The 144179-nt window shown below is 36.3% G+C and overlaps 4 protein-coding genes across 5 annotated transcripts in view; 1 reads left to right on the top strand and 3 right to left on the bottom strand.

The window, feature by feature from the left end:
- Positions 1-122, top strand: part of LOC121413678 (terminal nucleotidyltransferase 5C-like) — a 2271-nt gene extending 2149 nt beyond the window's left edge. The window contains 1 exon segment of the mRNA XM_041606598.1: positions 1-122. This exon segment is cut by the window's left edge and continues 1198 nt beyond it. The gene's annotated coding sequence lies outside the window, so the exon portion shown is untranslated.
- A 25008-nt stretch (positions 123-25130) lies between these two features.
- On the bottom strand, positions 25131-83864 carry LOC121413677 (2-oxoisovalerate dehydrogenase subunit beta, mitochondrial-like). The gene is made up of 11 exons (XM_041606597.1): positions 83698-83864; positions 77419-77496; positions 76807-76875; positions 74786-74919; positions 73840-73995; positions 72924-73032; positions 66726-66788; positions 62939-63084; positions 57064-57150; positions 48098-48262; positions 25131-27678 (listed from the first exon to the last, which is right to left on the bottom strand). Exons 1-10 carry the CDS (start codon positions 83843-83845, stop codon positions 48122-48124), a joined length of 1131 nt encoding a protein of 376 aa, XP_041462531.1. The 5' UTR covers positions 83846-83864; the 3' UTR covers positions 25131-27678; positions 48098-48121.
- Positions 83865-91014: 7150 nt separating this feature from the next.
- Positions 91015-109377, bottom strand: LOC121413675 (coiled-coil domain-containing protein 60-like). 2 transcript variants are annotated; one of them, XM_041606595.1, is made up of 17 exons: positions 108601-109377; positions 107629-107807; positions 106693-106762; positions 106025-106152; positions 103905-103955; positions 103130-103363; positions 102452-102562; positions 101827-101938; positions 101231-101254; positions 99181-99373; positions 98488-98548; positions 95529-95604; positions 94776-94876; positions 94126-94269; positions 93011-93169; positions 92242-92431; positions 91015-91672 (listed from the first exon to the last, which is right to left on the bottom strand). In XM_041606595.1, the coding sequence occupies exons 1-17, from the start codon at positions 109003-109005 to the stop codon at positions 91559-91561; spliced, it is 2352 nt and encodes a 783-aa protein (XP_041462529.1). In that variant the 5' UTR covers positions 109006-109377; the 3' UTR covers positions 91015-91558. The 2 variants fall into 2 exon arrangements, with proteins under 2 accessions (XP_041462529.1, XP_041462530.1); XM_041606596.1 differs by lacking the exon at positions 101231-101254.
- Positions 109378-117653: 8276 nt separating this feature from the next.
- Positions 117654-141740, bottom strand: LOC121413674. Its single transcript, XM_041606594.1, has 2 exons — positions 141340-141740; positions 117654-120074 (listed from the first exon to the last, which is right to left on the bottom strand). Exon 2 carries the CDS (start codon positions 120063-120065, stop codon positions 117666-117668), a length of 2400 nt encoding a protein of 799 aa, XP_041462528.1. The 5' UTR covers positions 120066-120074; positions 141340-141740; the 3' UTR covers positions 117654-117665.
- Positions 141741-144179: the final 2439 nt, after the last annotated feature.

Below are 144179 nucleotides of genomic sequence, written 5' to 3'. Positions count from 1 at the left end.
GGGTCCAAATTTGCATTTTGACATTGGCTAAGTTTCAGGTTGATTTTGCATGAATAATGTGCAGTAAATCTTGAAATAGCGGTATTTCAAACTTTGCTGAAAGTTTTTCATCAGTCAAGGTGCGCAAGACTTTGATGGCTGGCAATTGCATTAGTATTATGAACTTCTCTGTTCACAGAACTTACAATTCTGTTACCTGTACATCAGTCCATTGAAATGTACATGTACATGTATCTCAAAATGTAGGTACTGTACTGTCATATTTTCAGAAAGGAAATTTGTAATTTTTGGGGACCACGAATTATATAAATACAATATTTAGAACAGAAAAGTATCTTTACCATTTGATAGTTTTGAATAGCACAGCGAGCTGTCAAAATTTCTAACAGTGACATTGCAATTTCATAGTAAGGCTTTATGGAAATTACCTTTGCACTTGTTTACATGTATGCCTGTAGGTGAAGACCCATGGAAATTCCAACAACCTTTCTTCCTCTAAAATGGGGAATTTTCTCTTCAGGTCTTGTGCAGTCTTGTTTCAACATGCATTACATGTGTCAATATCGGGATAACCATGATGATTGCAAAACAGGTCATATTGACTGACTGAGTATTTAGAAGCAGAAGGTCATTCATCAACTGCTGTGAAACAATAGGTATTCCTTCCCTTTTAATTCTGAACTGACAGTTGGTATGATTGCACAAGCCCCCCTTACACAAGCAATCCAGGAAGCTTATGTACATAATGAATGGGTTTAAAGGTCTGGATTGTGCAATGCTCCTCTTGTGAGTTCATATTGCTCTGGTCGTTGAATGGACCTTGGCCTGTAGGGGCTTCAGACAGCCACAAACAGAACTCGGTATAGTAGACCCTCCCTTAGCCCTTGTCAAGCAAACAATAGGTACTTCTCACTCGTCCATTATGGTCTGTGATACAAAAGTGCGTGGGTGAACTGGGGACTGAAGACTGATTATTAGTGGTTTTAAGTGCCTTGTAATGTTTCTCAGAATTAGCCAAGATCTTTTGCTGTATAAGCTTCAAATCCTATTGGGCTTAATCCTGGACAGTTTTTTTTTTTAATCATAAAATCCACCTCATAATTTCACATACAGTACTGATGAATGAAGTAATCATTTATTACATGTAGACCCAAATCTTCATATCTGTTGCAAACTTATGTGTTCTTTGCAAAAATAATCAGAACATTGTTGTCCTAAATTCTAAAATACAATCAGGAATGTTATCAAACTGTTTATGCATGATATATTAACATTTTACAACCATGGTATTGGAATTAAGTGGTATTCACATGTCACGAATATAGGCTTCATGTCGACCTACAGCTCTAATTAGGTTTAGAGCCCACTTTTCAAAAGATGATGGAAATGAAACATTAAGGTTTAAAAGGATTTCAAGCATTCCCTTGTAAAATTAGGCTTCTGCTGCATGTGCAATGGAGGTAATTGTGTATGGCTCCAATCTAAATTTCCTAGATTCTTTTTATTTTCAAATTCATCAAACATTTTAAACGGTTATCCTATACATGTAGGCTTAGAAATAAAGAAAATCTACTTTTAGATTTTACATCCTAATGCTGCTTGTAAACAGAGCATCTTATTACAGTTTGATGGTTGATTGGATGTTGACCAATGTACCATGGACAATAAGAGGTATTAAGAGATTGACAATCAAAGGAAGAAAAGAAAATGCAGTTTCAGACATTGACAAGCAGCTTTATACCTTTTGATGCATTCTCAACCATACAATACACAACAAATAGGTTTAAGGTATTAAGGGGTTTTGGGTTCACTCTAGTGTTAAACCAGGGGAGTCGAGAGTCCCTGGTAAAATGTTTTTTTTTTTATACCAATCAGGTTTCAAAATATCAATGACCAGTTTGCAGCTTTAATTTTAAGAGATGGGTTTTGGCTTTGAATAGTTTGTTTTCCTTGAAGAAGCTTGAACTTTCCGACAGACTTGAGGTTGACAGATGAACTCCGAGCTTTTTTAATGTATCACGTCACAATGTGACAGTTTCAAACAGGTGGCTTGTTGTAAACACGGCTTGCAGAATTACAGGGGATTGAAGGATGAACAAGGGTTGGAAGTAGGTGAGCCAAGGTACTTACCAAGGAATGGGGGGGGGTATTAAGACCTGAACTACATTCTCTGGCTTTATACATGTAGGACATTGCTCAATGGCTTAAAGGTCAAGTCCACCTCAGTTATGCTTAACTCTGTTTCCATACAATATACTGTAGCAAATATTGTTCCCCTAAATGTATGGGCTATTTAAGACTAATCTGTGCAGTTTAGCAAGGATGATTAATTTGAAGTCTTAAAGAAGAAGCAACATATACAACTTGCAAAATGAGAATCCAGATTTTGATGTCGGTGTCACAGAAATTAGGATTCTTTTAAAAGCAATATCACTGAAACAGAGACCAATTTTATGTGCAACTGTGAAAGTTAGGTACTCGTTTGCATCTATTTAATTGCAAGGTAGTTGTTATCTTTGTATGTAGTTTTGTAGGTGGTTTTTGTAGCCTTTTTTGTGGAAAGGTTGTCTGATCAGTTAATGTTCTTGATTCACAATTTCAATTCTCCCGGAGCAGCTGTGAATATGTGTGAGTGTTTGTACATATATAAGAAAATATTGAAAATGCAGATTTGCCCTCAAAATGCCCAATCCTAGAATATGAAGTTCAGCTTCAAATTTCCCTCTTATGCTTTTCATTCGAGGTCAGATCCAGATTTTATATTCAGTATTTGAAAATAGATTTTCCCAGATTTTCAATTCTCTTGAAGTATGAAATTGCACATGTGGTTGGTATTTAAATCGATCATGATCAATTTTTTTGGGAAAAACCCATTTATCATTAACCTCAACCTCATTAATAATATTAGAGCACCTTTATTCTTTGCTTGTGAAATTATACAGGTGTTGTCTGGTTTTGTTATACAGTATATTGGTCATGGAATGATGGATATTGATAGCATTTTTCATGAATGTAAATAATTTGTCTTGGGTGTGTGATGAAAGTTTGAAAATACTTCAGGAAGGAAGGAATATGCACTGATAAAGAGGGTTACTCAAGTAGACTATTTTTCTTTCACAAATTCTGTTTATTTTTCTGATTCCACCTACTTTATTGAAAATATAGTTGTACATGTACATGCATGTCTTTGTCAGATCATTTTATAAGTTATGATATGCCCTTTTTCACCCTCTCCGTGCATTTTATTGTATTTGCTTAGCTATTTTTTAAAGAGAATTTGAAAGTATTAGTGATAGAAAAATGGTCTACATATAAAATTTGTACATTGAAAACTAATATGAGCTTCACTACTGTGAGGGCACATAGATTGTTGATATGCAAAGAGAAAGGATGTTGATACAGATTGCATTGTACATTATGGATTTTTTTTTTTTTTGGTACAAGTTACCTGTCATCTTTATTTAGGATTTGCAAGAGTAAGTATTTCGATGATTTCTGGAAAGTTGCCAGTTGTGGGCAAATTTTGTATGCAAGAACATAGGGCCTACAGATATCAAGTGCTAGAATTTTACTCCAAGTGTAGCACTTTGACATTATGAGCAGTAACTGTAAATTATTTTTAATGACGGCATCTTTTTCTTTCTGGGCTTAGATATCCATCTTACAAAAGGTAGCGAGTGATCCGATCAAACGCAACTATGGACGGCCAGCAAAGTCAACTTATAAAATGCATATTTGTTCAAAAATTTCTAGATATGAATGTTCATCCAAAAATTCATTAATTTCTTGACAATTTGGGGAGTTCCTTGTTTTACAAAGGACATTTGCAAATCTGCAGTTGAAAAAAAAATCATCTGAGGATTTCCATAGAGTTACGATTGATTGGATCAATTGTAACTCTTTGTAAGATGGGGGCCTTGAGCTTCCAAATGTTGTCTGTGTGAAGAGATGATGGTTGATGCAAGTAGGCCACCAGACAAAGATGACATTCAGCATTTTTTTGTGTTCATGCTCCAATATTATGGGGAGAAGCCCTGGTTTCAAAAACTTGAAATCACAAAGCTATCGTTATCTTTCGACAAAGAAGTTGATACTTGTGAAGTGCCCTGTACTCAGATACACATCACAGTGGCGGGTTGAGAATCAGAAATGCTCCTTTATCTAGATGATGGGAAGGACGGTCAGACTAATGATTTATTTTTGCAAACCTGAATGTTGATTTTTTTTTTGTTCTGTCTTATTCATATTCTTATCAAACTACCTCAGCAATCCTACTGGATACCTATCTGCAGAACTAGGTTCTTCTCAAAGTACTTGACTCAGAAAAAAGTCTGTAAATGACAGACTCTGTCACTCTGATGTACCGAAATTAATGTTTAACGACAGCATGCAAGAAAATAATAAAATATCCCACCCCTCCCCTATGACCAAAAGAGGAGAGAGAAAATAAAATCAATGTATGCAGTTCTGAAGTGGCAAAGGGGAGGGGGTATTTTTAGTCTAGTATGTATCTACAGAGACAATCATTGTAAATTGATGAAAATTGTGTGTATTAATTGCTGTATCGGTATGCCTGAAGCAAATACATTGTACCTGACTTATTGATGGTCTAATAAATGAATAACATTTACTTGATTTTCAGAATTTTGTACGAATTGTACATGTATTTGAAAATAAAGGAAAATCAAAAAGATACATGTGTATAAAGTTACGGAGTAAGCTGGCATGTTGTGTAAGCAGTTTAATACACATGCTGTACATACACAATATACAATTTACTTTTTGTAATATACATGTACATGTAGTTTGTGGACAGGCAAAAGCTGCTTTAGAACATGAAAGTACACAAAGGTGTTTTTTCTATAATATTTTTTTTTGTTTTTAGAACTATAGGTACCTTTTTGGCTCTCAACACTTGAAACTTGTTGGGTTATTATGCTTTTTGCATTCCCTTTTCAGTACTATACTTTCGTGTTGCATTTTAATACTGTTTCATGTTGAAATTATAATGTGACAATTTTTAATTTTAACTGGTGTTCTCTTGATATGCAGTTATAGTGGAAACGTCAGGAATATTCTGCTTCTTTTTTGAACAGTGTAAAAGGATACAAAATGGATGATTTAAAAAAAGGATTTACAGGGCGTTGTGTTATCCCTGTGTGCTAAATATGCCTGATATCAATGGTGACTACCAGGCAACAGTAGTCAAAATCAAAGGAAATCATTACCATGCAAGTTGCTCTTGACTGCAACCTTTAATATCAATGGGAAGTTTAAATGCAACAGTCCCCGCCCTTTGATAACACGTACGAAACAATGATGTCATGATTATGGCATGATATAAGTTTGTGATTTGATTCTACTGTGAGTCATCAAAGCGGAATAATTTTTAAAGTGGAGTTCATAGTAAAGAGAACGAATAGGCAATTATGAAAAGTGTTAAACTAGTGATTCTTACATAATGGCTTTCCTTTAATGGTATGAGCACTAACATTATGTGAATGTGGAAAAGGTGTGTCAGAAATACTTGACAACAGTGCAAACAAAGCGAATCCTTGAAGGAGGCTTGAAAAACGGTGTAACACTGGGAAAAAAGGATTTAAAAAATTATTTGTTTCTAGTATAATTTTTCTCGCACTTTTGTTTCATTTGCTTTGTCATGCGGATATAAATACCCTTTTCAATTTCTTCCCATATTGTTATATACATGTAGGCCTAGTTTGTTCGTTTTAATTATGATCTACGTTTTCCATGGAACATTTTACGCTTTATCGAGTCTCTTGTATATATGGAATGTTCCTCGTGATATTCAATAATTAAGTATCATTGTTTGAAGTTCCACCCGATTGAGCGATAAGGGAGGTTGTTAACATGACAATACCGAATATAAACTATGGTGCCTTGAATTTGTTCAGAGAAAAGGAAGTGTGTCAAAAAGTCAGTGTAATAATTATGATGTATCCTTATATTGTCATGTGGGTTTGTCCATATGTGTATCATAAGCCTATAGGCCCTAAATACCAACATGAAGTATGATAACTAAATGCGGTTGAATATTTATTTCAAGATTCAAAGACAACTCTGACTTCATTGGAAGTAAGATGTTAACATCCACTTTAAAATTCGATTAAAATTGATTTAGCAGATCACATTTTGTTTCATCTAAAAAAAAAAAAAACAACCTTCAGTCTGTATAAAGTATTACATTCTTTGCGAGATAATCTGATTTATATATGCCTTGTACATGATTTTTTTTTCTGTTTCTGTAAAGCTGTATAGTTACTGATATTCTATATTTTTGTGCATTATTTTGAACTTTACCTGTTCTCATACATGATACCTATCCAGGTTATATTTTTATTTCTGGAGAAGAAAAAAAGTTATTTTATGTTAAACTTAAAGGAGGGAGTCAATGTGGTTTCAATTCTAATTATGCTCTACATTCATTCTTCCTTGGAGAAGTTATAGAAAATAAACTAAAATGTCGAAAAAAAATAAAAAAACTCCAAAAAACTTACAGATAAAAACATTGCGTCTGCATTTTTCATTTCTTGCATGTCTTGGTGGATTCTGAAAGGGGATAGAGAAAGACAGGTGGGAGAGAGGGGGGAAGGAGAGAAAGAGACGGGGACGGGGGCTCGACTGCCATGCTTTGAATGAAAGTGAGAAGAGCATGAATGAGAGGCGGTATCCATGTTACATGTACATATTTTGCTGGGGATCACATAATATTCTCCCTCAGACCTATTGAGAGGCCTATTATGCTATGTATTTATTTTTGTTTTTGGTGAAATGCAGGGTGATGATACACGTGAATCAAATTCAAACATTTTGATATTTTATTTATTTATTTTCCACTCGTGGGCTGGATGACCCTCTTCAGCCACAGGCTTTTCTTCTGAGGGGTCTGTTTCGCATACTGTAATCGTCTGCATACTAGGTACTGGCCCCTGTCTCCCTTGTTGATGCATCAATAGAAATTTTGAATTTGATCACGGTAGTGTCCATCGGATGCAGCGGGGCGGTGGGGGGGGGGGTAATGAATGTGTGTGTGAAGTAGGGTCCATAATTATGTTTGTTGGAAGAATGTGCATAATGGAAAGAATTTGATCCAGCTGTATGACGCCCTAACTTCTCGCACATTCTAATGATGCACCAAGTACATACCTATCCAATGTGTTTAACCACTGTACAAAGTAAATCTGTCAGGGGGCACGTCAGCAATGCACTACACGTATTTAGTTGCTCAGCCCCCCCACCCTAATATTTTTATCCTCGGCCCCTCGCCATCAACATACATGCATCTCTATTTACAAAACCTGATCATAGGTAGGGCAAGGAAGAAGCATGGGGGTCGATGGTTTGAATCACATGGAGAGACGCGGGGGGGGGGCAAGGCTCAATCCGGGCGACCCAAAACGGCAAGATCTGTGGGGCCACATCGCAAGATATTATATATCTGATATAATGTTGATCAATGGAGGGGGCTTCTCGCCCTTATCCTGATGATACAAAGTTACAGATCGACAGACCGGAACGGATGTGCTACCTGTTGTATTATGTGAGGGCATGAGGGTGCGTGTGTGTGTGTGTGTGTGTGTGTGTGTGTGTGTGTGGTGTGTGTGTGAGGGTGTGTATGTAGGTGCCGTGGCCGAGTGGTCTAAGGCGCCTGGCTACACATTGAAAGTCCGGGGTTCGATCCTCGGCCGCGGCACCTATGCCCGTGAGCAATGCATTTAATCTACAATGCTCTTTTATCTTGCTTTCAAATAAATGGAAATGCTATATGCATTATTGGTAACTAGGTGCGCACTTAAAAAAAAAGTGTGTGTGTGGGTGTGTGTGTGCGTGTGTATGCGATACTTTGTGAATATCTTGTTTCGTGATTTTTGAAATTGTAAAATCATATTAAGAGGAAGAAATAAAATATTTAAAACAAAAAAAATCTTAAGTTACTTGCCGGAGTACTCGAGAATATCATGTCCTAATTAGTTTATTTTACGGACACCCCCCCCCCCCTCAGGCCCTGATTGAAACTTTGATCAATAAATTGGTCTTCACGAAAAAAAAAAAAAGAATAGCAGTAAACTTTGTGTTTCCCTTTCCTTACAGTATACACACAGGTTGCGCATTCTGACCCACTCGAGTGAAGGATTAATTTGTACAGCAGACCTAACCCCCCCCCCTCGTATGAGTCCTTCTACTCCATAATTCCACATAAATCTGATTTCTGGACCCCCCCCCCCGTTACACTTTCCATGATCTTCATTGAATACTTCCATGGAAAACAAGAGATACACACCTCTCTCCAATTAAAGGGGTCAGGTGGGTGAAGGATTGGCCGGGGAGGGAGGGGTCACTAGCGTACGTAGATGGGGGGGGGCAGACTGCCCCCCCCTGACGAGTCACAAACTTATGCAAGGGACGTACCCCTGCCCCCCCCCCCCCAACGAGTCATAACTGATCCCTGACGAGCCGCAAGTGGCCCCCTCTTTTGAACTTGAAGACCTTTTTTTTTGCTTGTCAATTTTTTTTTCTGGTGCGAAATGTCCTCTATTTGCGATTGAAGACCCTTTTTTGTGCTTGTCGATTTTTTTGACGGACGAATCCCCCCCCCTTGGAAAATCCTGGGTACGCCACTTGGAGGGGGGAGCAGAGGTAAAGAAAATACGTCAAAGCTCAGCAATATCGAAAGCCATTGCTAAAATGAACCTCCAAATAGAGCCCATGGGCCTCCTGCCCCACTGTCGCCCCCTGTCTGTCTAGAATAATTATCCTCCCTTTGGTAGTTTGTTTTATCTACCTTGAGCTTAGTATAATTTACAAATTTAAAAATCGTGCAAAGAAACTTTTAAAAGAAAAAAGGAAAAATATATAATTTTACCTATGCTATATGAGGCCAATTATGGATTTGAATTTTTATTGATTCATTATGTATTAGGGTTAAACATGGAAAATTGTTAAGCATAATCTGTCAACTATTATTCGTAAGGGCCTCGATATTTCTATATATCTCTCAGGGGCCGCGGAAGCGGGGGGGGGGGGGCTTCAGCCCCACTTTTTTCCAAAACCATGTACAAAACGTAAATATGACCATATGATCATGATTTTTGCATGGTCAGCCCCCCTACTTTGAAAACCGTTCCGCGGCCCCTGTCTCTCTTTGTATGTCATATATACATTGTGTTTCAATATAATTGTCCATAAAAGTGTTTATTTGTATTCTTGAGAATAATCCAGTATGTGTGGATTTTAATCAATAAATTTTGAAACTTACCAGCAAGTACAGTATAGGGAGCCGCGGAGCCGGGGCGGGGGCTTTAGCCACTATACCCTTTTTCACGAAACGTGTGCAAAACCATTTCGCGACCCTTGGAGAGTACCACACGTTATTTTGCTGACGTAAAAACGCTCCAGTATTGTACCAGTTCAAGGGCAGATTAGCAACTGAGCGCATATCCCATTTTCAAATAATACAATACATTCAATAACTGATGTACGTCAACTATATATATAGCCTATAAGGAATAGGCCTACGTGATGTTTTACTGGGGACTCCTTTCAAGTAGGCCATATATCATGTATATTGTATTGGTTTATACTGTGCATTATGTCAACCAAACAACGCCACCCATGGAAATATTAAAAATTAATGTGCAAAAAGCTTATCAAAACAATATTAAATATGAAAATATGGACATAATTGAGAGGGAGAGAGAGAGAGAGAGAGAGATGGGGGTATAGAGAGGGTACGGGGGAGGTAGTCTATAGTTATGAACAGAGAGGAATGGAGAGAACGAGAGAGTGGGGCAGAAAGGGGGCTAACCCGTAAATAGAGGGATGAGAGTGAAGAAAAATAACTGGGGAAGAATAGCAGTATCATATCATTAAAAGTTGTATGAAGAGGGAGAATTACTTCCTACGGGCTACTCTCCCCCGTTTAACATACGTTTATGAAGGTAATTAAAAACTGATAGAAATATTAATATCCCATATCCCCTTGAGTGCCTTATTCTTGAACCTTTTTTCTTATCAGTCTCAGCAATACGCTCGACCTTCGCAATGTAATACTCGATGGACCTTTTAACAGGAAGTAGAATCTTATTTAAACCCTCTTAATACGGCGGTGTACACAATTGCCCTCTACTTCTGAAAAAAAATAGTCAACAATTCTAGAATCTCTGTTTTAAACATCCTTCTCTTATATAACTTCAGCCTGAAAGGAAAACACAACAATCGATTCTGATCATGTTGAACATTATACAATGAAGGAGGGGTGGGGGGTGCGCTCGACCATCGATAAATGCTAAACAGGTATCATGCGGATAGTAGGAAATTGTTTTATTATGAAAGGGTATGTTTATGGTATAATGTGGCAGACAGTTTTCACAAATCCTGATTTTTTAAGAATTATTTTTTCAAGATTTCAGTTAAAATGTATATTTGGACAGGGAAATACTTTTATGTTTAGACGTACAACATCTCTCAGAAGTGCGTTTTTTTTTCTTTGCTCATTTAAAAATATATTTTCAAATTCATTCATTTTTTTATTTGTTTTGCCTATTTTGCAACCAACTGACCAATATGTAGATTTTGGTAGCGAGAAAATCATTTTTCTTTGCATTTCGAAGTGATTGCCAAAGCAAGTGGGCCCTTTTTCAGTTTTGTCCCCAATATTTAGAACACCAAAATAATTCAAGGGACTGTGTGGTATAACGGCCAACCGGAGACATGGGAAATATACGAAAGTGGGGTGGGGGGCAGCGTAGTAGGGAGGCGGTGTCTGGAGGAGATTATGTAAAAACAACTTTAAAAATTATAGAGTATTATTCATATTTCTTGCGTTTTTTTTTAAATAATTAGTGGCGACTTTAAAGGGGGAAAAAGGAGAGACTATATACCCGCTACATTTTTTCAAGTTGTGAAAAAATAAGAGCAGAAAAGGAAAGAAAGAAGATTTATAAAAAAGAAAGATCCGAGTCGTGTAACTAGAGTATACCCTATTTTTTAAATTAAAAAATATGATGCCCCCCTCCTCTCCTCCCCTGTCGCAGCCACTTGTTCTCTTTTGTAAAGCGCATAGAGAATAATCCTGTTTAATATGCGCTATAATCATATGGGATGTATATTATTACCATTGCATTATTGCAAGGCGGTAAATTCCACATGAAGGAACAAACATGAAATATGATTTAGGCGTGAAGAAAGAAGTGGCATTTTGTTTTAAGTTTCCGATATGGACGAATCCTGCTTTTAATATTTTTATTGAAAGTATTATACATATAAACATGGAATATGATTTAGGCGGGAAGAAACTAGTGGCCTTTTTAAAAGTTTTCCGATATGGACGAATCCTGCTTTTAATTTTATTGAAAGTAATATATATATATATATGAAAATTGATGTAAATAAGGATGGTGGTTATTGATACTTTTTATACGTGCATTTGCAAATGATACAATATTCTATTTTAATAACCGAAACCATGCATGGAAACGCGGTAGAGTTTTTTTAAGCATGTCAAGCGAATTTCCCTATTTAGCAATTTGCCTTGTCCTTCCCGTTTGTTTATTATGGGACGTTTATTATAAAATGAGTAATAAGGCCATTTCTCCATAATCATATACATCCGTTAATATTCAAATCACAAAAAATATATGTATAAAATATGAATAAATAACATTCTTTTCGATTTTATCTTTACCCAAGTTCATGAAGTTCCAACAGAATGACTGTATCCTACATTACGTGGGGATGCAGGGGGGGGGGGATTTAAATGAACGATAATTTCCTTTCCGATATTGTATTGATTTTGACATCGTTTTGGCCCGCATGCATGACCGCATTTTCAGTAGATAGTAGCAATAGGGCGGAAGTTACGAATATGACAATTTCGGAAAAGGCCATCGACTGTCCATGATTGTATTAAGCTGATGCTAATATTAATCGTGTATAATACTTAATCTTAGCAGGTTTAATATTGCATAACTCAATTACAATCGGGTTCTGAAGAAACTTTTGTTTAGTATGTCACAAGCTACCATTTGCAGTGGCGTATATGGGCAAAAAATTGAGGGACTAGACTTGGCATATCGGGCAAATTTTATGTACAGTATATCTAAAAAAAAGTTACGAGCGAGCAAAACTTTCAACATTTTTATTACAAAATAAAATTTTGTGATAATGTTCAACATATATCAAATTTCACCCTTCTCTCTTTCCCTTTCTTTCATTTTCTCTCTTTTCTCGTTGGTCATGAAAATTGTGGGGGGGGGGGCGAACCCCCAATCTGTCTGTACGCCACTGATAGTTTGCCACTGAAAGCAGTGGCGTAACTACGGGGTGCATGGGGGGCACGTGCCCCCCAATCAGCTGACCAAATAAAACGGGGAAAAGGAGAAAAAGAGGGAGAAAGGAAGAGAAACGTAGTGGGAAAGAAGACATTATTGTTCATTATAATGTTATATTATATCCTAATTATGTTATGTTATATTACATAAGAAATATTTTTTTCATAACTTTATGAGACATAATTTGCTCAGGGCCTATGTCTTCATTGTTCCTGGTGCTCGCATTGTCTGTTTACCGAGAAATATAATCATGCTATACTAAAACCTCCCGTTTGCAAGTCAACATACACCAAACTGCCAAATATATTTCCTCGCACTTCGAGTTTAATATTATTGTTTTATGTACAATAGTATGCTTCTTTTTTCATGACTACTTATAGTGATTGCTCCATTTTAAGGTCTTGATATAAAACACTTCCTTTCCGTGCTCACGTTCGCAGTAGTGGATTGGTGAAAAGTGAATTCCTAGAATCAGTCCTTAAAATGTCCCTTTTTCTAATCTGAATATCAAAAATTTTCAGCTCGCGCTTCGCGCTCGCATCATTTGGTTAGTAAACTATGTATGGTCTTCGTGGATTCCTACAAACAAGCCTTAAAATGCCCTTCTTCGGTTCTGAATTTCCTAAATTTTCAGCTCGTGCTTCGCGCTCGTGAGATTTGATTAGTGAGATGGGTATGTTAATCATAATTACAAGTGCTTTATGTGCATGTTTAGATGCAATCCTAACAAAATAAGCAAGCGCTTATTGGCACTCGCATTAGATTACTACGGTGAGATGTGTTTAATCTTAATGGATTCCTAAAATATAGTCCTTAAAATCTTCCTATTTGGTGGTCAACATTTACAAAATATTCAGCTCGCGCTTCGCGCTCGCATTATTTAGCGAGACAAGTACGTATCATGATTACAAAAGATTGATTACAATGTCCTTTTTTAGGTCTGAATATAAAAAAATTTTAAGCTCGCGCTTCGCGCTCGCATTATTTGACCAGTGAGAGACATTTCCGTTTGATGGCACTGTCCTTAAAATGTCTCTAATAGGTCAATATACCCAGCAACTGGGCGCGCTTCGCGCGCTCACTTAGTGACTAAAATTTTTTGCTGGTGCCCCCCCCCCAATGCCATGACCCACGGTACGCCACTGACTGAAAGCCACACGGCCATATGGTCACCTTGGCCGCTGTGTCTTTAATATCGGACCTCCTCAACAATACCGATTTCTATTATGAGACTGGCCAGAAAATAGTACTATTGTGATGAGTGATGATATTTCTCTATAAGTTCTAGGTAATACTTTATTAACGCTATTGATATTTATGTTGGGAATGAAAAAAAAAAAGAAAGAATTAAATTGAATAGATTTAATTTACATTTGTAGACCTGAATACTATCATAATTTTAAAACAATTATCGATTGGTCTAAATGGACTATCATTTTGGCCTACGACGAATTTAAGTGAGAAACCAGAGGACAATTGGCTTAGCCCCTTACCAGAATGGCACTATTTAAACGACACACCCAATGGGTTTCGAACCAAGGGCTCCAATCATCAAGACGACGAGACGACTCTATCAACTGAGCCTTGAATCCTTATCCCTTGTTTGTATGATGTCATCTCTGAACTCTCGCACCTGCTTCCATTAAGCCTGTTCTATTTCTTTAAGTCTGATCTGGCCAAGCACTTCTACCCAGACCATGACCTTCAACACGACATTCTACACAGTAACGGATCCCCTCCCCCACCCTGGATGACCAACCATCAGTGCATTCATTATACCATGGACGGGCCCACTGAGTTGACCTACTACAGTGAGAGTCCCGCCGGGGTAGGGAAGGGGGTGTTTGATGACGTTTTAGTTCTTTTTGCCATTTTATTCGTGTTTACAGAACATATGGATTCATAACTTTTCAATTGATTTTCTCACACTTTCTTATACAATAACCTCAACGCCACCATGATAGCGTAATATTTTCATACCCCTTTACGGCGGTACAAGGATCTTTATTATTATTTCATAAATTTGGCCTTGAGGAAAAGGTTGTTTGCGTGATTCAAAATAATCCCCCCAAACATTGCAACATCGGGTTTTTTAAATATCAATAAAGCCCTATACCCTTCCTCATTCCTGACTGTATAATTATTATCATTTCCGGTGAATTTCCCTGAAAATTCCCCCTTTCCTCCTTGCGACGTACAACTTTCCATGACAACTTCAACAAATTATGATATTCATTGTTGACCTCAGACAATTTTTATCACATTATCCAGCAACGGGTATGACAGGGGGCGAACCTTTTTTCTGATAAATTCTAAATTTAACCCAGCTTCCTTTAAATTCAATAAATCAATTAGGAAAAGGAATAGTCTGGGTAAAACTTGACCTTTGTAGCGTCTGTAGTAAAAATACCCCTTCTCCAATCCTGGTTAAAAGTTATTAGAAATTGTAGATGCTATTGGAATGTGTGCAAAATTTTGTTTGGTTATAATCTTTTATTCCCTGATAATCGAAAAGGAAAAACTAAACCCTGTTCATGGAATAAAGATTTTTATTTACAACCTATCGAGCCCCATGCACCCAGTCTGCATTCATGACAACAATGACGATTATTATGGTAATAATGATGGCGATGATGACGACGACGATGTTAATGATTTGACGATGATGATGATGGTGATGAAGATGATGATGATCATCATCATGAAGATAATGGCGACGACGGAGATGATGATGGTAATAATGATGACGATGATCACGACGACGACGACGATGATGATAATGACGATGATGATTACGATGACAATGATGATTACGATGACAATGATGATTACGATGACGATGATGATGATGATTATGATTATACTATTATAACAAATGATGATAACGAATATCACCAACATGCATATGATTAGGCTTTGACCACCACCTTTTTGCATATAGGCCCTTGACATAATTGAAGACTTTAAAATGGTCTTCCTTAAAATTAATTAAGGTTATGTTATCAGTTACCAGTAAGACTACTTCCTCAGGGATTGGGTGCAAGCCAACTGCCTTACTTGTAAACATAGCTGTAATCATGATGATCACACCCCTTTTTTTCTCGAAATTTCAGTCTAGATAAAGAATCAGTGGCTTCATTTTTGTGGAGCAATGGACCTCAAAAAATGTCCGCGACGAAGAATTAAAAAAAAGAAAAAAAAGGGAGAAAGGTAAAGAAGAGGAAAGGGAAAGGGTGAAAGATAAAAAGATATTTTGAATATTAAAGTAAAAGGTTATTACGAGATGAGATATTTAGTTTAGAAAATGCATATATATATATTCGCTCGCAAGTGATTTAGTTTCTTCCATATTTTTTTATTTATTTATTTAGTTTGCTCAGTACCACTGCATAATAATGAACACAGGCCTATCACTGGGTAGGTGGTATTTCTAATAATATATAACTAATTACTCCTAAATGAATCATTGACTTAAAATAATTAATTGTTTGCCGTTGAACAATATGCAATATACAGCATGTACAGTATGACACGATATTATATGTTGTATTTTGGAAAACCATTTCTCATGCTTTGGACTGGAGGCGGGGGAGGGGTGGGAGGAATAATATACTGCTGTTCGTATTTCTCTTTTTTTTTTGGGGGGGGGGTGGGGTGGTGGTAACCTTTTGATCAATAGGTAGATAATGACCTTGTATTCACGAAAAAGAGACTGTATTATGCCCGCATATTTTCAATGCTGTACTTGGAATAAATCTTGTCAAGCCCCGGATTCAATAATGCTTGAATTATACAGTTCTTTTTTTTGCATGGGTGATATCTAATGCCATATTCCTTTACGATCCGCAGAGTGACACTGACATTTCGTATCACGTGTCTGTCACGCCCCTGTCACGCCCCTGGAAGACGTAAATCTACCAGTCAGTGGTGTACTAGTTGACGGGGAGGTATAGGCCTAGGTGATGGGGGTGGTATATGAGAGTTGAGACACAGAATTTCAAAGGGGAGTTCTATTTCTGAAATATTTGTGTTATCATTATTTTCTTCATCGAATGTTCTATAATGTGCGAAATTGAAACTCTTCTTGTAGGCCTTCTATACACATTTTAATAACAAAAGCAATCTTGAAAATGTCGATTTTCGTACGACTCGATCCCTTCAGCCCATCGTAATAGGTTGTCAACCCCTCACAATTTTGATCAGGCTTCTTTATCTTTGTTTTAATCATTTTTTTCGGGGAGGGACCGGTCATGGGAGTCAGTGAAATGGCGGGAATATATATAAACATAACCTTTAATTAATTCATTAAAGCCACTTGACAGACACGATTGCTTGTTTGTTTGCATTTATTTCCATATAAAAAGAATAAAATATATTCATGATCAAATTCAACAAATCGTCAAATCAAATGTGGAGGATGGTGAATTTCAGCGGTATTAAACAGAATACCACTGTTCTTCCATGGGGTCATTATCATATTATTCAAATCAAGTTTTTGTTGGGGTGGACTTGCCCTTTTAGCTTCCATATATTATAGCTCCATTATATGATCATGAATACCTGACAGTTTAATGGTCTATCAAACCCCGTATCATTTCCACCGATTCCACAGCCAATTTCGATGGGTTTAGGATAATGTTAACATGTGTACGTAATTAATAAGATAAGTCCTTCGTGTGATAATGGGTTAATAGCTTTCATCCCACCTGTTAACTGTTTACATTCGATTAGAAAATAGGTCATAGGAAGTTACAATTGTCTACAGTCCACAATGATTACGTTTAACGAATTATACTGTCACTGGTATAGGATTCGGAGTGGGCGGGGAGGGTTTGCGGCGGTGAGGGAGGAGGGGGGGGGGGGAAATATTCGAAAATAACTGCCGCTGCTGATGTTATCATTATTTTTTTTAAATTCCTATCATCATCATCATCATCATCATCACCACCACCGCCACCGCCACCACCACCACCACCACCACCACCATCATTATCATCAGTATTCGTAGTAGTAGTAGTAGTAGTAGTAGTAGTAGTAGTAGTAGTAGAAGTAGTAGTAGTAGTAGTAGTATAGTAGTAGTAGTATAGTAGTAGAAGTAGTATTATTAGTATAACAGTATTAGTATTAGTATTAGTAATAGTAGTATATTAGTAGTACTAGTAGTAGTGGTAGTAGTAGTAGTAGTAGTAGTAGTAGTAGTACTAGTAGTAGTAGTAGTAGTAGTAGCAGCAGTAGTAGTAGTAGTAGTAGTAGTAGTAGTAGTAGTAGTAGTAGTAGTAGTAGTAGTAGTAGTAGTAGTAGTAGTAGTAGTAGTATAGTAGTAGTAGTAGTAGTAGTAGTAGGAGTATTAGTAGTAGTTCTAGTAGTAGTAGTAGAAGTAGTAGTAGCAGTAGTAGTAGAAGAAGTAGTAGTAGTAGTAGCAGCAGCAGCAGTGGTACTAGTAGTAATATTATTATTATATTGTTGTTTCTTTTTTTACTGCTGTTGATAATGATAGAAATCATAATAAAATGATAGTAATGAAAATTATAATGTTGATAATGACAGTAACAATAAGACAACAATAATATTGATGGTGACAATAATGATGATAATGATAGTAAACATATTTGTGTTTAATGGACCACTTGGTTGATGAAGGGATACTTGTTGACGGTTCCTTGTCTGGCTAACTTTATCGTCACCATCATTTTACTCTTTCATTTCAATTTGAAAAAAATGTCGAAAAGCATTTACACTGATATTCATTGGCGATACATGCATTTTATGTATGTTAACTGTCTAATGTATTACAAAAATACCAAACACCAGGCGGACACTAACACCTCCCACGCCATTACAATAATAGTCATGAGGCAAATGGCCAATGAAATTGGTCAACGAGGAGGGGGGGGGGTGGCTATCCAATGATGGGAGGGCCAGCTACAGTTACGTTGGGGCATGGAATTAGATTGATGTATTCTGGAAACCCTATTCAACACATTGTATTTTTTTTCATGGGGGAGGGGCGACTCTATATGAAGAGCTTGATTGCAAAATGGGCTAAATCCACTTTTGACCAAATTCTTTATATATATATATATATATAAATTTATGTATCTTAGAAAATGGAATCAAATGCACCATATCCCATTGAAAAAATAGGAAGGTTGGTAAAAATTGGTTCGGAATTTGAGTTTTATTCAAAAAGGAGCTAAATCCACTACCGGGTCATTTAAAATTTGTTAATTTTACTACTTTTCATAAAAGTTATGCATTCAGTTTCTTTTTCAAGTTCACACCATCAGTGCAAATTTTTTTTTTTGGAGGGGCGATTTAGCTGCTTTTTAGAATAAAACATCGGACAGTCACCGTCCGAAGAAAAAAGGATGAAAAAATATAATTTTTTTAAAACTTCAATGGATAAACACCAGAAATGGTGTAAAATATACTCCGCTAACAATATTTATGTGTTTCGTGTTCAATTTCCAAAGATAATGTTTAAATTGGCAAAATAAGGTTTTATTCCAAAAGGAGTTAAATCCATGAAAAATAGATTTAGCTATATCTTACAAATTGATATTTATAAAACATGATTTAATTAATCTATGATGATAGCATATCATATATATATATATATATCGAAATAAAACAGTGGTAGATGATAAGGGAGCGTTGTGAATTTACAGAAAAACTCCCAAAGTGGATTTAGTTCATTTTGAAATAAAACTCTTCATATGGCATGTATGGGAGGATGGTACCAGTACTTTACATGCATGCGTAATATCACAAAATATACTCTAGTTGTGTTCAAAATTAGTGCACTTTCACTTTTCGTATAATTAACGCCTTCGTATATTTTGATTAGTTGTGAAATGTGATCTGATACAAATATAGACTACAGTCAATGTAGTTTATATAGAGCCTATATGTCACTTGCTTCTGCAGGCTTTGTGACCATAAAAGGACATCGAGTTCATTAATCAGTTTAACACCGTATCGCTTTAAGTCCTTAAGTAGTGTCATAACTGTCATTTAACCTTGATTCTGTTGGCGTGTGGGCCAAAATCAGATTAGGGCCTTAGTTCACATTAATGGTTATAACTTATATACACTGTGGTACGGGGAGGGGGCTTGGGGCAATGTTCCTACCCCAACAGTTTCACGACAAAGAAAAAAAAAAGAAAGGGAAAGCAAAACGGTAAGATAATATTCTAGATACTATGGCCCGTATTCAGGTTTAACTTAGACCATGCACGGTCTAACTCTATGATGAAATCAAAAAGGGAGCCAAAATAGAAAAAAATTGTTTATATTGTATATTTCTTATGATTACTATTTTGTTTAATGTTGCTTTCATAACGGAGAAAAATACGTCAGTTATCATTCCTGCACCCCCTGCACCCCTGCTTCCCAGTGCCATGAATAAAAGAAAATACTACCTCCCCACGATATCTGCCAGTTTATTTATGTTACACTCTTAAAAATATTTGTCACTAGTATTCAAATCTGTTTATGCATGTTGTGAATATGTGCATGAGTCAGACCAAAAATAAAGGTCAAAACTATCCAACATTTTAATAAACTCTCGCCAATAACTTGGTTCACCAGTTGGAGGGATACACAGGTTATTCTGACCAAAATAATTTGCAAGAACAGGCATTTAACTACTACCGATACTCGTCGACGTCTCGGACTGTTATCTGTCAAAGGAAAACTGTCTCACTTACATTCATTGCTACTGCAGTGGCGGCACCAGGGGTTTTAAAGTTGGGGGAGGGGGTTGGGTCAAGTCGAGGGAAAAAAAAAGAAAATGTTGTGGTGGGGGGGGGGGGAAGGCAAGGACGGATTACCCAACAAAGCTTTTCTCAAATTTTCACTTTTTTGATGGGGGGGGGGAGGCAAGAACGGATTTTCCAACAAAGCTTTTCTCAAATTTTCACTTTTTTTGATGGGGGGGGGGCGCCCCTTCTCCCCTTGTGCATTAACTGCCCGCGCCCCGGGACTCTTTACAGGTTAATGTGTTGAGAAGGTGACCCGACCACAGGAACACACAAACCTCCCGCAGGGACAAACCTTGGTACAGAACTTGTCCGTATTAACATATGTTACTACTCCATCATGATATCATGAACCTAATACTAGTACTCGATCAAACGCGGATGACGGTTAAATGGGAGTATAGTCTGTGCATCAGACCGTTAGACACGATTGATGTGGTGCTATGTCAGTAGATTTGACTGATAGACCTGCGTACGGAGCCTAGCTTGTGTGCATATAGTCTCGCTTATCATCTGAACATTTAAATTTAGCATATTATGAGCAGGTGATAAGAGAACCAAACAGAAAAAAATTATAACAGTCTAAAAATGAACATCTACATAAAGATGGGGGCGGGGGCGGGCTCGAATTTTATTTTAGGTTGAGTTGCATAGAAAAACAGAGTCATGAGAGTAGATTCAAAGGGAGAAAAGCAAAGATGACTGTAGTGTAAGGAAAATGAATAGATGAGGGAAGAAATAAGGAAATAAACAAATAAATAAATAATTGAATAAATGAATAAAATAATTAAACAACAAGAAAGAAAGGATAGCTAAGCTTAGGGGCAAAGAACCACCACAAATAACAGCTATAAATAAGCGATTGCATTGACCCAATGAAAAACCACTGCATAGGCGGATCCAGGGGGTCGAGGGGCCTGGCCCTCTATTGGCGGAGAAAAAAAATGAAAAAAGGGGGGAAAGAAAGAGAAAAGGAAAAAGAAGGGGTAAGAAAGAAGGAAACCCCTTCAAAGAAACAAACAAAAATTGAACCACTTTGAGCAGCCGATCGGGGAAAATATGGGTAACCCCCCCCCCTATTGGCGGAAGCTGGATCCGCCCCTGCATTGGCAGACAGACTGGCAGTCAAAATAAGGGATAAACAGATAAATGAATAAAAACAAATGAGAGAGACGGCATCAATAATGGAGTATTTGAGATCATTAACACCAGCCTTTCAGCCGTTGATTCGGACCTCTCCTGAAATTGGAGACTATAATCTTTATCGTATACACTCCACGGGTATATTTTTACGTTTCATTTTAACGCCAGTCAGGTGAGAACATGCGTTCTTAATTTCATATCCATATTAGCATATCCCGTATGAATGGAAAGTATACTTCACTGTACATGGATCCAAAACACCCTTCATCTATTAACCTAACCAAGCTAACTGTATCCTGTATATTTGTATCGTATGAAAAACACTACAAGGTGTTTTCCGATAATGTATTTTTTTTTAATTATCCATCTGATGGATTTATTAAAATCCATTTTTTTTGTACAAACAACGATTAAGATTTCATACAGCGATCCGGAAATCTAGTTGGTGCGACAAATGCGAATATTTGTTGGAGTTGTTATTAGTTATTATCTTCATTAATTTTATTCAGTTTGGAACATTGATTTTTATTAACTAAAATCATCGTTGTCGTTACATCATTACATCTTGCTTAATAAATATAAGCGTAATGTATAATTTATAGAAAATAGCCATAACGCATGAAACATATTTGTGAATCGGGACTTTCAACATTTTACCATTAAATCACTAACACATTTCCTATTTACTTTTGCATGCGTCGGTAGAATATAGAAATTGTTTTATTAGAAACTTATAATTAGGATTATTGGAAATATAATGCCTGTGATACAATAATATGCGAGCCAGCTGAGTCAATAGACAAATGGACCTAACCGAGGTATTATTATTGGAATTAAAGAAAAAGACAAGGAAAATACCACTGGGTTAGATAATGTATTCCCAACCTTTGAAGGGCGGCGTCAGAGTATTTTATCTGAGGGAGGGGGGGGGGGATCAAAAGGTTACGTCGTACTTTTCTGAACATGGGCAAGGCCCTGGAAACGATTTTTAAAAATAATTGAAACAGGGGGTGCCGATGTTGATTTGACAAGAAATCCAATTTGGACCCGAGAAATCTGACGAACCCCCCCCCCCGAAAAAAAGTTCACTACAAAATGGAGGTCATTTTGCTGCCTATGGAGAATAACACACGCATCGCCCCAGGAAAATCTGGGGGGGGGGTGGTGCTTCAGCACTCCAGCTTCCCAGGACCATGGACATGGGTATACCTACTATTATATAGGGATACGCAATCCAGACCTCTCTTTAAAGAAATCTGTTATATTCTTCTTCCATTAACTTCCTCCTTTCTCCCAATCACGTTTCCCCTTAATACGAGTTTAAAAGGGTAGCTCGAGTGTATTTCGATGGGGATAAGGCAGCCCAAATTTACCATTTTCTCCTCCCTTTGTCACCCCCACAACCTATAAAATTCTTAAATTGCCCCTACCCTCCTTGTAGAGTCCCAGACTGCATAAATTCAAGGACGCGTATACAAAACTCAATTGAAAGGGTTATTTTTTAACTTCTACCCATTACATCATTAGTGCCCAGCAATGCGGCGTAACTGTCAACAGGTATCTCCATAATCGTGTCCTATGGTCAACGAATCACAAATGGTTGTGCTCTAACAGAATTACGTAATTTTCTAGCGGAGGACTGGTTTACTAACACCCAAACAAACAGGACGCGCAATAGCGGAGGTTTCGGATTCCGGTGACCCGGGTTCGATTCCCACTTGGTGCGCTATAGTGCCCTTTGGTAAGGCATTCATCCTTATTACCAAGTCCCTCGGACAGGGCCTTAAGCCATCGGTCCTCTGGTTGCCTGCTTGCAAGCATTAATTTCAGCAACCAGGTAAAAACTCGCCAACACTAACCCCGAGAAATTAATCTTTTAAACTTTTTAGTAGACCTATAAGGACCTTTTCATACGTAAATCTTGAATCATTTAATAAATGATTGTAATTCGTCTTTAGAATCATCGGACCTTTCACACGATCACTCGAAAACTGTGATTTCAATTCGAATTCCCGAGCGAAGGCGGTATGTGTCCTTGGTGACTTGTCAATCAAAGAACTGCACCACAGATACAAACTATGATGAGTACATGACAATTGTATTACATAATTACGTAATTCTGTAAATCTTTTCGCGATTAGTATTCTCACCTTTCAATCATGTGGTATGATGCGAACAAAGTTCTTGGAATTCCAAAGATTTGTCACTTCTCCAATCAACCATTCTTTGCGTCGGTCAAGACAAGGAGACATCCCATGCGATTATACAAGGGAATTAAAAATGGGTAAAAAGAAAGATTTTTGTGGAAACTTAAAATAAGTCAAATAAATAGGACAATGGATAAGAAAGTTACATGTTCCTATAGTGCGCACACTACATTTATAATCGCGTCTAAGCCTGTAATATCTTGAATACAGGGGCGGCCAAGTGCTATACAGGACGATTCTTTTTTTTGGATAAATTACAGACCTCTGTAATTGTATATATAAATTGATTTTTCTCTTGTCATATTTTGAGGAGCCCATGATATACAAGCTTTGCTTTTTAGTGGGATCCTCTATAAATCACAAATCCTTTACACATGATTATTTTGTATGTAACTTTCTTATAACATGTCCTTCTCAAGTTGATTTTTATGACATTGGTTTATTTTTGTTGTTATGATGTTGACTTGTTATGATTGTATTTATTTTATTTATATTTTGTTGAAAATGAAAAAATGAAATTGATTGATAGTCTTATATTGTTCTATTACATTTCCTCCTCTTAAATTATTATTTTCTTAAATTAACTCCTCAAATCATATTTTTTCCTCTCTAAATCCTTTAAATGCCATAAAATTGATATAGCAATTATTACAAAAAGATAAACACACAAAATAGATAAATGAGGGAAGCATAATTTTGTATCCATCATAATTTATTCCCAAATAATTAAAAATACAGGGTAGACAGTATAGGCCTACATATTTACTCTGGCAAAATGTGAATGGTATAACAAGAATACTTATTCTGACTGCATAATAATATTAATACATTAAAATGTCTTTCAGTGGTATGACCAACACATATAATATAAATTTCTGAAACCATGTACATATTTTAACAAATGCATTGGTCAACATACATTTACGCTTTCCCATGATAATGAAAATATTTAATCGAATTGATTTCCACAATCAAAATAAAAAGTGTACAAAGTCAGCATAATATATTACAGTGGAGGGAAAACAAAAGTCAAATTACTTATCTAAGTTAACCCCTTATAAATAACAAGTACACATGCACATATAGATTTAAACATTTCAAGACCACCAAGCATTTTGTGCGTTTTTAAAATATTATATGATTATTAATATTTTAATATCCCATTCAAATCATAGTTCGAAAGGAAGATATAGAGCCACCTGAGTACAGGAACAAAAAACAAATAACAAGAGGGTGTGTGTGGGGGGGGGGGGGGCCATGAACCCTGGTGCAGGTTTTGCAGGTGCATACATGCATAGTAAAAACACTGTTTAAGATTTTATACAACGCTGTTTGCTATATGAACCTTACAGTATTTGTTTAACCGTTTAAACAATCATGTTTAATCTATTCAAGATTAGATATTGAAAATTAAACTTTGTTGCTTAAGATTTAAAACCTTGTTTAAACTGTTTAAACAATTACTGTAAGGTTCATATAGTAAACAGCATTGTATAATTTTTTTTTACTGTGTGGTAGTTTAGTCATGGTTGTCTTCATACAAATCAATAACAGAGGGGGGAAAACGCCTCATGTAATCACAATTTTCTTGTGAAAGCATGTAAATATCCCATTTCTCCAAATTTGTAGATTTTAAAGTAATCTTTGTCAAATTAATGGAAGCACTTTCATATATATTTCCTTGACCAATAAGCAATGTAACAAAACCATCTTTTGTTACCAGTCCAAAATTAGACCAAGAAAATGCACTTGATCATCATGATCATACTTGCACCAAGCTAAATTTGCCAACATCCTACGTCATAGTGCACTCTTACCAAACAAACCACAAATTTAAGCGTATGCATACAAACATAACAAGCCAGCTCTGGTGCCCCTGTAAGTAAATTGACATAAATCAGAATACAGTTGTATTGCAAACATATATCCTTTTCAATTCCTGTCATCTACAAGCAAACATACCTCAAGTGAATATTCATCATTATGATCGATTGACAAATGAGACTCCAACTTAAAAAAGAGAAAGAAAAAACTAGTCAAAAACATTTTCCACTTTTAGTACCCCTCCACAACGTTTCTCAGAGTAATTGGTTCTCATTAATCAATAATCATGTCCAGTGAATGTATCAAAGAGAGTGTTGTGATATATATATACAAAACAAGTTCACACATGATGTTATCATGGGTGTGCAGGGGGAGGGGGAACTGGGCTCAACCCGAGATATTGAACATTTGAACAGATTAATAATTGACGACATTGACCTTCAGAATTAGCTCACTGAAAAACATAAATACAAAAAATATTATTGACATACATACATGTACTCATGCAGATCATATTGACTTAAAGGCCCATAATCTGAAGTCCAATTCAACCTTCATAGACTATGGTCTAACTTTGTGCTTAAAATTACATGAAGCTGTAAATGTCAAACTGGTGTGTACAATGTATATTTCATATGTTTACAGGAATTGCAGCACTCTTTCATTATGGTTTGTGGTAAAGAAATCAATTTTTACCATTCCCTGTCAATTGTGATTATTTGATTGTCAAATGAACTGATAAGTTAATTCTACTTATGGAGATTAGTGTCAGTTGATGAGAGTTAAATCACAATTCTAGAGGGTTTCAAGGAAAGATCCATGACATTTGCCCCGGCGACAATTGCCACACCGATCGAATGACCAACTTCAACCCTGGATTTAACACTATATCCTACCCTAAACCTAACCTGAAACCCTATAGCAACCCTAACCCTACCCCTCCACCTTTGGAGAAATTAGGCACGGAGCTATTGTCCCTGGAGCAAATGTCATGTCACCTACAGGAATTGTAGGGTTTTCAAACTAAACAGACCTCTGTTTCCCCATCAGTTGTTTAAAATTCTTTTTGAAAGTCCTGTCATAGATGAAAGGGTCACAATGTGTCAAAATTGTTTAAATAGATCTCAACCACAAAATAATTGCTTTTCATATGGTGTCAAATTACATTTGATTCCTAGGATATTTAGTATGAGAAATTAGCTGTAGTTACTGAACTCGAAAATGATAACCCTTTACCAAGGCCAGAGGGCTATCAATACCAGGTTTCAATGAAATGAGAAATTGTCACTAATGATCCTATGCATAAAAGTGCAGAACCATGACAAGCTTCGTCAATCTCAGTCATTTTTGTGCCTAGATTATGGAAATGATACTTGGATATCATTCCATCGTTTTATGGTAGAGACATCTCGGTCTAGTGGAGCATATAATGTATGATTATAAACTTTACACATTAATGATTATATTATTTGTGTTGAGTTTTACCCTCACAAAATGATATTCATCAATGCATCATGAGGTTCCTATAAAAATATATATGGTATATGAAAAATTTCAAGAAAACACAAAAAGCACACAAATGCTGTAAAGAATTTGTTATTAACAACAAATGATAAAAAATTACAATAAGTTTGCCCTTAGCCGATAAAATTGAAGGATTTCAGTAGCTTATAACAATACTTATCATTCATCTTTGATGTAAAAAAACATGAGCAGGTTGGAATTCAGTAATTAATTCATCTAGTGAATTTTGTTAGTCATGATAAAAGATTGCTCAAATAAGTGTCTACACACTAATTTCAGTGGAGTCAAATTTGACTAAGAATGGGATTAGCTGGGACTCCCTGGGAGTTTATTCTTCTGACTCATAATGGAGTAGAAACTAAGAATCAGGTGACTGGAAGTCAGAGTAACTGGAAAACAAGTACTCATATTCAGCTGACTACCTGCGGACACTCCATCCAAGTTTGATAAGATTGCTCAAATAAGTATCTACACACTAATTTCACTAAGAATGTGATTAGCTGGGACTCCCTGGGAGTCTATTCTTCTGACACATAATGGAGTAGAAACTAAGAATCAGGTAACTGGAAGTCAGAGTAACTGGGAAACAAGTACTCATATTCAGCCGACTACCTGCTGACACATACATCCAAGTTGACTTTGACTACTACAAAATATGAGAGTAGTCCGATCTATTAAACAAGAATATCTTTGATTTCCAGCAGATCCCATTTTCAAGGTTGGACTTGATTCAGAGGGTAGTCAGACCTGACTTGACTCTGTTAACAGAGTGTTGAGAATACAAAGAAAATATATCTTATTTACATATCAGCAGAAATAGAATGGATGCGATCCACACAAGCAGCGGTGGCACGGGCACACATCTCAGATCTGTAAATAAAGAAGAAAGAAAAGAACGTACAATCATAAGCTAAGCATGACTTGCGTACCACTGAGCTTCTTGATACTTAGAAAAATAAAATATCATGTTAGCATAAATCGAAGTTGAATTTTACTTCCTCAGAAAAATTAGTGAGAAAATTACTTGCTGTACTTCAAGTTTCCATTTTTTAGGGAAGGGGGGGGGATGGGTGGGAGCAGTGTATGTATTGAAAGTTGAAATGTTCCCCTTCCCCTCCCTGTCGATACCCTCAACCCAGGAAAAAAAATCAGTAAATCTTATTTCATAACATTGAAGAGAAAAAAATCAAAGAACCTGTTCACATTCATTTTCCGAACCAGTTCCCACTAAACCAATTCTGAGTGACTGTGAATGAACCATCTGCATAAGAACTAATAATCTTAATATAAATGTCATCAAATCAGTTATGAAATAAAAAAAATGAACGTAGGGGATATAAACTGTACTAAATACCCTTCTCCCACATGTTTTATTATCAGAAAAGTAAACTTAAAGTTGATTACAATAAACAACTATGGAATTATACATACATGATAGTAAAGTAGGATCTGAAGAGAGTATGAGAGGAATGATTATTATTCCTTTAGTATTAAAAGTAAAAGAATGTCGCTTCAGCAAATTTTCACTAAAAATCTTTAAAAATCAAGGTTAATTGTTACCATAGTTTCATCTATCTAGATCTGGTACATTAATATAAATTTAATATCATTGTGAAATAACAAAATGGAGAGTTGTCCACAAAATCTGCCATTCTAAAGTATGTTGGCCGATTTCAGGATCCCCATAGAAAATACAAGACATTTTAAATGTCCATAACTTGCTTAATTCATAACTGGTTTTAAAGAAATTTGTTTTAAATTTTTCCTTTCATTTTACTCTTTCCAATAAGATTGTTTCTCTTCTTGGGTGGTGTTTTCCTTTGATTCTGCACACAAGGGGCCTGTTGCATAAAACTTTTACCTGAGAAAAGTGGTAAAAACTGAAAACTAAGGTTAGTCTGATATCTGCCATTGATTTTAACACAGGCGGTAAAAACAACCTGAGTTTTCTCAGGTTAAAAGTTTTATGCAACGGCCCAAGGAGGCAATACATTTTAACCCTCGGACTGATGGTAAACACACTTGATGAAGAAAAGCCAACAAATGCCTTTAAACAAAAGAGCAATTACAAAGAACAGCCAATAACAGATCAAGAAACAGTCATAACAATCAATAGAAACTGTAAAGGAGCCTTTGGCCAAAATGATTTTGATATCACATGCATATTGAAGTTGGAAATACATGGAAATGTGGTAAAAAAACCTTGTGATCAGAAAGAGATATGAACTTTGTTCTGTTAATAAAACACTCAAGTTATTGCGTCAAATAAACAAAACTATCATAATATTTGCTCTTCTTCATGTGATGTACTGCGAATTGAATAACAGATAACAGAAAGGTTACCATTTGTATCATTTAATTGAAACATTTGATATTGATGAACATGGATCAATTTTCAAGTAACTAAATACTTATTGTAATAATAAGATGCGCCCAGGCTGCCAGGCAATTCCTTGTACCATTTGAGCACTTTCACTCTATAAGAATTTTTGTTGTTGTTGTTGACCTCTTGAAGTCAAAATAATAAAAAGAAAGCATACAAAAATACTCAGAATTGCAAAGAATTTTGAAGGGGATATCTTTCATTTCCTTTCCATTTCTAAAAGTACAATTATCTTTCACAATATCATATTATTTACACTTCATTCTTGAAAAATAAAATAAAAACAAAGTGTTCTCTTTCCCTTGTATCCTGTACTTGCGGTTTGTAACAAGATTACTTTGAACAACAAGATATGATTCCAATTGAACACTTTATTTAATGTTCATCATTGAAGGCTTCACATAAATTTTGTTTTATTTATCAAACGTGGAAATAAAACTTAAATATCATTTTACATGGGAGGGGGTGGGGGTTTATTACAAGAAAAGGGAAGTTAAAATGACAAGAACAAAACAAGAAGAAAGAGTTATATGGGTTTATTAGAACACGCATCTATTTTCTATTACCAATTATGCAGTTTTATTACAAAAAAGCCAGTGTGAAAGGAAATTAATCATATATCCCCAAAAGAAAATACTTGCTAGGTAATTGTCAAAATTGTGGAAGCTTTTGCTGGATTTTCCAAGGCTGTGGGTGCTCTTACAGCGTGAAAGCAAGCAAATAGGGAGAAATTTCCAGCTCAGTGTGGCTACTTCGCAGTTTGCATGCTAATAACAGTTTACTTTCAATTGGTCTAGAATAATGCCAATTCATCCAATTACCAACTCGTCTACATGTACTACATGTATCATTTGGGCTACCATCAGTTCGTCCACTATCCACATGGTCTGATCGTCATTTTGGCCACTCACAATTTCATCTAACCAGTTGGTCCAATAGCCATTTTAGTCCATATACCATTTAGTATAATTGGACTAAGTGTTAATTGGACGAAATGAATGAAAATAAAATGGACATCATACCAACTGGTTATGAGACGAAATGGTCATAGACAAACAGGTGATTAGACAAAGTGATGATTGGACCAAATGGTTGTTAAAAAGAATGTTGATGGACCAAATGGCATTAGACTATGAAGGTAGACCATGTGGTAAGTGGACGAGCTGGGGATGGATGAACTGGCAGTTTCCCCTAATAACTTTCAGAACTTACACCCGAAGGGTCTGGTTCAGCTGAGTATCAATGCAGGGCAATAATTCTCAGAAATTCGAGGCCTGACAAAGTTCTCATTTATGTAAAGGTATTTTGGTGATTGAGTCGGTCTGAAGACACCTACTGGTATCATCTGAGTGAAGCAAGTTGCCTACATGGTAACAAACTTTTGTTTTTTACACCACACACAGGCACTGACAATTACTAAACATACCAAATGGTATAAATGGGTCATAATCAAGCACAGTTCAAGCAACCTGCCCAAATTAAGTTTGACGTCAAAATGCAAGTGGACGGAACCAGCATGAAGGGGACGATGCAGGAAATTCATATCTGGCTGCCGTCACAGTTACGATGAGATCTGGTGGAGCGCGGTGGTATGAAGCCATCGTCTCATCTAGAGCGAACCGCATCATAACACCATCTGGTCCTGGCCTGTTTGAGACTCTGTCCAGACCAGAGGAAATTCATGGGGATACAGACAAGAAATGTACTTGTCTATTGCAAAATCACTATACAACCTGGTTGAAGACACTAATTGATCGCTTATTACTTCAATTTTAAACAAAAATGTTAAAAATTCATACTGCAACATTTTCTAATATTTACTGGTCATAAGTAAAATGTTGTTTTAATTCCTTAAAAAATTGCTGAAACTCTCAAACAATAACTGAAAGCTTATACAGAAAACCAGTTTTCAATAAAATTTATTCTTACCGAGTATGATGAAACTACATGTTTAGGTCAAGACGACTCCCCAATTCAGAGGCGTCGATCCATTTTTCAGATTGGGGGGCAAAATCATGAATCAATTTTCCAAAGGCGCTCGATCACACAAACACACACATATGCCTATATATATGTGTGTACACATATATTTATATACACACAAACACATATATATATATATACATATATATCTCACCAGCAGATTAATGCGAGCGCGAAGCGCGAGCTGAAAATTTTGATATTTTGATCTGAAAAAAAATTGAGTTTAATGGACGTTTTTAATAAAGAACAAGATATATATATCCAACAAAAGATTATTGCAAATCGAAGTGGGAGTTCTTTTGAGGTTTAGAACTGAAAACGGGACCATATTCACCTATTCAATCATGGAAAGTATGGGTTTTTGTTACAAAAATGATGCGAGCGCGAAGCGCGAGCTGAAATTTTTTGATATTCCAATCTGAAAAGTGGCCATTTTGAGCACGATTTTAGACGAAGAACGAGTTGTGTATCTCAATCTCGCTTGCTGATTTCTGGGTAACATTACAATCTTATTTTATTTTTAGCACATGCGGAATTATTGGGGGGGCAAAATTATATGTTTGCCCCCCCAATATTTTCATTGGTGGGGCGATCGCCCCCCCTGCCCCCCCATAATCGACGCCTCTGCCCCAATTAGAATCTCACAATTTTAAGCTCCAAGCTACTGACTATCATCACATCAAAGGAAGTTAAGAAGGCAACTGAAGAATATTTCTTCAATGAAAATTCTAATTTCATCCTACCAGATGAAAGGATTGAAGACACCATTTTTAGTTTTCACTGAAAACTAAAGAGAGATGATTATCTATGGCTTTGGCACTCTTGTTTCAGACCAATTTTCATGGTTAGATATTAAACAAGGACTTAATTCAACTGTAAATATTCACTTGATTTCTTCAATCAAGTTTCTTTTAGGCTTAAGCAATCAATTGCAGTCCGCACCAAACGATTTACATTTAATTGGATATTGTTGAAACTCGGTCAAATTTCTTATAAGAACTTCATCATGCTGCGCAAGACCAGTATACTCCACTAAATGATGAATCTGTCAGTCTGAATGGGGTATACAGATGATACAGAGGAAGGAGATATCTGCATTAATGCACAGCAGTTCAACGTCACCTTTAATGAAGCATACGTTTTGTTTAGACCCGAAATGCAATGAATAACTAACAGATGACCAAAAAAAATAAAATAAATACCCCCCAAACTGGGCCTCAGCATGTTACTGCTTTATACAGTATCGTTAATTTAGAAAACTGAAATTGCTATTATTGCAGTTAATAATCTTGTCTTTATGATGACCTTGTGTGCAGAAAAATAAACCAACCAAATCCCAATGCCATCACCATGGTATCACAGTTTCATATTAATGACCCAAAATGACAGTTGTCTCCGTCCCCTCCACACTCCCAAAAAGTTACTTTTTCATACAGTTATAAAAATTAGAAATTATATACATGAAATATAATTCGCAAGTAGGAAAGGGACTAAGGACAACTCACAGAAATTAATATTTCTTTTCAACTTTCTCTCAAATTATGATAAATGTAGTAAGATATTGTCTGTGTAATATTTGTATACCGTCTAGAGAGAAAGCCCTGCATCCCTTTATGTACAAGTACATGTGAGAATTGTCTCTACCACACAATGGAACAATCTACCAGATGAAGTTGTGAACAGTCAAACTGTCAACATGTTCAAATCACGTTTGGAAAATTGTGGAAAAGGTCCCTGAACATGTACAACCCAGATGAAAATTTTCTTTGTCCATGCTCTCACCCATGCCACTCAACGCCAAATAAGTTTTAGGTACCAACGTTGGATACAGAGGGGCAAATAATTTGGTATAAAACTTTATGCCTACTTCCAAGGTAAATTCCAAGGTAAATTCATAATAAAGTACAGGGTAACATGATCGTTTTCGCTGAAACAGCCATTATTTTTCTTGTTCCTCATCAGGTTTCTTTAAAACTTCCCCGATTCAGTTTTTATTTCTTTCTGGTAGACTAGATATTCCGTTCGGGAGACCCCTACAGTACACTCACTCAACTCGTTGCACTTCATACACCGATATGCCTATTTCCTTTTAATTTTTTTCAAGAGGCATATGTAGAGTGCAACCAAGGAGAGGTGATGTCTCCTTGGTGCAACGAGTCGGTGCACAGGTTTTCCGAAAAAAAAAAAACATTCGGATTTAGATTACTGGAGGATCACAGCTGTTTAACTTTGTGGCCCACTTAAGAGGAAAGGGTTCATCGCGTCTGTCAACGTCCAATTTCTTCTTCAAAACAACTTGTGATTTTTCAGCTTGAACTTCTTCAGAAGTTGAGTGAAAGTAACCAATGCAGAGTTGCATCTTTGACCTTTCATTCCCTTCCTCCTCTTTCACCTCCTCCCTCTTCTTCTTCACCAACCTCTCCTCCTTCTTCCTCCCTCCCTCCCTCCCCTCCCTCCTCCTCCTTCTTCTTCTTCTTCTCCTCCTCTTCTTCTCCTCCTTTTCCTTCCATCTCCTCTTCCTCCTATTCATCTAATTCCTCTTCTTCTTCCTCAACATCTTCCCCCCCTCTCAAAGTGTTGGAGATAATATTTGAAAGAGCAAGGATGAAAGAAAGACAGAGAGCGGTCCTATACGAAAACCCAAAGACACTAGTATAAAATGGAGACCCCCCCAGTAAAATGGATGAACAACAGGCTGGGAAGTTCTGTTTATTTCCATGCATTACTAGAAAGTTTCCTTCTTCTTCTCCTCCTCCTCCTTCTTCTCTCTTCCTTTCCTTCTCCATCTCCTTCTCTTCCTCCTCCTATTCATCTAATTCCTCTTCTTCTTCCTCAACATCTTCCCCCTTCTTCAAAGTGTTGGAGATAATATTTGAAAGAGCAAGGACAAAAGAAAGACAGAGAGCGGTCCTATACGAAAACCCAGAGACACTAGTATAAAATGGAGACCCCCCCCCCAGTAAAATGGATGAACAACAGGCTGGGAAGTTCTGTTTATTTCCATGCATTACTAGAAAGTTCCTTCTCTTCTCCTCCTTTTCCATCTCCTTCTCTTCCTCCTCCTTTTCATCTAATTCCTCTTCTTCTTCCTCAACATCTTCCCCCCTTCTTCAAAGTGTTGGAGATAATATTTGAAAGAGCAAGGACGAAAGGAAAAGACAGAGAGCGGTCCTATACGAAAACCCAGAGACACTAATATAAAATGGAGACCTCGCCCCCAGTAAAATGGATGAACAACAGGCTGAGAAGTTCTGTTTATTTCCATGCATTACTAGAAAGTTTCCTTATTACCAAGGCAGATGTGGATATTACTTCCAATCTCATCAAAGAATACCAAAACATATTCCTTCAAAATACAAAATATACTTTGAAATAATGCTTGCGATGCAGCTGTCTGGGTTTAAAAATGAATGCGTTCAAATACGTTTGTCAGCTTGTCACGTAGTAGGCTTTGTTTACAAAAACATGCAGACTGCAGAGTCAACATAACAACAGTCATGAGATTCTTCAGTAAAAACTAGGTTTGGACATGTTATATCTCCTCAAGCTCAAGAATAGTGTGTACTGAGAAAAAAAAACCTCAAGAGGATGGTTAATGTTGCTTTCCTAAAGTTTGTTGTGATTTTCAAGTGTTCATGAATATTCATTGCAAAAATTACCAACACAAATCATAACAACACTGACATGTATGGTATGCTAAGACAAGTAGAGAATATATTTTTAAAAAAGAATATCGTAAGTCAAGTTTATGCATTAATTTACAAAAGATTCAAAATTACCAATTTATAAGTTAATGTTATATCAAAAAAGCCAAATGATTATGGTTAGAAATATATTGCTTAATAGTAAAATGAGCACAAAAGGCCCATTTCCGAGTTAATTATGCCTATTTGTGTCGAAAATTTTCAGCATACATTATTTCACAAGAAAGTACCATCTAGATCTATGATAATAATGAGGAATTCACCTTGAGACTTTCTCTCAAAATGATTGCTTACCATCAAGTACACTAGTCTGCTTCGAGTGTTTTGTTCACAGGGCCCTGTCTACCAAAAAGTAGTGATTGACTTGATCTGATCGATCGTTACTACAGATAGCCAACAACCCTAACATCTAGAATCTATATTGCCATTCAAAAATCACTCTAAGGCTGAGTTTGTGCTTCCACTTTTCAGGCCAGAATCAGTGTTTTCATACGTGATTAGTCCAAAACATGGTTGCGTCCATGCATACTTTCATTTAAACAACGTTTCAGAATGCCCATCGTAAACTTACAAAAAGGTGCGTTTCTAAGTTGTTTGACCAGAATCAAATTAAAAAAGCACTCTAAATAGGATGTACGGTTATCTGGATAAATCAGAGTGGTGCTCCTTATTTCAAAAGACCCATATGAAGAATTAATAACATTGACAGATATCCACAATTGCCATTGATCAGATCGGTCAAAACTCTTTGTGTGGAAGGCAACAGGAATCTGTCTGGGACTTCTCAGTGCATCACTTGTAAATTATAAAACCAAACTTTGAACTGGACAGTATTGGTAATTATGATAGCAAAGTGAGAAAATGGAAAACAAAGTCAACGGCCTCTTTGCAATGGTTCCTCTTCATCATCCCAAATCACAAACTATATCCCCTATGACCTTCGAAATGAAAATAACCCTATAGTAACTCTGCCACTCATGGAGTGTATGATTAATACACAGTAGGCATTGACTACCAACTAGAAGTAATCATCACTTTTTTCAGCATTGAAAATTTATGGCACTACGTGAGTTTATACCTCCCAGATCACAAGAAATACCTAGAGGATATTTTGCCAGTGCAAAATCAATATACATGTACAGGACTACCTGCAGAGTAAAAGGTACTTGTCAAAGTTTGGCAGGGGTTCCTTAATGGTCAAAGGAACAGTGTGAAAGCAAATTATGAGAAATATCATTATATGAGGATAGAGTAATAGGTCTGTATCCTTTCTACATTCAGGAATGAGAGGATCGTATTCAGAACTCGGGGTTTAATTCAAAGAGCAATGCTCTACAGAGCAATGTTTTCCTGGCTTTTTTGCACGTAACACAAAGGTCAGTGATTAATCACGAAATGAAATGGCCTATCAATTTTTAAAAAGTATAAATTATGAGAACGGTGTCAAAGACCACGGTCCAAGTTAAACTGAATGTCAAAAAAAGGTCAAGAGAGTCTCATTGCAGGCTTATCACCTTGAGAATTTTACCACTCTTTCACACGCTAAAAAAAAAGTAATTTGAATGATTATTCCAGTAAAATATAGGGCTAATGAGGAATATTTAGCACGTGCGAAACCAAACACGAAAACAATTAGAATCATGAGCGCTAATCACAATCACAAAATCAAATTCAACTCCGGAGCTGATTATGGTATGCATTTTGCATGTGAAAGACTTGACCTCTGAACTTTTTTTTTTGGGGGGGGGCGGAGCCTACCCGACCTTTCAAGCACTTCCGTAGATAAAACAATTGTGATGCACTGATTGTAGTTTGTATTTGCGATGCAGTGCTTTGATTGACAAGTCACCAAGGACATGTAACCCCTTCGCTCAGGAATTCGAGTTCAAATCACAGTTATCAAGTGAGCTTATGAAAGGGTCGATGATTCTAAAGACAAATTGCAATCATTATTATAACGATGATTTAAGATTCACGTGTGAAAAGGCCCTAGATCTGCTTTAGACAGGTGTGAATGCACAAGATTTAAAGAGCAGAACAATTTCTTCTAATCGAGAGGTATTCTTCATAAGTGGGCGAGTGTGAATTTGCCTGCCAAGAGAAAAACTGTAATGGCCATTCCACACTGGTCCCTCTTGGAACATCTGGAAATTGCGAGAGAGCGAAGATGGCAGTCTGGACTGAGTGACACCTTCTTGACCTAGCGTCTATGCTTCTGATAACTGTAAGTTTGTTGCAAGAAAAAAGGTTGATTTCCTTTAGAATTTTCCCAATATTTTGGTGCTTTGTGGTATCCCCCCACAAATGGGGAAGAAAGGTTTTTGTACCATACAAACTCTATGGCCCGTATTCTCAAATGGTGGCGCGCGCGCCACTTGTGGCGCACCGAGCCTTGCCGGAGTGGCGCTTGGGAGCCGTATAAAAAAAAAAAATAAGGAAAAATTGGGGAGAAAAGATGTATCTACCAGTAACATGGAAATAAGGATTTGGTGATCATTTTAGTACAAAGAGAAAACAAAAACTCTTTATCTGACACTTTCTTTGTCATTAATGGAGGATCGATGGTGTTCTCCTTTTTATTTATTCTATGCTGTACAAGGTTTTTATGCCACACAAGTGATTTGAAAACCCCGTTTGTAGGATTTCTATTTCAACGGCGAGAAATTTTGCATTTCCAGAGTATACGTTTTGGTTAAGAGTTTAACATCAAATAATATGATATTAAAGAACATCCTGATCATAAAATATTACGAATTTGGGACATAACAAGCAGAAACTTTGTTTCTGGAGCCGATTAAAATCCGAAGTTGTAAAAGTGAAATACATGTAGGTCTATGCTCAGATGTATTGCTTGTCGTGATTGCCTGCATGCACTCTTGCTTAAAGGTCAAGTCCACCCCAGAAAATTGTTGATTTAAATCGATATAGAAAGAACAAACAAACATAACGCTGCAAATTTCATGGAAATCGGATATAAATTAGTAAAGTTATAACATTTTAAAGTTTCGCTTATTTTTCACAAAACAGTGATATGCACAACTCGGCGATATGCAAATGAGAGAGTTGATGATGTCCATCACTCACTATTTCTTTGTTTTTAATTGTTTGAATAATACAATATTTCAATTTTTACAAATATGACAATATAGACCAACTTAACTTAACATTAAACTGTTAAAATAATGGTAATTCCACATGTTCAGGGAGAAATAAAACTTTGTTTCACTTGACAAGGAGGAGAAAATTAGAATATTTCATATTTCATATAATAAAACACAAACGAAATAGTGAGTGGGTGACGTCATCAGTCTGTCAATTTGCATACCGACAAGGATGTGCTTTGTGAAATCAAGCGAAACTTTAAAGTGCCATAACTTTCTTATTTTACATCCGATTTTAATGAAATTTTCAGTGCTTTGCTTGTTGGAGTTTTCTGGATCAATTTTTTTTGGGGTGGACTTGAGTTGTAGAGAGAGAGGGGCTGTTTGGGACGTTAGTGCAGTGCAACGCCTAATTTTCAGCCCTTGCAAAATCGGGGAACGTATAACTTCAGCCACTGGCGTAGAGATGGGGGTGGGGATTAATGCCCCCCCCCCAAGTGTTTCACGGCCAAGAAAAAAAAGGAGAAAAGAAAAGGGAAAGAGTGGAACATTGTGTTATTTTCTTAAAATTATGTCAAAATATTGATTTTTGTATTGAAAAGTTAAATATTTTTGCTTCAGCTGCCATATTTAGCCTCCTCATTTTTTTTTACTCATTACGCCACTTGCTTCAGCCAATAGATCTGGTGCAGAACAGTGAACTAGTGGTATCATTGGTATGTTTTAAAAAGTCACTGGTCATTTTTCTTTTAATATTAATATTGTGTAGTTTGTTAGAGCCCCTCTGGGCAATTTAAAAGGCCTCATATTCCAAAACTTCTGGAGACTCTGCCCCCTCGACCCCCACCAGGAGCCTCTGGACCCCTCCGCTGATATATTGCTGATTTGCGTAATGGATAGTGGAGCATTAGAGATTCTCAACAAGAAATGTGGCGCTTCAAAAAAAGTAATTGAGAATGGCTGCTCTATGGCCCGTATTCTGAAGTCAGGTTTAACTTAAACTCAGGTTTAAAGTTTTGATTTAAGTATGGATAGCCAATTGTTACATAAATTACTAAAGGTAGAGATCATATTTCAGCTCATTTGGCTCTCAAATTATTTATAATTGTCTAGGAAGTACAAATATTGTCTTCACCATCGATGAATCAGGAAAGAGCACAGTAAACATAATAAACATACAACTTAATAAAAATCTTGACACTTTTGGCTTCCCATAATTTTAGCAGAGTTAGACCAAGGTCTAAGTTAAACCTGACTTCAGAATACGGGCCTATGCGATTCTTTTAAAAGAATTTGTCCCGCCCATTCTTTTAGAGCAAATATGAACCAGCAACACAAAACACTGTCTGAAGCCTAAATCTCAACAGGATGAATTCTAACCAAGACAAACACTCAGATGTACAGCAGAGGATTGGCCATTGTATAAACTTGGAAATGAAATGCAGAATCAGCTATACTTCCATCACAAAATATTACATGTACACTTCTACAATGAATATAGAGACGGTCAAATCACTTAAAGCCCCTCCCCCAAATATCATTACAAAAATATTAATTAAATGAAAACACCATTGTGATTGATCAATAAAAATAAGGAAAATAAAAAACAAAGGTCAGTAATTCGCAGCTGTTGTGCTTGTTTGATTGATTTAAATTGTTTCTCTTGCCTTTGGCTGTAGTGCATAATCACATCATATTTAATATCCGCTAGTAATAACACCCCCCCCCCCCCTCTAAAATGTCTGGACTGTCTTGTGAAGTAAACAATCAGGCTTATGGCATTTATGCATTTTAAGACAACCCTGATTTTCTTCAAGAATGTCTAAATATGAATACATCTGAGGATTCAAATTCATTTTTTTATTATTCTCAAGGCAATTTGTCCATAAAAAAAGTCATCTGTGACATAAAAAGAAGACTCTTTTACAAGGACTGTAATTGGCCTACATTAAAAATGGCTACTTCTTAAAAAATATAACATAATAATAATAATAATAGCTGGATTTATATAGCGCTTTTTGCCTGATGATACAAAGCGCTTGCTATAACTAACCCGGCTTTAGCTCGAGCTATGATCACTGGTGCAAAGAGCATACAAGGAATTAATCCTGCCGGGTACCCATTCACCTCACCTGGGTCGAGTGCAGCACATTGTGGATAAATTTCTTGCTGAAGAAAAACACGCCATGGCAAAGATTCGAACCCATGACCCTCTGTTTGAAAGGCGAGTCAGATCCACTAGACCATGATTTGCCCACATTAATTAAACATACATTGGATCTCCTTTTGTAAAATTGAATCATTTATTAAAGAAATATATAACAAATAATTTTCTCTTTAAATGGAGCATTCAACAACATTTCTTGTAAAAAGTAAAATACATGTAAATATGAAATCCATACTTTCAATAAATTATTGTAATAAATCCATGCCCATTAAATAAATATTCACTTAACCTAAAAAAAGCTGTTATTCAATGAAATTGAAGGAAGAAATATGAACTATCAAAATAGGAAGTTTGTGTACGTGCATACTAGTCACTACTTATACAAATGAAGTACTTAAAATGATATCAACTTACTTAACAAGAGTGTTAAGTATTTCCTAGAGCAACAAATACTGAAAATTCTGTTAACCCAATAGAGACTGAGCCTGCATATATGCGGGCTGGAGTTTAAAGAAAATACATGTATGCATTATAGCAAGATCATAAAGATATAAAGTGACCTTGCAGACCATGAAAGCATGTTATGATATCAAAAGTATACTTTCTTCAAAAAAGGCAAATAACCCAATAAAACAATAACGAGAATTATTTTCCTCTCATAAAATACAGTGTTAATTACAAATAGTTGATAATTTAAGCTTCCACTAAATTTCCAAAAACTCTTCTATTCTACGTTCTGTTGCGTCTTCTTGAAACAAGGAAATAATGCTGTAATTCTAGAAATATACCGGAAGAGATTCCATCTTCATCTCTTAAAATATCGCAATAGAATGATACATTTATGCCACAAACAGGATGCTTAGAGCTAATATGTGGTGACAATTCCTAGTATTTGTGTACCCAATTATAAAATAATTTCCCTCTTTTTGAAGTGTTAAAGTAGTCTGTTTTGATACTGTTTTACATTGAATACATTTCACTTTGACAAATTTGGGTTCATTTTGTATAGTGAGACTGAGAGGCATCATACTTGAGGATTGTGAACCTAATGCACTATTTGGAAACAGAATCAATGCACCAACAAGAAAAAATACAAAAATCTTTGAAAATAATAAAAAATATATATTTCTATGCAGCGTTCTCGGCTTCTCGCCAGTGTATAATACGCATGGTTCAAACACCATGCGTGCGGAAATGGAAATTTCAGCGACATGCGTGGAAAAATTAAATGGAAATATTCAGAAAAAAATAATACACTCCATGAACTAATCTTAGTGATATCAACTTCATTTATCGGGTTGCGCTGAAGTCCCACCAACTTAAGACCACTTTACAGGCCTACTACGGCTAGGAAAGTGGCAAGGCGCCCAGCTAGCTCGCGGCTGCTATTGCGGGCATATGACGGCACGGTACGGTCGTTTTGTTCCGAAGTTGAATGCATTTCGTGATTTCCCTTTTCTCGAAAATATTTACAATTCATAAGCTGGAAAGGTGCGCTTCTCTTTCTTTGGACTGAACGGCAAGTATCTGTGCATTTATGTGCATTTGTGTGGGCTTAAAAATACGCCACAATGGGGCTTCCTTAGCGTCTCTATTTGATGAAAAGGCCGTCGCTTCCGCGCTCTGCGATGGAAGGGGTGAACCCCCCCTCCCGCACCCACCCCCCAGGAGTGGCAGCACAAGTCCCCGACATGGGTGAATTTTTTTCTGGCGAGAACGCTGTTTCTATGGTATTTGATTGAATTCAAATTATCGATAAAAAATCATATTTTCTATTTGCTAAATGCAGAGATATGGCAATGGATGAAGATTTTGAATTTTTCATTCCCTGACTCTTAATGCGGCCGGGAAAAAGAAAATCAGGCAAAATGTCACATGGGTGCAAGAGGTAATTGGCCAGTGGAATGTTCAAATACATATACATGTACGTAGCCCTCATATATGGAAGTTGCAATTGAGCACCTGTAAATTTGTTACTGGATTTACATGTAACACAACATGTAGTTTGGTGCAAATTGAAGTGGGTAAAATAACCCCCACTCATTTTTTTTCTGATGAAACACCCCCCCCCCCCAGATCAGTAGAGGATCTAGATAAGAAACTGATTGCATTCAAAAGTGACCTATCCATTTCCATGTACATCTAGGCAAGGATGTAGTCTGCTAGTACAGACTCATATTTGACACTTCAACCAGTAAACAGGCCCAGAGTGAAGACTAATACTCCAAAGTCTGTGTGTGTGTAAAAACAGTGTATAGTGAATCTAGTCTCACTACTTCAGACACTCCATTATGCAGTATGCGAATGGTGAGAATCAAGGGTCTGTGCCTGGAGACTAGCAAGGATGCCCCTGCCATTTCCAGCAAAGCCAACGTATGTGCTCACTGAATAATTCTTTAGTTTTTACAGTTGTCAGAATTTTGTTCGAAATCACTCAATGAATTGCTGCCCTTATTAACTGATCCTTGTTTAGGGTTTGAATATCAAAAAGTCTATGACTTTAAGTACATGTACATACATGTACTTGTACGAATTTTCATTTTTTTTATCTGTTGGAAATGTCAAAATTAATATTTTCTATATAAAAAATAGCATTCTACTGGCTACTTAAAGTGTCTTAATACGGAAAAATAAAAAAATCAATACTGTACATTTAATAATTGAATAATTAATTACTTTAGAATATCTTTTAGAACAACTTTAAAAAGTCTTTTAGTTTACATCCAGATGTGCGCCAGTGCATATTTTTGTGGTGATCAGCAGCCAAGATCTAAAAGGAGGGTCAAACTGACCTCCCCCATTGAAATCCTGGTCTAAAATAGGGTTAAAAGGGAAATTCACACTAACTTAAAGTTTGTTCTGATAAAAGCAGAATCACAAAAGAAACTTGAAAAGTTGAAAAGTTGAAGGTTGGTGAAAACCCATCAAAGAATGAACAGAGTGATGGTTTTTTATTGTGTGATTTTGTGACGTCACAAGCAAGCAGCTCTCCATTCCACAAAATGCCATTTCATTAGAAAAAGTGAAAGTGATTTTATTTTGCATTCAATTTATCAACAGATACATGATTTCATACCTAAGCTATATTAAAGGAACAAAATTGAAATGGAGGAAATTTATGGAATTTATATTGCATGAGATATGGGACAGCTGTTCACAAATTCAATTTTTTTTAAATGTCAAAACTCTCTTTATATGTTTTGAGGGATTTTCCGTCATCTTCACCAAAATATTCTGTTCTGCTATCATTAAAACCAACTTCCCTTTACAATATTGATTTAAAATGAGGTTGCATACTCAAATTAATTTCAGTTCATTTGACAACCAGGTGGATTGTGTCATAATCCCCCTTATAATACATGTAGGTCGGGTAATACTAGATTTGCGTTCTTCGGTCCTTGAAAATACCGTACTACTTTTGTGAGCCTATGCACTATGCACAAAACCTGCATATTATCACACATGCAAAAAAATAATTGATTATTAATATTGATTTAATTCTTCATATGATCAAATGTACATGTAGATTAAACGGGGTTATGAAATCACCTTGCAAGGATTCATATTATTGCACTGCATAGTTCAGAATAATGTGAAATTCTAAAGCCTGGTTTCAAGTTTTACTAAATCCCCTCAAAGATAACAATACATCAGTTACATGTAAGCGCTTTAGAGACGTCGTTCCAATGTAAGCGCTATATTAATGCAGGATATTATTATTAAAGATGTATGTCACTATTTCAATTAATAAATAAGATCATGTTGATCTTGTGACAGATACAATGCAGAATGAAAATTTGCTTTGAGTTTTATTTTACATTTAAAAATAAAATAAAATGTCTGCATATTTTATTTATTTCCTCTCTTATATAAAACCTCATCCCATGCATTAGATGGGCTGAAAATTCCAAGATATAACCTTTGTAGTTTTCTGATATCAAATCGATGAATTGGTATTCATAAGAGCTCAAAAGTCCCTTGTTTTAATGAACAATAAAACCATCATCAAGAGAGTGTTTGGAGAAATTCCAAATTAAATTCTGAATGAGATGAGACTAAATGGGCATTAAAGGATACACACAAAGAAAATTCACGAAAGTGATGATTATAGACAAATTATATATGAATGGAAAGGTCTTGTCTTTTTATACACAAATATGTCACTAAAAAGTCTTACAGATGTTGTGGAAATGCAAGAAATGAAATTAATAGAGACCCTTCTCAGCCCCCCAGCCGCCCCCAGGCAGACATTCACGCGATCGAAAACAGTCGAGAATAATGACGTCACATGATCGACTACACACTATCTCTCTGTGCATAATACACTGATACACCTTCCTGGTCTCTATTTTTCTTCGAATTTACCGTTTTCTTCATGTGTTGTGATATCCGATTTCGACATCTTCAGACTATAAGAGAACCAGAACTGTGTTACTTTGTCCATTTTTATTAAATTATGAACTGGAAAGACCGATTTTGTCCACTCGACAGTCTTCGTTGTGTTGCTCTGATTCCAAGCTGTACGGTCCCATTCACTTGCTGCCGATGCAGGTTACGCTGTTTGATCCAGTCAAAAGTCAAGGTAAGCATGTTTGGAAACTGTAGTCTGTACTTGTTCTGACGATGCATTCAGGTCAGATGACAGATACAGATCTGATATAATTTTAGAATCATGCATTTTGGCATGACTACTATTAAAATTAAAAAGTCTTTATTTTAGAAATAATGTTTTTGCACAATTCCAGCAGATTTTTCTTCACAAAGACTTCAGTCAGATTTCTAAATAAACTGGTCAGGACTCAGGCGATTAAATTATTTAGGAGCACTGGCATGGACCATGGCTGAAAATATGCTGTTTCAGAGGAATGTTTGGCATTATCGTAGTTTTTGTCCCCAGTCCATTCACTGCCGTTTATTTCGTCAACGGCGGTGATCCACTCCCATTGACTTTGTACACAACGAGCGCACAAACACCAAATTTCACGATAAGGCCGAATGTTTTCACGATAAGGCCAAATGTTTAAGTTTTTATTATACACAGGTCTAGTACCCAATGCGTTTATGCTCAGGAGGGCCCTGTATCGTATACATCCAGATACACAGAATTATATCACCATAATGCCGATGTCATGAAGCAAGACAAATTTTCAGCAGTGGTTACCCTGATCATGCTGATTCCTGGCCAAAACTAGAGTCTGGTGTTTCTTTCTGATTAGAGTGCTTCTACATATGAATGCGTAGTGCCTTCAACATAAAACAATGAAGATAAATGCACTCTTTGTAATGACACAGAGTACCGTACCTCAAGTGATTCACTACCGCTAAGTGGTAAGTAGAGTGGGGCCAACACAAACATCACTTGAGCGTTGAGGTAGAGCACCAGTGTTCTGAGTGGAATTTTTCAGGTGTCTAAACCTACTATTATTTGTTGTTGACCGGGAATTACATGCCACCGCACGTCGTCAATCATCAAGATAATGAAATTCATACTTTGATTTGATTATTTAAATTATTTCTTTATTTTTTCTCTCTTCTACACACAGATCTGCACACTTGCTGACTCTGGTGACTTCTGGTCTCTGCTCGCTACTTCAATCTGGGAGATTCCATCATGTCTTCTTACTGATTTGGATATAGCCATTTTTTTTTTCACTCTTTCCAGGAGCTACGATGCAAGTTTTGGACTGATAATGATGCAACAGAAAATTTATCTTTATCGATCTTGGAAACGATTTTGAGCACAGTTTTGGAGAGAACTAAAAAAATTGACTTGGACAGGAATACAGCTTGTCGAAAATAAGAACACACAACTTAAAACGAAAAAAACAATTTTAATGTTATTAGGGCATTTTGCAAAGAAATTTTCTAATCAATCACACGTCCCAAATCAAGGGTAAGTCCTTTGATTAAAGACAAACATGTACATGTAGTTGAACTGCTATTGCAACTCAACCTTATTACGCTTGAATTTGAATTTAAGACTTACGCTTGATTTGCAATGGAACATAAGTTTCTTGCAGTGCCCCATATTTGTGTTTTGTTATCAGATATCTAACGTGCTGATTTTTCTCGAAAGGTATAATATATTTGTCCTTTTAAACGGTATTTGAATATGGGTACGCCTTTTATTTGTTTTCCACAATATTTATTGCATGTACATGTATGAACAGAAGTGAAATATTTATTGTGAAGCACTGAATGTTGTGTGCTGTTGTGTGATGGTTCATCATTTTTTTTTGTTCTAAGACTGTAAGCCTGGTGGGTGTGAGGAAGTGGCCTGGATGAAAGAAAAGTGAACATGTGCCCAATTACAGATTTGCATATTTTAAGACAATTTTGTTTCTGGATAAATATTGCTATGCATTCCCTACATTAAGAGTAAAGGAGAAGTCCACACAATCAAAAATTCATTTGAATTTAAAGAAAAATAAGATATTGCAGGAAATTTCATAAAAACTTTGATTCAAATTAATATAATTACTACTCTAACATTGAGAAATTTTGCCTAATTTATAAAACGATGATATGCTCATCTGTGTCGATGTGCAAATTACACTAACCGTTATGTCACACGCACTAAGTTCTTTTGTATTTTGTTGTTTGATATATTTACATGACATGTAGATTTGATATTTAATTTTCTATTTATTTTCTGAAAAATTTTCAGAGGGATTTTAATTCCTCCAAATAACATTTAGAGTTACAGTTCCGTAAATGTAACCTATTGTGTTCGGATGAAGAAATTCCTATACTCAAATCTGCAAAGAATTAAAAAACAAAATGCCACAAAAAAATTAGAAACGAATGTGATGTGACAACACTAATTTGCATATCATTGTTTTGTGACTGTTTTGAGTAAAAACAGCAAGGGAAATTACTCTATTCAAATAATTTTTAGTTGATGTGGACTTGACTTTTAACTCATCCTGTACCCCTCCCATCCCAAATAAGAGTAGAATCTAATCAAGAACTTGAAAATCAAAAGCAGCAATTAAATAAGATTTGATAAATACAGGTCTGAATGGGATTTCACAAGAAAAAAAAGCTGGGTAGGGACGAGAAGGAATAAAAAAAAAATAACCAATTTAATCCGAGTTTTGAACCAGGGTCCTCGCACACGACAAAACGATGGCCAACACGTTTGGCCACAGATCACTCCCTACAATGTGGTGTGCTTTTAAGATATATCAAACAAAGTCCGCTCGCCGCTGTGGGCTAATCATGTTTCGGCAATTCAACTGCAATTTCAATCATTTCGCGATGGATATTGCCATGTTATTTTGTGGTTCCTGACTTTGTTACGTAATGAAATTTCATAATTTTTTTTCAGTCGTGACGAAGAATGTCTATGCTTTATATTGATTATAATATCAATTTGTCGCAAGTGTGATTTCTAAGTGAAAATATGCTTTGTTTATTCAAATATATTTCTTGGAAAAAAATCATTTTTTCTAAGCTAAATATCGGTTACCAAAATACGTTAAATGTGCGCTTTATTTCACTGTTCAGTAAATTCAAACTTTTATCTATATAACAAGACCAATCTTGTGAGGAATAAACAATTCTAAGAGCAAAAAAACGCTGATTGGAAAGATCGTCTTCAATGGGCTGCTGTCAGCTCAGCTGCTCACGCTCATTGTGTGACGTCACTCAGCTGGAGCTCGCAAGAGGACCGATGGAAGGCAGAAATATGGCATGAAAATAAATCATTTTTGAGAGCTGATTTCTGCAAACTCTAATGACTATTTTGAAAAGTGAAGTTATATATCTGATTAGTAATACTTCCCCTTTACAATGATGACCACAAAAAGGCATTATAAAATACTTTGGATTCTTCGAGTGTCTCCTTTAATACTGTGTTTTACCAAGCTTCCTACATGTACCTCGCTGGATACTTTAGCATCCAGAGCATATAATATTCCATATATTTTTAGGAGGCAGTAAGACTCACCATAAATATTGCAATGTTTGTTTTTCAGTAGTTTAGCATCTTCTTGATAGAATCTAGACATCTCCATTTATCCGGGAGGTAGAAAGGTTCAAAGACGTGCGGGAACGGTGAGTCCCAGCCGCACACCCTCTGGATAGGAGCTTCAAGGTGTAGGAAACACTCCTCCTGGAAGAACAAGATAAAAGAAAACTGTGAGACCAGGTGGCAAAAAAACTTGAAGGGATTGCATTCTACATGTACATGTACTGGGAGGGAGAATGTGAGTGGGTTGGGTCTCGGTCGCAGACCCTCTGGATAGGAGCTTCGAGGTGTAGGAAACACTTTTCCTGGATGAACAAGATAAAAGAAAATCATGAGTTCAGGATGAAACAAAACTTGAAGAGAATGAACTCTACATGTACAAGTACTGGGAGGGAGAATGGTAGTGGGGCGAGTCTCAGTCACAGACCCCCTGGATAGGAGCTTCGAGTTGTAGGAAACACTCCTCCTGGATGAACAAGATAAAAGAAAACTGTGAGTCCTGGTGGCAACAAAACTTGAAGAGAATGAACTCTACATGTACAAGTACTGGGAGGGAGAATGGTAGTGGGGTGAGACTCAGTCCCAGACCCCCTGGATAGGAGCTTCGAGGTGTAGGAAGCACTCCTGGAAGAACAAGATCAAAGAAACCCCTGAGTCCAGGTGGCAACAAACCTTGAAGGGAATGAACTCTACACGAACATGGATATCAGGGGAAATATAATGCACAAAAGAGCCCTGGAAACTCAAAATGGAGCCCTAGAGAACCTCCATCCATTGCAAGGTTAAAGATTATCCAATGATGCAGATTTAGGCAGTAAGTTGTCAAAAGTAGCCCCTGGAAGTAAAAAAAAAGATGTTCTTTTGCCTGATTATAAATCTTGGAGGAACAATGTGATTGAGGGTGAGTACCAGCAGCTTCTAGTGTTAGGAAAATGAGATAAAGAAAATGGTGAGTTTCACAAAATAAAAAGGACTTGTTGGATGCATCATCTGACAAAGTCTATTTCATCCAACAGATACTATAGTAGAAATCAGATACCTCTGCTTCTCAGCCAATCAAAATCAAGGAAAGTTGTCAGAATTTGATGAAACAGTCACCTGGTAATGACAAGAACTTGAAGGAAATGTACACATCTGGGAAGACAAGAATGTGAAAAAGAATGGCAAGTCCCAGCCAATCATCACTTGGATTTGAGCGTCTTTCTACAATAGAAAGACCTACAAGAAAATAAAGTGAACATGACTTGGTGAGTTACATGAAGGGTCATGACAATAAAAGTGTATATTAGGGATATGAACCCTAATTGTATTTCTTTGGAAGAGAGAAGAGTTTGAGGGTGTAGAAGGGAAAATAGGCATGTGTGCAGGGAATATTGTTCTAGCCTGAATGAAAGTAGTACAGAAAGCAGCAAGCATGTTTCAAGGCTACTGTTGTTAACTTGTTGCAACTTCAAGCAGTTTATCCCCACTAAATTGTAAGTGGGTATATAACAAAGCTTTCACTAGCTAAAGCTTCACTGGTTAACAAAAGTGCAAATAGTGATTAATAGCAGTTTTCCCCTGGATATTGATAGCCTTACTAGATGCAATAAAATGTCTATTCTATACAGGCATGTAGTCAGGCAATTTATAATTCTTTCTATTGCTAATTATGCTGTTACAGTAGAAACCCTGTGGATGTAGCCTAGTCTTCATTTCAAATTCTCATCATAATCATAATTTTTCACTCTTTCTTTTAAAAAATATGTTTTTATTCTAACATTGATATTGTACACTTTATTATACTTAAAAATGTAGCTGCTAGAGAGAAGTTTTCTCAATTACGTGTAGTTTTATTTAAGTGCCACATTTTATATTGGAAAAATTTATCTACACTACCCCACTATCAACATGCGTAACAAATGGAACTAGCGAATCATCATAGCATGGGGTCTATAGGCCTGCTCCTGGCAGAGCCTCCCTCCATCTATCCAATGCAAATGTAGTTTATTACTGTTATTACAGTATTCAGAGGTGACACCTGCCATGAAATGGTGCCCAGGCCAGTGGTATTCTTTAAAGGTCAAGTCCACCTCAGAAAAATGTTGATTTGAACCAATAGAGAAAAATCAGACAGGCACAATGCTGAAAATTTCATCAAAATCGGATGTAAAATAAGAAAGTTATGAAATTTCAAAGTTTCGCTTATTTTTCATAAAATAGTTATATGCACAATTTAGTCACAAGCAAATGAGAGAAGTGATGTCCCTCACTCACTTTTTCTTTTGTTTTTTATTGTTTGAATTATACAATATTTCAATATTTACAGATTTGATAATAAAGAACAACTTGACTGATTTATGAAATGTTAAACAATGGTCATCCCACATGTTCAGGGCCAAATAAAACTTTGTTTCACATGACAATGAGGAGAAAATTAGAATACTTCATATTTCATATGATAAAAAGAAAGAGTGAGTGAGTGATGTCATCAGTTCCCTCATTTGCATACTGACCAGAATGTGAATATAACTATTTTGTGAAATTAAGCGAAACTTTCAAATGTCATAACTTTCTTATTCATCATTCATTACTTTCTCAAGGATTCCTTGGAGGTTGTTGCTACTGGATTTTAATGATTACATGGTAACCACAAGTACAGTGTGTAACATGGTGACACGACATTTGCTCTGGCGACAATTGCTCTGGGCTTTATTTCATCTCAGATACAGGGTTAGAGTTGCAATAGGTTTTTATGTTAGGTTTAGGATAGGGTATACAAGTAGTATTATCTCCAGGGTAATTTGAAGTTGGTTATTCCATTAGTGTGTGGAATTTGCAGCTGAGCAATTGTCGCCAGAGCAAATGTCATGGAAGTATAACATTACCAAATTATACATGTATGCTAAAGTCGGCAAATATGCATTATCAAACATCATTATACAATACAAACATCATCTTCATCAAGTTATGAAACCAAGCTGCCACACTAACACCAAATTTGATGATAATGAGCATGGAAGCTCATTAAATTTGATAACAAGGTGTGCTCGTGACACTGATATGCTATTATACTGTACAACAGCCGCATCTGTACACAAAGAACAAAAAAAGTATATATAAACTTCACCCAATGTCAACCTGCTTAGCCCTCCTATGTAACATTAGCGGTATGCAAGATAGGGTATACAAATATATTTAGTATGTTTCCCTGACAAACAGATGCAATGTTGGGTAGGTGACCCCCAAAATATGATAACATTGTGTTCAATTCCAGATTAAACGGGTATGACGCAGTTCAACCAAGTGATCGATAGGGTATTTCATGTACCGTATCAATTTTATCATGCATTTGTTTTGGATTATAAGTACAGAGTAAATGGAGGTGAACTTTGTATGGAGTTGCTAGTAAGACAAATACAGAGAAAATGAGAAGGAAAAGTGGAAAAGAAAGGTCCGAGGCAAGTAAAGATGAGACCCAAATATGAAGTACAATGAGTGGAGACTGCAAATAAATCTTCAAACAAAAAATGCAATATCATAAAAAATAATTTCTTTCTATAGAAAAAGAATTTACCGTAATTCATAATTCTAATTGTGAGAACCTATTCAGTAGTCCACCACAGAACATACATGGAGTAGACTTTCCTAGAACCAGCCCTGATGTGAAAAAAAAACTCCAGTAATTTTATTGATTTGACCTACATGTAATATGCAGTCCTCACTCTTCATAAAATTGTACAAAGATGAAAAAAAAGATCAAGCAAGCATTCAAATATGGCTCTAATTCCATTCAGGTACAGGGTTGCTTAAGTGATGCACAGGTGTTGTGGCCTAGTGGATATGTTATTGGACTTTAAAGGGGAATGAAACCTTTGGAACAAATAGGCTTGTGAAGAAACAGAAAAATCAAAGAATAAGAATAAAGAAAGTTTGAGAAAAATCGGACTATAAATGAGAAAGTTATGAGCATTTAAATATTGCAATCACTAATGCTATGGAGATCCTCCCATTGGCAATGCGACAAGAATGTGTGATGTCACTGATGAACAACTTTCCCTTTGGTGGACTATAAAATACCCTTAAAATGTCTCTTTTTGCTTTTTCTTATGATGATACAAACTCTTTATCCATGATGTATTGTTAAAAAATATGTATTATATGTACATGCCCTCATGTAGAAAGAACACATGATCTATGGATAGACGTGATAAAAGAGGCAATTCAAGTGAAATATATACTAAAGTAATGGGGAGAGTTGTTCATCAGTGACATCACACATCCTTGTCGCATTGCCAATGGGAGGATCTCCATAGCATTAGTGATTGCAATATTTAAATGCTCATAACTTTCTCATTTATTGTCCGATATTTCTCAAACTTTTGTTGATCTGTTTCTTTGATTTTTCCGTTTTCACACAAGCTATATTGTTCCAATGGTTTCATTCTCCTTTAAGATATAATGCTCGAGTTCAAATAACTTTGCTATTTGTTGTCCGATTTTGACGAAATTTTCGGCATTTTGCTCAGTGAATTCTACTCTATTTATTAAGCTATAAGTATTTTCAGCCTGGACCACCCCTTAAAAAATTTCAAAATTCTGTGTAGAAGTCTTGAATGCCCCACCTAGTGCTATCATAAAGCAAACAGAATTGAAATTGGACTTGAAATGGCGAAGTAGTAGCATTTTGAAATTGTGGACGGACGACAGACGACGGACGCCACGCCACGGCATAAGCTCATCTTGCCCTTCGGGCCAGATGAGCTAAAAATGCACGAATTTCATTTTTTCAATGGTTCCTGGCGATTTATTTTTGTTTTCTTTTCATGATTGGGTGTGAAATGATTTGTATATTGATATACAAAAGGTACAGAAAAAACATTTTCAATTTTCAGAGAAAGTGGCATTTCACTGATTTTTTTTACTATTTGCTATGTACATGTAGGAATGCTGCTCGCATATGACATCACAAATCAAATAATTTAGGCCTATATTCTAGTAACTTTTTAATTCTTGGATGGATTTTTCTCAACCTTCGGCAACATTTTTTATTACTTTCTCTGCTACTTTTCAAATTAACTTTTGTCAGTGTGATCTTCCCCTTTAATTCCTGGCAAAAAAAAACAATTGGGATTTAAATTCATCAAGAAAACAATTTCTAAAATGTCAGAAGCCCTTCCGCTTCTACATGTATGTTTGCAAACTTCTGAAAAGTGCAATACACTTTGTCATTCTACTGCTTATTTCGCTTCAACTTACAAGGAAACATTCAAGTACTGGAATACGTGACAAGGGAACTGACCACTCTACTAAAGATAATTGTCAGAGCTAGATAAGCATTGGATGGTAGCCATTAATTCGTCTGAGGGCACATAACTTCTTTTTTTGCACAATGCATAATACAGAGTCTGAAGCAGAAGACTAAATTCACTCATACTGTTGCTTTGATCTTATTAGACCCAGACAGAGGGTTTGGAATCTAGTCTCCATCTTAGACCTTTTTTTCAGAGTCAAACTTGGGTCTGTGCTTACAGACTAGTCATCGATGCCTTGTTAACATCCTTGTGTCTCTCAGAAGTTCATTTCATCCAAGTGTTTGCAGGGGGAAACATTGCACAACATCAAGTGTGATCATGAGTGTTGATGCTGAAAGGGGGAAAAAACAGTTTCCTTCTTTTTAAAGAGCACTTTAAATACTGTAGGATGCATGAAAAGGAAATATACACTTCTTTAGCTAAATATTGTTCATTTTGATCTGCCAAACAGCTCAAAACAAAAACCTACTATTTTCTGGAATAATACATGTGTAGATTTCTGACAGTTTGAAGAACAGTAATTTCTGAAAATGACCTCAATGTTACGATACAGGGGTGGATATCCAATTTTTTTAAAAAATAGGAATAACTTGGATAAGATGACAAAGAAAACCAAAGCATGTAATTCTTTGAGACTTCAAAATTAAATTTCATGTACATGGACGATTCAAGAGCATCAATATCACTATTATTGATATTGAATTTATGTATGCTTTTTGGCTCTTTTTCTTGATGCGGGTCAATGAACTTTTGCCCTTCCAATAATTCCCTATGAATCAGGGATGTGAGAGCAGAGCTACAAACCTTAACAAGAACATTTCAGTATTTTTCAAGCTGAAAATCAGTATTTTGGTGAGGAAATCAGTATTTTCAAAGAAACACCATAGGACAACACATAAAAATGAAACTTGAGAAATCAGCATTTTAGAAGAAACCATCAGTATTCTTCTCATTTTTCAGTACTAAATACGGAAAATCCATACTACTTGGCAGCTCTGTGAGAGTCAGGGTTGAAAACAGATGGTAGTGACGAGCAATTACGCCCTAGTGTGCTTTGGAATCTCTCTCGCAACTGCCTAAAACTGCCAAGTACTGAGTGACTCCCAACATGAAAATCGCTCCTGTAGTCAGACAGCCAGGCCAGCACAGCTATAGTTTTTACTACTTTTTTTTGGAGGGGTGGGGGTAGATTTCAAGCTTAATTTTAGTTTATCTCAATAGTTTTCCTCTGTACAAACAAAAGTATGGGAGCTCTTTCAATTTGTTTCAACCCTTCAGCTTTTTTTTAATCACTCACAGCCCTGTTGAATCCAACTCAGACCTCATCAAAAGAAAGAAATATAAAATAGTCCAATCCTTCTGGCTTACAGAAGAAAACAACTTCATCCAATGCATACATGTAGAGATGCTGACAATGTAGCTTGAGTGTAAGTTCATAAAGTACTGTCAAATTTTGGATGGATTTCAGGAGTAGGTAGAGATACTTATGTACATAAAGTTTTTTTTTTCGTTCACACATTTAGCAAAAAGAATCTTTGCTGACTTAGACTAAAGTGACAGTTTACTATTGCCACCTTTATCTTAATAAATTAAAAACATTTGGGGGAATTTAACTCTTGGATGTTGCACTCTCATATCATCCCAACCATTTTACATTCCATGATTATTGCAATCACAGTGGGAGAGAAGAGAGAGAAAGAGGAAGAAAGACAGAGGGACACAGAGAAGGAGGGATAGATAAATAAGGAATTACTAGGGAAGAAGGGGGCATTTTGGAGGGGGAGGGGTGGGTGGAGGAGAATCAAAACCTCTCGCAACAAACACTGTACAAAAGCAACCCTTGAACTTGCTACTCTTTTCAAACAATGTTATCAGTCCTCTGCGGTGGCTTCAAATATTACAAAATGAGAGACAAAAAATAAAACAAACTGAAGCACTTATTATTGAAGGGTTATCTTGTTAAAGTGACCTTCCAATAATATTTGTTCAAGAGTGGTTCATTACCAAACAATGATCTGGTAGCTACCAGCAATTCCCAAATATCAATCATAGACATACCGGCAAAACCAATCTGGTATGTACTGTATATCTTGTCATGATAGGTGTGAATGTGTTTTTATTACCAAGGTCAGTGGCAGTGAATTGAGCATGAATACATATGGTATGAAAAAAAATGAATATACATTTTGACACAAACGGAAATACGTTTCAAAATATGAAAGTGATTATCTTTAACGATGACAGCGGCACTGAACTCTTTTCTATCTAATGCTAGCATTCCTATAAGACCATATTCACATAAATTTGCTATTCTGGACCAATGTAGTGGGGGGGGGGGGTTAAGTGGATTGACATGCATAGGCATTACCAGAAACTTCTGTCAAAATGGGCAGCCTTTTCTAATTAAGAACTAAGATGTGAAATGGGTGTTATGCATTAACTCACTATTACACTACAAAAACACAGAGATACATGTAGGTTCAGTGAACCAAATCTTTTGTTCTGAGCTTTTTATAGCATGTAATAGTGGCTTTAAAAATTGTGAAGGGTACTGTAGTTTTTATTACCTTTCACAGAACTTTAGTACTTTGACAGAACTTTAGTCTCTCTTTCATGGGGCGTAAATCCATGACATTATAAGTGGGGGGGGGGGGTGAAATAATAGTTCATCCCCCTTCCCTTGAACAATAAGTTCACCAATTGCAGTTACGCCAGAGCTCCTTTTCCATTTTTTTTTTCTTTCTGACATTCCTCTTATTTCCTTATTTCTCTATGTAAGTATTAATATTGCTATCATCACTTGGATATGAATTGAAATTTTACTCTGTACAAATTCATGTAATTCAGCATTTGACTGCTAATTGCATCTAGATACCCTACACCTCTCTATCTTTAAAGGTCAAGTCCACCTCAGAAAAATGTTGATTTGAATCAATAGAGAAAAATCAGACAAGCACAATGCTGAAAATTTCATCAACATTGGATGTAAAATAAGAAAGTTATGACGTTTCAAAGTTTCGCTTATTTTAAACAAAATAGTTATATGAACGAGCCAGTTACATCCAAATGAGAGAGTCGATGATGTCACTCACTCACTATTTCTTTTGTTTTTTATTGTTTGAATTACACAATATTTCAATTTTTACGAATTTGACGATAAGACTTCCTTGCCTAAAGCACAAAATGTTAAAATAATGGAATTCCACGTGTTCAGGGAGGAATGAAACTTCATTTCACATGACAATGACGAGAAAATAAAAATATTTCATATTTCATTTAATGAAATACAAAAGAAATAGTGAGTGATGTCATCAACTCTCTCATTTGGAAGTAACTGGCTCGTTCATATAACTATTTTGTTGAAAATAAGCGAAATTTTAAAATGCCATAACTTTCTTATTTTACATCCAATTTTGATGAAATTTTCAGTGTTATGCTTGTTGAATTTTTCTCTTTTTATTCAAATCAAGTTTTTGTTGGGGTGGACTTGTCCTTTAAAATTTCTTACACTTACAGAATTATATTTTTTAGGGTTTACATCTGTTTGCAAGTACTGTAGGGAATGTGTGTTCCTTAAATCAATGTTCAGTTTAATGTTTAAACTATGTAGCATGAAAGATAGAAGAAAATTAGATTGTGATCATTTCTCACCTGTACGCTGGAAGAAATCTCTGATGCAAATCCACCTGTGATGGGTGCTTCATGGGCTACCAGTAATCTACCAGTCTTCTGTACTGACTGTAATGATAAAGATAAAGGATGAATTATTCAATGATTTGTAGCGTTTATAATAATGAGTTAACTTAAAAAGATTCCAACACCTCCCCACCCCAACCCCAACTACCCCCCAAAAAAATAATTATTGAAAAAAAATATAAAACAAATAAACAAAGAAAGAAGAAAAAAATAATAAAAAAGGAATAAAAATATAAATATATAAATAAACAAATACATACATAAATAAATAAACAAATGAATAAATAAAAAATAAAAGAAATAAATATTACTTAGAAGAAAAGTTAAAGATGAATCTGAAATAGGATGGGGCACTTTTACCTCTGGATTGCCAAGATACCATCCCATTTCTCTTACATATTAATAAACAAGCCTCAAATGTACACAGATCTACAAATAACACAAAATGACTACATTTGCTTGATAAATTTTTCTTACATCACTCATCAGAATTCATGGCTGATATCCTGGTGGGGCTTGGTGCCCTCCTGCTTGCTAGTTCATTCACCAACAAGACAAGGGACAAGACCTGTCAGCTCAGTACACACAGGAACTCTAGCAATGTCCCCACAGGAAGCCAATCAGTGACAACAACCAAAATTAAAATGTGCCCTATGTACAAAAATATCTTTATTTCTAATAATCAAATTTAATCTAATTTTAATCCATTGAGAACATATTGCTACATACAGACATGGCTGTTTTTCCTTGAAAAACATCTTAGATCTACGTAATTGTGTTTCAACACTTTTCTGGGTCAAGAGCGTGTGATATACAGTAAAACCTCACCACTGTTACAAAATTACAGGGGGCTTTTGTTTCGGTAAATAGAGCATACACCTTCATGTACATGGGGATATCTACTACAGGGCCCTGTTTACATGTGCGTTGGCTTTGAAGCTGGCCAGATTTGGAGCTGCCTTTAAGCCTGACATCTGAAGTGCCTCAAGATCATCATACCCCTGTTACACATGGTCTTGGGCCTGCAGTTGCATGTCTACACTTATGCCAGCTTCACATCCCCTATTGGTGACATGAGTCACCTGACATTTCTGGAAAACATCGTGCATTGTTTTTGCAAGGTTCGTAGCTATGACTTTTGTCCTTTAAGCCAGCCCATGTCATACACCAATTGTGCGCTTGAGGCCGGACACATCCTGAGGGGACTTAGTCCGAGCTGGCATCAGTCCGACTTTTTTAAAAAAGGGAGGGGGGGGAGTACATGTGATGAGCTGCCTTGCGGGCCGGCCTCAATCCACTTTTGAGGCATGTGCAACAGGGGTCTACATATACATGTATGTATACAGGTTGGATTGTAATAAGGTCGCATAGAGGTCTTCAGCTGGCAATCAATAACATTTCTGACAACCAGTTGTTTGAGAAGAAATCAATAAAATTCAATTAATCTTGGAAGGATGGAGACATATGTGATTATAAAATTGATATGTTATGATAGGAAGGATAGCTGCTCAGATTCAAGAGTGTCACAGTGTCAAGGATTTCTTTTACTGAAGGATTATTCCTCATTTAAAGAAATTATACTTTTACTGTTCATTTCTTAATTTCTATATAAATATGAATAAACGTATTACTCATATTTTTTTACCTTTTCATTTATTCATTCATTCATTCATTCATTCATACATTCATTCATTAATTCATTCATCACTCATCCATCCATCCATTCATCATTCATTCATTAATTAATTCATTCATTCAACTATATCTTTACTATATTTATTACATTCCTTCTGCAATTTCATACAGCTTTCATCTTATTCATTCACTCAACTTTATTGGTGAGTTACAAAACTTTCCATTTCAAATCATATCTGTATCTATACAACAAAATGGAATCAATATCAGATGAAATCAGACATATAATAACTCTCAATTCCTGCAAATGAATTTAGAATCCAATGCACATCATCACAGAAGTTCAGTAATAGTAGAACAATTCTGGCCATGAGCTATCTTGTCTTCCAAACTATTCTAAAGATTTGACAATTGACAGAATTGAGTCAAGTTTGCCTGTTCCCATAGACACATAATAAAAAAGTATATAAAAAAAATCATATTGCATTCGGAAGAATACTGATGGTTCCTTTAGTACCATACTAAAGGCCAGTCTATCTTTTCCCATGTAGGCTTCATATTAAACTAAAATCCTGCAAGATTTGTGAATGAAGGCCAGCAGAGACAAAATTAAAAACAAAATTTTAACTATTAACTTTAATTTTAACTGTCTTTTTTCTTCTAACTAGTGATCATATGTATCCAAACACTCTGCAGGTATATGATAACTTTGTTTCTGTGGGTGTCTGAATGTAGACTGTGGATTTAAAAAAAATATTTTTTTTTCCTTTTTTTAAGGCTAAATAAGAAGACCCCCCACTGTGTGAGGCAAGGTCATATTATAAATGATCTTGGCTTCAAAACATAAAGGTTTGTGATCAATGGCTAAATGCCCATGACCAATCCAAATCATTATTGCACACTTTGATCAAGGCGAACCAATCACAGTGGTTCTTTCATATTTGTAATTCATTGCTAACCTTTTTGTTTATAATTGGCCCTGTGGATGAAGGCCAAAAAGGACTGAGTCTGAGTGCTCCACAGAGCACAGAATTAGCAACTAATATACACAAAAATATTAAGTTCAAGTATATGTATGACTTCGTCTGAATAAGGGATTGTCCTAAATCTTGATCCTTCACATTCTTGGGCATGATGCCAAGTACATGTTATGTTCACCTTTATAAAACAATTATCTAATACTGTTATCCAGAGATTAGATCCACATTGTTTTTAAATACTTGTTTATAGACTTGAGGCCCTACAAACTCCTCTGAATTTTTGGCATGAATATTGCTCATCGGTTAAAAATTTAAAATCCATAATTATAAAGAGAGAACACACAATCTGTAACAATATATATATTTGCACATATTCATGGACAAATTTAGAATAATCCAATGAAAACTGAAATCAAATTTTTTTTAGTTGTTTTGATTCTTAATTAATTCTGATTAACAGCAGGAATCAAATAATACATGATCGGCTGATGTAATGCACAATATGAATTTGACCAGTACAGGACAGGGACTTTTTGTAACATATACTGTACAGTACGGGGTATTGTGGTCTATTGGTTCTGACTCTCGTCTTTCAATTAGAGGGTCGTGGGTTCCAATCTCAGCCATAGCGGGTTTTCCTTCCCTTCAGTGAGAAATTTACCAACACTGTGCTGCACTAAACCAAGGTGAGGTGAATGGGTACATGACAGGATTAATTCCTTGAACGCACTAAGCGCTGGAAGATAGCTTGAGCTAAAGCCGAGATTATAATACTCTAATCTTCGGAATAGATTATTTCAAGATAGATGTAATCATGTAGCTTTGTGTACAAAGCTGATGGAGTTAAGCACTGCAAGAAAAAAGTGAGCAGGATCAAACTATCATACATGTACATGTATGCCTATCACATGAACTGAGAATAAAAAAAGTGGATTTTACCAAATATCTTGCACTAGATGGACGAGCAGTGTTCTGGCAATACATGTAGGTGCTTGCGCACGTTTTGTGCATTGCAGTGCTCCACTCCTCCTTTCATTTATGTAAGACATGTTCAAAATGCAGGTACACTAGTCAATGAACAATGAAAGAACTCAAACAAAAATCAAACAATCAATTTCCATTCCCTAAAACCCCCCCACAATTATACGAATAAAAACAAGGAAACCTGGGGCAACCACAAAAGACAATAGAGAATCTACTTTGAGAAACGTAAACAATGTCAAAATCACATTGAGGAATGCCGTAAGGATATCACCTGACCTGACCTCAATCTGATCTCATTATATGAGTCATGTTCACATGACTCCCTGGATATGGTATACCTTGTAGATTATCACTGAATAATTAGGGTTATCTTTGTGGAAAGACAGCCTTAATTTAATTGAACTTGTGCTAGTTATTGAAAAAAGTCAATTAGGGTAATTTGAAATCTTGCATGTGGTAAGGACATTGTCATGACGTTTGTTCAGGTTCCTTACAAGCTTGCTAGGATTGGGTGACAGATACATGTACATGTACATGTAGATGAGAGCGGTGTTGGCTCAGTCGGTAATGCGTCTGCCTGTCGAACCAAAGATCGTGAGTTCGAGTCCACCCCGGGCAGATGACTGAAGCCAGTGCGTTGTGTGTGAACGTCTCTCCCATGTTTCATAGATGCAGGCTATGTTACAATGGAAAACACTCCGTCCCTCAGATAGGACGTTAAATGGAGGCCCTGTGTAGAGGAGAGTCACCACCTTTGCACGTTAAGAATCCACTGCACTATTCGTATAAGAGTAGGGGAAACCCTGGTGTAGTGGCCCACCTGTATTCCCCCCAATCAGTTATAGCGGGAGGAGAGACCCACGGGTCATAGTGATTCAGTTCGCTTTTCGCCTCCCAGGCACAGGTGACGCCAAACAAATAAAAATAATAATGAATATGGTAGAGACTCAAACCTTTTAAGCAAGACACTGCCACGGATACCCCAAGCATATGGGAGACTGTGGCAAAAAGATCAGATAATGTTTTATCTGTATTGACTCATGGTAGTCACTTCATTTAGAAAACGGCTCTGCCAGGAGGCCCTGCATAAAATATCACTCTTCTCCAATCTGAATGCTGAGCGATAATCAAGAAGGCAGAAGGTCGCATTTCATACTGTAAAAGTGGAAATTTTTGCAGATTTCACGACAAGATCGACGAGCGTAAATATAAAAACATGTGAATCTATGATCATCTATTCTAATGCAAGTTTTGAATTGCTTGTATCGTTTGGGCAAAGAAATTGGATAATTTGACCTATAGAGGGCGACATTTAAGTAAGCAAGCTTGAGCTCCAAAATCATATGCATCGCGAGAATTTGGTCTAAAGCAATGCGATCATTTTTTAACAGTCGCAGATCAGCATTTAAATTATGATTTTGGTTGAAACATAAATTGCTTTTGCTGTTTGATTGGTGAGTGTTTAGATCTGTTTAGTTTTTAAGAAGATGTTGGGTCAATCGCCCAGGTTTGTTGATCAATCCCATGCATTTTGAATAGCAGTGATTCCCCGGTCCTTACCCGGTGCTCGGCCGTCAATACCAGACCAGTTGGAGCGCCTCCGTTCTGCCTTCCCAGATGTCTGCCCGCAAAGATAAGTTGCTCTTAATGTCAAAAAAGCTCATGATTGGATCAAAACAATGCTGAATTACACCACTTAAGAGTTGGAATTTTGATCAGAAAATGCAATTTCGTCGCTGAAATGTTCATCAAAACCTTTAACAAATGGGGAAGAAGGAAGTGACTCTGTGATTATGGAGTGTGCAACCTGCAAATATGTTTTGAAGCCGCCAAGCGCAAAAAAATAATCCCGCGAAAATAACAGCATTTACAGTAAAGTCTTTAGTATAACTCGGTCAGGAATTGAACCCATGACCTTCTGTTCATGAGGCGAGCGTTCTTCCATTAAAGTCACCATGCCCGGTTGGAGAGAACACATCGGACAGACAACACGTGACCTGACCAGAGACTACTCTCAGGGTTATAATTAGCTATCTTTGAACAATTAATCAGGTGAAATCAGCTGATGCAGATACAGTTTTGAAAGGGTACTGTAGGATGAGAGAGGAGAAATACAGCTAGAGTTGGAGAAATTCAAAGTCAGGCAGGAAAATTGAAGCCTCTTGGATGGATTTGGAAGAAGGGAGCGAGACGAAACAAATTCATATTGGAAACGGGAAGGCCATATTCACCTTAAATATAGTTTCCCTGTCCCATGGTAAGATGGTAACCAGGTCAATAAGCTCACAGCTGACTCCTAGCTTCTCTTGGGCTAGTTGGGCAACCTCCCTCAGAACGTGGATTTGGGTTCCCCATCCTACCAGTGTCACATCACTGCCTGCAAATACAAAAAAAATGAAATAAATTGCAAATTAAAGAATTCAGTCTAAAGATAGATAAATGAAGTCTTAAAGGGGAAGTTCACCCTGACAAAAAGTTTATTGTAAAATAACAGAAAAAATAATAAAAAATATTGACGAAGGTTTGAGAAAAATTCATCAAATAATTAAAAAGTTATTAGAATTTCAATTATTTGATTTGTGACGTCATATGCGAGCAGCATTCCTACATAGCGAATGGTAAAAAAAATCAATGAAATGTCATTTTCTCAGAAAATTCAAAATGGTTTTCACTGTACCTTTTGTATATCAATAGACAAATCATTTCACACCCGATCATGAAAGGAAAACATAATTAAGTCACCAGGAACCATAAAAAATTGAAATTCATGCATTTTATATTACAAAACACATGGGGCAGCTGCTCGTTTATGACGTCACAAATCCAAAACTTTGAACTCTAATAACTTTCTTATTCTTTAACGGATTTTCCTCAAACCTTCACCAATAATTTTTACTATTTTTCCTGCTATTTTTACAACAAAGTTTTTATCAGGGTGAACTTCCCCTTTAACAGGAGAGAATTTGATGAATAGACTTGGTGGATGCTTCTCTTGGGCCAGTTGGGCAACACCCATCAGATCTTTGTAGCATTCCCTACCAGTGTCTTAAGGTTTTTTCCAGGGCTTCTGTTCCTTTTTTTCAGGCCCTTAGTCTAGGCATTGTACAAAATTGGACTTACATGTAACTGACACGATATATATCTACATGTAGTTTGCTGTTTATGGGAGAATAATTGCTTGAAGTCATTGCCTTGAGCGATAGAATCAGATGATGACTTAACCTATTGATCAGTAATTCAAAGCTTTATTATGTAATAAAAACAAAACATTCAAAAACATACATTCATGTAACTTCCGCCTACTGTACAGGAAAAGTCATTTAAAAATAGATGTGATCCAAATGGCTAGTTAAATGAAAGGCATTTGTGATATATAGTTAAGCAGTACAACGATTTTTTGTTTTGTATACAAAAAAACAAATTTAACAATTTGTTTCTAACTCTTTATTTCCTAAAAAACACAGTATTTTTGGTGGGAATAATATGAAAAACAGAAAGTATAGAGGTCTACTGTAAAAGTGTCAAAAATATTGAAAACCAATCACTTTTTGTAAACATATGCCATATGCGTTTATTAAAATTCCTACCAGCTGACTATAGTTTAATGAAATAAATGTGTAACTAATCCATAAGGTAAATGTCATGTGAAACAGCCATATGTTTAGCACATAATCTATGACAGGATGTTGTCTTAGCTATATCTATTTTGAAATCTCCTTCACATACAGATTAAGATAATACTACATGTAGTTCCTGAATCAACTATAATTAACTGAACCTACTTCATTAAAATTTTCCAACTATTTGCATGTAATGAAATTCAAGATTCATCTACAGTATATTCATGTATAAATCTGTGCAGTTGAAATGTGGTTTCAGTCAGTAGTTTAGAATTAATAAGAAACTGTTTGATTAACCCTAAAAGGACTGGGGTGTTTGAGAGATATCGAGGACTAAGTGGGGGGGGGGGGGGGGCATGATGGCTTCCCTTATGATCTCGGCTGCTGTTTGCACGATCGCGCCAAAATTTGGCAGGCACATTCTTTATCACATAAACTACAAGCAAGTATATAAAAAAACTTATGAAAATAATCATTCTTTTATCTATTATAAACAAAATATGCAATTTAATTCATGAAAAACACTGGGGTGTTGGCTCAGTTAGTAGAGCGTCCGTTTCCCAACCAGGAGGTTGGGGGTTCATCATGGCCCTCTATCCTTTTAGCGTTAAAGAATCACATATCCATGAAAAATAAATTAACATTTTGTACCACCTGAAAGTTAGACATTTCAATACTACATGTAGTGTTTAACATTTAAGAAGACACCAGTGGTGAATGAATGTAATATATATTCAATTGTAATGAAAAGTGATCATTATATCATTGTACGAAAGTAATACATTATCTTTAAAAAAAATGTGATTTCTGCCCTCCCCTCAAAATAATAAATTAATCAAATAAATATTAAAAGAAAATATAAGATTGGGTTTCAATAATCCTTTTGATTATTAAAGTGTGTGATTAATACATGTTATTCACATGCACCATGCCATGTGAACGGAATCATGCTAATTTTGTTATGTTGTTTCTTGAGCATAGATATCAAATTCATTTCCATGTCATTCCTACAACCCACCCTCACCCCTCAATAAGACAGTATTTGGCATTTACATGTATGTAGTGCCATCTATCTAGAATTTTTTTTTAATTCCGAGGCATGGTGTTATTAATATTATCCCGGCTATAGCTTCAGCTGCCTTTCAGCGCTCAGGAATTAATCCTGCCAGGTAGCCATTCACTTCACCTGGGTTGAGTGCAGCACAATGTGGATAAATATAGCATATATGCAGCTCTTGCTGGAATATTTCACTGCGAGTAAATAAAAGCATATATTAGATAGCCAAGACAGATAGCCAAGCGCGATTGGTCAATTGTGATATGATCGAAATCCGTGTATTTTCCCAGCCGGTCCAACTTCAATGAATATATTGACCAACCGGTCCGTGAATATATTTTTCTACGTGTATGGCGCCCTCTTGTGGATTAGATGTTACCAACTACACGGAAATAAAATATGTGGGACTAAAGTATCTGGTCTGGACTCTAACTTAGATTTATGGCTAGGCCTAAAACAAACTTGATTTGACTAGAAAAGGGCCATTCACTGCATTAGAGTAGTAGTAGACTAAAGTTACATCTAGATCTATACCAGTTCCATCAATCACTGTGACTATCGTAAACAACAGGCTGCACGGATCGTTGGGCCATTTTTATCTACATCATTAAAGGCTATCTAATATAACAGATATTGACTGATGGGATGTGCAAAAAAAAAATTCTTTGGACCGCCTAAAGGATTAATATTTTCCCTCAGCGCTGCGCGCTTCAGGAAAATATAAATCTGGCGGTCCAAAGAATGTTTATATTACACACTCCATTAGTCAATATCTGTATAATATCATTCCGCTGAGTGAAGATGCCCAATGAATTTGGCAACATTATTGTGCATTAAAGGCATACAAAAGTGAAATATTATCATTGCTATTATAATCATACGATCAAACCGGCATGACGCCTACACAAAACACAGCTTTGGAACCACAGAGATAAACATGTACTGTGTATTCAATATCATTTTCTGTACAATATGTAAACAACTATCCTATTTTGAACAGCTGGTAAAATATTAGAGGTAATTGATTTAACCGTAATAAAAATGATAATGATGGTTTAATTTACAATACATTTTCTTTTGCCTTTTTGCTTCAAGTATCTTGATTACGTTTATAAATAAACAAAGTTAAAACATGCAGATATATGTATTTTTTATCAAAGGATAATTTCAATGTGCAATTAGCATCTGTAAAGGGGTAACATGTAGCATACAGGGTAGCATTAAAAAAACTGTGATACCTACATGTATGAAAAGACAAGGATTAGTTTTTTATACTTGAAATAATTCCATGATGTTTAACCTTTTTAGAAGTGATGGTCATAATTAACTTCCATAACTTACCTTCTTGCAGTACTTCTGCTTTTGACAAGGAAATCATGTAATCTTTGACTGGCACTTGCTCAACTGTAGCAGAATAATACACAGGAAGACAGAGAGAGAGAGGAAAGAAGAAGAAAAGAAGGGAGAAAAAGACATTTCAATAAATCAAAATATATCAACATTACATGACGTAAAATAGAATACCACAGCATGACAGAGCTATGTTTAAAAAGCTACCAGCATAGCAAATACATGATGATGACGGGCGCTTCTTGCCCTCATGATAGCCCAAATAGCCCCTAAAATTCCCCCAAAGGGCATGCTTTTGGGCAACCATTGTTTCTAGAATCGCCCCCAAGATCTGTCACAAAAAACTATTCAAGATTGATAAAAATCAATATTCTAATTACGGCAGAATAATCATATTTGCTTTTATTGTATAACTGCTTATTACCCTTAAAAAGTAGCCCTTAAAATGATAGAAATAGCCCCCAAAATTCCACAAGCCTCCAATGTGGAAAAAAAATATTTATTACCCTAAAAGCTACGTATACCACAAGCACTTTCTGTAATTGTCTGTTCACACATATATTCAACTCCTTGAATTACATATAAGTGACAAACACCCCCAAAAACTTGACTTTCAATATACTGTATCTGCTTCAAATATAAAGCCCAGAGTGACATGTGATCTGTACTCGGTGCAGTCCCAAAATGTCCCCTATAATCATCAATCATCATTGGTCCAAGCATTTTAATCAATCATCCCTTAAATACTATTACTTTGTCATCAAATACAAACGAGGAGATTAATAGCTTGCCTTTTCAGCTTTTATTCACAATAGTAAATATGTAATTGCTGGTATACTCATATTTACTGAGCATCTTTTTTCATGATTTCCTTGGCATATGAATAACTTCCACACTTTCACAATGCAATTAGAATTCCACACTTTCACTATGCAATTAGAATTCAATAACGGTATAATTAATTTCTCTTTCACTTTTGTACAGAAAATAAAAATACCAGTGAGTTATTTAATGAACATCTATCTTGGATAATCACCTGCATTGATTGTGCAATGAGAAGGGTAGAAAATATCAAATGAAAACTAGCATATAATTTTCTCATATAAATTCAATACACAAATGAATACTGGTTGAGAATACATTTCAATTTCCTTTCCCACAGAGTTTGATAGCTTGGAACCCCCCCCCCCAATAAAAAAAAAGCGGATGAAATTATTCACTGCTGTTTCAGATTTCTGTTTTCAATTTGGCTCCTCTAACATTTGAATTTGAATTCAGACCCTTGTTTAAAGGCATTGGTTAACACTGATTTGACTTTAAAAATCTGAGCAGCACGAAAGGGGTCCCTTTGTCACCTATGTCTGCAATTTATTATAAAAATAAAGCCCTGAAATAATTACTCTTGTAAATCATAATTCAGTGCTTCAAAAAAGTGAAATTTAAAGTATCATAGGAACACTGTCCCCATTTTATTCCATATACAACCTGTGTTACAATCAGAGTCCCTAGGAGATAAATTCACTCCTGATTTTTCATTCACAGTAATCTGGAAAGTGTCTGCATATTTTTGTTTCTTCCCGTATGTTTTCAGATCCATATAAACAATATTTAATAAAAGAGCATGAGAGTTCTAGAATTCTAAGATAAGGTCTTTGTACTGTTAGCCTATTTGTTTTTAACTTGCATACAACCTTGAGTATTCAAAGTAAATATCTTTACTCCCTGATTTAATTAAAATCTTATAAATAGCTCTTTAAGTATAACTTCTCAGCTTCCCTATTGAAACCTGACCAAATAAAGAACAGGATATGCTGAATTGAAAGCAGGATTGAAACCAATATGACCCCCTTTCCAAGAATTCTATAGAAATATAACTATTGTTATATTGCAGATTATGAAAGGATAATCCCCAAACATACTTGCATGTCATCTTTTAATCCTCTTTAATGTCTGGCATGAAAAGACACTAATAACCTTAGAGATTACAATCTCTGTTTGACTTTATAAGGCTTTTTTTGTCCATTTAATTCTTTTAGGGCACGAACATTGTTACCTTTTTTGATTGGGATTATAGCAAAGTCTAATTACTTTGTTCATTTTTTTTTATATCTAATGCAGAACATTTTTGGCATCTTTTGGTTTACTTCAAGTTAGGGCTGCTATTGATAACGTCTTTATCGCTAGTCTTGTCGATAATCACTTGTTTTTGGCCACATAGCGACATCGATAACCTTTCTCTTGTTGTTGATAATACCTGTTAATATGTAGGGATACAGTGATTGATTTTCTGCGATTTCATGGAATTCACAGAAACAGCCTTTTGAGAGTGACTTTTCAAATGGAAAATCATGGAAAACGTATTTCTCCGTCAAACTGCACAACATGCAAGAGAAATTACTCCAAAATCTGAACAAAATGCGAATACTTAAAAGCCACAAAACACTTGACTCCATTCGATAGAATAAAAAACATCACAAGCGCAAGCTCAATTTTAGCGAAATACAAACTATCGTAGAAGGCAGCACAGGGCCGTGTGTTGCTGCCCTCTACATTAGAAGATGTTCAGCACGATATCAAAATGGCGGATAGGCGAAAGACACGACTGCTCAGAACGATGTCCAAAAAGCCCTAAAATTATTGATAAAACTTCATCCAACTCTAAAATAATGCTAACATGAAAGATGAGGATATAACCATGCTAAATATTTTTGTTAAAACACGTTATGTAATCAATTACATCCGATTGAACACAGATTTTAAAGCGTTCTTGGTACAGTGGCAGATACAAATTTTGACCAACGTGACATTGCTATAATAAAAAATGTGTATTGTTTATGTTCTTTTGTTGATAGTTTTTTTGTGATATATCGATAGAGAATTTTCCTAATGATAACAGTCCTACTTCAAGTATATTTTTATTACAACATACATTTTATCAATGGTGACTGTAATGTGCAGTGGCGGACCGTGACCAGAGGAGACAAAGCATTGGAGGGGCACAGCATTGTTCACTATAACAATACAGTGCCCCTCCAATCAACTGTCTCCTCCGGTCATAGTCTGTCACTGGTAATGTGGAAATCCTGTTGGTAAGAAGTTAAATTTGCTTTTCAAGAATTTCAGTAGCTAGCTTCTCTCATGCAAAATTGCCCAAGATAATGTGTAAGATACACACGGTTTTACACACAGTTTAATGCATTTGTGATCTTTTCTTGCGATAAATGAGATACTCCCATTCTTTTTCCATTGGAGTGAATTCTCTAAAAATCTCATCTGATTTTGTATATGTTACACTTAGAAACAAGAAAATTAAATCTTTGCATGCTGAATTAATTTTAAAGGGATTAATAAAATCTAATGTTCTTTTGAGTAATTCCATTGGTTATCTCAAAAGTTGCCCGAGACTTAAAATAAAAACAAGTGGAATGCCTCTGGCCGTCTCACCTGCATCACGCGGTTCAATATAGCAGCAGTGCTGACTTTGAATACTACTCTAACTCGCACAAGATGTTCAGTGATACATGGTTACTCTTATGTCCACTTTTTATGAACTAGACCAATAAACTTACAGAGATATGATGGTTATTCAACAAAAAACCCCAACATGGCCAAAGTTCATTGACCTTACATGACCTTTGACCTTGATCATGTGACCTGAAACTCGAACAGGATGTTCAGTGATACTTGATTACTCTTATGAACAAGTTTCATGAATCAGATCCATAAACTTTTAAAGTTATGATGGTAATTCAACAGATACACCCAATTCGGCCAAAGTTCATTGACCCTAAATGACCTTTGACCTTGGTCATGTGACGTGAAACTCATGCAGGATGTTCAGTGATACTTGATTTACCTTATGTCCAAGTTTCATGAACTAGGTCCATATATTTTCTAAGTTATGATGACATTTCAAAAACTTAACCTCAGGTTAAGATTTCGATGTTGAATCCTCCAACATGGTCTAAGTTCATTGACCCTAAATGACCTTTGACCTTGGTCATGTGACATGAAACTCTAATAGGATGTTTAGTAATACTTGATTAACCTTATGGCCAAGTTTTATTAACTAGGTCCATATACTTTCTAAGTTATGACATCATTTCAAAAACTTAACCTCAGGTTAAGATTTGATGTTGACGCCGCCGCCGCCGCCGTCGGAAAAGCGGCGCCTATAGTCTCACTTTGCTTCGCAGGTGAGACAAAAACTCAGAGAGCAACGCGGTAAAACAATTTTGCAAGGTGGATTTTACGTGAAATATATCGAATGGGGGCCGATTCAGTCTCATTAGGGTTAAGCTTTCAACTTTAAGGTACATTGTGCAACATCCGAGTGCAAAAGGTTAACTGTCATTCATTGGACTTTAATTTTGCTGATGGCATTACAATGAGTCACCAGTCATGGGCATATAGATGTCTTATGAACAGCTTCATGAATTGGCTCCAAGGGCCCTATATCATACAGCTTAATATTAGATAGCCAAGACAGATAGCCAAGCACGATTGGTCAATTTGCGCGTCACGTGATATGATCGAAATCCATGTATTTTCCCAGCCGGTCCACCTTCGATGAATATATTGACTAACCGGTCCATTTTTTTTTTTTTTAAAAAAGCAAGTGCACACCAAATTACCAATAATGCACATAGCATTTTCATTTATTTGAAAGTAAAAGAGCATTGTACATTGAATGCGTTGCTCACGGATATAGGTGCCGCGGCCGGGATCGAACCCCGGACTTTCTTTGTATATAGCCAGGCGCCTTAGACCACTTGGCCACGGCACCTCCCCTATGAATATATTTTTACGTGTATGGCGCCCTCTTGTGGATTAGATGTTACCATGCATTATCGGCCTGCCTTGGACCTGGACTGGGCTCGAACTTAGATTTAGATCTAGGGCTAGGCCTAAACCAAGTTGATTTGAATAGAAAAGGGTCATTCAAGTGCGTTAGACTAACGTTACTTAGATATATATAAATCAAGATCTAATGTCTGATCTATACCAGTTTGAATATTATAACCATGCTGCACGCATCGTTAGGCCTAACTTTGTCTTCATCATTAGAGGCTATCTAATATAACAGATATTGACTGATGGGATGTGTAAAAAAAAACATTCATTGGACCACCTAAAGGATTAATATTTTCCCTCGTGATCATATTTTCCCTCAGCGCTGCGCGCTTCGAGAAAATATAACCCCTCGGGAAAATACAAATCCGGCGGTCCAAAGAATGTTTATATTACACACTCCATTAGTCAATATCTGTATAATAGTTGATCATAGAGCTGATTTTTATAATCGATCAAATACAATATCCAACGCAATCAATCAAATAAATTAGCCATATTATCAATCGCTATGCTTTATGAAGTAGTTCTTAGGACTTGTTTACTTTAAAGTTCAGGGCTCTGTCACATTGTTCCGTGCAAGCCTTGCGGGCAATCATCCGCAACAAATTTCTCAGCACGTTCAAAACCTTTCTGTGTGAAAACTCAGACTTGCATGCACTTCTGAGGGCAACTGCGTGTGAGATACTGTCAATGCGGGCGACCTGCGGGTAGCAATAATGGTCATCTGCAAGTCGCACGCAGGGCTTTCGCGGAACGATATGACAGGGCCTATAGTGATTGATCGCGGAGCTGATTTTTGCGATTGATCATACATAATGATCACTGCGATTAATCATAGAAATCAGCCCAAGATCAATGGCTAAGCTTTATGAAGTAGATCCCAGGGCCCCGTCTTACAAAGAGTTACAACTGATCTGATCGATCGTAACTCTATGGAAATCCATCAGTGTCATAATTTTTTTTTCTAAGAAAAATTTGCACAATGTCCTTTGTATGCAAAGAGAAGCGCAGTGAATTTTCAAGAAAACAATGAATGCATGAATATACATCATAGCTAGAAAATATTTTGAACAAAAATGCATAATAGATGTTGACGTTGCTGGCCGTCCATAGTTGCGATCGATCGGATCTTTGCAACTCTTTGTAAGCAGATCCCAGGGCCCTGTTGTACAAAGAGTTATGATTGACAATTTGAAGTGTTCTCCTTTGAGTACAAAGGCCATTTTGCAAATTTCCTGTAGAAAAAAATATGACACTGATGGATTTCTATAGAGTTGGATCACTTGGATCAATCGTAACTCTTTGTACAACAGGGCCCAGGTCTAATATACTTACCAGCTGCTCTGTAGAGTACCTTGGGTTCAAAGAAGACACACGGGTTGGGATCTCGTATACAGGATAATAATAGACCCTTGGCTTGGATGGGACTACGTGGAACTACAACCTGAATGAAAGAATTATACAGAGAGATAGGATGGCATAAGGGAGAGAAAGATGAATATGGAACAGGAGGTAAGGGAAAGAGAAGAGATAAAAGGGAGTGAAAGGACAAAACGGAATTAAATTTATAGGAGTAAAAGCAAAAAAATCGAGAAAAAGAAGTGAAAAAGAAAGAGAGCAATACAGTAAGAGATGGAGAGAGAAGATATATGGTGAACTATTTATACATGTATCAGACCTTCATTTTTGAGGAGCACAATCGCACCGGTGCTACCACACTCCTAAAGAAAAATAAGGAGAACGAAAAATCACGCTCCTAAAAAAAAAAAAAACTAAATTTTCACATTTTACATCTTTAAATCCATGAAATGGCCATCTATTTTCCATAATTCCTTGAAATTATTTTGATTTTGTTGAAAACTATCAGAAAAATGAAGAATATTCACCTCTTTCCCAACACTGTTTGAATTTAAACTCGGTAAATATTGTAGTCCCATATGTAGATTTTCATAGCAACACGAGTTACGATTGATCTGATCAACCTCAAGTATATATGGAAATCCATAAGTGTCTTATTTTTTTCATTAGGAAATTTGCGAGAAGTCCTTTGACAACAGAGAAGCATATACTGAATTGTCAAGAAAACAATGCATAAATTTCTTGAAAATATTTTGAACAAACATGTATGTTAGATGTTGACATTGCTGGGTTTCCATAGTTGTGGTTGATTGGATCAAACGTAACTCTTTGTAAGATAGAGGCCCTGATTTGCATTCACGAAAGGAGTATCAGTAGCAAAGTCCATGCTTACTTTGATTCCTGGAATATGTGCAAAGAAGGCTTCTGGACTCTGTGAGTGATAGAGGGCGCCGTGACCAACCGCTCCCCATGGCGCTCGGATGGTGAGAGCACCGACGTCAAACATATTGCCTGACCTATACCGGAACTTTGCAGCTTCATTAACAATCTGAACAAAAATGTCAATGAGTTTGGAAAGTATTAGCAAAGTTTGTTTTAACAAAGCATAAGTGGAAGATGAGTTCAAGTGTTGCAAATACCGACATCAACAATATATTGCCTGACCTTCTTCAGAACTTTACTGCTTTACTTACAATCTGAACAAAAATAAATAATGAATATTACAATGAAACACTGTGCCGTTTTCACAGATTTTGTCTCAAAAGAAAACTACTGAATAATAGAAATTTTATTGGCTAAGCGCTAAATTGCCATTAATAACAAGTCTTATGAAACAGGCCCCAGTAACTGGTAACAAGCCAAACCTACACGGAGACAAGGTGATCAAGTTACTCCCAACAGAATAAGATAGATCAAAGAAAAAGAAAATAAACCTATATGACGAAGATTTGATAAACACTGTGAGTGCAATAATGCATTTGAATTACAGGTGATGAAAATGGAACTTAAAACAATAGTTTAAATGAAAGTTATAAATGTTACTTCAGAGGAGTTACTAGGTGTTTTGTTGTATTAATTACAACATTCGTCACAACTTTCTTCTATTTGTAACCAGATTTTTCTAAACCATTCATAGCGATCACATTTGGAAAATGGTAGTTGTTAATCTCTGGAATCATCAAATTGTTTTTTAATAGAAGTTTCCATGTCAATACTTAATAATAAATAAGACTTGGTGCTCTATGCACAGTCACATTTCTATGCTTCATTGCTTTTCTTTTTAAACAGTGAATAGATGTCAGGGGTTGAATTTTGCCTGGCAGCTGTCATTCACTTACTTGATCAAAGGCTGGGAAGATATAATCAGCAAACTGTATTTCAGCGATAGCGGTTGCTCCCACCGAGGCCATACCAATGCCAAAGCCCACAATTCCTTGTTCACAGAGTGGTGTGTTGAATACCCTGTCTTTACCTGTTAGAATTTAGAAATGGCATGTATAAATAAATCCACATTCATTAACAGGGTAAGAATATGGTTCCATAGGGTTTTCAGAATTTTCCTTGTTTTCTGTTAAAATGCAAAAGCAGACATATTATTTATTGGCAAATTGCTGTAAATAAAAAGAATATATCATACAAAGTGTATATATATAGATAGATAGATTTGAATTAGTTCTGGTAAAAAAATCGGGTAGTTCTATTAAATGTTTTCTATTAACCCTATCTAGGCAGGGGGGGGGGCCTCGGAGGCCCCCCCTTCAACAAATCGAGCGATATTTTTGTTTTGCGAAATTTTTTGACCACGCCGCTCGCTGACTTTTTACTTTCAAGTCTTGCGCAACTTTTGAGACCAATTTTGTTTCACCCCGGTACGTGGTTCCAAAATTACGCAACATTAAGTGCATGTCAGACCGAAAATTGCTCAAAAACGTGATTTTGTGTACAAAGTCAATGCAAATTGTGTTTTCAACCAAAATTCATAAATGTATGATTATTTTTAGTTTTGCTAGTCTAAATGTATTCATTTTATGCTTTTTATGATCACAGAAGAGTCCCCAACAAATTTCATTGAAAAAACAATGAAAAACAAAAGGTCAAAAAAACAAAGAAATACATAAGAAATTGAAAAATACAATATAATACATAAAAAATGATTTGATATCACAAATTTTTTCATGTACACTTGCTAAGGACACCACAAAGAGTTTCTATACCAAAAATTAGTACATTTGGAGCTTTATTTAAGGAGTTAGAGGAAAAAGTATGATTTCGCATACTAATTATGCATAAATTAGCATAATCACTTAATAACGATTCGCATGAAATAAATTACTATACAATCTTGTAGATTATGTCCCAGGCAATCTGCGTGCCAATTTTCGGCGTGCCCGTGCGGTCGACGGCCGAGATCTTAGGGGGGGCCTGGGAGGCCCCCCCCCCGGCCATAGGAACTCCCCAAATACCCCGCCTAGATAGGGTTAAAGGTAAAAGAAAGAAGTTGCATCAAACAATTATTTCAATAGAAAGTCTTTAAAATCACAAGTTTAATTGCCACCATATTGTTAGAGATCTACATCTGGTACATTAAAATAAACTTATCTTTGTGAAATTAGAAATCTTTACAGCTGAAAACCAGTATCTGATAACTAACACAAAAAGGCATATGTGGTATAGTGTATTAATATCACTTTGAAAAATACCTGACACTTAATAATTGCAATTCTGAGCTTATCTTGATAATTTCTAAGCAATTATACAGTTTTTTCCCAGAGCCATTTCTTTTGGGGACATATTTTTTATTCATATATACAAACACTTGGGTGGTCATTTTATTGGATTCTGTTCTAACTTATTTTGAGATCGTTACCACAACTGTCATTTATTTTTAATGCATGAAAATGCATCACAGCTACAGCAAGCAGTGCAAGTTTATCTTCTTAATGGGAGAGCAAAATGACCCACACTTGTGCGGTCTCTCATCGACTCATGTAAGGTTGTGCTATTAAAGTTGCTGGTTCGTTTACCCTTTCATGCAGAGCGGACTGTGGTGGCGAATATACATATACTGCATAATGTAATGGATTTGCCTATCTGTTTAATACATGTACATAAATGTGACATTTCATCTCCTCTATGAAGCTATTATTTTCCCTCCAGACTATATTTTCCCTCAATGCTATGCAGTTCAGGCAAAATATAATCTCTATGGAAAAAATTATATAACTTCATTGGGGGAAACAAAATGTTGCATTCAACCTCTTAGTAGGCAATAATATGGGAAATAATATCTCTATAATATCTACATCTACAAATCTCAATCAATATTATTATATCCTTTGAAAACTGACATGATACTCACCATGTTTATCTGCCAACCCAACAGTGCATCTGAAAACACCACCAAAAGCAACATCTTCACCAAATACAACTGGATAAAAAGAACAGAAAGATGCAATTTGTTTGTCAAGAAAAGCTCATTTCCCCAACACAAAATCTTTAATACACAAGAATCCTTCTTGAATACTAAATAATTGCAAAAACATTGACAATAGCATGTCAACTTGTTTTTTTTCAGAGAAAATGACTGACATGAAAATTAAGAGGGTGATTTTTAGTATGGTGCCATTTAAAGGCATTGGCTCTTAAAAATTAGTGCTTGAATACCTGGGGAAATAAAAAAATATATCAGTTTACAGTTTGTGGAAGATTTTTGAAAGGCAGTCTTGAATATCAGCTGTAGTATTTCATGTAACTAATTAACTAATCTTTGAAGGAATGCTCCTATCTCTTAATATTCTCGAAAATATATGGAAGCAAAATCTCTTTTTTATAAGGGCTGAAAATACACTGAAAATGTAAAAAAAAACAATATAGTACACATAGGTACAGATAAATTGAGGGGGAGATGAGGAAGGGAGAGAAGGGGGGGTGGCAAAATGAAGAGATATGGTGAATTAAAATATAAACTCACCTGCAGTAGGGTCTGTTGCCAAGGCTACATCCATAGCATTATTGAGAGCCTGAAATAGATTCATCTTTGTGGTTTCCCCTGCAATTAAAAGAGAATAAACAGATATAAAAGAATAAGAAGTGACTGCAAACCACAAAGGCAAGATAAAGCATTCTCAAAGGCATATGGTTGTTTCTCCACAATGACAATGTAATATACTGTCTTACTGGTAGTTTCCACATTTTTGTCACTCATAATCTGGCATTGTAAAATGATTGAATGGAATAGGACATGATGTCTGTAAAGATTATTCTATGAACTGAAACATACTTTTGAAAACATTTGTATTCTTTGAATGTTGTATTGTAACATTGTATAATGCTTTCAAATTTGTGTTGTATAATTGTAACAAGATAAGTAACAGCCACATTTCATGCAGCTAAATTGCGTTTAAACAGGAAGTTAACCTTGATGAAAAGTTTGTTGCAAACATAAAAAAAAAAAATATTTTTAAAAATTAGAAAAGATTTGAAAAAAAAATCCATCATAGATTAAGAAAGTTATTAGAATTTCGATTTTTTAATTTGTGACAGCACATAAGAGCAGCTGTCCAATTTGTTATGTCATATAAAATGCATTTATATACAGTGCATATCAAAGAAAAGTTTACACTTTGAAAAAGCCCTGTGAATTAAAAAATATACATGTGGGTAATTTTTTCACATATAATCTTGGGTTTGGGTCTCATCTATCCAATGAAAGTAAATTTTTGACAGAATGATAAACTTGAGTGAGCACTGTCCATTTTTGTAAAGCTCGCAGAAATCTGTTTGCGCAGAAATGCTCGTTTTCACGCTGTGTCAAGGGGAAAGGGCGAAATCAAACTTACCCTGCGAAACATTTCTCATACATTTCCCTTGCACTTTTAGTCAATTGAAATAAAACAAATACATTCAAGCAGTTTCTAACAATTTTGCCACCCAAACTGAAATTTCAACACTTAGTAAACACAACCTTTACCCTCTTTGTGCCAGCTGGATCTGCATGAGGACATAACTGAATCTGAACAAAAGTTTATATCAGACATCTCCAGCATTTTTTCACTAAGTTTTTATCATTTAAAGTGGGTTTCATTTCATTTTTCATTTAATACTCGTTTCTCCACACTTTTCTCAAGCTGAGAATGATTAACAAAATGAAAATCATGCCTAAGCCATTTTATGTAAATCACAGCTCAGTGTAAAGCAAATATCGTCACGATGGCCTCGGTGTGTGGGAGTGGGGTGGAGCTCAATGCATTCTTCGAAGTGTTATGGGCAAGGAAACAAGTTAAAAAAAGGTAAAAGATATCTTCAAATCAGTTTACTAGCTAAATTCTACGTTCTTCATGATTAAGGTCTACTTTTATTCACATAACTGTTTCAAAGTTCTGCGCAAATCATTTTTCACTAACTTTTCAAAAGTGGTGCTCACTCAAGCGGAAATATTTTTTTACAGTAATATCGTCAGTTGCTTAAATGGATCTGTACCAATGTTAAAATGTGAAAAAATCATCAGGATATTACAAATTTATAATTTTACAGGATTTTTTCCAAGTGACAACTTTTTTTTGATATGCACTGTATAATGACTAAAAACTTGTTTCTTTCTGGAGTGAGTGTAAAATGATTTGTCTGGGTTTTTTCTGAAGGTACATTAAAAAACCATTTTCATTTTTTTTTTTTTTTTTTTTCCAATTTCTTTTTCACCCACAGTAGGGTGTTTTATTCAATATATAATCAGTTTACATGTAGATCTGCTTGCACAATCAATATGGCTTCAGTTTACATTTGTTTTCAGTCAATGTACAAAAATAATCAGAAAGTGAGTGTTTAACAGTATAAAAAGCTGATAATACAGTCTTATTACAAAATGAATCATTTACGGTACCAAAAGCAAAAACATAGCTTTAATTTATGTAGAGAACGAAAGAAAAAGATGCAAAATTGTATCTCGCAAACCGTTGAAAATCTTTTCGACATTAGTTGACAATCTTTTCGACATTAGTCGAAAAGATTAATAAAATTTGACCAACACTTTTCAAAAGATGCTTGCTGCATATTTTCACATGAAATAGCTTTTTCGTACAAAAAATAATTCTTTAACTCGTTTTTTTTTAGAAACCGACACTTGATTTGATTTTCTTTACTTCATGATATAATATGGGATGCTGCTCACATATGATGTCGGTCATGTCACAAATTAAAAAAAATTATATTGTAGGCTATTACTTCTTCGATAGATTTTCCTCAAACTTCACTGATATTTTCCTATCATTTTTCTGCTATTTTTACAATATATTTTTGATCAGGGCAAACTACTCACAGAATTGTTGCCACTTGTCCACAGGGGTAAATTTTTTCAGCACGTGAATGCTTCCTGCCTTCAAGGACGCTTTTTCTTCACAATTCGTCAACACATAGCGACAGTGATTTTCCGTTTCTAAAAATTGCCTTTTCCGTTTCAGAAAATCTCAAATTCCGTTTCAGCATGTCTGAAAACGGAAATTCTGTTTCCCCATAGACTTTGTGTACAAGAAAAATTGACAATTCCGTTTACATAGAAAACCAATACGCAACGAGTAGCGATGTCAAAATGCTAGCGCTGCTCAAAATTTGCATCTACCAATGTACTAACATCGCTTTAAAATCCATATTAATCGAAGAGATTCGAGCTCATAAAATATTAAGGGAAACATAATCAACATGAATATATTCTCACATTTCGTATCATTAGCATTATTTTATTGTTAAATGGGATTTTATCGCTGATTTGGGGACTTTTCGGACATCGTTTTGAGCAGTCGACGACTTCCGAATATCCGCCATTTTGGATTTGATGAATCACCGTGATCATTATATTATGACCGAACGTAGAGGGCAGCAACACACGGCCGGATTCTACCTTCTATGCGGACGTAGGTAAGTGTAAACTAATTTGGATACAATCGAGTGATGGAGAGGCTCGAGTGTAGTTACGATGATTGTTGTTGCAAAGTGAGATCGTGTTTTTTCAGTTGATATTCGTATTTTGTTGATTTGGGATTAATTCCTGTTGCTTTTTTTTGCATTTGAGAAAAAAACATGTTTTCCGTGATTTTCCGTTTGAAAAGCCACTTTCCGTTTCAAACAGCCTATTCCGTGAATTCCGTCTGTTTTCCGTGATCGCGGAAAATCACTGTCCCTACACACACATTTCTAAAACACATTGTCATATCTGCAGAACCTTCCCAGGTTTTTTTACATTTGTAGAATAACAGGAAAAATGAAATTACGAATGATTTGTGCAAGCAGCCGAAATGTGCAAAGCTCACAGAAATAGTAGCTTGTGATTAATGACCATTCAATACTTTTATTTTGTTCACATATCTTTGTGTATGTTGGTCACAGACCGGCTGTAGTTTAACAATGATACACACAACATTTGCACAATCTATAACTTCCATTTTCCTTAGAAATTTGTGCAAGCACTGCGGATACAGGTTTGTACCTGCTGATTTTGACTTACGCAAAGTTCCCCACCAGTAATTGTTTGCTTACGTCATAGCAAGTCTCTCAATCACATTTTAAAGTCAATAGGCCCACCGCTTTTCTAAATCGTTTAAATTCTCAGTCAGACATCACTTCGCCAGTTCGCCGTAATTTTTTTATACGCATGGACGGAAGATAGCGAACAAAATCAGGCAAACATGTGGCAAAAAAAATAGGTGAGCTGCCACAGACAGATCTTTAGGTCGCTTATTTCTGTTTATATCAAAAGTACGACAAAACCAAGTGTAACAAGAGAAGCGATGATCAATGTCCGATTTTGAATGAGAATTCAACAAGTAATGATATCAAGATTGAGCCAAGGCAAATTCATCTTTTCCTGATTGGGATGTTCCGAAGAGTGGTGGCAGGCATATATTTCTGATGACCTAGAATTGAATTGTGATTGAGAGACTTGCTATGACATTGCAGTTTCACTTCACACTGGTCGACCTGGCGATATTAGGAAACTAATTTCACCTCAAATTTTGTCTGAATTTTTTGCCAAATATCTATCAAACGTTTAGATCTAAACAATCCTCAACATGTTTTTCACTTCAGCCACATCAGGCATCGGGAATGGCTGTATTTCGGCTTCGATCACGATGTTGTCCTTCAAATTCTCACACAGACATCACCATAGCTTTGATATTGACTGAAATTAGCAACCAAAATCTTGCAAACGCATGGGTGAGCTGCTGCGGGCAGATACTAATATGAGGTACTTTAGAAGTACTAAGTTTAACAATAGGGTGTCTGGAGAAAAAAGTTATTTCTCTTATTTCAAGAAAATATCACACTTTCTTTGTGGATTTGAATAAAAATAACCTTCAGACCAAAAGAAAATGTAAAATTTTAAGAAAAGAAATCCAATGGCTGCAAAAAAAGAATGAAATCAGGTCAATTTTCAGCATTTTCCGGCCATAGACTGTGTAGTTAAGAAATGGACACACACAAATCCAAATTTTTAGCTTCTTCCTGTTACTGAGGGCAAACTCTTCAATCAGGATATAATTGCTGCAGGCGTGTGTGGCTAGTGATGAATTTGAATTAATGATGTTCCCCCCGGATGAAAGTAGACATTTGAATTTTGTTTAGCCTTGGCTTATAACCATCGACCGATTTAGCTTCACGTATGTCTACTAGTAGCAGATTCCATTCTGCCACAGTCCTTGGAAGGAAAGAGTACTTGAAAGCAGCCTTTTTTTGTTGGTCGGGAGAAATAGATTGACAATGATTTCCTAGTCCTGACAGAATTTTGAGAGGGAGTTGTTAGGTATCGACCTACGTTGACCGAAGCACTTGAGAAAGCTCTTTTATCTTTGAGAGATTTCAATTCAAGTGACTTCAGCATCATTATGAGAGCTGATATAAATTCATTCTTGATGCCAAAACTTGTCCATAAAGAGCTTAATAGCAATTTTGATGCTCTTTCTGATGGTATGATTTTTAAAGAGATTTGGAAAACAGATCACAATGAAAAATTGCAAAAAAGTCAGAAAAAAAAATTGTGCCAAACAGAATTTAATTTTCCCGGCATAGTAAACGCATGGGGAAATCTCTAAATCCTTAGTTAAAATGATCAGATAAACTTGTCCTTAGTGGGACCTTACTGTCAAAAGAAGTCCCTGAATTTTCTCTTTCCATACATCCCAAACATTAGCTAGAAATCAATTCAGATCACATTTTTTTAGCAGCTTGAATTTCCTGAAAATTTTTTTTTCAGTGTGGCTTCAGCGGCGCTAATGCAGTTTCGCACCTTCCGGTTACCAGCATACCTCATCACAAATATTTGTTCCCAAATGTCATGACAAGTCTCTCAGTCACATTTTGATGTCAATATATCCACCACCACTTTTCAAAATATCGTGATCGGGAATGGCTGTATTTCGGCTTCGATCTCAACGTCGTTGATCGACACGGCGTAGACATCGCTTTGTGCGGATCACTTGAATTCACCGTGCATGCACCGTAATGTTGATATGAACTGAAGTTAGTAACCTAATCATGCGAAAATGTGGCGAACAAACTGCCAGCATGCCGCATGCGAATCTCAGTTCGCATGATTCGCATGATTTGGTTGCTAACTTCAGTTCATATCAACATTACGGTGCACGGTGAATCCAAGCGATCCGCGAAGCGATGTCTACGCCGTGTCGATCAACGACGTTGAGATCGAAGCCGAAATACAGCCATTCCCGATCACGATATTTTGAAAAGTGGTGGTGGATATATTGACATCGAAATGTGACTGAGAGACTTGTCATGACATTTGGGAACAAATATGTGTGATGAGGTATGCTGGTAACCGGCCGGTGCGAAACTGCATTAGCGCCGCTTCAGCTTCAGACACCTAAATATATCAACATCGCCATCGTCAGCATGGTCGGCCGCTGTGAAGCTGCATTAACCCAATGACGTTAATGCAGACATCGAGCAAATTTTTCCACCAGCAGACCAGTGGTGGCAGTAGTACATGGAAAAATTTGCTAGATGTCAGCTGGTGCGAAACTGCATTAGCGCCGATCTATTTAGCTTCGCCTTCGCGATCACATCATCGGCCCGGTCCAACGTCCAGCACCAGAGCGGCGCGGGAGCTGTAGCCTAGGCCTACTGGAGCTGCAGCTGGAGCCTGCTGTGACGTTCATCGCGGTCCCACCTATTGAAAACAATGACAAGTTTGTTATAGATCGAGACTGTTCCTTCCAGTTCCAGTGACAGACGATTCCCTTACCATCCGATGGAGAGGCTGCATCAGGGACAAATGTAAATGCAGAAGCCAACCTTCTCGATCCATTAGTTATTACAGGTGTTTTCTTGGCAGACAATTCCTGCAATGACTTGGAAGTCACCCTTCCGAAAATTTGCCTGAGTAGCGCCATCGTGAACACCTACACAAGTCGGCCCAATTAAGTAAAACGCGCTCGCGCTCTAGCTCTGCTGTGGTATTTCGAGTTCGCCGCGCCCAGATACATCCAGCCACTCGACTCGTCTAGTCGTTCTGGATGTTCTCGACTCGGTGCTCTCTCTGACTGCATGCTCCTGATTTTTCGAGTGAAAAAATAAAGTAAATGTTTGAAGAAAATAAAAAGAGAAAGATCACGATGTGTAACTAATACCCAGTCTTTCTAATCTATCACAAAAAACCCACTTTAAATCAAGGTGTCCGATGCCCCGTCCCTGGAAAAGCATTAGTGATGGAAAGAGACAGAGTATGTGAAAAAAAGAGAGGAGGGAAAATGAGAAGAAAGAATGGGAAATATAAGTAAGAAATAAAAGTGACAGGAAGAATTAAAGTACCGTTTCGCCGAAATTTGAACAAAGTTTTTAAAAAGTTGTCGAATTGCTTACTGATGCCCCCCCCCCCCGGGGGGGGGGGCACTTCCATTCACGAGTGGATACCATGCGCGACCATGGGGTCTCGAAAAGCACCCTAAACACGTAATTTTCATATTCTGAAAATGCACCCCTTAAAAAGTATTAGCGTGTGAAACCCTTCCCTTAACAAGTATTGGAAACAAAACGATACTCTTGGCAAATATTCACTGAAATGAACCCTAAACAAGTACAGGAATGTTTTATTGTTACGGGTCCTTCGGTCGTCGGCTTTACCTTATTTTGGTTTAGTACGACCTGGCCACCGTCTACACCCGCGCAAATCGGACTCTAAACACGAAGTGTTGGGGCGAAAAGGACATCCTTTATAAATCATTTTAATTTTGTTATATCATCCCCGCAAATTCGACCCTAAACAGATAATTTTCCTAGCGAAATAGATACCCTTTTTTCATTATTTTTGTGTTTTTGACACCGTTATCACGTTACGTACGTAACGTGCCCTATCGTGAAAAAGACATCCTTTTTACGTGTTTTGGGGGTCGCTCATGGTATCCATTCGTCAATGTAAGTGCCCCCCCCCCCCCGAGTGATGCATTGTTGCCTAAAGTTGTCAGGGAAACTTACAGATGATGAAATAATAATTTTCAAGTTTAAAAAGTCACTTTCAATCAGGGGCAGGGGAATTTTGATTGGGGCAGGACAATGGGAAGTGGTGTACTGTCCAGTTATACAACTCAAATGTATCTCTTTTATATGATCTCATTTCTCCTCTTTTCTTCTTTTTCTCTTTCACCACTTGGAAAATTATGCAAGGGTCACCTCCCATTCCCTGATGCACCAGCTGTGCTGTAAAAACTATCAAGATGTAAAAATTATCCAGTTTAAAAAGAAGCAAAACAATAAAACAGTAAATTTTAAAAGAAACAGTAAATTAGAAGTATGCATGTACCATGTTTCATTGTAAAAGTAATTTATTCATACAGGCATGTGTAATACAAGCGACGTTTTATCAATTTAATACATGATCGATTAGAGGAAGAATCCATTTTACATTGCAAGAAAATCTATCTTTTATTGCAATATCTGCATGTCCCTTGGTGTCAATTTACACAATTATAGTGATTAAAAAATGAAAAAACGTTCATCTATTTCATTCATGAAGCTCCATATATTGCATATATATGTGACAAAATTATTCAAATAATGCCGATTCGTAAGCAATGAGTGCTAAGTTATGAGAATTATTTCACTGACTTCATCCATTGGTATTGTTATGACAGATAAAAATGACATGATTTCTTATAAAGGAAATCCTATTTATACAAACACCCTGTTCTAAATTCAGCCATAAAAAATAAAATACCATTTTGACTTGGTTTATCATTGGGTGATTTCAAGTTCAGTGTTGACCTCTAGGGTGTTGGTGTTAGGTCAATTTTTAACACCAAACATAACATGAAGATGGTCCTGAAAAGTCACCTATGTGCTGAGCTGTCAATATTGTGATCTGGATTATTTGTTTTAACTAAAAATAGGTTTTAGAACTAGGAAACACAATCCAAAATGTGCCTCCAACACCAAACACCAACAATGAACTTGAAACCACCCACTGTGAATCATATAAACACTTATATTAAAGATTGAGGAATTACTCTCTTTCCTTCACCCATCCTCAGTACAGAACCTAGAAGTTAACAGAAAACATTCCATGTAGAACATGAATGATTAATTCACAACATGACAAACAAAATACAGAATCTATCTTAGAAAAATCAACACAAACATTTTCATAATACAAATTGTGATGCCCATTTACATTAATCACAAAACAATGTACTAGTTTTCAATGTTTCAATTTTTGCTTTGATACCCCAACAAATGATTATTAAATTCATATACTTGAAAAGTCAAAAGTAACTGTCATATTTAAATTTGAGAGAGAAAAGAAAATGTGTATCTTTTTATTTACATAATAACTCGATTATGTGCAGCATTTTGATCACAACAAAAGTGATTACACATCAATTTCCCAAAATGTGATTCTCTTATTGCAAATTAAAAAAAATAATCAAGTAAATTTGAAAATTACAATGATTCACTTCCTTCTATAATAATTTTTACATTATCCTCATGATTGAAAACAAAGCTAAGCATTCATTTCAATATTGCATATCAAAAGTATAGTTTTCTGTCAACAATGATATCCTACATGTGCTCTATAATTTATCTACATGTATGTTCATTTGCATTCTAACACAGTTGCCAGAGTAATTAACATTTGATTCTTGAGCACAGTTACATATACTGTATAAGCTCCCATGTTATTAAATAAAGCAACCATTGGGGATACTTGAAATAATAATAAAAAAAGACCTAGTATAAATACAAAAATATTGTATAGATTTGATGTGGAAAATCAATAATACAATTCATTAATTTCTGGCATATCACATAGCTATCTATTCCTAAAACTTAATACAGTTATGACATCAATATCATTAAAAATCATACAAGGATATAAATAGTTGATTACTTATTGCATAGAATGATTAATACAATTGTAATAAATATTTGCTTTTGATGACAAAATAATATCTTGGAAGATATCTCAAAACATGATTACAACATGTACTTGTTCAATTTATCTCAAAATCAAAGCAACAGCAAAGAATATTTGTTGGCATTGTTTACACAGAGAGAGAGAGATATCATTCATCTTCAAATTGTTCATAAGCATTATGTATCATCATTGAGCTACGTGTATTAATTAAATAATATTTAAACATGATTATATTTATCCAATGATCCTGAGGCAATTTAAAATAACAAGTGGAATGCCTCTGGCCGTCTCACCTGCATCACGCGGTTCAATATAGCAGCAGTGCTGACTTTGAATACTACTCTAACTCGCACAAGATGTTCAGTGATACATGGTTACTCTTATGTCCACTTTTTATGAACGAGACCAATAAACTTACAGAGATATGATGGTTATTCAACAAAAAACCCCAACATGGCCAAAGTTCATTGACCATACATGACCTTTGACCTTGATCATGTGACCTGAAACTCGCACAGGATGTTCAGTGATACTTGATTACTCTTATGTACAAGTTTCATGAATAAAATCCATTAACTTTCATAGTTTTGATGGTAATTCAACAGATAAACCCAATTCGGCCAAAGTTCATTGACCTTTGACCTTCGTCATGTGACCTGAAACGCGCACAGGATGTTCAGTGATATTTGATTACTCATATGTCCAAGTTTAATGAACTAGACTAATAAACTTTCAAAGTTATGATGGTAATTCAACAGATACCCCGATTCGGCCAAAGTTCATTGACCCTAAATGACCTTTGACCTTAATCATGAGACCTGAAACTTGCACAAAATATTCAGTGATGCTTGATTACTATTATGTCCAAGTTTCATGAATCATATCCATAAACTTTCAAAGTTATGATGGGAATTCAACAGATATCCCCAATTCGGCCAAAGTTCATTGACCCTAAATGACCTTTGACCTTGGTCATGTGACGTGAAACTCACGCAGGATATTCAGTGATACTTGATTGACCTTATGTCCAAGTTTCATGAACTAGGTCCATATATTTTCCAAGTTATGATGACATTTCAAAAACTTAACCTCAGGTTAAGATTTCGATGTTGATTCCTCCAACATGGTCTAAGTTCATTGACCCTAAATGACCTTTGACCTTGGTCATGTGACATGAAACTTTAATAGGATGTTCAGTAATACTTGATTAACCTTATGGCCAAGTTTCATGAACTAGGTCCATATACTTTCTAAGTTATGATGTCATTTCAAAAACTTAACCTCAGGTTAAGATTTGATGTTGACGCCGCCGCCGCCGCCGGCGCCGCCGCCGCCGCCGCCGCCGCCGTCGCCGCCGCCGTCGGAAAAGCGGCGCCTATAGTCTCACTCTGCTTCGCAGGTGAGACAAAAACTGCATATTTAACATGCTAAAAATAATTTGTGTGAAAAAGTCTACAAAAATGAATGCATGTATTGATATTAATCTTTACAAATAGAAACTGGAAAACAGCGTATCAGATACATATTTTAGTCAGAGCAATACTAAAAGATCTTTTTTTTATATTGCTGTAAACAACATTAATATCTCATCCTCATTTTCATGTGACCCTACAAGCAAATATCAATGTTTATTATTTATATTACTTTGGATTGTTTCATGTCTATTATCTCTGAAACTTCAGTCTATAATATTCATTAGATATTGTACAAACATGGTATAAAAATATAATTGCATACTTTTAGCTCTCTAAAATAGCCACAAAACAAAATGCTGAAGTATTCTCTCTTGTTCTAGCACTCTTATGACAATTCTTGAAACAGCAACAATTTTTACTGCTTGTTATCAACTTAACATAGCCATTATAATAACAAATAGACAATGTGCTCATGGCTTACAAAAACATGACAAATCACTAATACATTGCCCTTGTTTGGCAATGTCTGTCAATAAATTTGTCAAATAAAATATGTTTGGTCCTGCAGTACAAAGGAAATATTTCGACATGAAGGCCTATGTATAAAACACACATTTCATATAACATTGGAAGGCATGGTAAGATTCATATAAAACAAAATTTCAAGGTGTTGATCACTGCAAAATTGTATTTGTGATTAATAGAAAAGCGTTAAAAAATGTTCATTGGTCTACACGCAGCAAATTTTGTTCATTTTTTTTTTACAATAGTATTGAAAGAAAGCAGAAAGCTAAAGCTAGGTAAAATATCTTAGAAATAGAAGCCAAGATACATAAGCACATTTCTGTACATTCTGTTACTCCATTTTATGGTAAGTACATTTTATTTTGCAAAGTTTTATATTCAGCATAAACCCTGTTGCTTGGAAACAAAGTACAAAGAAAACTGGTAAGTTTTTATACAAACAGACTCTTATGATGCACTCTTTAACTTAGCACATGTTTTTAAATTGGGATACATGTAAAAAAAAGTCTGTTCAGAGGAACTATCACATAAGGTGACAACAACAACTTTCCTTTAAACAAAATTTGATGGAAAAGAAACATGAAATTATTGGACACTACAACCCTTTCTTGCATCTAGTTACAAAAAACCAAACAAAAAAGGAACATTCTTCACACAGCAGTTGCTGTGTTCCCCGTGTGGTATTGTTGGAGAAAAATGAATATCTTATTACTTCTCTTTATCTCCCAACAAATTAATTAATCCTTTAAAAGGAACATTCTTGTTACTTTAGATAGAACAAAAGTACTAACATATGATTTTTGTACATCAACTACAAGCAAGATACCCTGTTAAAAATTCAGCACCAGTATTTATCAAGATATCTCTGGTAAATAAATTATTTAAAAATATCAAATTGAACTAGTATCTGGAACATAAGTTGAGTCATTTAAGAGCAATATCTGCTTCTGTTTATAGTAACTCCTGTAGGAACTCGACAGGACAGCATTTTGCTGGTAAACGCCAAGCTGGTATGTAACCAATTACCTAGGAAACAGGTTAATCGGTTATAATGGCTGACCTTATAGATGACAGATATTACTCTTGGGCCTTTTTATCACAGCGGAGACAATGGCAGAGTGGGGATTCAAACTCACAACCTTGCGATTATGAGTCCAATGCTCCAACCACTGGACCAAACGACCTAAATATGTATATCTTGTATTATAAAATTACAAAGATGCTCTCTCTTCCTCTATTGTATAGGTTGCAAGTTAAAGTTTGATTGCAATTCACATTGTTGCACAATTTCTTTAAAATTAGCAAATTTCAGGTTCTGATTTTCAGATGCATAATATAATACTGTAATCATAACTTTAATCTGTATTCTGAAGTAAATTAAATTAGAAAGAGAAATTACAACCCACTTTTACATTTGCAGATTGCATATCATAATTTCATACAAATATAATTATGTATCAAATATTAGGAAGTACAATCAACATCAATGATCAACATCATCGTTTTACAACACATGATTCAATAAATGAACTTTACACTACATATATCACATATACATGCGCACACATACCGAATTCTGACACATAAACGAGACCTTAAAAAACAACTTATTGGTCTTCGCATTAATAATTGCACAGTAGAAAAAAAAACTACAGTAGTCTTTTAAAAAACAAATGACCAGAAGAATATTAGGAAGGCATTTGATTAAAAAGGTATTCGATTAAAAAAAGATTTTTTTCATTCTTTAATAATCTATGTTGGTAGTAATGGATTCAAAATAACTAAATGTCTTTTTTTCTGAAAATCTAATTTCGCTACTAATTCTACTGGAAGCTGGAAAAATACTGAGAACTTCTATTCATACATCCCTGTCTGAATACTATTGATTGGTTGGTTGGATGTACCAGTTGAAAATAGTGAAACCTGCTGACAATGATAGAGGGTAAGTAGGCTCGCTGAACCAATCAGCGTCCCATAACACAAAGAGTTACAATTGATCCGATCTATTGTAACTACAGAAAGCCAGCAATGTCAACATCTAAGATATACTTTTGGTCAAAGTATGTTCTAGAAATTATGTATATTCATATATTCACAGTTTTTTGACAATCCTGTTTGCTTCCCTTTGTTCACAAAAGACATTGAGCAAATTTCCTAAAGAGAAAATTATGACATTGATGGATTTCCATATAATTGAGATTAATTGGATCGATCGTAACTCTTTGTCTGGTGGGGCCCCGGAGTCTGTTTCATAAAATGCATCTATTGTAGATTTGCCATTATTGTAACTACCATAGATCCCTTTCTTGCAATTGGCTGCTGAATGCTATTACTTTAGTAGTTGCCATAAAGGCAAAGTTACAATAATTGTGACTCTTTATGAAATGGACCCCTGGTGACCATATACTACTAACTTGGTAAAGGCTTGTATGTCATTGCCAAGTTGGCTAGGTGTTCTTGCCTGTTACCTATCAAGTCTTGTCTACAGGTTTCACAGGGCCCTGTAACACAAAACTTTGATTTGATCATCGGGCTGATTTTTAGGTTTGATCACATTGATCGTTATGTACTATCAATCACATCAGTCATAAGATCGATTGCTAAACTTTAATTACAGGCCTACTACCTTCAACATAAACCATGAAGTGTCACATCCCACGATCTCCTAATTCCAAATCAAAGAGGACAAACTAAATACTTTGAATTGATCTGCTTCTTAAGGGGGGCAAATTTTTACCCCTCTGCCGACGATGGGATTATGACGTGGTAGCCGGTGGTGCACTCTTGGATCTTGCAATGTTGGGCATTTCTGCTTGGTACCATGCCTCAAACTCCTCCACTGCCATGCCGACAACCTTCTCTCGAACAAACTGTGAAAGATATAACAGATAACTATGTTACCATTTAGATTGCCAAGAGAAAGAGACCAAACACTTTATAGAGGTAAATGCAGCAAAGCATCTGACACAGAATATATATTTTAAAAAGGCTATCTTCCATTACTATTATATATTCAAACCCCATAAAGAGAGCACTTTGTGTGGAAAGAGTACCATTTCGCGCATTCAAAATACACAAATGGCACGTTATGCCAGCTTGCGAATATTCTCTCTTGTGGACTTACAGGACTGTGTTATTTCTACACTATACTTATCTCCTTAATTATAGAGAATGGAATTCTTGATTTTTTTTCTTTTATGAAAGACAACGCTGAGAGATAAAATTGAAAATGGCTCTTTTTGAAAGCAACACTTCACAAATGGTTCTATGGTTATTTCAAGAATAAAACGGGAGGGATGATCAATATATGCATGAATATTGGGTAAGGCATCAACAATCACAATTGAGAATGTCTTGCAGAAACATGTGAATCTACATGTATATAGGCAGTTCCAATTTCATGTAAGGTTAAATTATGTAAGGCAAACAGCAATCTCACCTCTATGGCAGCACTAATGTCCGGTGAGCAGATCTCCCAATGCCTCAGACCAGCTAAGACATTGAGAAACTTCTGTGGCGTGGCTTTCCTACTCTCAATCTTTCCAAGACTCTGTAGTTTGTCCAAGATGGCCATGCAAGGTCTGTCGTTGTTGATGTCTGCAGGAAGGTTCCGCACCAACTCTTGATACCTGTGGGCAGGGATAAATGGAGAGTTAACAGTGCTATATTCCGTTCATAATAAAAAAAATGATAATTTTCCTACCTGTAGCTTTACACAATCTACAAAAAAAGTCCTTATCATGCAGTCACTCACTACAATCTCTTTACATTCTTTTTAAACAACGATTTTCATAAGACGGGGGGGGGGGGCATGATAATAAACCAGGCTAAAGAATGCTTATTAGGGGCGTTTTTCTTTCTTCTGTTTATTCCAGATAACTTTTCATATTCAAACCAGTGGTAATTTCATGGGGGCTTTACCAGAGGCTAAACTTCCCTAAAGTCATTTGATTTTTATTTTGCTATATAGCGACAATCCCCTGCATCAACCTCTGGTAGTACTACAATGCTGTAATGTGAGTCATGTAAATGATAGGACATGTTCAAGTCTCTGTGTTATCCTTATCCAGGTAGGAAGTCAATTTTTTTAATACTTAGTGCCCGATCAGGGAAGCTAAGCTAAAGTTATAGTATGCAGCGCTTAGAAACATTGTATGAAGCACTGTATAAAATGTTTAAATTAGAACCACCACTACCCAACAACTCACCATTTGCTTTCATCTTCCAGTTTTTTCTTTCGTTTATTTTCTTCCGCTAGCAGTTCATCTTTATCCTGCCCAGCCTCTTTGAGCAGGGCCAGTTGGGAGCTGATGTGGACATTGGTTCGGATCGACTGGAACTTATTCTCACTCCTTTCAAGTCGTTTCCTGGAAAGGTAGAAATAGTAAAAGTTTGTAAAGTAAAGTCACAAAAATTCAGAAACCTATGGTAAGTGGCTTTATTAGTAATAATGAACTGTTAAAACCACCTAATAGAGATGAAATGTGACAAACCTGGCAGGTGTTTCGTAAAGTTATAAAATTACCTAATGCATGACTAATGACCAATTCTTGTGCTCAATATTCCCTAGTTAGCTGACTTGGCAACTAAGAACATGGTCCAATTGTGCATAAAACAATGCATGATTTTACGGACAGCGTTATGCAACACCCAGCTGGCCATTGGTATTAAGAGGGCGTGGACTAGTCTGGGCCCTGTTGCATTATGGTAACTTTGCCTTGCAATGATAACTTGCATGGAATCCTTGATTTTGATTGGCTGTTGATTATCATTCCATTGGTAGTTACCATTGGATGGAAGATCAACCATGATAGCAACTTTTATGCAACAGGGCCCTGCATGGTCCCCAGGACTGGATGCCCATTTCATGAAAATCGTCACCACTGACAATTTTAATTAATCCTCCGTTTTGATTGGCTGGGAAGTTCTGGGAATAGTATCAAGTCATGTTTTGGTATCGACATGCACATAACATTTGATGTATAATCTCATTGATTAATGTGCAAAAGAGAGAGAGCATCTCCTGAGCATGATCGGACCAATCTGAAGATGCCCTATATAATAAAAGCAATTAAGAATTCAAGTATGATATTAATTCAGATTTTAAACCTTTGTGAAACATGTTCCTGGTCTCTGACTTTTTACATGGTTACTGTCCAGAGAATTAAAACTTCACATTTTTTTTATTAAATAGTATGCAGGAGAGCATACCCCCAAGTCATTATCATTGACAGCAACTTCTTGGCCTTATTACAAGCAGTAAAACAAGGGGGCAATCCAAAAAAAACCAATAATTGGACAAGGTTTTGTTCATTTTACTCACTTTTCCATGGCTTCTAGCTTGTCATGAAGCATGAGGGCCTGATCTTCAGTGACATCAGCAAACTGGGTTCTGAGTTCCTTGGCTAGATAGAGATGCTTTCGGCTTGGAAAGATGGGCTTGAACTCTTGGTTTCTTATTGGAGCACTGAAAAATAAAATTGTCAATAGGAAACCGTGGTGGATTAAAATGAAGGTATATGTTCAGCACATGTCACATGCACTTCTTAAGTAAAATAAACTTGCATTTTTGCCCTCTTTATGAATATCATTTACCAGTTTCCCCTCCTTCTTAAGCAATAGCATGTGAAAAGAGTCAGCTGCCACATATTCCATAATGGGAGCCTTTGGTTGTTGTTTTTTTCTAGTGAGTACAATAAAATAATTGCATTGTATTTTGAAGTGACACCCATTTATCCTCATCTGAGTGTTTCTTAAAATTTGTCAAAAATTTATTTGTGTCACTCCTTTTATAATCTCAAGCAATAATGTATATTATATTCACTATCTACAGATTCTACATGTCTGTAAGAAAATTTTCAAAGTAGAATCCTATATAAAATTGTTTTCTTATATCTCCTTTGAATAAATTCCCATACAGCCAACCACGGTTAGAATTATTAATTAGACTTTGAAACTATTATCACACAGTACCTTTGTGATCTATGTAGTTTCCTATTGGTAGAAGCCACCCATGTGCTAACTTGTCTCTCCCTTGGTCTTTCCTGCTTGTCTTTCTCCTCTAGGTCTTGTTTCTATGAAGAAGATAAAAAAGAAATAAAAGTGATGGCCGAGGATGTCCATTGATAGGCCTCATTGCCCTTTACACTGGCCTAAGATATTTTTGTGCCATCTTTAATATTCCCATCTGTGCTGTAATGTACTATTGTGCTTCTTTGAATAGTGGCCTTTCCCTAAAAATGTCAAAATTTAAGGCCTAAATGTTACACAAAATAAGTTAACAGCATGCAGTAAATCTGCAATGCACGATATTGTCATTTTATGATTTCAAAAGTTTACCCTGAGTAATCTTGTCTCCCAGTTTGAAACTAATTTGTTTCATGCAGAGGCAAGGCTTGTTTAACTTGATTTGTAATAGCACTTAAATTCTGCAACTCCAACAGTCTTCATTAGTGTGATAAAAATAGATCCTAATGATATTAATATCTCTTTTATATGTATATTGGTACAATTCCTCAACATTGAAAAATATGAGAGTATTCATTCCTTTATCATGAAATGGCACTTAAAAATGAAAAAAAAAGAAAACATCCCCAAAATACAATATTAACAATGTCATTAATCCAATGAACTTATCAGTTTCAATGACCATGCATTCTCATTCATTTCAGACACTGGAAACTACATGAAAATGGTAAATTTGTCCAAGGCAGATTAAATACTCACAGATAACTTATTGACAACTGATCCACTTCTCTTCGAAGAAGGGGTCGCTGTTCTTTCACTCAACACAGAGGGAGATCTGTAAGATTTTGAAACACAAACGGAAATGATAAACAAGAGATACCGGTACTCACAGAATACTCCTGTATCAAATTCTCTCAAAATACAAGGTTAGTGTAATACATGTAGTTGTCCACTGCAAAAGCAGTCTTGGTTGTGAGAATGAAACATACTATTAGTATGAGGTTTGGTGTCAGGTTTGTAACATTTGTAAACATGTGTACGCCATTTGATTTATATTTGATGTTATAGTGTTATAGCGCCATCTGCGTCTGTCATGCGACAACTCGTCTGTCCTACACTTCGGTTAATTACGGTTAATAAAAGTATTGATCTCCAACTACAAAGTTGCAACTGTGTCTTAATTTATTGTCGTGCTGGCCGCTATTGGGATTCACTCACGCCTGATTTTTTTTCTGAGGCCACGTTTGAAGGACTTTGCTGAGAGGAAAACAGCTGGTTGCACCGTAAAAGTAAGTTTACCGTGAACGAGTAGTTGGTTAGATCTAGCCGTAAGTAGTGTCGGTCCCACAGCCTTACAATGGCGTGTAGTATGCCGAAAGTACCTAAGCAATGGTGCTTGGGTAAAATTGAATCCATTACATCCTTTGAAGGATGGAGGCAGAATCTTTTGTACACTTTGAATCTTGATCCTAACTTTGCTTTCTTCCTTTCTGAGTCGGTAACATGGGGTAAGAAAACAAAAGCTAACCCCACAAGGGGTTTCATAGATGACAATCCCTCTGTTCCTTCAGAATTACGCAAAACTGCTCAACAGAAAGCGAACCTACTTGATCTTATGCTAGGTCAGATTGCTAACTTTTGTCCCGTCATTGCTAGAAATTCTATTGTCCGCAATTCCACTTCTTTGAACGACATTTGGGCCACTATTAGACTTCACTATGGCTTTCAGGCAACAGGCGCTCATTTTTTTTATTTTTGCGAGATCAAGCTGGAATCTGATGAGCGGCCAGAAGATTTATATCAGAGATTACTTGCCTTTGTCGAGGACAATTTGTTGACAGTTGGAAGTGGTATTACCCATCATGGTGATCCCATCTTGGATGATGAAGAACTTTCGCCTTCCATTGGGAAATTCATTGTTCTGCAGTGGCTTCGCCTTTTGCACCCTGACCTCCCCCAGGTGGTGAAGCAACGGTACGGCACAGAACTCCGTTCACGTACACTTGCATCCCTCAAACCTGAAATTTCTCAGGCTCTTACTAGTCTTTTGGAGTCAGTTGAATGTTCCAGGGCGATGCGTACAGCGGCTTTTCCGCCCCGTGGTCGTAGTCTGACTGCTCCCAAGCGTACTCAGTCTCGAACCCCGGCGAAGTTCCGTCCCAGGCCTTCCAAATCTTGTCCACTCTGCGTTCAGGCTGGCCGTCCTAGTGACCATTTTTTGAGTGTCTGTCCTTACCTTCCAGACTCCGATTGGCAGTACATGGCTAAGGCCAGGCAGGTTGCCAAAATTTTTGATGATGGTGGTTCCGATGATTTTGACGGTGAGGTTGACCCCCAGGAGTCATGTGACGAGGCTTGTTTGTCACCAGACCCTGGCCGTGGAGGTACTTCTTCCACACTGCGTGTCCAAGTTCGCCAGTCTCCTTATTTTGACGCATTTTATGATCATCATGCTGTTCGTATCACCCTCGACAGTGGTGCTACTGGGAATATGATGCGTGCTTCTACGGCCCGAGTATTAGGTTGTAACGTGTCCTCCACCACCCAGTCAGCTCATCAGGCTGATGGGTCCTCCCCGCTGCAGGTTTGTGGTGAAACCCGTTTCACCGTTTGTCGTGGCAATCATGAGTTCCATTTTGAAGGATTGGTCATTGAGAACCTTGATGTTGACGTTTTGGCTGGTACTCCATTCATGGAAAGGAATGATGTGGCCATCAGGCCAGCAAGGAGGGAGATTTCCTTGGCTGATGGTACTGTGTTCAGTTACGGTTCCTGTAGTAAGCCTAAGGCTGGTCATGCAGTGCGTCGCGCATTTGTCCTTCGTGCCCCTTCTCAAACTACTACTATTTGGCCAGGTGAATTCCTTGAGTTTTCCCTACCTCCTGAGTTTTTTGCTGATGGACACTATTTTTTGGTGTATATCTTTTGTTTTTTATGCATTTTTGCAGCTTTAACTTTTTGGGTGTACTTATGCATGCTAATGGGTTTTTTAATGCGTCTAGCTTTTTTTCAGCTACCAAACAAACGAAAACAGCAAGCCAGCTCTATTTAACGATTTTGATTCTAATTTGATAGTTTATTGCTGTCAGGATCCTCACCTTACCAAACGAATACCTTTTCTCACTCCAGCTAATTCGCCTACTACCAATTGCTGCTCATTTTTGTGCTTGTGATAAGTTATGCTGCGCATTTAGTTTTTTTTGGTTATTATTTTCGGTTTTGTGTGATGTCCCATCTGTGGGTATGTCTTTGCGCTAATGTTTGCGTATTTTCTTTGCAGTTGTTTGCGAGTTTACACTTTTATATTTTGACAATACTTTTACAAAGCTTTTTGCCTTGGATCATTGCAAAATTCTTTTCGTTTACATAAGGAAAAAGTGGTTACGCCATTTGATTTATATTTGATGTTATAGTGTTATAGCGCCATCTGCGTCTGTCATGCGACAACTCGTCTGTCCTACACTTCGGTTAATTACGGTTAATAAAAGTATTGATCTCCAACTACAAAGTTGCAACTGTGTCTTAATTTATTGTCGGTAAGTCATCTTTCCCTTTACATGTATATACAGCTTTCCATGGGAGCATATTGACAAAGACCTTAAGCAATACATATGTGATGGAATCATCCATCAAAATAGTATAAATGCCATTATATGACCAAGTAATTAATGAGCTTTAGAAGATAAAAACTTGCAGTTCTAAAAGCTGAATACCTCACCTGTGTAATTTCCCTGGTGTATCCCCTCCCTGTATTGAAACACTGTCGGGAATTTCAGCCACTGTATAAAAAGAGAAGTTTCTCAACATGAGTGCATCACAAAACAATTGAATAAGGCTGCACTTACAACAGTAATGTTTTTCAAAAGAAATATATTGTATCATACTGTCAAATTTACTCATTTCACCATCAGAGCATAATTATAACCTATTACCAAAAGCCCTGAAATACCCTTTTCTACATTACTCTAAAAATCAAACGCACCTCAGTTTTTAACCAATCAGAAGCCTGCATTTAAGACTTGTGTAAGATGTCTATGAGTTGGGTTTAAACACAGCATTTTGTCTGCAACAATTTCCAGATCCATTCTGCCATCCTCTGACAAAAGGAAGCAACTCTGATTCTTTTGAAAATTTATTTTTTTCTTGATTTGGGATTTTTTCTGTATGCTATTCAGGATGCTAAAGGAATTGCAGCTGCATATCCCTCAACTTCTGAAATAAGCAAATATCTTTATATATTTCAAGAAAATGACAATGACACTCATTCCACAGATTTGCTTCCTGTTAGTGGATGTCAGCATATACCCTGCATTCAAAAGTTTACTGACCCATCTTCTAAGTCAATATTACATTTCTATAATATATGGCAGAATATCATAGATACACTGTATCTGATATAAATCATTCTTACATTTATCTGCAGCCTCTAAGAATGAACTCGCCGTATCTTCAGCCTTTGGCGAGAGAGGGCTTTGGTCAACTGAACTTTGACCCATCGCTGATGCCGCTCGGTTAGCCGTACTATTTGCGGAGAGACGACGCAACGTCCGTGAGAAACCTGAATTTTGAGTGGAAAGCAAGCCTCTTGCCGGGGAACGTGATTTCTGTTTTAAAAGTGAAAAAATTATGAAATGGATTGAAAAATTATTAAAAGTTTCTTGATATATTGAGTGTACAACTACTTTTAGAGATATCAAGAATATTGTTTTACACTGATAGAAAAAAATGTGTTTTCTCTCAAACTGATATCAAAACATAACCAAAAGACCTCTACAGAGTTTTTAAAGAGAGGTGTTTATTGAATTCACCGTTCAAAATTTAATTTTAAATGCCAAAAACTTTAAAAGTTATAATTCTCAATAGTGGCAAAAATTATTTTACAAATATGCAGCAATAAGAATTTAATCTCTTTGTGGAAAATATGCATATGACAAAGAAATATTTACATTCCATCACAAATGAATCAAAAGTAAATGGTAATAATCAACAACAAAAAAGCAAGTGAGGACTCTCAGGAAGATAAAAAAAAACCAACATCCACACAAAACAAAAACTGTTTGTCACACCTCTCAAGAAGAGTATATAAGACTGTAATAAGAATAAAAACAAATCAATATTAGTGATTGATTTGACAAACACATAAAAGAGGTGCATGCAAGCAAATAAACTGAGACGATTCAACCATACATCAAATACTTAAACATCAATGGTAAACAAAAGATGCCATAAACAAACCCATTAACACATTTGAAATATTAAGTTCATGCACTAGAAAATAATAGAAAAATAAGAAATAATGTATTCCCCAGCCAAAAGTACAGGTAAACACAATCAAACATTTTTTTTTACTAAACTTCAGTGTACATTCAGTGCCCAAAGTCCTTGATTTATGACTCTAATGGACCATTGTAGCACTTAATAGGGTCAAAAGTAAATTTGATTATACCATTTACAAAGATGTTTCTGAAGATATAACATACTGTACAATAATAATTGATGTTCATGCAATGTGACAAACAAAACTAAACATCAACCAAAAAGGTGTGCAAAACTAATAGTTCATTTAAACATTTTAAGCTATCAGTATCAATGTGCATGCACATCTATATCCTTGATTAAACGGTAATATTACCAGTTTTTACCAAAATCTTGCCACAATTCCATCATATTTCCTAACAAGTGAAATGATGATTTATTGCAATGTTTTATTCAGATTTTGAAAATAATATTTGTGCAAAAAAGTACACATAGATTCATTCATACAGGTAGAAATAATATAAATCCCACACACAAGAAAATTGAGAAAACAAAGTTGAGAGAATGAAAATTACCTAAATGTTCAGCATCAGAAGTATGATTTTTTTGTATAAATAACTCAAAATAGAGTTTGGGAATCTGGGACCTGTTTCATAAAAAAAAATGTTGTAATATAACAAATTTGCAATAACATAAAATCCTACGATCTGATTGGCTGATAGTAAATTTGTTTTAGAAATTGCCGGTTTTGTTTTTAGAACATGTCTTTAGAAAATTGAACCCTGGTCCCTTTAACAAGCAGAGTAATAAATTATGGGGGGTGTGTTATTTTGTTTTCATTTTATCAATAATTGATCATAGTCACTCACAATAATCAATGCAATCATTTCTACAAATCAGCCCTACAATTGCCAACTTTATATTTATGTTACAGGACCCAGTCTTAATCAATTGCTCTTTTTTCACCATCTCAATCCTTGGTACCAAACAATTTGAGAAGGAAAAGAAAATGCAACTTGGATGTAAAAACTCTTTTGGGAAAGAAGTTCAAACTAAATTAGGGGAATACCATCACAAAGCAAAACAGATATTGAAATTATAATTGAAAGTTATCAATCAAAACATTGAAATAGGGTAGATTGTTAGTATCATGCAAAGAAAACAAGTCCTGACACATTCACAGAAGAGCACAAAACTCATTTTACCTGGAATAAATTAGGCAAGCCAGCCTGTTGGGGGGGGGGGTTGCAAAGGGAGAGCAGTGGAAAATTGGACATATCAATATACGATAGAAAAATAACATGCAACATGTATGCATCATTGAAAGGTAATGGCAGTTAAAATTACTATAAACGAACTCGGGGGGGGGGGGGGGGGATATGTAAGACGAAGACACATACATGTACATATATATACTAAACAATTTTTACATATATACTACATGATTCGGCACAAATGAAAATGGAACATAACAAAATGAGCAATTGATAGCAGATGAACAATTAAATATTTCATGCAGCAATCTCATACAAATATCATTACTATCATCTTGTTTTAATGCAATATTTCATGCAATATGTACTTCAGGGTAATCTGTAATATTTACAATTGAGTAGCACAAAAAAAGAGATTGGAATGTGATGAACTCATCAATTTCTATGAGGAAAGCAAATGATATGGAACAGAACAACACAATCATAAAAGCACAAATTATACTTGTAATATAAAATAGTATTTATAAACATCTTCATATTAATGAAAAGAAAAGGGGTATGAGGGGAAGAAAGAAAATGACCCTTACCAGATGACCAGCACCCTCGGCCGATATGAAAGCATTCCATCTCGTGTCTAAAGCCTTCTCTTTTCTTAATCTCTGGACAGTGGTTTTACAATATGATCGGTTCTCCATATCCCTGCAAACAAAAACAATGATGCCAAGACGAAAATAACTAAGATGTACAGTATGTATGTTAAGCAAATGTTGACTGAAAAGTATTATTATACATGTACTAAAATAAATTAATGTAAAACAAGGTGAAGTTGCACTGCCTTTCAAATTTTTGGCAATCAATGTTCCAGATTCGTATCATTCTCTTAAAATTAGTTTTGAACAGGCCAATACAAATTGAAAATTGAACAGAACAGAGTGTGCTTAGCAACACCAGTCATAAGTGCCTTATAAATGTTATGTATCATTATTATAAAATTGCCCTCATAATGTTAAAATATATATATATATTTAAAAAATAACCCATGTACAATGCGTGAACAACCAAAGATCTTAGCTGCTTTGGCTTTCAATAAAGTATAAATTACCAATAACAACAATAGGATAAATTTGAACTACACAGAAAAATCAAATTATATTTTTTAAACCACATTTTCTCACTTTTTTTTACAAGGGGGGGGGGGGGGCTGCTCCTTACCTATATTTAATTTTCCAGCATTTACTGATGGGCTCCATAGCAGCAGGAGGCTCTATCATCATAGCTTCTAAGATCCAATTCACTGCACACATCTGACGAAATATCGCTTTCCTGGATAAATAATATATAAAAAAATATCCCTCAAGTATATTAGGAAATGTTTAAGAAAATCAATGTTTCTGATGTTATCTTTCATATACATGGATGAAGATCTTCTTGATGAGAGGTATAGATGAAAGTATCTTTAAATGCTCTCATACTTCATAAGAGAAAACAATGAAGATATATCACTAAAATCTTCAAATTGAACAGTCATATAATAGTTATACATACATTTCTACTTGCAAATATTTGTTTCCATCAAAATATTAATGGATGGTTATGGAATGCTTTCACCTTCCTCAAATAGCTTTTTTGTAGGCAATACTTGAATTAAAATGAATCATGGGGCCAAGGGCGAACTAATGAAGAATTGTGGCTAATTCAAGTTGATCTTAAATTGTGAATGCAGGAGTCCTGGAGGGCCATTCATAAATTAGATGAAAAACAAAAATGTTATACTTATTTCACCTCACTTAAAATTCATTTCGATTTCAGTGAATCATACCCCAGGTTACTTTCAAATTGACGACATTGAATTGAGTCAATTCTTTTTCCATAATCTGGAAACATACTTACTTGTCTGTTTCATCCCCGTCTGGATCAATATTGATGTTTGTATGGCAGGGAGTGTAGGGGCGTGGCGGTTCCACCAGTCGCTTGTTCCGCCTCCTCTTGGTGGGTGACGATGCCCCACTCAGGATGGATTTAGATGGGGTCGTTGCCATGGCAGTGGTCATCATGGCGGTGGTAGAGAGGCGAGTTGTATCCCCCTGCTCTGTTTGGTTGTCGGGTACCGTACTAGCTGCATCACTGTATAGAAACAATAATGATGATAATTATATGTATGACAATCACAAATTTCATGATTACTAACAGCAAAAAAAAAGCGGAAAAGCTGTACTTGCAAATAGAAGTATAGAAAAGAATCTTGATATTGTTAAAGGAATTGCATCAAAATGATAGCCTACTAAATGTTTGACATATTTCATGACGGATAACTTGAACAAAATATTTACAGCATGAATTTTGTTTTTTACACTGTCACCAATTTTATGCATTTTTAAACTGATGTCAATATCTTAAAAAAAAATATCTCACTGCTTCACATCTATTCATGTTTTCCTCTTCCCCTTTTCATCTTCCTTTTTTTCATTATTTTCATTTTTTCCTTTTCTTCTTCCTCATCATTCTTTCTTCTCTCCTGTCTCTTTTTTACAATAGATTTCTTGAACCTGTACTTAATACACATGATATACTTATGAACTGAATTATATTTCAATTTGAAATCAATGGAATGGAGGGAGAAGGGAGCTTCACAATACCCTTCCAATGTAAGACCCTTTGTACTTACAATGCAAAAGACACCTCTTTTCTGCTCTCTGCACCTTGATTCATATAAACACTGAAAAATAAACATAGAAACACATTAAACAGGATGTTAATGACTTTATCTTTAAACCCATGGAGAACCAAAAGAAAACTGCAATAAATTAAAACACATCTACTGCATAATCTAATACCCATAAGCTGAAAAGCAAACATGAATTTTCAGATGATAATGGTGCAAGGTTATTGTGCAACAAAGGCCGTGTTTGCAGTACACAGTAGCTCATTTAAATGTCGTTCAAGTCACTGGTGGATACAGGGAGGGGGGGGGCAAAGCCAGCCCGTCCCCCCCCCCCCTCTTGAGAGGCACAATTAAAATTTTTAATGTAAAAATGCTGTTTAAACAGAAGTGTGTGCCCTCCCTTTTGAAAGTGACGACCTTTTTTTATGTCAAATTTTTCCTCAGGGAAAATGTGCCCCCCCCCCTTTGGAAAGTCCTGAATATACCCCTGGTTAATGTGTCAATAGTGAGTTAGTGACTCAACACAAATTCACTAATTTTTGGCATTGCTTTATATGTCTTTAATCAGTGCTGCATGATATCACATTTCAAGTTACCCCAATATTGTCACCACTGATATAGTCAGCCTTAAAGGGAAGTTCACCCTGAAGAAAACTTTGTTGTAAAAATAGCAGAAAAAATAGAAAAAATATTGGTGAGGTTTGAGGAAAATCTGTTAAAGAGTAAGAAAGTTATTACAGTTCAAAATTTGGGATTTGTGACGTCATAAACGAGCAGCTGCCCCATGTGTTATGTAATATAAAATGTATGAATTTCAAATTTTGTATGGTTCCTGATGACTTAATTTTGTTTTCTTTTCATGATCGGGTGTGAAATGATTTGTCTATTGATATACAAAAGTTCCAATGAAAACCTTTTTCAATTTTCTGAGAAAATAACATTTCATTGATTTTTTACCATTCGCTATGTAGGAATGCTGCTCGCATATGACGTCACAAATCAAATAATTGAAATTCTAATAACTTTTTAATTATTTGATGAATTTTTCCCAAACCTTCGGCAATATTTTTTATCATTTTTTCTGCTTTTTTTACAATAAACTTTTTGTCAGGGTGAACTTCCCCTTTAAGGGCAAGTCCACCCCAACAAAAACTTGATTTGAATAAAAAGAAGCATAACACTGAAAATTTCATCAAAATCGGATGTACAGGTACATGTAAAATAAGAAAGTTATGACATTTCAAAATTTCGCATCATTTCACAAAAACAGTTATATGAACGAGCCAGCTACATCCAAATGAGAGAGTCGATGATGTCAATCACTCACTATTTCTCTTGTTTTTTTTATTGTTTGAAATATGAAATATTTTGATTTTCTCGTCATTGTAATGTGAAATGAAGTTTCATTCCTCCCTGAACACGTGGAATTCCATTATTTTAATATTTTGTGCTTCAGGCAAGGAGGTCCTAATCGTCAAATTCGTAAAAATTGAAATATTGTACAGTGTATAATTCAAACAATAAAAAACAAAAGAAATAGTGAGTGAGTGACATCATCAACTCTCATTTGGATGTAACTGGCTCGTTCATATAACTATTTTGTTAAAAATAAGCAAAACTTTGAAATGTCATAACTTTCTTATTTTACATCCGATTTTGATGAAATCTTCAGCATTGTGCTTGTCCGACTTTTCTCTATTGATTCAAATCAACATTTTTCTGAGGTGGACTTGACCTTTAAAGAGCCCCTGATGATTCCCCATTCTCTGCCATGTTGAATCTTATCTAACATTGGGGGATTAGACAATCCACAGTGAAAAGTAGCCCCTTAAAAAATAAAATAAAATTGTCAGGTCAGCCCTTGAAATAGTTCATGATCAGTAATTTCATAGTATTTCCTCCATTTTTGTGTAGGCCTATGTTTCGGGGTAGATTTTTTTATTTTTAATGATAGCAGCAGCTGCAATGAACAGTAAGGACAGTCATTTTATACACTTTAATATCAATTGTATTTGTATGGTCTGCGCTACCCTTACATGTAGTTGACAAAACTCAGTATCAAGCGCATATTTTACCTCATATTGTGATATTTTCATATACTGTGATATGAATCTTTGGCCTACCTAAGACTTTCTTCCTTTTCTAACTCTTCATCTGTCTCTCCTTCATCTGATACTTCCACAACAGCTGGTTGCCATTCCTTCTTCCTTTGTTCTTCTTTTCTCCTTCTTTCATTATGTTCTGCATTCACCTGCATAGTGAATAATAAAAAATAACATTGATGAAAATAGAAATGGCCCCTACAAAAATGGATTGCGATTTCTTTTTTTCACTCCAAATATATGTATCCATATTGGAAATGATTTCTAAATTAATCATCAAAGAAGATCAATACCTCGTGATTTTTTTTATATTTGTATGAGATTAATAGCTCGTGAAGTTCACACACAAACATATATTTTAAGCAATTTGGTGAAAGATCCTACTTGTAAATGGGAGATTTTTTACCTTCTTCTGCTCCTGCAAATTACACTTTGTATTGAACCAAATAGAAAATTAACTGATGTTTCATTACAACCACCATAGATCATATACATGGGGCATGCACTTCAACTTCTTTAGATTTTTCACCACAGCCAGGGTGGGACAAGATGACCCTCTCCTACAGGCTACTACCCCCCCCCCTAAAAAAAATCATGAAAGACATGGCACCCCCCATCTTTATTGCCACAAAATATGTTTTTAATTCTAAAAACAGAAAAACAATAGAATAATGAGAAGGGAGACTCACCCTCAGTTCTTCTTGTTCTCTGATCATAGTAAAGACCCCATGTCCTAGCTTAGCCCATTTCACCATTACTCTGGAAAAAGAAGAAAAAAATGCAACAAAAACACAAATCAGCATCAATATTCCCTTGTCCTCTAGCAAACCATAAAATTCTTTAATCACAGGAAACTTTGCTCTCTTGCAATCAGATGGAAAATTTTAGGAGCTAATAACAATTCAATTATAAATCACTTGTTAAAACACGTCCCTGGTGAGCATTTTACAAAGCATTGTCAGAGGTTTTAATGACAAACTTGGTTTCAGTCAAAATAGGGCTCTTGAAGAGATGAAGAAATTGCTGGAATCATGAATGGAAAAGATTGAAGAGTTTCAATGCCAGATACATGCAATGTAATAACCCCTGATTACAAAAGTATTTTCAACACTTTAAGTACAGGTACTGGTAGTCACCCCAAAATTACTACATGTAAATGAAATGGTGTTCTAGTGAGTATTTCATAAAGTATCTTTACAACAGTATTCAGAAAGAGAATCAAGAAATATCCCCATATAACAAGCATTTTATCAGCCATCTTTTGCAACATTCTCATTCACAAATTTCTTTTTTTGAAAATCAGACAGATCTATGCAAGTCCTTCTGCATATTTGAATGGCCATCATTCATTAAACCTGCCAAATCATTTCATGAAGCACTACCCAGTAGTCTAATGGGGTGTTGCAAGAAACTTGCGATCAATTGCAAGTCAATTTTTGGTCCCTAAATCAATCATATGTCTTGCAGTTAATTGCAAATTAGTGATTGATTGCTAATTCGCTCCTTGAAACAAGAAGTTTAATCCGATTTGCTATAGCTAACGTTGATCTATCAGTTGTAAATTGCAACAGAATATTTGCAATTGGTCGCAAATATTTTCTTGCAACACCCCCTAAATCACATACCTGCCAGTAGAAACTTCCTTATGAAGTGATTTATGATTCTTGTTGTTCCGCCTGACGACAAATTTGTATGGTTTGACTGCATCCGCGCTCTCCTCCTCCCCGTTTCCGCCTTTCCCATCTTTTTTCCCGTCATCCTGCTTCTCACTAGATACTCCCTTTGACTCAGATGCTGAACAGTTCTAGAAAAAGGGAAATTCATACAAAGAAATGTATTACTGCCAATATTAAAATGTGATAATATTAATAGGTTTTTAACTTGCTGTGCACACTACTTATCAGGGCACCTTGTTTATTCTCACTTCATATCACAACTGGCACATACATGTAGGCCCATTAAGCCTTTCGTTTCTGCAAAAAGCTCCTTGGTTTCTGGCAAGTACAACACCGATTCCTTCAGGATTCTTCAATTTAGGAGGAAACAGACTTAAAGAAAAAGACAAAAATTTTCATTTTATAATTTCCAAAGACTTTATAATAGCCCAAAAAGTGTGCTACACATTCTCTGAAGATTTGTTTCAGCCTGAATCTCTGTAGGCATATAGAAACCCATGTCAGGTCAATTATATTATTGATGCAGTTTCTCAAATTATGTAAACCCTTGAAAAACAAAAAAAACAAAATTAAAATGTTTTTGAATTTATCCAAGTTAGGAAGAAAACAAGATTGACCTGGAAACTTGACTACAGGAACAACTGTATTTTTCCAGTAGATGCGGTATAAAGAAAATTACTTTTGAAATGTTAATATCAAAACTTTTCTTGATTGATCAAGAGAGAATTAACATGTATGTAGGCCTAGATCTGCACACTTCATTACAGGCCCCGAAGAATCTGCATCAACATGCAAAAAAAAAATAAAAGCAGAAACATGGTTACTTATAATAATAAAAAAAAACATTTATTACATAAACAGAATAATGGTTAGCCTTATAAGCGTTAGGTCTATTAGTATTTTACATAATATTGTACTTACGTCCCGTTTACTTTGACCAAGCGCAGAGAGAATTAGCTGTTTTTCGTCCAATACTACCGGCCCTCCTAAAAGTTGATAGGGTTTATAATTTACAGAATTATAACCTTGTTCATTCAGCTGTTTTGTCCTTCGTGCATAGTTATCAAGAAAAACATCCTCTCTTGATGGCGAGGCACAATTATAATGGGTACTTGATCGAGCAAGAATTTGAAGACCTTGATGCGACTTCAGCGGCAATGGCTTGGTTTGCAGGACGCCATCCTCTTTCACCGCCAGAACTCCGGGGAAGTATCCGCCAGCCGCGGCGGTGCGGTAAATGTCGTTGACGGCTTCATGCGATTTGACAGGAGCGGTTTTCGACTGGCCATAGTGCCCCTTAACAGGCATTGTTTTCGCGAAAACCATTAATTCTCGACAATTATATTTCTTCAATTAGAATACATTACATTTTCATCCTTTGAAACTAAGTGCACGTTTCAATACATCGCAAAAGATTTCAGAAGACGTCTTCAAGCTCCAAGAATCCAATCGCAATATTGACAGAGGACCGGACCGAATATCATTTCACTCCACTCTCAACTTTGAAGTGATTTTTTTACGTTTTCGTTACTCCTCGATCTTGAAGAAATAACGAGAGTGAGAATCAAAGATTCCTTCCCAATTCCTGCTAACTCCAAATTAAAATTGTCGGAAATTTAGTGATGAATTACACAGCTTTCTTCCACTTGTACATGTAGTTGTACATGTAGTTGTACACAACGGGTGGCCTAGGATTTTTTTGACGAGATAGGGGTAATGATTTTTCACGCTTGCTTACACACCGCAGTGGTAGAGGGTCTCTTCCCTGTCTGTGTATTGTGATCTCTCGTATCTTTTCACCTCCCTCACCAGACAGAAATACGTTCAAAAATACAGCAGTAATTTACACTTAAAACATTATATTTACAAAGAATGGCTTAAACAATATATGAATTTTGATTTTGTAACAAAGAAATTAAGATATTATTTTAAACATAGCACTTTGCAGGATTTACTTGACTTTAGTGGACAGAAATGAAGGGAGGATACACTATAAAAATAACAGCCAATTACCTGTCCGCTCTGTAGTTGCTATGTAACGCCAGTAAACTATTGTGCTGCTAACGTGTCCCGCACTGGTAATTTTTGGTGCTACACACAATTGCTTCTGTGCAGAACCTTGGTTAATATTGTTTACCGTGGTTAACAAAAAAAGGGGGAAGGATGTGATAGAAGAATTGAACGTAGGAACTTGCTTTCTGTTTGACCATTTGTGGCCATTGATTGCATTGTATGAAGTGTATAATGACTTTGAACTGTTTCTATAAATAGCGGCAGCAATAAGATATAGTGGGATTTTGCGGTTCATGATATCCCTTCTTTAATCCATCCTTCTTTCCCTTTCTTTCTTTATTTCATTAACCCCCCCCAAAAAAAAAAAAGTTTTCGACTCTTCTTTTCTTCTTTAATTTTCGCTTTCTTTTCCCTCATTTTGTTTTCCCTTCTAATTCTCCCTTTTCTTCTTTCTATAATTTCTCTTTTGTTTGTTTTTTTTTTTCTTCTCCAAATTAATGGAGGACCCACAAAAAATTATGATTATGTTTTATGGGGTTTCTCTATGTTTTTTGGCAGTTTCACTCGAGATTTCGTGCCAAGCACGGGACCTGTCCATCTTCTCTTTCCTCTGAAGTTTATTTCTACTAAAAACAGAAAAGGAATTCTGCCATCAACGTTGATAAGACGTTGTATAGACTCGGCAAGTTTCCAAAGGAATGAACATTATATGAGATGAACCACTAACCCTCTTTCCTGCCCCCCTCAAGTTTGTCTCTTTCGCTCATTTTCACTCGCTTCCTTTTATCTAACAGGACTGAACACAGAACATGATTTTTAAGGGATACTACGGGGTGAAACTATTCATATCTAAATAAATAGAGTAAAATTCACAAAGCAAAATGCTAAAAATTTAATAAAAATGGATAACAAATAATGATACCAACATTTTGTGAAAATATTTATGATACACGTCATCATGAATATTCATTAGGTAGGCTGATGATGTCACAACCCTACTTCCATTTTTCTTATGCCCTAAAATGAAATGATATTTTTTCATATAAAATTTTGTGAATATGGTGTCACCTTTATGATATAAGTTCCAGCAATGAATATCGAATGCACGAAGACATTTTTCTATCCATTTGTTCCAGTTCTTGGTAGAAAAAAATGAATAAACCTAATTTCATACAATAAAATACAAAAGAACAAGTGGGATATGACATCATCAAGTTGCTCAATGAATATTCATGAAGACATGCCTATCACCGGAATATTGCTAATCTTTAAAATGCCATAACTATGTTATTCCTAGTCCGATTTTGATCAAATTTTCAGCGTTTTGTTTGTCTGATTGTTTTGAATATGTTTAAATCTTATCATTATCAGCCCGGAGCATCATTTAAATCCTCCTCTTGCCAGAACACCCCGCCCCTCCATCCGACCGAGTGTATTGCCTTAAAAATTCCCCCACCCCTCCCGGTATTGGACGTGAAAGTAATCCAAAGACCCAAACGTGACGTAATCATTGTGAAATTACCTAAAGAGACGAGGTGTGTGCCATGTGCCATTCCATGGGTGCCATGTACGCCATTGCTCTCACGCTTTCTTGTAAATGTAATCATTAGCATGATTACCATTCAAAATCCTGTAGCGGACGTCTTAATTCAAGGCTACATAAAATGCATCATTAGTTGTCATGTGTATACTTTTTCCTTGTCTCAAAGCAAACTACCACCACGATCATCATCATGACAAAAACATCTGCTCACTTTTTTCCCACCCCACACCATCAGCATGATCAGAACACTGGGAGCTTTGTTTCTGTCCACATATACATACACGAAAATTAGATCAACAGATGGTAAACATTAACTGAGAGATTGTCGGTAACAAGGTTTCCCGCCAAAATAATCACAAATGAGCAAGAGGAAACAGGTAGGTTTCCTTACAGAATGTGACAGCGTGAGGACACGGGGTTATCGGTTACATCGTGGATGATCCTAAATGACTATGGCATTCATTGTCACAAATTTTGAAAAATGTTCCCAAGCGGGTATGAGCCAACATTTGGAGGGTGACATCACTCCAGCCCCCCCCCCCCCATTACCTAGAAGTCCATGGCCGTTTTGTTGTTGTTCCTAGGGGATGGAGGGCAAAATTTGAAAAATGTTCGAGTACGTGATTAAACGAGTTAGCGAAGCAACAGAACTTACTACGGAGGAGGTGTTTTTATTCAAGTTTTCAAACGATAGCTAGCATAACTATGGCAACGTTCTCATTTATGAGTCGAAAATTTGATAACCTATAGGCCCTTGATTCTTGAATGCTCTGACATTAGTATTTGTTCGCTGGATGCGTGAAACGTTCGCAAGATTTTCTCTCTTTTTTTTAGCCTAACCTGAAATTGAATGATTCCTCCTTAGTCCTGACGCTTCCAAAACCAAAAGTTTTTGAGATATTAAAGGCTGATGTAGGATTCTGTCATATTTCGATATCCGCATCTTACGCAAAAATGTTTTAATAAAGGGTGGAGGAAGACCGTTACCATTGATTTTCAACATTATGTCAAGGTGTGAAATGAAAACAAAAAAGAGGGAGGGAGGGAAAACGGGCCAAACAGAGAGGTTAGTTCGGTTAAAGCCTACATTACTCACTCCTCTTACCCCCCCAAAAAAAAAAAATCACTTTCAGAACGTCTGCTCCCTCTATCAATCATTCCGCCAGGTCCCCTGCTCAATAACATATTTCAATTAATTTTTTATTCTCTCAAATTGAAAAGATAATAATTCGATTCAGATTTTTTTTCTCGTCATAAAATGTTTGCCCCTCGCGATGGCTTGAACATGTTGAACCATTTATATTTGTTGCAAGGGCCATATTGCACATTCTCTATACACTCTAAAAATATTGGGTAAAACTGTTCCGTGAGAGTAATTATGTGTCCAACCAACATTGGGCTTTTTTTTAATTTTATCCAGTGTGATGAAAATTTTGCTCATTCTACGTAATTGCTGCTTATTTTTTTTAAACCTTACTGGACAATATGCTTCCGGCATTGGGTAAAATACTGCCCCAAATAGGTCGCACACATAATTACCCTCGGGCTGGTTAAAATTTTACCCAATATTTTTTACAGTGCATAGGAAGCCATATTGTAACATATTCTTTCGATTTCTTCGTTTTAATCTGTTAATTCTTATTTCAAATATATATTTATCTATGTAAATGATTGGACTAAACCTTGATCCAGTCGTTGGGATCTTATTAATTTCAATGGATATATTCATTTCTGTGATACCGTTCTTAACACTGATTAGATAATTAGAAAAAAAAAATATTTGAATTCATTTTATTCCACATGTTCATCAGTAATAAAATGATAAAGGCAATCAAAAAACATCAAATTTAATTACAGCGTTCTGATTTCCTCAATTCGAATTTCACAATGCCCATGCACTCACCCATCCCTCCTCCCCCCCCCCCCCCCCTCTCTGCATATCTCTCTCCGTCCCTCTCTTTCCATTTTTTTTCTCTCTCTGCCTTTCTAGTCCGACTAGCTCACATACACTCACATCACAACTGTCTTCATTTTATCTTTATCATATTTCGGCTAATTTTTCCTCTTGACATAGGTGTCAAGATAATAATCAACATAGTATTTGAACATTATAATTTAAATTTCAATATTCTTATTCGAATTAGAATATTCTAATATGAATATTCTAATTTTAACTAAGATTTCTTCAAATTATGGGAAAAAACAAAACAGATTATCGTAATCTAAACATTCTCTGTCTTCTATCTAGAACGTTTTCTGCAAAAAGTAATATAAAACAAGAACCAATGTACTAAAAAGAAAATAACGAGACTCACTAAGTCGCGTATAAAAACATTTTATTCATTTATTCAGCAATATAATAAGAATATTATCTCTTCATTATCAGTCATCTTCCGCATAATATTAACATATTTTAATAACAACAAATCCCCATTTGCAATGGATAGAGCACCATATTGAAAAAATAATACAATCAAACGTGTCGTTGAGTATAAAAATGATAATGAAATTCATTACAGACATATAGGGATGATAATATTAAATAAAACTCCATTCACTTAAAAATACCAATTGCAAAAAATGATAATCTGAGCAAATTAGTATTCTATCATTTAAAAAAGTTCCGATATCATTTCGTCTCATTGAATGCTTCTAATTCAGAACATGTTAATGCGTGGAAAAAACTTCAGATTTTAAATGCATCTTAGGTCATTGTACATGTTGTCTGTAATCCGACACACGATATATTGTATGAAAACAAAATGCAAAATGTATTTAACGTATTTCTTACATGACGGGTGATTTACTCCGAGTTATTGCACCTTAAACTTCTGAAAATAGTGGTAAATACCCATCCATCATTACTAAATTTTTCCCGATATATCAGGTAAACCTTTTTAGAGTGTAAACCACCGGCCAAGCAAGTCAGGGTACCAGTTTAAAATGTATTCTTATATGACGGGTGACTTGCTCCAAGTAATTGCATTTTAAACTTCTGAAAAATGGTGGTAACTGGTAAGTACCCATCCATTATTACTGGCAAATAATCTAATATTTAGAGAGTGTGATGATAAATTACAATAAAAAAGATGTGTAATGAAACATTTTTCTCGACAGTTTTGCACAAAAGCAGCATTGTTTTGTTCGTTGGGGTAAAGCACCGGTCAAGCAAGCCAGGGTACCACTTAAAAAATTCGGTATGGGCGGCGTAATTTTCTTACATTTGTCTATCCTTTTTAAAACATTAAGTATTATCATGATAAGATTCCCTGCGAAGATGTGTATCATTATTTTTATGATAGAAAAGACTGCCGAGTATGAGAATATATTGATTGTTCATCGCCCTGAAGGAAACACGAAAATACCGACATCCGTTTACCTTTGGCGATGATTCAACAGACAATCTCTAGGCCTAGTGTTGTGTTCAGGGACATTAACTGTTTTAGAATGTCGTGGGAGGGGGAGGGGGCGTCCCCCGATCATGTGATTTCATGAAGTAAACATTTATACCCAGGAGACGCTTCGACAAGGGGAGTGACAAAACTAAGCTTTGACGCCCCTTAATTCTTGCTCTAAAAATAACGAAGAATTGGACAATGGAGTTTACCCTGTAATAATCTAAAATACATCCATGGCTGTTGTTTTTTTTTGCCCCGAATCGAAAGAAAATAATCTAAATTGTGGAAGGTATTGACCAAAATCGAAATTGAAAAATATTCAAGGCTTACTAATGCAGTATAAGGGAGAACTGTCTGCACCCCCTCCTGTGCCGAACATTAAAAGCCTAGAGAGAGAGAGAGGGGGGGGGGGGGGTAGATAGAGAGGGGAGAGATGGGGGTGATCGGACCCCGTCCCGACAACTAGAAACACGATTTCATAGGTAGCCGCAGAAAGAGTTACCTCAATTTTCATAATTTCTCCTTAACCACCCTATGAATATGTCTACCCACCCCCATTCCCCCCACTCCCAACGGTCCTCCCTGTCATCACAAAACGATATGCCATACTGCTCGTGCCTACCGACGTTACGTGACACCAGACAATTAATCTTAGTATGTGCATCATTCTTTGAAAGATTTGCGTAATACAAAGTCTAGACTAACCGACATGACCGATGCTTATCATATAAAAACTCCTTATTTCTATTTTCATCATGGTAGGTGATAATAACATAGGATGCGTCATTTACGTTTCACACCAGGACAAAGCGTCCTTCTATTGCCAATTTTGGAAGATATAGCCGAATAATCAAGTCTCAAAAGATTTCACTGTGCATTACCGACTGAATCACAAGAGTTGCTGTCCAACGCAAAATTTCCCAAACTCTTTATATATGCGTAACTTGACCTACAACCAACTAAGAAGATAGAGTGAGAAATGCGAAACGAAATTTTAATGCGATCGCGTGAAAGACTCTACCATGCTTTATGCACATCTTTGTCTCATAATTATCAATATCTAATAAAAAAACACTGATAATCCGAAACTCACAATTTTAAATGAAAACAATATCAAATTTAACGGACCCAACGAACTTTCAGTGCGGTAAGACACAAGCCGACAACGGTCTACTGTAGCACTAGCAGAAGCCCCCCCCCGTGATTTTTTTTCTCCCTTCGTTCCTTGAGTACCTGACATGAGAGGGGACTTTGAAGCAGACAACAATCCTCGGACTAGTATTTTTCAGAATTTTCCCTTAATTTTTAATTTAAAACAAAACAAAAAAATGTTGGAAAAATCGTTCCAGGCGAGACTCGGACCTGCGTCTATGAACTTGACTGCAAGCTTGATTGAGCTACATCAATGGAGCTGATCAACGGGTCGGAAATTACGTGAAATCATGGCTATATCCCAACGTTTCGTGTCGCCAGGAATATTCACGAGTTAAAGTCTGACCAAATAAATCCTCTTATATCGTCATTTCAATCTACTTATTCATTAACAAATTACGGCTGCGGTATACCCCCATCTCGCGTCAGGTACACAAGTACTGACGGAAAAAAATTGCCCCTCCGCCCTCCAAATTGTTTTTCCTACGATTTATCGGTCATTTTCTCTTTTCGTACCAAATATAAACCGTTCTTACTTTTAAACATGTGTTAAATGACTTTGACTTGAAATTTGTTCAGTCCCACCTCAATTATAATAAGAAAATAATAGAAAAACAAAGATGTTAAGTTATTCTCTGTATTGGGATTCGAGCCCGTAACCTTACCATTGTACGTTGCTATAAGCACAAGGATTATCCCATTGCGCCATAATCATGATAATGACGAGTTGTACAAGTCGTTGCCAATTACTTTATAGCTTTACGATTCGTGTCTATGAAATATTCATGGAAAGTAGTCTTTGACGAAATTACCATATCCTGACGCAGGGTTTGAAAATGTCGTAGGAAAAATAATTAAGCCCCTCCAACTTCCCATCCACAATCCAACCTTCCCACCCAACACCCCTCATTCCCACTCTTTGACTCATCATTCTTTGCTACAACCATGGATGTAACAATTCCTGGTTACAACCAGGTCCAGACTACAACACAATGCATGCAACAATGCTACTGTCATTTATAAATGCAGCAAAACATAGGGTCTCAAGCCCCTCAAGCAATTATTATAAATGATTTTTTAAAAGTATTATGTAATGCAATATCCAACTGAACAGATGTTTGATGTACAGGTGTATGTGATCTCATTATGATACACCACCGAGGACACAAAGATTAAAACTATGTCTAACAAATTAATACAGAGTTCTAATTGATAGAGATAAGTGAAAGCCCATAAATAGATTCACAGAATCAAATAGTTTAATATCCCAACATGCAGGACGAATTTGCACACGATTTGTGAAAGAAAACTTATTTCTTTTACGCTACAGGACGTCTCAACAATTATTTGATCGCTTTGATCTTTCGGTTGCTCTCTTTTCGTAAAGTATTAATATTTACCAAATAACAATTTCGAATTGATTTTACAAAGTCTGAATAGCCCTAGCAACATCGTACACGTTAAATAGTATCATCTTTACAGAAAGTTGCCGTAACGAAGCGACCCCTATCCGTTATCAATTACTACGGCCATGCCATACATAAGAGGAATGATGGAAGATATTCGATAAGGACTCCAACTTCGTATCTTATTATTGATTGATACTCACAAAAGTTGATCTAACAAACACGTAAAAAACTCAAAATATACAATCATTACACAAAGTACCGTGTTAACTGCTAGTCTTTTCCGATACGTCTTTACCAGACGGTTCATGGATTCCGAATCCATCCAAAAGCATGTCGCTATTGGATATTCGTTGACGAACTTCACCATCATCTTGTACCGATCATCGTCTGTAATTCAATCTCCAAGTATGTAATTACGTTGTATTATACTTTGCGTAAGCGCTATATATATATATATGTATATATATAGTTTCAGCAAACGACCTCACTTAACAAATCATTGTCATCATCAATATTTTTATCTTCCACCTGCGTCCCGCGTGTTCTCTTAATTTTGGCATAAACTGGCATCTTTTTAGGTTCAGCTTCCTTGCCCAAATTTGATTCCGCGATAGTTTGCTCTGGTAACGTTGACTGATCCTTCTGCTCAAGGACGTCTATGGTCGCGTACGGTGATGACATGTCGCAATCCATGACATCATCACTGCTTGCGGCATCGTAACCACTCTCGTAACTACTGGCTAGAGACAGGGCAAAGTCTTTGACAGATTGGAGGCCATTCTCCTGCAAGGTGTCCGGTGAGTTCGGGCGAGAATGGGTGAAGAAGTTAATGGGTGAAGAAGCTCTTGGTGGAGTATCAATCTCGGCGTATTCATCACCTGCGGGTGAGAAGGCTGTAGCTACTTGAGATCTCCTGTACGCACCAGGTATCGTATCCGACATGACACGTCGTACAACTGACATTGTCACACTGTCCCCACTACTTTCAGTTGCGCTAGACCCCTTCGCGAACGCGTCTCTGGGAATGTTGTAATGACTTCTGTTCATAATTGCCTCGATAGGCGCAGCGGGTAAAGGTCTTAAGCAGCTCTTGCTCCTTCGCAAAGATGACGTTCCGCCTCCTAGGGTTACATCTGTTATGGCATAAGCTGCGACTGTACTCATGTCTCCATCACCTGTGGAGATTTGCGAATCCGGCCGCACATAGTCATTCATTTGAACTCCTGCTGGTGTCCTCAGGCTTGCATCCCTGCGCAGAACGTTGTACTCTGACGCAGAGTCGTTCATGATCATGTGACTACATGTGCGTTCAAGACGACGTACTTTTCGTTTCCCCGGTTCCAATGTAAAATACTTTGGTCCTAAACATTCCGCATCGTCGCATTCCATCTCGGTACTCTCGCTATTCAACGTTCTGTTGGCAGGTGACACATCAGGATGTCGAAGTTCATCCATGTGAATGTCACTTTTACGAGAGTCGTCTTTGTCGGCCGTACTGCCATGGGCGACACGATTTTGACGAACAAGAAAGAGCAAGAGAACAACGATGACGCACACAAGGAGGACTGCGATGACCGATCCAATGGCTATTACGGGAACCATCATATTTGACCACTTGTTCTCACTAGTGCTTCCAAGGCCAGATGGAAGGTCATCACGAGCAACATTGGATGGGGGTATTGGAGATCTTAGAATTGCATTATTGACAGTTGTATTCACCGAGGGTTCCTTCGTCACAGGTTTTGCAGTATCTTGTATTTCAGGCGATGTGGCTGCTTGTGAATCGCTTGTCACTTTATCTGCGGTAGATTGCGTCGTCTTGCCTCGTGGAACGCCAATAAAGTGGGTATCCAGTGTCACACTGGATGAATCTTGCGATCTTTCAACAACCGCTTCTGTGGTCACAGATGGAATATTCTTAGGGTAAACGTACAGAATGGAACTGGCGTTTCCGGTCATTTGTGCGATCTCATCACGGGTTCTACATTCCACTCTTGTATTGTTGTGATCCAAAGTGACGGGGGAAAAGAGATACTTGTCCTTTCTGGCATTGTAATCTCTCAACCCATTGATATACCATTCGTAGGTAAGAGGGTTCTTACTAGCTATGATGCATCTGAATGAAACATCCTGACCCTGCACTGCTTGCATCTGCTTTGGAAAAAGAATCACAGGAACATTTGTCTCGAGAGGGGTAATGGTACACGCCTTGCTGAAGGTAGGTTCTATCAATGATGCCTCTTTGCACATATAACTTTCTCCGAAGTCAGTTGGTCTAAGTGTGATGTTTAGTTGACTGTATCGAGTATTGCCTGTTTGATTGACGTTTGTAGACCCGAAGATTACTTGTTCAGGTTCTGCAGGTCTGTGCCACGACAAGCTCACATCAAGGCCCGGATTATGGGAAGCACAGGAAAGGGTGACAGTCACTCCTGGTGCAAGTGACTCTGAAGACGATAGGCTACACGTTGGTTGCTCAACGACTATCAAAGACACCGGAGGAGACATGATCGTTTGCCTGGTTTCAGTTGAATACACACCACAGGCATATGTACCATTATCGCTGCGAGTCACCTGTCGAAAGACAAGATGGTACTCTCCTAATAACGTGTTGCCTTCGATCCTCAGTCTTCTCCGAAGGGCACGCTTGATGATCTTGCTGTCGGTACTGATGATGCTTTTGTTGTCAATCCGAAACCATCGGACGGGCTCGCTTCCTTGATCTGCTACTCGACATGTTAGTCTAGCATAGGTACCTAGGTCACTTGCAGTGTTCGTTGGACCCTCTAAGATTGTTATTGAAGATACAGTGCATACCCAGACGGAAATGAAGAGAAGGGAAATCAAAGACATCTGAATTTCGGGCATCATGACTGGAATCTGGCGAAAGAACAAAATAGAAACAGGAATATTCCATTATTAATTAACAAAGAAGATAACTGTATTCTTTCATTTGAAACTGTAGGAAGAAATAGATGGATTTGAAATACCAATTGACGGACAAAGGGGGTAAAAGAAAGAATAAAGGAAAGATGGGTAAAAGAGAGGTACATTGTAGGATATAAACTTTCGATTGTTACGAACCATTATGCACTCGAACTTTGATAACGACTTTGAACAAGTTAAAAAGAAGTTGTATCTCCATGCATTATTAGAGTCTCGAAACCTGATGAACCTTGTAGTTTCGACAACCGACATGGTTTGCCTATCTTCATGTGAAAATTTCCAAACATTTCTCCATTGGCAACAAGGTCATGTCTGGGTAAGCTTTATAGCATTGACCGTCCGGCCCATTCTGATTTACTTTCATAACAAATGTATCTTACGCAGATTTTTTTTTTGTGGGTAAAGTTTTACTGAGAGCGGAATTGAAGTTCATTGGCACGTTTTGGTCTGACTCATTGGAGGGTGCGAAATATAGTCTTTAATGACAGACGCTAGTCTGATGTACTCTTGCTTCCAGTGTTACGCACAGGTTCCCTCTCTCTTTAGTCGCAGTCAGGCCAACGAAGCTGACTCCAGAACGATTACAACTATTGACTTAGTTTCAATGACATACCATCTGTCGACTTCTAGTCGGTTTCGTTGGTGTTACTGTCACATTTCTGGTGAGGCAGGATGCTCACGGGAAGCCTTGGTGGTTTTAAACTGGCTCAACAACTTAATTAATGAGAATACTGGCCGAAGTCCAGGTGAGTTGTAACGTCACATGAAAAGGAAATTTAACCTTAACCACAACCAACTTCTCTTATTTAGATAAGATGATCAAAAGAAGCAGAAATGCTGTTGCTTTTGCTTCAAATTATCAGGAAAAAAAATTACTTCATCAATAAGCAATGGTGTACAATTTATTTTAGGATCTGCTGATCTCCCCAGTTTTGTTTAACTCTATTTATCATATTCCGCTATAAAACATTAAATCGGAATATATTTATAAAAATATAATTTCTGCGGTTGAAAAATGAGTTGACAGAGGGATTTCGTGTAGAATCGTAATTATGGAAGCGGGGAGATCTCTACATATGAGTTTTCTTCATAACCATGATAACGCTTTCATATTGGATCCATTCGATTTACAAAGACTGTAATATCACAACTGTTACTTAATGCCGTTAATCCTCTGTCTTCATGGCCTTAGAAGAAGTCATAATCATTTCTGTGAGACATTTGGAGCTTGGCCTGTTTCATGCAGCTGCATATCCATGCCAAGTCACAAACTATCGTGATAAGCTACTGTAATTCTGGAACCCGATTGGTCAAGAACAATTTTTGCAAAAGAATGCAAAGCACTTGTTATTGAAAATCAGTGTTGTGAAACATGGATTGGTCAGGGGACCCCCTCTCCAGGATGCGAGGGAGGGCGGCAAACCCGGAGCGGTCGTTACGGCTTCCTTTCACAATATCGAATCAGTGTATAGCTATACAGTACAGCGAGACTTCGGTAGCCGATCCAGCCAACTTGGGCAGAAGTTGTGGCCATGTTGACATGATGCCTTCAAAAGATATGATTATGTATTATTTTTTTTCAAACATATAAAAGCGGGATATTGATATTGATTTTGTAGGAGATCCAAGCCCAGACTCTTATCTTAAAATCTTTGATCATCATCCTGATGCGTTGTTCTATGAAGTCAGTATTTATGACGTATCAAAACCTAAAGTTTCATTAACAGTCTCGTGACCTTTTCTCTGAAAAGTGTTAACGGTAAAGGATTTTCGAAAAGGGTATCACTTGAATTTATTTAACAATACTTGATCGAATTTCCCGTCCTGCTCGTAGGTGATACCTCGGTAACGTGTACATTTTCATGCATTTTCAAGCATTGTGCATAAGGTACACTCTAAAAAGATAAGAGTTTATATGATTTATTTATTGTTTAATCTGCATCTCAAAACGAATAAAGATAACACAGTCATACTTCTATTTGGGTACAAAATAAACAGAATATATCTAAATGGAATCTTAGCAGCAGTTTCAATAGGCTACCAGTTATGAGGAGAGCAAATTTAATCACGGAAGTATCATAAAATAGATATGCCGAGGAGCTATCAATGATCAGAGACCATTTCATAAAGAATTACAAATATTGTAAATTTGCCATTCGGGCAAATACCATGGTAACAGGGATCAGCAGCCAATCACATTCAGGGTTTTCCTGGAAGTTATAATAAATGCACCTCTTTATGAAACGGGCCCTGGACACCTTAAAACCAGTACACTTTGATACACTCGGTTGATATTTATTCCTACTTGTATTATGATGTTATATTTGGGAGGAAAATATGAAATTGATATAGTCATTAGTATCGGTCAATTACCCCGACACCCCAGCCACGAAGCAACCACAAGCTCATGACCCGAATAAGCTTACTGAACATCTGTTTTTACAATGCCAACGTCAATACCAAAAAACTAAAGTGTCTTGATAGTAGGGTATTTTAGCAAGTTTCGCAGACGTTTTCTGAAACGTTCAGAATCTCTTGGAAATGCCCGTCAAATCACAATGGACAGATTAGAGGCCTTTGTCGAAAGTAGGTGGACCGGGACAGCACATGATCTTAAGATTCGTACCGGATGATAAGGATGCGGATATGTCGTTTTTCGAGAGACAAGGATGACACTGCTGTTTTAACTCACCGATTTTCGACAAATCCTGCACTGTGAAAACTACGGTGTTGAAACTGACACCAATTGGTGTTAATAGAGGACCACACCCTGAGTTGTTAAAATTACACCCTAGAGATTAAACATAGCACTAAAGAGTGTAAATGTAATAACAAAATGTGTTGCAATAACACCTATAGGTGTAAAACTAACACCACCAATTTAACACCGGTGTAAAATAATTGGTGTGGTCCTCTATGTACACCGGTTAACACCACAGTTTATGCTGTGTGTTTGGTTATGAAGGGCTTTTGACAAAAGAATCTCTGCGTTACAGAAAGTGTCTGTGAAGTATCGCTGAAATCCCCAGTTCCTCCTCAAAACGGGACATTAGCCCTGTTTAGACGAAAAAAAGTCTCAACAAAAAGAGATCGATTCGCACCCAAGACCGACAACGGATTGAACAAAGAGACAATTACCAGAAGGAGCTAGGAACCGATGTCCGTTTTATACGTATTCTTTTAGTCAATGCAGTCGATGTGACTAGGTCTCTGTAGAGGTGGATGGGATGACAGGTTGGAGACCACCGCAACACGGAATACATATGAACCGCATAAGTCATAACCACACATCAGTCACCATAATCATGAGGTATAAAATACACCAATACGAATTTAGTCGCAGGTTTTTTTTTATGAAATGAAATATGATTATTACACCTACAGGGGGCTATCTGTGCCGATTTGGGTCGTGATTCGGAGAAAAGATCGTGCCACAGTCATACCAATGAAATCAACAAATAGAAGGTTATTAAAACAATGCAAAACAAAACAAACAAAATGCATAAGCTTTGATCTGTCATGAGGTCTGGAGTTGGTTTCGTTTATGGGACTGTGCTTCTCGGTCTGGTGTCGGAACAAAGGAATTCAGTCCGTTTCCTTTTGAGATCGTGATCGACACGAAAGGAAGGAAAATTTCATTTTGAGAAGAGATCAGCTGGTCAATATCATATTATTTTACGCAAATCAACATTTCAGAATAATAGCTGTTTATAATATCAATTTTGTTGTTCAGCTGATATTCTGCATTTGCATCATACACACCATAGATCATCATAGATGATGGGAGTACGCACCCTCCACTATGTCATGTGGTGGTGGTGATATTTTACCTGATTGCTAAGAAAGCATGAATGCTTGTAAGCAAGCGACTAGAGGACCGATGGCTTAAGGTCCTCTCCGAAGGACCCGGTACTTGAGGATAAATGCCTTACCAAAGGGCACTAGCACACCAAGTGGGAATCGAACCCGGGTCACCGGAATACGAATCCCCCGCTCTACCGACTGAGCTATCGCGCCTCCTTAGGTATGTTGGCTATACCAAGATTTTAATTAGAATCATATCAATCAATTATTGATAGCATCGTAATACTTTCAATCTCGTAAAAGCATAATATCCCTTTCTCCCACACTGCACCTCTGAGGTATGATTCCTATCTCTCACACCACCATATCTTGCTGTGTACCCCACTCAGGAGCCTTGCGAGCTACAATGTACGAGTTCATTCCATATTAATTGCTGACGACAGGGTACACTTGTTTATCTTAGCGCGGAAATAATGACGAGAAGCACTTTTTAATCAATTTCTTATCACAAGAAATACTTAACATGCTAAAGGGGATCATATTTCAAAGTTGTGTAAAACCACTTTAACTATCAAGCATATTCTACGAACGTGTTTTCGATGTCATATCCCTCTCAAATGCTGCAAGATGAAATAATTTATTACATTTTATGCGCAATGCAATATACTGTATTATCTGTATACTAAGAAGTAGGTCACTAATCACATGACACAGATATATCAAATGTTGGTTGTAATGATTCATATCGTCTGTCACTTTCTCTTCCTCACAGCTCGGAAAACAATTTTCCATAATTCTCAGAGAAGGGCGTTTCATGCAATATGATCGCCCCCTTCCCTCTCAATACAAATGTCATAATATTACACGGATTAGGCCTACGGCTGGCAGTGAATTCATTAACACGATGATTGAATCAAGATTACTCATATGATTTATATATATTTCTTCAATATGATCGAATTTTGGGAGAACACTTAACCATGTTCACATTATTTCTGATTTTCTTCTGTCATTCCAAAATGGACGTTCAGTATGTTTGGGACAATTTCGTGCGTTCTCACTCCTGTTATATCCTGATTTATGTGTAGTTTCCCCTCCGTAATTATGTTATATTATGATTTATAGGAAATATAAAAACAAAACATGAGTCTGGAAAATTGGATGCTGTTTCTCGTACCGTCACGAAAATTTTCGTTTAAACCATGATTACAAAATACTTACGAATTTGAAAATAAAACGGCCATTCTAATTTTCTAAGGCATGCTCATTCCGATTAAATACGTCGGGCCATGCACGCGCGTATCAAATAAGGGTGCATATATAGGGGAAAGTGTCCTGCTTGGGGGACCTTTTGTTTTCTTCCATTTCAATTGTCACATATGTGATTCAGTTAGTGCCCTGTGACCTCTACCAGAATCGTTGTGCCCCCTGGTAAATCCTGCACCCCCTATATAGGGATGATACTTTTTTTAAAATAAAACTCAGATTAAAAAAAAGTATACAACCTCATGTAATTCTTAGAATGAAGGGTAATCAATAGATATTATATTAATGAACGCGATGATAATAAATGAAAAAAAATAGTAACAAATCTTCTTTTTGAATAATCAAATTTCATGACTACCCCGGTAAGCCCTGTAGAGAAGGAACGATAATTAATCATTTCACTATTTTAATGGCAACTGAAAGATGATATTTGATACAGGCTTGAATGTATCATGCTACCTTAATTTCTGTAACGGGTCCAAAAATACTAAAATATGAAAATAAATTGAATTCTGAGCCTGTTAGCTATAAGCTTAGACCGCGGAAATGTACTTATTTTGAGAAGGGCAAATCTTCCGGACAGTAATGAGTCATCCAACGCTCACACACTCTACGGATTCCCACGTCCCAGGCTCAGTCACATTCGCAAAAACAGATTTGATCACGATCAAAATGTGACAGATCAGGGTATTAGGTCTATATATCTCTGATCGTTCATTTTAGTCTGTTATCGGTCTTGATGTGACAATCATACCCTTATTATTAGCATATAGTGCATCCGAGGGGTCGTTTCTGATCCCAACATTCGCGAGAACAAAAGAAAATAGGAAAGAAAGAAAGAACAAAATGATTCAAAATAAAGATGAATAAAATAAAAAAATGAAAATGTAAAGGTTAAAAAATGAGAAAAAGGGGTAAAAGTGAAGGAAGGGAAGAAAGAAACACACTCAGAAAAAAGGTTAGGGAAGAAGAGGCCAAGAAATGGAAAAGGATCGGCGAGGGAGGAAAGACAAGAGACTGGGGATGGAAGTGGTCTCAGAGAGATTTTGAGATAGATACATACAATGAAAGGTAAATAGATATATAGATAGATAGAGAAAGAGAGGGGTGAAAAGACGCATCATCATGTTCGTGGTCATGATGGTAGGTACATGGAGATGGAGAACTGGAATGGAGAGACTTGCACGGAAACACATATAGTGATTTTAAGGAATATTTTGTACATTTGGACTATTTTTCAGGGTTTAATATAAACCGGATTCGCTGTGAAAAGTGACCAGTCGAACATTTTTTTCAGAACTGAACCGTGCAGATTTGAATTTGATGCATGAAGACTTTTAATCAAAATCTTTTGATATTAAAAACTAGATCCTAAGGAGTAAGAAGTAAATTCAATGTTCTATTGCATGGTCACCATTCATAGGCAATCTTGATTCACTGTAACTTCTTGAAATTCATAGTGTACGTGCTGTAGGAGAAGGGAAACAGAAGTGGAGAACACCCTTACCAAGGAGCCTGCCTTTACATACACACTCACACCTTTACACACACACACACACACCCTCACACACATATTGTCAAACATCCAAACATAGTCCGAAAGTATCATCACCTCCAGCTTAATATAGGGAAAATTCCTTCCCTTTAAAGAAGTCTGCATCACAAGGCAAGTCCAGTATCATTCGACAGATGGTAGAGTAATCTATCGAAACCCATGAGCCGACCGGTTATGGATTTCATAGTTATACCCGAATTGAAATCCGATAGAAAAGCAATTTTTCAAAAATTCAGTCGACCGGTTATCAATGCCAAATGTATATAAGGTCCGAAGGTCTTTGAAATGCTAAGAATCAATTTAGTGTCTTTTCGATTCCATCAATTTCCCCCCAAAGTCCAATTCATTTCAGGGAATGGTGCATATTTAATAAAAGCTCGGGATTTAAAGATGAAATAAGCTGTCAAACCAAATCATCCTACTGTGAAATAGAACTATAATACATAAGAAAATGATAAATTTCATCCGAAATCAGTATACAGTTTTTATTCCAAAGGGCCTAGTAAATTGTGTAACCATGGAGCTAGCTCCATGCTGTAATAATTAATTTTCAGAAAGAACAAACAATACCTTTTAGATTGAAAATGGAATCCCTTGGACGTGTGCAGTTCTCATCAAGACTCTGGAGTTCAATGACTCACTTTTAATCTCTACGACTAAAATATTAAAATTGAGATTACAAATATATCTGAAACAAGATTTCAGTGTTCTTTGAAACGAAGTTATAATGCTTTCATCACGACCATGGACGCGATCCGGCCTTTAACGTTGATTCAATGCAGAAGTTCCTTTCAGCACTCAACTTTAATAATCATTCATATTTCAACATTCTTGAGAACACTATAATTTCAGTCAGCTTGGCTACGTGTTAATCTCTCAATCATCTCGCGTTGCTGTGAGATATTGGAGAGTACAAACTACAGCTGATTAATAACCAAGTGATGACACTTTGATCCTGGGGCTAGACGACTTTCACACTTGAAGCAAAATGCATGCATGGTTTGTCTTCACATATATAGCTCTTCAACCATCCCCAACCTCCCCCCCAAACTTGAAAAGGGGAGCGTTAGTGGATTTAAATTCATTTTGTCAATGTCGATTCACGTAATGGGTGACGTAGGACTGCATCTGCAATTCTGCATAACAAAACCCGATGCGCCACAGGAAAAAAAGGGTTTATTTATTGATATCATTCAATTTTATTATTATTTTTTTTTTTTTTTTGTTTGGGGGGGGACGTAATAAGTAAAATGTCAAGTAAGTTGTCGATATATAGGCAGCTTTTTTTGCATCAACATGTTTGATCGACGCAACACTTTGTAAATGTCAATATTCAAGCGTCAGGGAAGTGTCCTGGTAAAAGCATTGTAATTGTTCAAAATATTTTTCAAGTAGACAGTTACTTAAATTTTAAGTTCACTTAATTACTATTTGATTAGAATCATATAGAAGTAGGCACAACCATGATAATTCCATAAATAAAAATTATGGTGTAAGATATTATGCCCTTTCAGAGTTTCGCTATTAAAAAACAACAACTAGCAATTGAGTCTTGGAACTCTTGTTGGAATGCTCCCCAGGGAGTGGAGAAGGTGCATACATTGTACGCAGGCATGCAAGGATCCGATGACCTGGGTAATAATATGTCTGTAAAGCGCTTAGAGACGTCGTTCCGATGTAGTAAGCGCTATATAAATGCGGAATATTATTATTAATCATTCACATAACGGACAGGCTGTACACAATGAAGGGAATGATGATGTCACACACTCACTAATTTTTGTATTTTACTACATTAAGAATAAAATATTGTCCCTTTCTTCCAATAACATAAGATTTGGTTCGATTCCACAATGAACATATAATATCGTGATTCCTTGAACTTCAGAAGAAACCCTATTTTGAACCAGGGTGTGAATTGGGCCAGGAAGCGATGAATAGGAGAGTCGCACTTGTCGGAAGAGTGATTAGCGGCCGGTAGACCGTTTCTCAGCCGGAGCTCTTCCGACCTGTAAGGTTGGGAGAACGCTTGAAGGTCGACCAATTATAACGCACCCCTTTTCACTCACTTTCGCTGTGACCCATGGCTTTGTCTTAGACCTACAGCTGAATCACACAAGGTTATTCTAATTCCCCCAAATTAACTGCTTTTGGTACTGAATATTAATGTAAAATCTTATTAAGAGAAATTGGCTAGTTAAGACCAAGATATTTTTCTGAGTATTATATGAACATCGGCGTACAGGTGTGTGTGTGTGTGGGGGGGGGGGGGGGTGGGCTCTGGCAGAGAGGGGAAAGGGAAGAAAAAAAGAGAAAGGACATCAAAGAGAAAGGTGTAAAATATATTAAAAAATAAGACTATTTTCTGGTTAAATCTGTCACCAATTAAAATTTTCTTCTTAAATGTATATGTATCGGCCCTCCGGTATAAAAGGCCTATTTACAAATAATAATTACACTTTATGCGACCTGAATATCGTCATGTTCTTGTATGTCATGATGGCGAATGACACTCACTAGCGCAGATCCTCTACGTCACGTCTCTGCACAATTGCGCTTGAGTTTCTCGTTAGTTTTAAAACGCAGACCCTTTGTCATGTTTATAGTGTAGCGAGCATGTCGTCTTCAAGAATGACATCACGACAATGATTAATAAATGCCCTTTATTGGAGCTGATTATGACAACACATACACCGACAAGACTGGGCTTGGATCAGACATCAGAGAGATTCCAGGCGAAGAGATTCGGGTTAGCTCACTGAATTGAGTATGCGCCGTGAGACTAATGTTCCCCGCAGAACCCGGATGCGAGGGAAATTATATCCCACTCTTGACATCATCTTCACCTTCTGACATTTTATTCAAAAAGTTTACGCTCTCTGCTGACATTCAACTAAGCATAAACTCATAGAGAAATGTAACATTAACGTCACTCGTTTTTTTTCTCACACGCCAAGATTCTTCGCCTGACGTAGTGTTGCGTTATATTTTTCCTGCGTCAGGCGACACCCATATGCTAAACAAGTACGTATGCTATCTGAAACGCAAATGCTACAGCGGATTTACTTTTGTTACTATGGTACAGAGCTTAATAACAAGCTCTAGAAAAAAAGAGGACAACATAAAAAAAATATGTTAAAAAATAAAAAAAAGAAAGATCTATGCCAGCTCAGCTTCAACATTTTCTTTATATTTATCCTAATCTACCGTCCACTTTCATTTTCGCCATGTTTTCGACAACGACCTATTCTTTCTTACGTAGACTTCGCCCTAGTAAAAAGTTCGTATTCAACGTCTGGGAATAGGATGGGCCTATACTGCTAGAGCAGGAGCTAGCGGGGGTCAGCATAGCTTGGAAAGGTAGACAATTTTCATGTCAATGACATGATTTCCCACATCACACAATGCAGTGAAAGGGGCGTCTGGCATATCCTTAGTGGTGGGTGTGGCCGTAGGAGCCGTACAAAGAGGCCCGGCCAACAATCGGGCTGCATCAGCTGGAAAATTGTCACATTGTCACATCGTCATATAGTTTACTGGTATAAACATGAATGAATGACACTTAACTGGAGCGCGTACGACAGACGCCCCCAAATCCCGACCCCAATTAGGGCCCCAAACTGAGCAAGATCAGCTGGAAAGGTATACGTAAATTACAGGTAAATGCATGGGCTTGTAAACATTTTAAAAGTTTCTTAACTCTGCATCTCGTTCACAGTCGGAAAATGACGCACAATGTGGTCCAGGTAGATTTGTCGCAAAACCACAATATTGACATTATTGGCATGAGTAAGGGAACATAGCGATTGAAAGTTTGTTAAAGTGGCAAAAGAGGTAAATTTTGTAATAGTTCTTTGCAAAATCCTATCATAAATCATGTTGACAAATCAATACTAATTAAATTTCCTTGGGAGGAAGTGTGTAATCTTTTGGAAATGTTGGCAAACTGAGTTGAACTCAGGTGTTAGGGCGCTCATTTGAACAGTGAACATTGTTCCATTTATTCACTTGCAATAATGGGGGTGGGTGGATGGGTGACGGGACAGCGCCCAATTTTTAAGTAATCGCGTAACAAAAACGGTGAAAAATTGAAAATACCATCTTCTTGTGATTTTTCGAATGGTTAGTCCCCAATTTCGGTTCACCCCCCCCCCCACACACACACACATACATTTTCAACACTGTTCCCCGGCCCATTATGATGTCTTACTATAATAATCATTATTCTTGTTTTAATAAGTGGCATTAATATTATTTTTTCATCATTACCATTATCGCATTGTCAGTATTTAATCAGGGACCGCAGAACCAGAGGGCTGGAGGCTCCAACAACCCACTTATTTTCCAAACACCGTGTAGAAAAAACCCGTGAAAATTACCATCTGATTAGGATTCTTTTCTTAATCGGATCAGCCTTTCAAGACAGTTGCGCGGACCATGTTACTATAACGGCATTGCATTAATTAGCGATATGACTTGCCCACTGCGAAAATAGCAAACACATGAAAAAATATCGTTATGTCCATTTCCACGCAACATAGACCCAATGGTGTCCGCATCAGCTCCTTGTAAAATATCACAGTCAAGTTTAATCCAAAGGTACTATGTATATATTTTCTAAATATTTCTTTTTTTTTTGTTCCTTTCCATATATTGCAGCCCCATTCCAGCCCTGCGTTCTACAAGTCATGATTCAATTTGCATGATTCTTACATACAGGGGCACATTCCGTGGAGTGAGAACGAAACCATGAGATGACTGTACATACCATTCTCCTGAGACAATCACACACGTCTCATCCAATCTGTTTGACTCGGTGGAAAAGTCACAAAGGACTCATTCAACCTCGCAACTTTCGATGTCAGGTTGCGAAGTCAGGTATCTATCTTCGTTAGCTCTGATTGCTCCCATGACACTCATTGATTGGAATGATGCAGTTTGGTGAATACGTCATGGAATGGGCAAATGGGGAATGGGGTCCACTTTGTAGATGTCCCATCACCATGCACCCCTTCGTCACGCGCTTCGACCTACCAATGACCGGTTCATGAACCAAACAGATTGACCCCCCCAAAAAAAAAACAATACAGACAAAAAAATGTAAAGGCGCTTTTGTAAACAATTTTTTTTATGTGTGTGTATGGGGAGGGGGCTCCGGCGGGGAAATATCATAGGTTCGTTACCATACTACATAGCAAACACTGTGGTGTTATTTTACACCGGTGTTAAATTGGTGGTGTTAGTTTTTCACCTATAGGTGTTATTACAACACCTTTTTGTTGTTACATTTACACTCTTTGGTGTTATGTTTAATCTCTAGGGTGTAATTTTAACACCTCAGGGTTTGGTCCTCTATTAACACCAATTGGTGTCAGTTTTAACACCGCAGTTTTTACAGTGTAGTTACTTTTATGCAACGGGGCCTTGGTCCCACTCCCCTCAAAAAAAGAAGAAAAGGTCAGCGCTCCCCTAACCACCATGACCACCATCGTAATGCCACCCCCTATCCTCATGATGATGCCTGATATTTCAGACATGGGGAGAATAATGAAAAGATATATGAAAAGACACATAGACAGCCTGACAGACAGATAGATAGGTAGATAGATAGATAGATAGACAGACAGACAGACATACAGACCGATAGATAGATAGATAGATATAGATAGATAGATAGATAGACAGACAAACTGATAGATAGATAGATAGATAGATGGATAGATGAATGGATGGATGGGTTGATGGATGGATGGAGAGATGGATGGATGGACGGAGAGATAGGCAGCTAGAAAAAACAGATCGACAGATAGAGGGACGTGACTTCTCAATACTGACAAAATTGATGATGTAATCCAGTCAAGGAAGGATGGGGGCTGTAAATTTGGCATATCGGACAACTTTTGTGGGGAGATTTTCTCAGAAACAAAATTGCTCAGAACTTTCTATATCAGACAAAAATCGCAAAGAAAATCAGAACTATACATTTTTATCTCGAACAATGTTCATAATACACAATTTCTATTAGCATGGTATTGAAAGGGCAATACTTTCAATCGTAACTGAATGCCTGCATCTAAATTACGTATAGGCCTTGGCGAATGTGATTCTAAAATCAATCAATGATATGAACATAATACCGAATATTTGGTTTGTTGGGATACTGTCACTTTTAATTAGCAATCTTATGATTACGTACTTTACGTATATCTTCTAATTCTACCCGAAAGAGTCCCAAATGAATTGAAAAAAAACGAACAAAATCCCCAATGGACATTCACATTGCTTTTCTTGATTCAAAAGGAATTATCATGCACTATTAACATGATTAAGTACTCAGATGTAAGTAACCAGCTCTGTCACAGGGCTCACAGAACCAAGAATCTTTCTTCAGTCAAAATCAGCATTAAGACATCGGAAGGGCTAAAAATGGTGGCTCAGAAATCTATCACTGAACATTGGAAAGTTGGCACGCAGATATGCCCGGATAATATCAGGTTTAGCTCAATTTGTACTTCAACGGATTAGGTAATGACAGAGAATATAATTTTGACAAAATCTTCAAAGTAGATTTCAACTTAATGACTATAAGTCTACTACGGCAATTATAAGAAGAATTGAAAATTTGAGTTAACAGTAAAAAAAAAATTCTATTTAATCTTTTGAATTTGAAAATCCTATAATGAAATTAAAAATGATTGAGAAACCTAGGTGGCTTGCGAATTTCTCTAGAGAGATCGGCCCTACAGATTTGACACGTAAATTATGAAAATAGGGAGTATGGGTGATCAACATCATGCAGTAAGGATCATTTGGAATATTCCGAATGAATCAATTACTCCACCAATTATTGTAGAATACCATAAGTATTAAAAAACTAGATGATGAAATATGATTGAACTAATTAATAATAATAATGATATAGGATATTTATATTGCGCACATATCCACCTTGTTAGGTGCTCAAGGCGCTCCTATATTACCCGGCTAAGCTAGGCGTTCATAGCGCACACACCTTTTTAAGGAATTACTTCCTACCGGTACACATTTACCTCACCTGGGTTGAGTGCAGCACATTGTGGATCAGTTTCTTGCTGAAGGAAATTACGCCATGGCTGGGATTCGAACCCACGATTCTCTGTTTCAAAGTCCGAAGACTAATCCACTGTGCCACAACGTTCCACATTATAATAATGATGATGAATAGAGCGGCATAAGTCCATTTGAAATTATGGAGATTTGGAAAATATGTATTAATGACTCAATAAAAAATAACTGATTATTCAAAAATAAAATCATAATACAAAAGGATTATAGAAAGAATACAAATTTGATCGAAGATGAATTTACAAATTAAGGAATAAAAGAACAGGTGAGTATGTGATTTTTTTAAACAGATAGATAAAAATAAAGAAAAAATAATTACAACATGAATGTGTAAAGAGAATACAAAGTTAAATAGATGATGGAATAAATGAACGAAATATAAATGAGCAGAATAGATAAACTAGCTAAATCCTAATCAGTATACAGTCCTTAATTGCACATTATCTGTCAACTGCGATAAAATCGGATTTTCTCCCCAAAATAGACTCCTAAAGCTTTGACATCACGTCAGTCTCCTAAATGATCTTGATTAATTCCTTGACCTTTCCGTTCACTTCCTAACACACAGGTATATCCTTAAAATACTCATTATCGGATTGAAGAGCTCTTCCTGAACATCTTCAGGATGGTCTCAGAGGGTCGCAAAGATACGTTGGAGAGGGTGGACAAGGGAGGGGGGGGGTCATTTGGTTGCACCCCTTGTTTTCCCAATCCGAAGATATTGGGCTTAAAAACGTTAAACTGCCCCCAAAACAGTGAGATACAGGTAAATGGATACACAATATACATACATAGATAATTTTCAAAAACAAAAGCATAAGAAAATATTTTGGTATTTTGATAACCACCCCCTCCCCTAAAATGAATAGATAATGAAATGAATGAAAGGAAATAATAATAAAATTAAAGACAAATATAAATAAATAAACAATAAAAATATGATAAAAACATGAACGAACAAATATCAAGATGTGCAATGAAATTAACAACATTTGAATCAATTAATTTCTGGTGGTGGATGTATATATTTTGTGGGGGTAGAGGCTCTGCTGAATTGAATCTAAAGAGAGGTGCGGATATAGTATTTTTTGTGACTCCCTGACCACGTTTTAAATGTTTACAGAGACACCCCTACAAAAAAATTGAAAAAGGAAATACATACATCTTAGCAAGATCTGACCAAGTGCAGTTATTGCATTTAACAATACCTAATTAGATATTAATATCGGACCCGATTAGAAGATGCAATGACAATACCGGTATATGGATATCATTAACAGTATCTCACTGCTAGAAAGTATACATTTTGTGGTACAGGCCTATTAACTTTTATTAACTTACATAGTAAATCTAAAATATGTAATATATATATATGATTTAGGCTTATGTATGATTTATTTGTGATATTACTGCAAGTTAGCGCCATGCACTTTATAATCAATGTGTCTACCTTTAGAAAATATTGCAAATCGTTGGATTTTATGAATATTCATAGAAAAACATATTGAAACTTGGACGGAAATAAAGAAATTCACATTTGAAATATTTTATTCATCATTTCATTACTCATAAATATTGATTATGCAAGGAGGCCTATATATGCTCTATGTATATCTATATTCCTATTTTTAAAAGTTATTAAGCATTGGGGTATATAAGCTTCTACATGGAATAACTATGGCTATCATGACAGTGTAACATAAACGAGAGTAGACAAACCCACCACATACGTCATGCTTAGGGACCCCGCGACCGCCCTTTCCCGCCCCTAAATAGGCTACAAGATCGAATATTTCTAGAGTTTTTAGATATACCCCTTCTCCCCCGCTACCCCTCATCCTTTCGCGACTAAATGCATCACTTTTTTGTAAGGAAGTGCACACCCTCGCTTACTGAAACTTTCCGGTGTTTGGGACCTGATTAGATTTTTGTTGAGGGATCTCCAAGGGGCCAAGAAAAAGGATCGTCTTCTGTCCCCTATAGCCTCCAACCAAGGGAGTAAAAGACCGTAATTGTGAAGGTCAAGTTTGCACACGTATACGACGGTGAAAGTTCTGTCGAGATTGGAGGTGAAATTAGAAAGTTAAAGCATCTTGAAGTTTTGTGTTTAATATAAAAAAGGAAACAAGTTTTGTGGCTGTGAAAGAAAGTGGATATGAATAACATGGACGACGGAAACTAGGCAGTCAATGACGTCACACCTTTTTTCTTAATTATATGAATTATTGTTGCGAGAATACAACTCACCCCTTAAAAATCAATGACAATAGGATGTCCACATACACCCCCCCCAAAAAAAAAGATGTATTATGAGGACAACTAAATATCTTAAACTTTATTTAATAGCAAGCAAAATATAGTTTTATGTGGCGTATACATGGTATAAATTCACCCACTTATTAGCTGTTATAGCACTTCAGAATGACGTGAATTCTATTCCATCTTTTTACTTGTGTGGTTTTTTATCTGTTCAAAGTCTGCCTTTTGTTTTACAGAAGATTATTAAAACGAAAAAACGAAATGTATGTTATTATCTATACTACCATAAAAAAAACAGCAAAGGGCGTGCATGAGGGAAGTGGCTATTAAAAACATAAACTCCTTTTGTCATGTTCAGTACTTTTTCAAATCCCTGTCCGAGATGCCGTTAAAAAAGATTTATTATAATAACAAATGCACAATTTCTATAACAAGTTTCCAGCTAATCAAATTGAATAATTTCAGTAGCTTTTAACTGTTAGTGTAATTTGTCATTGTAACAAGTTTTATGAACGGGTTGTAGACTTGGCTAACAATGATCCGTATATGTGTTGCCATTTGAATGCAACATTATTATGTTGTTTTACATATAGATGTTTCAATCCTCTGCATTGTGCACCTACGTAAAAAAAGAAGAAGAAAACAACATATAGGCTATTTCCATATGCATAAGAAGTGCATTTGAGCCTTTAAGAAGACTATCATACACTGAGTTAAAATTGGCAAGATTAGACAGAATCCGTTGAATAAATTGATATTTAGGGAACTTGCATCCAAATTAGGCGCGAGTTTAAATGGTTGTAATTAGGAAGCAAATTGCTTTGGAGGCCATGCAACACGACGACACGAGACTGTACGGTACGAAGAAGTGCGCGGGAAGTTGTTGTGTCATGAATTAGTATAGACATACAACACGTTCGAAGAAAACATGCATGTTTGTTTGCCAGACATACTCGACATTGGATCTGTATCTGCATGAATGGAACTTTCATAATTTCATCTTCAAAATTATTATAAAAAAAACATCATCCATTTTAACATGTTTAAAGAACTACAGAGAATAAGATATACAAACGCGATAATCAAAACAATGCCTTAATATATAAGGTTAGGCAATAGAAAAGAAAATTTCGGTGGCAGCAATATGACCTATATCAATTTTGCTACTGTCCTGTATATTCTCATCAGGTCAATATGAGTGATGATATTGTACACGATAATCTGCTAATAGGCCTGAAATTGGCACGTGCACCTTGGTTGGCCCATTAAGAACAGACAAAACGGTTGGTTACGCATGAAGCACTTATAAGAAAAGTTTGATTTTTTTTAAATGTCAGCGCCATAACCACGACGCATATTATTAATATAAACATACATTGATAAAAAGATTAAAGTGATTGGTTAACATTGGTTTGACTTTTAAAAAATCTGAGCTATAAGGTCACACTTATCACCTGTGTCTGTGATATGTTCAAAAAGTGAAGCCCAGAAAAAATTGCATTCGAAAATGATTATTTAGTGCTACAAAAATTAAAATATAAAGTGACCGGAAACACCATATTAATTTCATCCCATACACTTATGTGTACTATTTAGGTGTCTATAAGACGCCTAATTACAAAATCGGGGTTTGCCTTGTAGTTTTAGCTTTTCATTCTCAATAATGGTTGTTTTCAGGGTTTATTAGTTCTAATACATGCACTTGTACACATGTTTCATCTTGCTTTGAGAATTTTTTTAATCGGCTGCTCACAAAGTTAAACAATACCTTTAACGGTAAGTAATGACAATTGTCATGTAATGATTACGAAATACAAAATAAAGGAAAGAAACTGCATTTTGGTATACATAAATATCAAAATGACGAATTATCGAAAGTAAAATACATTAAAAAAAGTAGATAGGAAACATATTCAATCGTCTTTTTAAAACGAATACAATGTATTTTCGGCCATCATGAGTAGGTTGACCGTGATGAGCAATAATGGGCCCAAAGAGAGGTGCTATGGAATGGGGGAAGACGGGGGGAGGGAGAATTGATGTGACAAGAAATTTTGGCTGGGGTTTCAAATATGAATTTCAACCTTGACATCTATCCATATTGTATACTGACACAGACAGCCAGCTATAAACTCAACCATAAATGCCCAATTACAGTACTTGACAGCCCCGATTGTCAGTTCGATGATGTATTCTCGGTTGATAAAAATCGCCTACTTTTCAACTGCTCACGTCATCACGATTGCACAACTTACCTTAAAGAGACATACGAATCCCTATGGTAACTATATAGGCCAATGATGTCGCCATAGTAATTGATTAGTTCCAGGTCTGAATATATCACCAAACTGATCTAGGTTCTTATCGTGCTCATACGACTTCGATAATTTTCTATTTATCGATTTATGATATAGGCCTATCACTGTCACATGTGAATTGCTGATGTATTTTTGGTTTTCCTTATTTCCCCGAGCTGTAAAATTATATGTTACTGTGTTTATATTTTCAACTTTCATCAAAGATAGCTAAATTGGCTGCTCCTACATGTATAGCCTACGTACCGATGATATATCCATGTTTACTTACATTTTCTTCTATAAATTTAGTATTGCATTGTGAATATAAGATCATATTTTCGTGGATAATGTTTCTTAAAAAAATGTAAATGTCAAAGTATAGAATGGATTAAAAAATGCCACATAAAAAGAAAAAGGCCACAGCAATCATTTATAGTTTGAGTGCAATGAGAAAGCAAAGAAAGGCTATATCTAAGCCTAAGGAATGAATATTTTATGGTCTGGAGTATATTCAAACATGCAGCATGATTTGTTTTCCGTCACAAGAAGTATTCGTATCAGATATAATTTTGGACAATAGTTTGATTGGCATATGAAACCATTGAGAGTTTTATTTTATTTTCTATGTTTTAAAGAAGTATGGGGAGTCAAAGTCGTTTGTGATTTCAAGAATGACTAATTTACAACGATGTTCTTGATGGAGACGGTTTCTGATATTTCATTATATTTTGAGACACTTTTCTGGCAATCACGAACATTGCCCCTAAAATGAAAGGCAAAAACAATGCACTGAAGATGCCTCAACTGATAAGGGGGTGTTGTATATAATTATGAGCGCGTCAACACTTACTCTCATTCGGTTATTCAATACAAACACGATTGATATATTTTCAATTGAGTAAAATTGTTTAGAGTCAATCAAATACAAATACAAATAATTCAAGTTTCTTAAAACAAAAGTGAACAGAGTTCAGGCGTATCATATAGATTTTATAGGGGTAACAAGCTCGAAAGGGAAATCAATATATGCAAGATGTGATCGTTATGGTAGATCCATCGTTATACAGTGCGTATCAAAAAAAAGTTTACACTTTGAAAAAGCCCGGAGAATTAAAAAATATACAACATGTGGGTAATTTTTTCACATATAATCTTGGTTCTGGGTCTCATCTATCCAATGAAAATAAAAGTTTTGACAGAATGTTAGACTTGACTGAGCACTGTTCATTTTTGTAAAGCTCGCAGAAATCTGTTTGCGCAGAAATGCTCGTTTTTACGCTGTGTCAAGGGAAAGGGCGAAATCAAACATAACCTGCGAAACATTTCTCATAAATTTTCCTTGCACTTTTAGTCAATTGAAATAAAACGGATACATTCAAGCATTTTGTAACAATTTTGCAACCAAAATTAAAATTTCAACACTTAGTAAACACAATCTTTACCCTTTTGTGCAAGCTGGATCTAAGGTAATCACTGAATCTGAACAAAATTTAATATCAGACATCTCCAGCATTTTTTCACTAAGTTTTTATCATTTAAAGTGGGTTTACATTTAATTTTTCATTTATTACTTGTTTCTGCACACTTTTCCCAAGCTTGACAATGATTAACAAAATGAAAATCAATCCTAAGCCATTTCATGTAAATCACAGCCCATGTAAAGCAAATATCGTCACGATGGCCTTGGTATTTGGGGGAGAGTGGGGTGGGGTGCAATGCACTCTTCGAAGTGTTTTGGGCAAGGAAACAAGTTTAAAAAGGTAAAAATATCTTCAAATCAATTTTACTAGCTAAATTTCACGTGTTCTTCATGATTAAGATCTACTTTTATTCGCATAACTATTTCAAAGTTCTGCACAAATCATTTTTCACTAATTTTTCAAAAGTAAGTAGTGCTCACTCAAGCGGACATATTTTTCAACAGTTATATCGTCATATGCTTAAATGGATCAATACCAATGTTAAAATGTTAAAAACTCTTCAAGATATTACAAATGTATAATTTTAAAGGATTTTTTCTAAGTGTAAACTTTTTTTTGATACGCACTGTAGTAAGGGCTCGAATGGAGGGCAGAGATAACAGCAGGGTAAATTATACATTGTAATCCCCCCTCTCTCTCTCTCTGCGTTCCTCAAGTTAGGCATTAAAACGAAAATCATAGAAAACATTTGATTAAAACCATTCACAAATCGGCAAGATCGGTAAATTATACATTGTAATCCCCCCCTCTCTCTCTGCGTTCCTCAAGTTAGGCATTAAAACGAAAATCATAGAAAACATTAAATTTTGATTAAAACCATTCACAAATCGGCAAGATCGGTAAATTATACATTGTAATCCCCCCCCCTCTCTCTGCGTTCCTCAAGTTAGGCATTAAAACGAAAATCATAGAAAACATTTGATTAAAACCATTCACAAATCGGCAAGATGCACTCCCATTTTGACCCCCCTCTGCCCCTCCCCTCCCACATTCGCCCCCTTCTATAATGTTTCCCATTTTGTCTCCGGGAACATATAAGTATAGCGAGATACAATCAAGATTCTGTTTTATGCTGCTGCCAAACATAGGAAGGCATGTGTCTCTGAACACGCTAAAGAGTCAGGTGACAAAGTCAATAGAACTGAATTTCTTGGCCCGAATTCTGTAATCCAACCGTAATTTTGGCAGATTATATATAAATACATGTAAATACAAACGGTATAAATGAATCAATAATGGAGACACTGCTTGAGGATGGGAAGAGTTAATATATATATATATATATATATATATATATATACAGCAACATGACATTCGCAGATACAAAACTAAATGAACATTTGCAATAATCGGCACGACGAGTGAAACCAATTAACTTGTACAAAATGACAAAGACATGACAGATGTAGTAATATAACCACACGATAACATACCTTTGAGCCGATCTATACACATAAATAAGACGGAAAGAGCAGTTTTCAGTTTTCACGGAGTTCCATCGGATGAAAGCGTTCGAAAGGCAGAGGTTAAAGACCCGTAAAATCCAAAGCAAATCAGGTTGACTGTTCCTCGCAAACAAACTGCAACTGATCTCCTCATTAGGTGTCTTTGAAATTCATTAAAACTCTGAAACACATTGTAATGTCGCTCGAAATTAGATGGTGACGAAACTTGTAAATGTTACATATCTTGTTGTCTTTAAATACGACACATAATGTGTAAAACTTGGAGATAAAAGACTCACAGGTTCATACTTCATACACTACGGAGAATTCACCTTCCACGTTTCTCTCTGGAGTCTAGAGGTTGGACTACCGTTCTGTGATGTTAGATTTCGGCTTTGAAGAGCGCGCTGCACGGATGCCAAAATTTCGTCTGTCGTCGGGAGCTTAACGCGCGCGGGAATCGTATGGTTTTTCAATCTCAGGCTCGAGCCATAGTGAGTCACGAAAGTTGTTTCATCACATTGTTACGTATCATGATATGAATGTTCTCCAAGAGTGTCTTTCTTCATCTGAGGAAGATAGATATCTTCAGTTGATGAGATGGATACAGAATATGATAAATGGATAAAAGAATGTCTGACTCAAGATGATGACGAAGCTGGGGTGTATCTGCATGCAGAAAAGAGCAACGCACCTATAAATGATTTGTTCTGTGACAGTATAGTCAGCTTGGCTTGAAAGTGATAAACAATTTAGAGCATTTTAATATCTTCTTCTTCTTTATTCCAATATTGTAATTATCAACAGCAAAAGAAAGACTGCACTGCATAACAAGTTCTAAATATTGCAAATGACGTGTGTCGTAAAATTCCTTGACTCAACGGGTTCGTACCGCTTACAGAAACAACGCCAGCATCTTGTCTGAAAATATTAATGCCATCAAATTCGTAGAGATTGAAAATAGTAGCGATCATGCATGTGTAGAACATGATGTAGAAGTGATATATTTGTTTTCTTTCGCATCGACAAAGCAAAGTATAAAGATGTTTAAAGTAATTGTGGCTTTCATTTTCAGGGGTAAAACTGATTTCTTTTTCGTTTGATGTCTGCTTTTTTAAAATGATACACACGGAATAATTCACTATTTTCTTCATATTGTTGTCATATCGTTCCAAGCTGGCAATAGAGGTTCCTAAACTTACCCATTGAATGCGGTCCGAGCCTGACGATAGAGTTACACACCCACTTTGCCTCCTCTAATGACCGCATTTAAATTCATCAGTCGAGAACAAAAGCGCGGTGACAAAGTCGTTTGTGTTAATAACCTCCCAGACTATATGTCATTTTAATTGACCCCATCAGCACGTATTTATTAGATTGAGACAACCTATATACTAATTACACGCATCATTTAGAAGACCAAGCTACCTCGTTATGCGTTGACCTTGCCTCAAGTCTACATGAATAAAATATATTGTACCAGTACGAGGTTATGGGGCATAAAATTTGGCCCCATTTCCAAAATTGAAAAAAAGATGTATATATATATTTTTTTTAAATGAAATTTGTAATCTTAATGTTTAATTGCCTTTTGTACAAGCTTTGATTTTTTCGGCGAGACCCTCCGTTTTACTTTAAAACACAAATGTCATATTAGGTTTTTTTTGTTGAATTGTGTTCCTTAAGTCTAAGATTAGGTTATATATATTTCATTATGTTTTGCAGTATTTTCGACCTTGTCATGTTATATTTATCATACTTATGTTGTGAAACGGAAATTAATAAAATCAAATCAAATTGCGCATACCTGCATCATGACCAAACACACACAATTAGACACGCACATTTACTTACTATTATTTTTAACAACGAAATCATCTCCCTTTCTGATTGTACTTTTTTAAACTTCGAAATCTTTTTGCCAGCAACTCGGTATACATAGGCCTACACAATGTATACAGTATGTATGCAATAGATAAAAAAAACATATATTTTAAAGCAATGGTATACAGTATATTACATTTTGTTTATATAAGGTTTCAACTGATTTATCATTTATTTTTACATAATAATATTCCCCCGCCCAAGGCCATACGAAGACCATTTTTCCGGGGGGGGGGGGGGAGCATGACGCGTACACATTTTTTTAAGAAACTCAAAAGCGAGTGGGCAAAGCAACCGTGCTTGTCATGGGGCGCTTTGGCATTTTATACAGTGAAATTGTAGGATTTCGTGCACCATTTGGTAGATATTTGTGAAAACTTTTATAGTGAAGCTATAAATTGTCAACCGCCTTTCCCGCTGCGAACGCCCATGCCCCAACCTCAATACACACAACATACACATCCTCAATTAAGTTGGATACTTGTGCTGGGATAGGAGACTATCGATGCTAATGGAATAGCGCCTCTTCTCATATATAGTTACACAAGTAATCCTGCGTCTGTCTTCGGAGATCCTAAACGAATATCTGGGACTACCGCTTCAAATCATCGCAGATATTCATCCGACAGAAGACTTCCGAGAAAAATGGTTCAAGTTGAAGATGGGGAATAGCGACTAATGAAATTAAATGACTCCAATATACCCTCAAGCGATTATGAACATAAATTATTAATATAATTTTGAAGTAGCCCAAATCATAGAAGATTATTATTTTGACAAATTATAAAACAAATCGAAAATCGAAAAAAAACCTTAAGGTTTATAAACAAATAAAATTCACCTGATATTGGATTAATTGTTTTAAGGATAGTCTAAACCGAGTACTTATCCGATCTTGAGCCATGTCATTTTAGAATCTACTTTGATTTTTTAAACAACATTAT

This window comes from Lytechinus variegatus, chromosome 4 (genome assembly GCF_018143015.1).
Source record: "Lytechinus variegatus isolate NC3 chromosome 4, Lvar_3.0, whole genome shotgun sequence".
NCBI classification, from domain to species: Eukaryota; Metazoa; Echinodermata; class Echinoidea; order Temnopleuroida; family Toxopneustidae; genus Lytechinus; species Lytechinus variegatus.
This window is presented reverse-complemented; position numbering and strand designations above follow the sequence as displayed.

What these genes read in the sequence shown, in the direction of transcription:
- LOC121413674 (XM_041606594.1), bottom strand. Translation starts at nt 120,065, where the DNA reads ATGATGCCCGAAATTCAGATGTCTTTGATTTCCCTTCTCTTCATTTCC.
- LOC121413677 (XM_041606597.1), bottom strand. Translation starts at nt 83,845, where the DNA reads ATGGCGCTACTCAGGCAAATTTTCGGAAGGGTGACTTCCAAGTCATTG. An exon ending in CACATATTCCAGGAATCAAA is followed by an intron (nt 73,033 to 73,839) that starts GTAAGCATGGAC and finishes TCTTTCATTCAG; the next exon opens with GTTGTAGTTCCACGTAGTCC. An exon ending in ACAGGGAAACTATATTTAAG is followed by an intron (nt 57,151 to 62,938) that starts GTGAATATGGCC and finishes TTATCATTACAG; the next exon opens with TCAGTACAGAAGACTGGTAG.
- LOC121413675 (XM_041606595.1), bottom strand. Translation starts at nt 109,005, where the DNA reads ATGGTTTTCGCGAAAACAATGCCTGTTAAGGGGCACTATGGCCAGTCG. An exon ending in CAGTTGTCAATAAGTTATCT is followed by an intron (nt 94,877 to 95,528) that starts GTGAGTATTTAA and finishes TCTTCTTCATAG; the next exon opens with AAACAAGACCTAGAGGAGAA. An exon ending in AAGCTAGAAGCCATGGAAAA is followed by an intron (nt 93,170 to 94,125) that starts GTGAGTAAAATG and finishes CTACCTTTCCAG; the next exon opens with GAAACGACTTGAAAGGAGTG.